Source organism: Capricornis sumatraensis, chromosome 1, assembly GCF_032405125.1.
Source record: "Capricornis sumatraensis isolate serow.1 chromosome 1, serow.2, whole genome shotgun sequence".
Classification (NCBI taxonomy): Eukaryota; Metazoa; Chordata; class Mammalia; order Artiodactyla; family Bovidae; genus Capricornis; species Capricornis sumatraensis.
The window spans coordinates 14,370,374-14,514,552 of record NC_091069.1 but is presented as its reverse complement, the minus strand read 5'-3'; the positions used below and the strand labels follow the sequence as shown (position 1 = coordinate 14,514,552).

The 144,179-nt window shown below is 45.1% G+C and overlaps 2 protein-coding genes across 4 annotated transcripts; both read right to left on the bottom strand.

Annotated features, from left to right (window-relative positions):
• Positions 1 to 29,362: 29,362 nt before the first annotated feature.
• On the bottom strand, positions 29,363 to 42,746 carry LOC138074320 (N-acetyllactosaminide alpha-1,3-galactosyltransferase-like). Its single transcript, XM_068966442.1, has 4 exons — positions 42,706 to 42,746; positions 42,039 to 42,092; positions 34,298 to 34,435; positions 29,363 to 30,056 (listed from the first exon to the last, which is right to left on the bottom strand). The coding sequence occupies exons 1-4, from the start codon at positions 42,744 to 42,746 to the stop codon at positions 29,363 to 29,365; spliced, it is 927 nt and encodes a 308-aa protein (XP_068822543.1).
• A 19,458-nt stretch (positions 42,747 to 62,204) lies between these two features.
• GGTA1 (glycoprotein alpha-galactosyltransferase 1 (inactive)) lies at positions 62,205 to 134,957 on the bottom strand. Of its 3 annotated transcripts, none has more exons than XM_068983177.1 (8): positions 134,865 to 134,957; positions 95,580 to 95,695; positions 84,755 to 84,843; positions 77,773 to 77,808; positions 76,063 to 76,128; positions 75,412 to 75,504; positions 69,031 to 69,168; positions 62,205 to 64,687 (listed from the first exon to the last, which is right to left on the bottom strand). In XM_068983177.1, exons 3-8 carry the CDS (start codon positions 84,832 to 84,834, stop codon positions 63,994 to 63,996), a joined length of 1,107 nt encoding a protein of 368 aa, XP_068839278.1. In that variant the 5' UTR covers positions 84,835 to 84,843; positions 95,580 to 95,695; positions 134,865 to 134,957; the 3' UTR covers positions 62,205 to 63,993. The 3 variants fall into 3 exon arrangements, with proteins under 3 accessions (XP_068839278.1, XP_068839336.1, XP_068839344.1); XM_068983235.1 differs by lacking the exon at positions 134,865 to 134,957 and adding an exon at positions 98,257 to 98,271; XM_068983243.1 differs by lacking the exon at positions 134,865 to 134,957 and adding an exon at positions 97,672 to 97,701.
• Between the last annotated feature and the right edge of the window lie 9,222 nt (positions 134,958 to 144,179).

Sequence of the window (144,179 nt, the reverse complement as noted above, 5' to 3'; positions counted from 1 at the left end):
ATGGGATTCTTCAGACAAGAATACTGGAGTAGGTAATCATTCTTTTCTCCAGGGAATCTTCCTAACCCAGGATCTAACCCAGGTCTCCTGCACTGTGGGCAGATTATTCACTGTCTGAGCTACCAGTGTTGTAAACAGTGATTAAAAATTTAAATTAAAGACAGTAAGCTCTTAAATGGAATATTTGGCTTCACCAATGACTAAGCTTGTGTTGAAGGTGTTTGGTCAGGTTAAGGGTTATGGTTTACAAGCATTAACTGATTTCATCATCCAGAAATAGGTCCTGCCTGTAGGTTATGTGTTGGAGTAAAGTGGAGGTCTCTGATATTTACTTTTTGAACATGAGTTCAGTGAGCAGGATGCTTTAGATCTGTGCCTTCCTGCATGGTGGCCACTAGCGACAAGTGACTAGTAAATACTTGAAATGTTGCTAATGCAACAGCGGACTTGGAAGACTTGGTATGAAAACATAATGTGGAATCTCTCATTCAGTCCAGTTCAGTCGCTCAGTCATGTCCAACTCTCTGCGACCCCATGAATTGCAGCACGCCAGGCCTCCCTGTCCATCACCATCTCCCGGAGTTCACTCAGATTCACGTCCAGCGAGTCCATGATGCCATCCAGCCATCTCATCCTCGGTCGTCCCCTTCTCCTCCTGCCCCCAATCCCTCCCAGCATCAGAGTCTTTTCCAGTGAGTCAACTCTTCGCATGAGGTGGCCAAAGTACTGGAGTTTCAGCTTCAGCATCATTCCTTCCAAAGAAATCCCAGGGCTGATCTCCTTCAGAACGGACTGGTTGGATCTCCCTGCAGTCCAAGGGACTCTCAAGAGTCTTCTCCAACACCACAGTTCAAAAGCATCAATTCTTCGGCACTTAGCCTTCTTCACAGTCCAACTCTCACATGACCACAGGAAAAACCATAGCCTTGACTAGATGGACTTAGTCGGCAAAGTAATGTCTCTGCTTTTGAATATGCTATCTAGGTTGGTCATAACTTTTCTTCCAAGGAAAAAGCGTCTTTTAATTTCATGGCTGCAGTCACCATCTGCAGTGATTTTGGAGCCCCAAAAAATAAAGTCTGACACTGTTTCCACTGTTTCCCCATCTATTTCCCATGAAGTGATGGGACCAGATGCCATAATCTTCGTTTTCTGAATGTTGAGCTTTAACCCAACTTTTTCACTCTCCTCTTTCACTTTCAAAAAGAGGCTTTTTAGCTCTTCTTCACTTTCTGCCATAAGGGTGGTGTCATCTGCATATCTGAGGTTATTGATATTTCTCCCAGCAATCTTGATTCCAGCTTGTGTTTCTTCCAGTCCAGCATTTCTCATGATGTATTCTGCATATAAGTTAAATAAGCAGGGTGACAATATACTCCTTTTCCTATTTGAAACCAGTCTGCTGTTCCATGTCTAGTTCTAACTGTTGCTTCCTGACCTGAATACAGATATCTCAAGAGGCAGGTCAGGTGGTCTGGTATTCCCATCTCTTTCAGAATTTTCCACAGTTTATTGTGATCCACACAGTCAAAGGCTTTGGCATAGTCAATAAAGCAGAAATAGATGTTTTTCTGGAACCCTCTTGCTTTTTCAATGATCCAGCGGATGTTAGCAATTTGATCTCTGGTTCCTCTGCCTTTTCTAAAACCAGCTTGAACATCTGGAAGTTCACGGTTCACGTATTGCTGAAGCCTGGCTTGGAGAATTTGGAGTATTACTTTACTAGCATGTGAGATGAGTGCAACTGTGTGGTAGTTTAAGCATTCTTTTGCATTGCCTTTCTTTGGGATTGGAATCAAAATTGACCTTTTCCAGTCCTGTGGCCACTGCTGAGTTTTCCAAATTTTCTGGTATATTGACCACAACACTTTCACAGCATCATCTTTCAGGATTTGAAATAGCTCCACTGGAATTCCATCACTTCCACTAGCTTTGTTCGTAGCGATGCTTTCTAAGGCCCACTTGATTTCACATTCCAGGATGTCTGGCTCTAGATGAGTGATCACATCATTGTAATTAGCCAGGTCTTGAAGATCTTTTTTGTACAGTTCTTCTGTGTATTCTTGCCACCTCTTCTTAATATCTTCTGCTTCTATTAGGTCCATGCCATTTCTGTCCTTTATCAAACACATCTTTGCATGAAATGTTCCCTTGGTATCTCTAATTTTCTTGAAGAGATCTCTAGTCTTTCCCATTCTGTTGTTTTCTTCAATTTCTTTGCATTGATCATTGAAGAAGGCTTTCTTATCTCTTCTTGCTATTCTTTGGAACTCTGCATTCAGATGCTTATATCTTCATGTTGAAAAGAAATTTTAAATATTGTGGATTAAGCAAAATATATCATTAAAGCGAATTTTATGATTCTCTTACATTTTTGCAGTGTCAAATGTGGCTTGCATTACATTTCTATCTTATAATTTTTTTATAAATAATACCACATTGGGAATGCTTTAGCTGGGCACAATTTTAGTGTCCCTGCAGTGTGATATGGCCACCTTTTAAATCCAAGACCATTAGAGATTCCCTGGCAGTCCAGTGGTTAAGATGCTGTGCTCTCAGTGCAGAGGACAGAGGTTTGATCCCTGGTCAGGGAACTAAGATCCTGAAGGCTGCACAGCACAGTCAAACAAAACAAAACAAAAAAAAATTCAAGATGGTTAGAAATGCTTGTGATAAGATTCCATTTAGCCAGATTATTTTCTGACAATCTGCCCTCAAGGACATTTTTTTTAATCACTAGCGTCACGTGGGAAGCCCCATTGACATTATTTTTAAAGGCCAGTAGTATGTTGATGTGTGTCCTATTTTATACAATGTATTTTCAAGGCCAAAGTTTGGGGATGATCCCTATCTGGGAATTTGCCAGATGACCCAAACCTTCATATCTTTCCCTCCTAAGAGCCTTACCTTTAGTTTTGGTGATATAAAGAGAAAAAGTCCTAGAATGTTTTCCGAGCATTATATTTCAGGGATTCTAAAAGAAAAACCAGATATTGTGCAATACTTGTCAGGTGTTTGAGTCTTTTATGCTAATGGTGATGTCACCACCCTTTTATGATGAGAACTTTAAAAAGTCATAATGATGCTGTCATAATGATACATTTGGTAGGAAGTTTTACTCAAGGCTACCAGATGGTAGACCTTTTTCTTATTTGAAAAACTAAAGGACTTACAAATGCTTTGCTTTTAGTTTCCTTTGTTGTCCTTCCTTCCTTTTTGATGACTTTTGCCTACAGAAATGTATTTTGAATAGTGCGCTATGTGTGTTTATGGATGACAGAAGAAAATGTAACATCTTTTTCTTCATCTTGTTTTAGGCATTGTCCATTATTCCAGGTAAAGCTAATCTCCTCTTATGCTTTCTTAGAATATTTTAAAAGTCGTTATTTTTCTGATTATGGAAGAAACACATTTCCATGTTTTAAAATTTGTCAAGTGAAAAAGAGCACAATGGAAAAAATGATAATCCTACGGACTTACACTTCCTGAGATATTCACTCTGTGCTGAGACAGCATGCATCCTTATTTTCTTTAAAAATCGTTTTTCTTATTGAAACACTATTTTAAGAAGTTTTTCTTATTGAAAATTTTTTTAAAGAACAGTTTTTCTTATTGAAAAACTTCTTTAAAATAGGTTTCCTTTGGGAAAAAAAAACACATTCTAACAGAAAAAGCGTTATATAATGTACACTAAGTTTTCTTCTACCTCAGCACCGATTTTTCCCATCATCCCTAGTGACAGCCACTGTTCACAGTTTCTTGGGTTTTATTCCATAACTATTCTGTGTCCTGAAAGCATATATACATTTTTAAGTATATAGTTCCCCTTTTCACACAGCAGCATATTGAAAACACTGTTCAGTACTTTGAATGCCTCCTTTATTAGTACAGTTTGAAGATCTTTCCAGTACATCTTGTATATTTGACTCATCCTTTTTCTACTGATCTGTATATTGTTATATGACTATATCATGATTTACTCCACCGGTTTTCTATTGCTAGAGATTTTGATTGTTTATTGTCTTAGCTATTCTGAGAAATGTCACAGTGGAAAAACTTGAACATGCTCTATGAACAGATGCTGAACTGTATGTGTTAGTCGCTCAGTCGTGTCCAACCCTTTGCAACCCCATGGACTGTAGCTTGCCAGGCTCTCTGTCCATGGAATTCTGCAGGCAAGAATACTCGAGGGGGTAGTCATTCCCTTCTCCAGGGGATCATCCCAACCCAGAGATTGAACCCCAATCTCTTGCATTGCAAGCAGATTCTTTACCATCTGAGACACCAGGGAAGTCCTAACATTGAATTACACTGCAGGATAAATTCCAAGCAATGGAATTTTGGGGTCAAAGGTTAAATCTATTTAAAATTTAAGTGAATGTTACTGAACTGTTTTCCATAGAAATTGTTCCAGCTTAACGTGTACCATCAGTGTATGAAAGCACCCATTTCCTTTTACCCTCATCAATATACTGTACTGTTAAAATTTTTAGTATTTGACAGTCTGAAAGGTGGGCATTGTATCTCATTGGAGTTTTAATTTGCATTTATTTTATTATGGCTGACATTGAGCATCTTTTTGGATATTTAAGAGCCGTCGTTAATTCCTTCTCTGTAAACTGTTTATAGATTTGCTCATTTTCTATTACGCCTTTGCACTTTTATATTTTTAAATAACCTTTTTATTTTGGTATAATTTTATATTTAAAGGTACAGTAATTAAGACTGTCTGATTTTAAGATAGACAAAAGGATTATTGGGACAGGACCCAGAGTCCAGAAATTGATCTACACCTTTATGGACAATTGATCTTGGCAAATAGGAAAAAGTAATTTTGGGGGAAAAAAAGATAGTCTTTTTTTAAACAAATGACTCAAACAATTGGATGTACATATGGCAAAAAAAAAAAAAAAAGAGAGAGAGAGAGAGAACTTTGATCAGTACTTTGCACCATACCCCCCCAAAAAAGAAAAAAAGTTAACTCAAAATGGATTACTGACCTACATGTAAAATTTAAACAATAAAATGTAAAGGAGAAAAAACAATTAAGACAGTGGAAAGGAAACTAGAGATTGGGACAAATATAGTTTAAAATGGGCAAAATATTTGAATAGATATTTCACCAAAAAGTTAAAACATACAGAGAAGTTAATTAAGTATATGAGAAAATCCTATTAGTCCTTATTATCATTAATCTTTCCTTGAAGGAAGGCATGGTAATCCACTCCAGTATTCTTGCCTGGAGAACCATAGACAGAGGAAGTGCTTGGCAGGCTACGTCCATGAGGTCAAAAGAGTCAGGCATGACTGAAGTGACTAGCACACACACATCATTAGTCTTTAGCAAATGCAAATTAAAATCACCATATTTACCACCATGTACCTATTAGAATGGCTAAAATTAAGAAAACTGACCACGCTAGCGTTGGTGAGTATGCAAAGAACCGGAGCTCTCACATGCTGTTGGTGGAAATGTAAAATGGTACTACTTTGGAAGAGTTTGGCAATTTCTTAATCATTCAAGCAAGCACTTAACATTCAATTTAGCAAGTCCTCTCCTAGATATTTACCCAAGAGAAATGGAAGCTTATGTCCATAGACAGACCGGTTCATGACTGTTCATAGTAGCTTTCTTGGTAGGAGCCAAAAGGTGGAAACAACCCAGACGTTCAACAAGTGAATAGGTAAACAAATTGTGGCATGGCGTGTCCATACAATGGAATAGTGCTCAGAAATAGAAAAGACCAGAGTACTGATACATGCAACAGCATAAACGGACCTCGAATGTGGAAGAAGCCAGAAAAAAAAAGGACTTATGTCGTGTGATTCTGTTTATGTGAAATTCTTAAATATGCAAATCAGACTATACAATGCACATTTTAATGTCTCGGCTGCCCCAAATCCAGACATTCTTCTTTTAGAGGGAATCCTAAATTCAAGAAGCCAAAGCATCCTTCTGTTCAGAATGGAATCTGAAATAGGCAGAACTTTCCTCCCCTTGCCGGCTGCAGCTTAAATGTGGACATGCGATCTAAACCACCTGCTGTGCTCATCAAATTCTCCTACCTGGGACTTTGAGGCTTAAGGGAGTTCAGTTTGAGATTATCTGTAATACAGCCAAGGATTAACATTATGGCACGTGTTTCCAAGGGTATGGAGGTCAGCAAGCAGATAATAAGTGATGCATTCAGGGTTGGTACTCAGATTTATACCTACAGCAGAATTTCGTGTGTGCATTTCCTCCCGTAGTCCCTTCATATATCTTCAGCTGCTATTTGCTAAGTACTCTGAACTGCCTCCTACAGTTCTGCAGTAAACACTGCTCTTACTCAGTACTATCTAGTTCCCTCTTCCTTCCCAGGCAGATGGCAAAGAGCATTTCCTAGCCCTTTTGTGTTTGGCAGGGGCATGCGGTAAGTCCAGGCTGGGGCACTGAAACATCTCTCTTTCCCTGATACTGTGACTAACAATGTCATCAATAGTGGACCCACCATTATTCTGGGTCCCCAGGTGACAATATGAAGCAGATTATCTGGCTCCAGCCCCCACTATTAATGTATGGTGAGTAAGAAAGTTTTTGTGTGTGTGTAAAGGTCACAAAGATTTGAGGGTTCAATTTTCCTACCCAACACACCATTTCACAATTTTTTTTATGTTTTGATGAATCAGAATCATTTTCAATGCACTAATAAATTCAGGTATTGATACCAGAAAGAAGGGCTGTAGGCCACAAAAACTTCAGAAAATTGGGGGAATCTAGAATTGGTTATTAGGCCATCTATGGATGTGAGAGTTGGACTGTGAAGAAAGTTGAGTGCCAAAGAATTGATGCTTTTGAACTTTGGTATTGGAGAAGACTCTTGAGAGTCCCTTGGACTGCAAGGAGATCCAACCAGTCCATTCTAAAGGAGATCAGCCCTGGGATTTCTTTGGAAGGAATGATGCTGAAGCTGAAACTCCATTACTTTGGCCACCTCATGTGAAGGGATGACTCATTGGAAAAGACTCTGGTGCTGGGAGGGATTGGGGGCAGGAGGAGAAGGGGACGACAGAGGATGAGATGGCTGGATGGCATCACTGATTCAATGGGCGTGAGTCTGAGTGAACTCCAGGAGTTGGTGATGGACAGGGAGGCCTGGCGTGCTGCGACTCATGGGGTCACAAAGAGTCAGACACGACTCAGCGACTGAACTGAATGGGGATTTAAAGGCAATTGAGAAGTCACATTCGTATTCAGAGAGAGGTATGTGGCAGGCTATGGAATACAGCAGTAAAGAGCTAATTAAGTTATCCCTGGGCTCCCATGAATGAGGTGCTCATTGAAGACAAAGGCTTTGGGGAATAATAGTTCCTGCCATAAAAATATATGATGATGATAACCGGCATTGTTGCTGTTGTTCAGTCACTTAAGTCGTGTCTGACTCTCTGTGCAACCGTGAGCTGCAGTACACAGGCTTTCTTGTCCTTCACTGTCTCCCAGTTCAGTCGCTCAGTCCTGTCTGACTCTTTGCAACCCCATGGACGGGAGCACACCAGGCCTCTCTGTCCATCACCAACTCCCGGAGTTCACTCAGACTCACGTCCATCAAGTCCGTGATGCCATCCAGCCGTCTCATCCTCTGTCGTCCCCTTCTCCTCCTGCCCTCAATCTTTCCCAGCATCAGAGTCTTTTCCAATGAGTCAGCTCTTCGCATCAGGTGGCCAAAGTATTGGAGTTTCAGCTTCAACATCAGTCCTTCCAATGAACTGATCTCCTTTAGAATGGACTGGTTGGATCTCCTTGAAGTCCAAGGGACTCTCAAGAGTCTCCTCCAACACCACAGTTCAAAAGCATCAATTCTTCAGTGCTCAGCTTTCTTTATAGTCCAACTTTCATATCTATACATGACCACTGGAAAAACCATAGCCTTGACTAGATGGACCTTTGTTGACAAAGTAATGTCTCTGCTTTTGAATATGCTATCTAGATTAGTATCCAAAATGTTCCTATCTAGAGACCTTGGGGGTTAGTGGAGGAGCACTGGCTAGGAGTCAAGAGGGTGGGGTTTGAGTCGGGAGTTTGGATTGGATCACAGTTCTCTCTGTGAGCTGTGGGTGCATTAATAAGTGTCTAGGTTGGTCATAACTTTCCTTCCAAGCAGCAAGCGACATTTAATTTCATGGCTGCAATCACCATCTGCAGTGATTTTGGAGCCACTGTTTCCACTGTTTCCCCATCTATTTGCTATGAAGTGATGGGACTGGATGCCATGATCTTAGTTTTCTGAATGTTGAGTTCTAAGCCAACTTTTTCACTCTCCTCTTTCACTTTCATCAAGAGACTCTTTAGTTCTTCTTCACTTTCTGCCATAAGGGTGGTGTCATCTGCCAATCTGAGGCTATTGATATTTCTGCCAGCAATCTTGATTTCTTCTGCAATCTTGATTGTAGCTTGTGCTTCTTCCAGCCCAGTGTTTCTCATGATGTACTCTGCATATAAGTTAAATAAACAGAGTGACAATATACAGCCCTGATGTACTCTTTTTCCTATTTGGAACTAGTCTGTTGTTCCATGTCCAGTTCTAGCTGTTGCTTCTTGACCTGTATACAGATTTCACAAGAGGCAAGTCAGGTGGTCTGGTATTACCATCTCTCTCAGAATTTTCCAGTTTATTGTGATACACACAGTCAATAAAGCAGAAAGATGTTTTTCTGGAACTCTCTTCCTTTTTTGATGGTCCAGTGGATGTCAATTTGATCTCTGGTTCCTCTGCCTTTTCTAAAACCAGCTTGAACATCTGGAAGTTCACGGTTCACGTATTGCTGAAGCCTGGCTTGGAGAATTTGGAGCATTACTTTACTAGCATGTGAGATGAGTGAAACTGTGAGGTAGTTTGAGCATTCTTTGGCATTGCCTTTCTTTGGGATTGGAATCAAAACTGACCTTTTCCAGTCCTGTGGCCACTGCTGAGTTTTCCAAAGTTGCTGGTATATTGACTGCAACACTTTCACAGCATCATCTTTCAGGATTAGAAATAACTCAACTGGAATTCCATCACCTCCACTAGCTTTGTTTGTAGTGATGCTTTCTAAGGCCCACTTGACTTCACATTCCAGGATGTCTGGCTCTAGGTGAGTGATCACACCATCATGATTATCTGGGTCATGAAGGCCTTTTTTGTACAGTTCTTCTGTGTATTCTTGCCACCTCTTCTTAATATCTTCTGCTTCTGTTAGGTCCATATCATTCTGTCCTTTATTGAGCCCATCTTTGCATGAAATATTCCCTTGGTTTCTCTAATTTTCTTGAAGAGATCTCTAGTCTTTCCCATTATATTTTTTTCCTCTGTTTCTTTGCACTGATCACTGAGGAAGGCTTTCTTACCTCTCTTTGCTATTCTTGGAAACTATGAATTCAGATGCTTGTATCTTTCCTTTTCTCTTTTGCTTTGCACTTCTCTTCTTTTCACAGCTATATGTAAGGCCTCCTCAGACAGCCATTGTACTTTTTTGCGTTTCTTTTCCATGGGGATGGTCTTGATCCATGTTTCCTGTACAGTGTCATGAACCTTCGTCCATAGTTCATCAGGCACTCTGTCTATAAGATCTAGTCCCTTAAATCTATTTCTCACTTCCACTGTATAATCATAAGGGATTTGATTTAGGTCATATCTGAATGGTCTAGTGGTTTTCCCTACTTTCTTCAATTTAAGTCTGAATTGCCAATAAGGAGTTCACTATCTGAGCCACAGTCAGCTCCTGGTCTTGTTTTTGCTGACTGTATAGAGCTTCTCCATCTTTGGCTGCAAAGAATATAATCAATCTGATTTTGGTGTTGGCCATTTGGTGATGTCCATGTGTAGAGTCTTCCCTTGTGTTGTTGGAAGAGAGTGTTTGCTATGACCAATGCATTCCCTTGACAAAACTCTATTAGCCTTTTCCCTGCTTCATTCTGTACTCCAAGGCAAAATATGCCAGTTACTCCAGGTGTTTCTTGACTTCCTACTTTTGCTTTCCAGTCCCCTATATGAAAAAAACCCTTTTTTTTTTTTTTTTTTGGTGTTAGTTCTAAAAGGTCTTGTAGGTCTTCAAAGAATCATTCAACTTCAGCTTCTTCAGCTATACTGGTCTTGGCATAGACTTGGATTACCATGATATTGAATGGTTTGCCTTGGAAACGAACAGAGATCATTCTGTCATTTTTGAGATTGCATCCAAGTACTGCAGTTTGGACTCTTTTATTGACCATGATGACTACTCCATTTCTTCTAAGGATTCTTGCCCACAGTAATAGATATAATGGTCATATGAGGTAAATTCACCCCTTCCAGTCCATTTTAGTTTGCTGATTCCTAGAATGTCTACATTCACTCTTACCATCTCATTTTACCACTTCCAATTTGCCTTGATTCATGGACCTAACATTCCAGGTTCCTATGCAATATTGCTCTTTACAACATCGGGCCTTGCTTCTATCACCAGTCACATCCACAGCTGGGTGTTGCTTTTGCTTTGGCTCTGTCTCTTCATTATTTCTGGAGTTATTTCTCCACTGATCTCCAATAGCATATTGGGCACCTGCCAACCTGGGGAGTTCATCCTTCACAGTCCTATCTTTTTGCCTTTTCATACTGTTCATGGGGACTCAAGACAAGAATACTGAAGTGGTTTGTCATTCCCTTCTCCAGTGGACCACATTTTGTCAGAACTCTCCACCATGACCAGTCTGTCTTGGGTGGCCCAACATGCCTTGGCTCATAGTTTTCATTGAGTTAGACAAAGTTGTGGTCCATGTGATTTGATCTGTTAGTTTTCTGTGATTCTGGTTTTCAGTCTCTCTGCCCTCTGATAGGGAAGGATAAGAGGCTTATGGAAGCTTCCTGATGGGAAGTAATGACTGAGGTGGAAACTGGGTCTTGTTCTGATGGACGGGGCCATGCTCAGTAAATCTTTATTCCAATTTTCTGTTGATGGGTAGAGGTGTGTTCCACCCCTGCTACTTAGTTAAGTTAGTTAAGTCACTCAGTCGTGTCCGACTCTTTGCGACCCCATGGACTGTAGCCCACCAGGCTCCTCCGTCCATGGGATTCTCCAGGCAAGAATACTGGAGTGGGTTGCCATTTCCTTCTCCATACCTGGGGCCAAACTATGGTGGAGGCAATGAAGATAATGGTGACCTCCTTCAAAAGATCCCATGTATGTACTGCTACACTCAGTACCCCCAACCCTGAGGCAGGCCACTACTGACCCACGCCTCCGCTGGAGACTCTTGGACACTCACAGGCAAGCCTAGGTCAGTCTTTTGTGGGGTCACTGCTCCTTTCTTCTGGGTCCTGGTGCACAAGGTTCTGTTTGTGCCCTCTAAGAGTCTAATTCCCAGTCCTGTGCAAGTTCTGGCAGCTCTGTGGTGGGGTTAATGGCAATTTCCTCCAAGAGGGCTTATGTCATACGCAAGTGTGCTGCAGCCAGATCCCCTGTCCCTGTAGCAGGCCACTGCTGACCCGTACCTCCACAGGAGACACTCAAACACAGTTCTGTCTCAGTCTCTGTGGTCTCAACTATCTCTCTTAGTCTCAACTATCTCCCAGAGTTTGCTCAAATTCATGTCCATTGAGTAGGTTAGATGCTATCTAACAAAGACCTTCAATGTTTCCTACTATCAGGGTCTTTTCCAATGAGTTGGCTCTTCACATTAGATGACCCAAGTATTGAAACTTCAGCTTCAGATCAGTCCTTCTGATGAATATTCAGGGTTGATTTGGTTTGGGATTGATTAGTTTGATTTCCTTGCAGTCCGAGAGACTCTCAAGAATCTTCTCCAGCATCACAATTTGAAAGCATCTATTTTTTGGTGCTCAGGCTTTTTCACAGTCCAACTTTCACATCCATACATGACTACTGGAAAAACCATAACTTTGACTATATGGTATAACACTGACCTATGGGCCAGGACATATACTGCATACATATATTAACCTATATAAGGAAATGAAGGACACACAGAAATCAAGGACCAACTGGTGGGTTGGTGGCTATGGTATATCTAAAAACACTAGACAGTATAAAGAAAAGGCACAAGGGTGAAGTTAAAGTTTTTGTGATTCCAGCTTCCATCAGATAGCTGTGCCCTTCATGACTGTAGGGGATTCCAGCCCTCCCTGATGACTCTGGTGTTTTTTATTTAAAGTAACATCACAGCTTTCTGCTCTTTCTGGCTCTTGGGTTTGTCACAGCTTCTCAGTCACCACATTGTCCCCCTGAGGGTGCCTTAGCAATTTCATCACCTGCATAATCAATTCTTGAATTAGAATCCCTCATTTTAAATATCCAGATTTTCCCGACTAGACCCTGATTGATATGGTTGCTACTATGTACTTGGAGTACTCTGGTATCAATCAGTTAGCTTTTGCTGTATAATAACTCACTCCAAACCTTAATGGCTCAAAGCAGCAATGCTTGACTCTTTTTTGCTCATGAGTCTGTGCACCGTTTGCTGCTCAGCTGGGCCAGCTCATCTCAGCAGAGGAAGCATTTGTGTGTCTGCAGTGCTCTGGTCAGTTGGCTGGGGATTACTAGTCTATATTCACACATCTGGCTGTTCGAGAACATTATTTAGGGCAATGCAAAAACCTCATGGGTACAGAGAGGGGATAATAATGTCCATTTTGCAAACTATCTACCAAAGAAATTGCCTCTCAAAGTGGAATTCTAGTATCAGGTTGCTCACCTATTTAAGTTTGACTACCATGAAACCTTACAAGTAGAACCCTATTCTACTTGTCGATTACTAAAAGTCTGTGGCATATAGTGGCATCACAATTATTTAAATTATGTTATAACCTATTATTGCTTGGTAGGAAATGTCAGCCAAATGGAAGACATTATGTAGCTGCTATACTTGCCCTCATGACTGTAAATAGTGCAAAGTCTGTGAGATGGGAATTGCTGCTCCTGACTGCTCTGGAGAGTTTAGAGAAATAAAATAAAAAGTCTAGAAATTCAACCTCTCAGAACAAGACAGCTCTTATGGTGCCATTTTCTATGTGCACATGTGTGCACGTGAGTGGTCATTGTGGCTGAAGATTAGGCTAAAAGTCTATTTGTGTGACATACACAATTTGAATAGCTGAGTATACAGCTTCTAAAAGTACCTTGACTCTCTGAGACCCCGTGGAGTGTAGCCCACCTGCCTCCTCAGTCCATGGGATTCTCCAGGCAAGAATACTGGAGTGGGTTGCCATTTCCTTCTCCAGGGGATCTTCCCCACCCAGGGATTGAACCCAGGTCTCCCGCATTGCAGGCAGATGCTTTAACCTCTGCACCACCAGGGAAGCCCATGTCTTAAATTACAGAATGGGAAAGACTGGGACCTTTAGGAATAAGAACATTTGGGTGGATTTGAAACCACTTTGTGGCATTTCAGGGGAACTCCATGGATCTCCAGTCCTTTATACCTCAACACAGTAAGAATTCGTGAGAGGCAAAGTGATAGACAAGAAGTAATTCACTAGCATCGAATGCTTATGAGGCTTACAAGTGGGTGGGCAAGAAGGTGCTGCACCCAAGAATTTAGTGGGCTGCAGTTTTATAATCAAAAGAAAAGGGGTGGGGAGAGGGCCTTCTTTGTCATTCTTGAGTAGACACCAGGCTTCCATCATCAATTCTTCCTCCAGGTTGGACAGGGGAATTTTCTTGTTCCTATGTCCACAAATTACTGTTTTTTCTGTGTGGAGAGAGCATGTCCTGATTCCCCGAACCACTGAGCGGGAGGAGGGTCTCATGCCACTACTTGCTGATTGTTTTGAGGCACGTCTTCAGCTTCTCTTCTGTGGTTTTGTTGCTAAGCAAGCCTGCTTGGTTTTGTGGTTAAACAAATCTGGTTTTTTTTGAGTAATCATTAAACTTACAGGGGTCTCCTATATTTTTCTACTTACAACTCCCTAATGGGATTAACTATTTAATCACCTACTTTGTCCCTTTACTGTATCCCTATCAGATTCAAATGAATCTGAAAACTTGTAACTGTAATCCTTCTTTGCTTCCTTTGTCAATAGAATCAATTCCTCCTCCTCCTCAACTCTGGGGAGACAAGCATTTCCTGCTTAAGATGTTGTAATGATCCCCTCAAGACAGTTGATTTACAAGGTGATGCATATTCTCATTGCCTGAAGACTTAACACCTAGAGTCAGATATTGCATGCCCCTGGAAAGGGCTTCCCTGGTGGCTCAGAGGTTAAAGCTTCTGCCTGCAATGTGGGAGACCTGGGTTCGATCCCTGGGTTGGGCAGATCTCCTGGAAAAGGAAATGGCAACCCACTCCAGTATTCTTGCCTGGAGAATCCCATGGATGAAGAAGATTGGTGGACTACAGTCCATGGGATCGCAAAGAGTCGGACACAACTGAGCGACTTCACTCACTCAGGAGAGAATTTTAACTATGCTTCAGTAGGAGACAGTTACATTAAAAGAATTTCAAGCTCTTGCTAATTTATAGTAGCAGGAAAACACATGTGAGAATGGATTCAAAGTGATGTTAGATCAAGATGAATGGAATATAATACTGGATTGAAATATAGTTACTGAAATAGGTACACTTACCCAAGATTCCAGATTTAATATGTTTTCTTAGTCAACTATAAGTGGTTCTAAGAGTTTTCTTAGTTGCTAAACTAAAATTTGAATTCAGTGTTATTCTATAATCAGTGAGGTTAAGATGTCATAGCTTCCATAGTATGATGTAGAAGAAATCCAAAGGTTTAGGAAGATAAGAACTTCGGAGTGAATTTATCATGTTCAAAGCATTCCCCTTCCAGGGAGGAGGGGAAGGCCTTAGAAGACACGTTCCTTTACTAAGTCATTGAGAAATGAATCAGTGTAGGGAGATACTCTTGCTGAAATGGACTCTGATTCAATGAAAGTTATGGGATTTCCATCACTGGAAAATCTCTAGGCCTCCTGGGCAGAGGTATGGTGCCTTACCATGTTCCCACATCTAAGCCAGGTAACAACTCTGGAGTCCCTTGACTGAAGGGTGTGTATGTCACCTTGAGGGGGGACCTGTGGTCTTTGGGAGAAAACGCAGAATGAATACCAGCTCTGAGTTGGCAGTAATTTCTAGGGGCCAGAAATGGCACTGTGGCCTGCTGAACCAGTGAGGGCTTATGGAGAAGAGGGGATAAATTAAATTAAATTCTGTCCTGAGTTTATCTCACAGTAGTTCAGTCGCTAAGTTGTATCCAACTCTTTGCGACCCCATGGACTGCAGCACATCAGGCTTCCCTGTCCTTCACTATCTCCCGGAGTTTACTCAAATTCATGTCTCACAGTGGTCCCATCACAGAAAAGAGTCCCTCTGCAGTTTTTGAATTCCTGGATTCATGGTTGAAATATTGATATTTAGCAACTGGTTGAATACTTACATCAGCCTTTTACCCATGATGCAAGGGTTAACGTGGTAAGCAGCGTCAAATGGAAGTCAAGTAAAAGGCTCTCCTACTAAATAATAAATCAAGAGTAATAACATCTTCATGTGGAGACTGTAAAGATTAGTGCTACCATGAAGGACTTGAATATTACAGGCTGTTGATCCCTATCACATCCTTGTTTAACTTGCATGTTTGGCTAGTATAAAAGCCAGCTAAATCTGGAGAATGCCTGTGGATCATTATAAAGTTAATTAAGCAGTGACGCCAATTACAGCTACTTTGTCTAGGTGTTGTTACATCTTGTTCCCAGAGCGAATGAACATGGTCCCGGGTATTTGGTCTGCACTGACCGATGTTTTTCCTTTTATCAGTTAATACAGATGATCAGAAGCACCTTGCTTTTACCTGAGAGAGATATTGGTAAACCTTAGAGGTACGTGAACTCGAGAGCTGCGTTGTCATAACAGGAGCCACAGGGTCTGCGGTCACCTGGGCGTCTCACAGGATATCATTGTTAGCATCATGCTGGGTATTTTGAGCAGGAAAAAAGCAAGAATCCCAGATGTTGTGCTAGTACAAATGTATACCAGAAGGTGGAAGAAGAACCCCATCAAAGTTTGGTGGCTTGCCACACCACTGACATTTCTGATGAGCTTGCTGTGGGTATCTACTCATGACAGTTTCCTGCTCATTGCACCGCTTACCTCCAAACTAGAGGCATCAAACTCAGTGGGACTGTTTGGATACTGGAGGCAACATATATTGTATTTGAGTGTGCCCCTATGACCTATTTACTGAGAAACTGGTGATCCCCAAGTCAGGGGCAGGCTCTAAATAAGGCAGAATCTGCAGAGGAAGCTTCTGTGCCCCTTAACAGATTCAAGTGGGAAATGTACTGTACGGAGCATTTTGCACAGCTCAAGGAGGAAATGCATGCTGGACCCATGAGGATTCTAAATTTGTTGTAACTTGTCCTAACCACGACGAACTTAATGCTCTTTGATCCAACAAACTAAATCTTAGCTGTATGCAGCTACAATCCACTATCAAATGGAAACCATTCCTATGAGAATGGACACTGGCAGTTTGGAAAGTTAGTGACAAGAAGGTCTGAGGTCGTGTAGGGGCTGAAATTGGCACAGAGTGTAAGGATAATGTGTATCCCATGAAAATGCTCCCCAGAGAGTAGTCTCAGTAGAGGAGATTTTCAGTAATCAAGTGGAGATCATTTGTTCTGTGATGTGGGACAGCCTCTTTCTGTAGCCACCATAGTGCTTGCTCAATGGGCCCGTGTATGAAGTGGCTTTAGTGGCAAGAATGGAGGGTCTCCAATGGGCTTCGTAAAACAGATTTCCTTTCATCAATAGTGATCTGGTTTGCTCCACTGCTAAAAGCCCAACTATCCAATAGTAGAGGCCACCTAGAGTCTTGGTATGGCACTTTTCTTGGGAGGGACCGACCATCTGGCCACCAGTGGCTTATTGGTTACCTGAATCTTTTGATTCCATCAGAGAAGGCAAAGAAATTTGTCCTCAAACAAATATAAATACAGATTACCCTTCTTCCCTGTAGTGCTTTTGCCAGAACCATGACTTGTGGACTTCTGGAATGCTTTATCCATTGCCTCTGACATGGAAATATACTTTTGCTGTCAAGTAGGTGATACAATAGGCTTGTGTCTGTGGGGTTTACCAGTTTTACCATGTACCTCATGACCCAGAAGCAGCTAGCTTTATGAAATGGCTTGCTGAACATTCATTTGTAGTATCAGCTGCTAGGCAACACTTTGTGAGGTTAGGGTGCTCTCCTAAAGGTGAGGGATATTCCTCATAATAGTGGCCACTATGTCATACTGTTTTCCTCAAAGCCAGAAGGCATTGGTCCTGGAACTAAGAGACAGAGATGTGAGGCCCTCTTTCATAACTGTACCACGTAATCCACTGGAGAAACGTTTCCTTTCATCTCTAAAATCTTGGGCTCAGTGAATTTGGAAGGTCTTAGGGCACAAAGACCTTTCAATCACAATCACAAAAAACTAATCAGACTGATTACATGGACCACAGCCTTGTCTAACTCAATCAAACTATGGCCTTGGGTAGGGCCACCCAAGACTGATGGGTCATAGTGGAGAGTTCTGACAAAACGAGGTCCACTGGAGAAGGGAATGGCAAACCACTTCAGTATTCTTGCCTTGAGTCCCCATGAACAGTATGAAAAGGCAAAAAGGACAGTGAAGGATGAATTCCCCAGGTCGGCAGGTGCCCAATATGCTACTGGAGATCGGTGGAAAAATAACTCCAGAAAGAATAAAGAGACAGAGCCAAAGCAAAAACAACTCCCAGTTGTGGATGTGATGGATGATGGAAGTAAAGTCCAATGCTGTAAAGAACAATATTGCTTCAGTCCATTCAGCCTCTCAGTCATGTCCAACTCTTTGCTACTCCATGAACTGCAGCACGCCAGGCTTCCCTGTTCATCACCAACTCCCAGAGCATAGGCAAGGCAAATTGGAAGTGGTCAAACAGGAGATGGCAAGAGTGAACATCAACATTTTAGGAATCAGTTAACTAAAATGGACTGGAATGGGTGAATTTAACTCAGATGACCATTATATCTACTACTGTGGGAAAGAATCCCTTAGAAGAAACGGAGAGGCCTTCATAGTCAATAAAAGAGTCCAAAATGCAGTACCTGGATGCAACCTCAAAAATGACAGAACAATTTCTGTTTATTTCCAAGGTAAACCATTCCATATCACAATAATTCAAGTCTACGCCCTGACCAGTAACACTGAAGAAGCTGAAGCTGAATAGTTCTATGAAGACCTACAAGACCTTCTAGAATTAACACTAAAAAACGATGTCCTTTTCATTATAGGGAAATGGAATGCAAAAGTAGGAAGTCAAGGGATAACCTGGAGTAACAGGCAAATTTGGCCTTGGAATACAGAATGAAGCAGGGAAAAGGCTAATAGAGTTTTGCCAAAAGAACGCACTGATCATAGCAAACACCCTCTTCCAACAACACAAGAGAAAACTCTACACATGGACATCACCAGATGGTCAACACCAGAATCAGATTGATTATATTATTTGCAGCCAAAGATGGAGAAGCTCTATACAGTCAGCAAAAACAAGACTGGGAGCTGACTGTGGCTCAGATCATGAAATCCATGTTGCCAAATTCAGACTTAAATTGAAGAAAGTAGGGAAAACCACTGGACCATTCGGGTATGACATAAATCAAATCCCTTATTATTATACAGTGGAAGTGACAAATAGATTGAAGGGATTAGATCTGATAAACCGTGCCTGAAGAACTATGGATGGAGGTTTGTGACATTGTACAAGAGGCAGTGATCAAGGCCATTTCTGACAGGGAAATAGGCAGGAAGGCTAGGGGGGGCCCAAGTGGAGGAAATGGGCTGCGATTGTCAGACTTTTTAAAGTTCTCTCATAAGCAACAGAAGGAAACAAACTACAAGTGTCAGACTTTTTTCCCTTCTCTATACAAAATTAAAAGGTTTGTTTTAAAATTCTGTTTTGCTATGACAACACCTGGTTCCACCTGAAATTAACTTTTCTCAAACCTTGAGCTAACCAATGAGTTTTTCTTCAGTTTAGTTCAGTTCAGTTGCTCAGTTGTGTCCAACTCTTTGTGACCCCATGGACTGCAGCACACCAGGACTCCCTGTCCATCACCAACTCCCAGAGTTTACCCACTCATGTCCATCGCGTTGGTGATGCCATCCAACCATCTCATCCTCTGTTGTCCCCTTCTTCTCTTGCCCTCAATCTTTCCCAGCATCAGGGTCTTTTCCAATGAGTCAGTTCTTCGCATCATGTGGCCAAAGTATTGGAGTTTCAGCTTCAATATCAGTCCTTTCAATGAACACTCAGGACTGATCTCCTTTAGGATGAACTGGTTGGATCTCCTTGCAGTCCAAGGGACTCTCAAGAGTCTTCTCCAACACCACAGTTCAAAACCATCAATTCTTCATTGCTCAGCTTTCTTAATAGTCCAACTCTCACATCCATACATGACTACTGGAAAAACCATAGCCTTGACTAGATGGACCTTTCTTGGCAAAGTCATGTCTCTGCTCTTTAATATGCTGTCCAGGTTGGTCATAACTTTCCTTCCTAGGAATAAGCATCTTTTAATTTCATGGCTGCAGTGACCATCTTCAGTGATTTTGGAGCCCCCCAAAATAAAGTCTGACACTGTTTCCACTGTTTCCCAATCTATTTCCCATGAAGTGATGGAACTGGATGCCATGATCTTAGTTATCTGAATTGTTGAGCTTTAAGCCAACTTTTTCACTCTCCACCTTCACTTTTATCAAGAGCCTCTTTAGTTCCTCTTCACTTTCTTCCATAAGGATGGTGTCATCTACATATCTGAGTTTATTGATATTTCTCCCAGCAATCTTAATTCTAGTTTGTTCTTCATCCAGCTCAGCAGTTCTCATGATGTACTCTGCGTATAAGTTAAATAAACAGGGTCACAATATACAGCCTTGATGTACTCCTTTTCCTATGTGGAACCAGTCTGTTATTCCATGTCCAGTTCTAACTGTTGCTTCTTGACCTGCATACAGATTTCTCAGGAGGCAGGTCAGGTGGTCTGGTATTCCCATCTCTTTCAGAATTTTCCACAGTTTATTGTGATCCACACAGTCAAAGGCTTTGGCATAATCAATAATGCAGAAATAGATGTTTTCTGGAATTCTCTAGCTTTTTCGATGATCCAGCAGATGTTGGCAATTTGATCTCTGGTTCCTCTGCCTTTTCTAAAACCAGCTTGAACATCTGGAAGTTCACGGTTCACGTATTGCTGAAGCCTGGCTTGGAGACTTTTGAACATTACTCTGCTAGTGTGTCAGATGAGTGCAATTGTGAGGTAGTTTGAGCATTCTTTGACATTGCCTTTCTTAGGGATTGGAATGAAAACTGACCATTTCCAGTCCTGTGGCCACTGCTGAGTTTTCCAAATTTTCTGGCATATTGAGTGCCACTTTCATCTTTCACAGCATCATCTTTCAGGATTAGAAATAACTCAACTGGAATTCCATCACCTTCACTAGCTTTGTTCATAGTGATGCTTCCTAAGGCCCACTTGACTTCACATTCCAGGATGTCTGGCTCTAGGTGAGTGTGAGTGATCCAATCATCGTGATTATCTGGGTCATGAAGGCCTTTTTTTGTACAGTTCTTCTGTGTATTCTTGCCACCTCTTCTTAATATCTTCTGCTTCTGTAAGGTCCATACCATTCTGTCCTTTATTGAGCCCATCTTTGCATGAAATGTTCCCTTGGTTTCTCTAATTTTCTTGAAGAGATCTCTAGTCTTTCCCATTCTATTGTTTTCCTCTATTTCTTTGCACTGATAACTGAGGAAGGCTTTCTTTTTTTTTTTTTTTTTTTGATTTTGATGTTGGATTTTCTCAGTCATTTTCATGGCTGACTTTATTATTTTTTTTTTAATTTTTTTTTTATCATTTATTTATTTATTTATTTATTTTTATTAAATTTTAAAATCTTTAATTCTTACATGTGTTCCCAAACATGAAACCCCCTCCCACCTCCCTCCCCATAACATCTCTGTGGGTGATCCCCATGCAGGAAGGCTTTCTTATCTCTCCTTGCTATTCTTTGGAGCTCTGCATTCAGATGCTTATATATTTCCTATTCTCCTTTGCTTTTCACTTCTCTTCTTTTCACAGCTCTTTGTAAGGCCTCCTCAGACAGCCATTGTGCTTTTTTGCATTTCCTTTTCTTGGGGATGGTCTTGATCCCTGTCTCTGGTACAGTGTCATGAACCTCCATCCATAGTTCATCAGGCACTCTGTCTATAAGATCTAGTCCCTTAAATCTATTTCTCATTTCCACTGTATAATTGTAAAGTATATGATTTAGGTCATATCTGAATGGTCTAGTGGTTTTCCCTACTTTCTTCAATTTAAGTCTGAATTGCCAATAAGGAGTTCACTATCTGAGCCACAGTCAGCTCCTGGTCTTGTTTTTGCTGACTGTATAGAGCTTCTCCATCTTTGGCTGCAAAGAATATAAATCAATCTGATTTTGGTGTTGGCCATCTGGTGATGTCCATGTGTAGAGTCTTCCCTTGTGTTGTTGGAAGAGGGTATTTTCTATGACCAGTGCGTTCTCTTGGAAAATTCTATTAGCCTTTTGCCTGCTTCATTCTGTACTCTAAGGCCAAATTTGCCAGCTACTCCAGGTGTTTCTTGACTTCCTACTTTTGCATTCCATTCCCCTATGATGAAAAGACATCTGTTTTTGATGTTAGTCCTAAAAGGTCTTGTAGGTCTTCATAGAATCATTCAACTTCAGCTTCTTCAGCTATACTGATCAGGGCATAGATTTGGATTATCGTGATATTGAATGGTTTGCCTTGGAAATGAACAGAGATCATTCTGTCATTTTTGAGATTCCATCCAAGTGCTTCATTTTGAACTCTTGTTGACTATGACGTTGGATCATCAAAAGAGCAAGAGAGTTCGAGATAAACATCTACTTCACTTTTATTGACTGTGCCAAAGCCTTTGACTGTGTAGATTACAACAAGCTGTGGAACATTCTGAAAGAGATGGGAATACTAGACCACCCTACCTGCCTCCTGAGAAATCTGTATGCAGCTCAAGAAGCAAGTTAGAACTAGACATGGAACAACAGGCTGGTTCCATATTGGGAAAGGAGTACATTAAGGCTGTGTATTGTCACCCTGCTCTTTTAACTTATATGCAGAGTACACAGTGAGAAATGCTGGACTGGATGAAGCAAAAGCTGGAATCGAGATTTCTGGGAGAAATATCAACAAACTCAGATATGCAGATAACAGCACCCTTATGGCAGAAAGTGAAGAAGAACTAAAGAGCTTCTTGATGAAAGTGAAAAGGAGAGTGAAAAAGTGGCTTAAAACTCAACATTCAAAAAACTAAGATCATGGCATCTGGTCGCATCACGTCATGGCAAATAGATGGAGAAACAAGGGAAACAGTGACAGACTTAATTTTGGGGGGCTCCAAAATCACTGCAGATGATGACTGCAGCAATGAAATTAAAAGAAGCTTGCTTCTTGGAAGAAAAGCTATGACCAACCTAAATACCATATTAAAAAACAGATACATTACTTTGCCAACATAGGTCCATCTAGTCAAAGCTATGGTTTTTTTCAGTAGTCATGTATGGATGTGAGAGTTGGACTATAAAGAAAGCTGAGCACCGAAGAATTGATGCTTTTGAGCTGTGGTGTTGGAGAAAACTCTTTAGAGTCCCTTGGACTGCGAGGAGATCCAACCAGTCCATCCTACAGGAAATCAGTCCTGAATATTCATTGGAAGGACTCATGCTGAATTGGAAATTCCAGTATTTTGGCCACCTGATTCGAAGAACTGACTCACTGGAAAAGACCCTGATGCTGGGAAAGATTGAGGGCTGGATGAGAAGGGGACGACAGAGGATGAGATGATTGGATAGCATCACCGACTCAATCAACGGACATGAGTTTGAGCAAGCTCTGGGAGTTGGTGATGGACAGGAATGCCTGGCATGGTGCAGTCTATGGGGTGACAAAGAGTCGGACATGACTGAGCAACTGAAATGAACTGAACTGAGCTGAGGGCACAAAGAGGGGCTTCCCTGGTAGCTCAGTGGTAAAGAATCTGTAGCCAATGCATGAGACCCATGTTTGATCCCTGGGTTGCGAAGATCCCCCTGAAAACGAAATGGCAACTGTAAGAAACACCGCGGGAAGAAGGAACCATCCCTATGGACCGTTGAACAGGGCCTTTTATTGGGCGGTCGCTCTCAGGCAGAACTCCCGGGGGCGGGTAAGCAGGGGAGCGAGGGGGGCTCTGCAAAGCAAAGGGAGTCAGCGGGGTAAAGGGAGTCTGTGGAGTCTGCGAGGTGTGAGGGGTGGGGAAGGGGTTTTATAGCCCGGGCCAGGACTCCGATATAAGGAAGAAAACACAGGCTCAGCGGTCATTGGTGTTCAAGGGCTCTGTGTCGGTTCCTGATTGGACGGCGAGGGCTTCGTGTCGGCTCCTGATTGGTCGGCTTGGTTGCCGGCCCGTCTCCGGGGTGTGTCTGCAGCGCCCTCTGCTGGGGCATGTCCCGACATGCCTGACCTTGCCCTGACCTTCATCCTGACCTCGCCCTGACCTTTCAGCAACCCACTCCAGTAGTCTTGCCTAGGAAATCCCATGGACAGAGGGACCTGGCAGGCTACAGTCCATGGAGTTGCAGAGTTGAACATGACTTAGCGACTGAAGAAAGTTAAGGAAGGAATGAGGGCATAAAGAAGGCGTGTTTCCACCAGGGAACATAGTGATGGTCCTGTTGAATTGGAATCGGACGCTTTTTTCTGAACTTTTTATCTTTCCATCATGCTGAGTCAACAGCCAGAGAAGGGGTCTGGGTGGGGCTACTGATAACAATTATCAAAATAAAAAAGATTGCAACTACATGATAGTAGAAGAAGGACTGTGTTCAGACCTTAAGGTGTTCCCTTGGAGCTTCTTATTAGACAGTCTTTATGAGAAAACAAAGGTCCGTCTAGCCAAGGCTATGGCTTTTCCAGTGGTCATGTATGCATGTGAGAGTTGGACTGTGAAGAAGGCTGAGCCCCGAAGAATCGATGCTTTTGAACTGTGGTGTTGGAGAAGACTCTTGAGAGTCCCTTGGACTGCAAGGAGATCCAACCATTCCATTCTAAAGGAGATCAGCCCTGGGATTTCTTTGGAAGGAATGATGCTAAAGCTGAAACTCCAGTACTTGGGCCACCTCATGCGAAGAGTTGACTCATTGGAAAAGACTCTGATGCTGGGAGGGATTGGGGGCAGGAGGAGAAGGGGACAACAGAGGATGAGATGGCTGGATGGCATCACCGACTCGATGTACGTAAGTTTGAGTGAACTCCGGGATTTGGTGATGGACAGGGAGGCCTGGCGTGCTGCGATTCATGTGGTCACAAAGAGTCGGACATGACTGAGCGACTGAACTGAACTGATGAGAAAACCAGCAATCCAGTAAAGACCCACTAAAGAGTCAGATACCAGACAACAAAGGTATAAAGCCACCGCACTAGATAAAGAACCGCATATAGATGAGCTCCTAAAAGAGGGCAAGGTACGTGAAATCAGTGATAGAAGGAAGAAATGATAAATGTGAATTTGACTCTGTAACCAGCTACAAAAATGACCACTGCCACAGGCCTGCACATTTTTCTCATATTTATATTACAAATAGAAACTATATATACAGTTATATACAAATGTATGTCTTTATATGTTAACCAAAGGAAATGTCAATCCACTCCAATAGTCTTGCCTGGGAAATTTCATGGACAGAGAAGACTGGTGGGCTATAGTCCATGGGGTTGCAAAGAGTCAGACATGACTGAGTGGCTAGCACACGCACAATCATTTTCCCTATTTCTTTCTTCTACAATTTCTTTCTTAATGAGGAGTGGTTATTTCTTTTCTTTCCAATTTATATCAGAGTTCACCAAACTATGAAGAGTCATGTACCATTCTGAGGGAGGAGACCTCATATTATCTTGGGTTCTTGAACATGAGGAGGGAAGTAACGTCAGACGGTAATTTGTGTTTCACCTTCTTGAGAAGAAAGTGATTCTTTACTTGTACAAAAGTTAGTTGAATTCTGCAAAGTGGAACCATAAAGTTGTTTTATGAGAGTTAGGTATGGGGGGAAGGATGAGAATGGCCATTGCAAGGCAGAATGGGTGGGTGGTGGTAGCCATTTGTCTGCCAGCTGTCGGGTCTCTCATTTTTCTCATCTGCCCAGTGCAGCATATTTCCAGACTCTCTTACCTCTGATTATTGTATAGCACCAGAAAATGGAAAACAGTGGCAGAAGAGAGCAAGGTAGAAGGGAAAAGCCCGTGTGTGTGTGTGTCTGTGTGTCTGTGTCTGGTCTCTGTCTTTCTCTGTCTCCTTTGGGTGGCATCTCTAGCAGTGACTAAAAATCCTCTTTGTTGTTTCATCTCATGCCAGGCAGCTCATGTTAGGTTCTAACACTTTCTGGACATCCTACAATTTTTTTCCTCAGTCCCAAGAGGGCTGCTGTCTTCACTGAATGAATATATACATATAATTAAAAAGTCTACAAATAATAAATGCTGGAGAGGGGTAGAGGAAAAGGAACCCTCCTATACTTTTGGTGGAGATGTAAGTTGTTGCAGCAGCTATGGAGAACAGTATGGAAGGTCTTTAAGAAACTGAAAATAGAGTTATATGATCCAGTAATCCCACTCATGGGCATATATCTGGAGAAAACTCTAATTCATAAAGATACATGCACCCAGTATTCATAGTAGCATTATTTCCAATAGTTAAAACATGGAAAAAACTTAAGTAAGTGTCAATCAACAGAATAGATAAAGAAGATGTATATATACATATATATCTTATTTTCTCCTCAACTCTTTTATCACTTATATATGTCTAATCCCCTGCGTTAAATTCCCATTGTTTGAAATACCTGGAACAGTAGTTCTATTTTCCTAAATGCATTTAAGTCACTTCAGTCATGTCTGACTCTGTGCGACCCCACAGACGGCAGCCCACCAGGCTCCCCCATCCCTGGAATTCTCCAGGCAAGAACACTGGAGTGGGTTGCCATTTCCTTCTCCAATGCATGAAAGTGAAAAGTGAAAGTGAAGTTGCTCAGTTGTGTCCGACTCTTAGCGACCCCATGGACTGCAGCCTACCAGGCTCCTCCATCCATGGGATTTTCCAGGCAAGAATACTGGAGTGGGGTGCCATTGCCTTCTCCGATTTTCCTAACTAGACCCTGACAATTGAGAAAACGTGTATGCATGCAGGCATGTTTGCATTTTGTGATATGTTAATTTATATAAAATAGTGTATAAGCATATATGCACAGGCACACATACGTGTGTGTATATATTCATGTGGTGGGTATATAAATGCAAATAAAGGAAATATTGAGTAATAGCTTTTTTAATATAAATTTATTTATTTTAATTGAAGGCTAATTACTTTACAATATTGTATTGGTTTCACCATACATTGACATGAATCTGCCACGGGTGTACACGTGTTCCCCATCCTGAACCCCCCTCCCACCTCCCTCCCCATACCATCCCTCTGGGTCATCCCAGTGCACCAGCCCCGAGCATCCTGTATCATGCATTGAACCTGGTCTGGCGATTCATTTCACATATGATGATATACATGTTTCAATGCCATTCTCCCAAATCATCCCGCCTTTGCCCTCTCCCACAGAGTCTAGAAGACTGTTCTATACATCTGTGTCTCTTGCTGTCTCGCATACAGCGTTATCGTTACCACCTTTCTAAATTCCATATATATGCGTTAGCATAGTGTACTGGTGTTTTTCTTTTTGGCTTACTTTGCCCTGTATAATAGGCTCCAGTTTCATCCACCTCATTAGAACTGATTCAAATGTATTCTTTTTAATGGCTGAGTAATACTCCATTGTGTATATGTACCACAGCTTTCTTATCCATTTGTCTGCTGATGGACATCTAGGTTGCTTCCATATCCTGGCTATTATAAACAGTGCTGCAATGAACATTGGGGTACATGTGTCTCTTTCTATTCTGGTTTCTTTGGTGTGTATGCCCAGCAGTGGGATTGCTGGGTCAAATGGCAGTGCTATTTCCAGTTTTTTAAGGAATCTCCACACTGTTCTCCATAGTGGCTGTACTAGTTTGCATTCCCACCAACAGTGTAAGAGGGTTCCCTCTTCTCTACACCCTCTCCAGCATTTATTGCTTGTAGACTTTTGGATAGCAGCCTTTCTGACTGGTGTGAAATGGTACCTCATTGTGGTTATGATTTGCATTTCTCTGATAATGAGTGATGTTGAGCATATTTTCATGTTTGTTAGCCATCTGTATGTCTTCCTTGGAGAAATGTCTATTTAGTTCTTTGGCCCATTTTTTGACTGGGTCGTTTATTTTTCTGGAGTTGAGCTGCAGGAGTTGCTTGTATATTTTTGAGATTAGTTGTTTGTCAGTTGCTTCATTTGCTATTATTTTCTCCCATTCTAAAGGCTGTCTTTTCACCTTGCTTATAGTTTCCTTTGTTGTGCAGAAGCTTTTAATTTTATTTAGGTCCCATTTGTCTGTTTTTGCTTTTATTTCCAATATTCTGGGAGGTGGGTCATAGAAGATTCTGCTGTGATTTATGTCAGAGAGTGTTTTGCCTATGTTCTCCTCTGGGAGTTTTATAGTTTCTGGTCTTAGGTTTAGATCTTTAATCCATTTTGAGTTTATTTTTGTGTATGGTGTTAGAAAGTGTTCTAGTTTCCTTCTTTTGCAAGTGGTTGACCAGTTTTCCCAGCACCACTATTAAAGAGATTGTCTTTTCTCCATTATCTCTCTCTGGCGGGGGACAGGCCAGTCAGCAGCCGGCTAGCTCTGGTCAGTCCTTTGTTAGCTGTGAGCGGGGCTGGCGGTGTTTTAGTTTAGGGCTTTTCGCGGGGTAACTATTTCCACAGTCTGGTTTGTTAGTTAGTTCCCTCAGACCGCTCTCAGGGCATTCAGGCACAGTCCTCACTCTAAGCAATGCTGCCCGCGCCTCCCTGCCCAGCCCCTGCTTGCTAGTGGCAGATGCAGGCGTCTGCACTGTTTCTCCGCTGGGAGTTATCACTGGGCATGTAATCTGTGGCTTTTAATTATTTATTTATTTTCCCTCCCGGTTGTGTTGCCCTTTGAGGTTCCGAGGCTCGCCACAGACTCGCCAGTGAGAGTGTTTCCTGGTGTTTGGAAACTTCTCTCCTTTTTAAGTCTCCCTTCCCTGAATGGATCTCCATTCCTACCTCTTTTGTCTCTCTTTTTATCTTTTATATTTTTTCCTACTTCCTTTTGAAGACCATGGGCTGCTTTTCTGGGTGCCTGATGTCCTCTGCCAGCATTCAGAGGTGGTTTCATGGAATTTACTCAGCGTTCAAATGTTCTTTTGATGAATTTGTGGGGGAGAAAGTGGTCTCCCCGTCCTGTTCCTCCGCCATCTTAGGACCACCCCCCCGCCAAGTGATAGGTTTTCAAAGGGAGAGTATAGGAAGACTTTCAGTTTTCTCTCTATATTTAAATTTTCCTTATTAGTTTTTACGACAGACAACTGTGTAGTTTTAAAACACATTTTGAACTTATGGCCATAGGTGGGAAGGAAGGGCAGAAGGGATAGTTAGGGAATTTGGGATGGACATGTACACTCTGTTATATTAAACATAGATAAGCAAAAATGACCCATGGAACTCTGCTCAATGTTATGTGGGAGCCTGGATGGGAGGGGAGTTTGGGAGGGAATGGATACATCTATTTGTATGACTGAGTCCCTTCACTGTTCACCTGAAACTATCACAACATTGTTAATAGGCTACACCCCCAATACAAATTAAAAAGTTAAAAAGAAAAAAAAAACAGTTCTTTTTGAATAACCCAGTTTTCTAGTAACTGTCTGCCCATCTGGTGGCAGCTTTAATGTCCTCAAAATTTTACATAGAGAGTGGATTAGTATAGTTGCACCAATTTCCCTTATCCATACCCCTAGATTATCCCTTTCCTTAGGCAATATAAGAAATATATATCTAGCTGGATCAGTGAAAATATTTCAGACTTCATTTTCTCCTGACAGATTCTATTTTGTCCAATGTGATCCAAAAAATACTTCCTCAAAATTCACACAAGATATGAGAACACTATATTTCCATCTGACGTCAATATATTCATTCTGTTACTGCTGTATCCTATGCTATATGATTCAAAAAGAAAGGTGATGAAAAGTATGAATATAATTGTGTTGGTGAGTTTGTCATTCTATTAGTGATTATTTTTATGGTGCTACAATTTGTCAAGTACTAATTTTTTAAAGACAAGACCAAATGATGCTTTTAAATTCAGCAACACAAAGAAAGGACTATAAAATTACACTGACTGTCTAAGAAAATCATAGTTTTTAAAAGCCCAATAGAGTTTGAAAGTGCCATTCTTAATACTATTAGGTCCAGACTGATCCCAGCAGTATTCTGGTGACAAGATTTTAGTGGGTTTATGGAGGAAAAAATACTTGTTCAAGTGACTTTCATCATGCCACACTGCCTCAATGTTATTTTTCTTGTCATTCATGATTCCTCTGAAGCACTCCCTAGCAATATTGAGAACCTGAACGGGAGTACCGCCAAATACAGCAGCATGGTAATAAAAGTCCCCCTTACCAATAGGTATATATGCTTCTGATAATTGACTCCTCTCATAAGGTAACTCTGTAGGACTCGTCTTGTACCAATGAGCGTGTAACTGACCTACTGATTCCCCCAGAGTCTCCAGTCCATATTTTTGTACAAAGATTTGATCCACATCCATGCAGAAGAGGAAGTCAACTTCATATTGGATGTGATCCGCAACGTGTTCACTGATGGTCTTCATGCGCATCATACTGATGTCTTGCCATCTTTTCTCTTGTTTTATTTCAAAAATTTTCATCATTCGGAGGGGAGCCAGATCTACCCAGGGCACCTTAGAGAAGTCATCTATCAGGACGTAAATGATGACTTTCTGGCCAACCATAAAATATTTATCAGCTGAGTTTATAAATGTGTGCAAATAACGGTCAACATATCTGTGAAGTAAATAAGAAGCAATTAAGTTCATTTTCTTGTATGTTAGTGAAACACATACTATTTAAATTACACTTACTGTAGTTTTATCGAAAAATGCTACTAAGGAAGCAAACATTAGATATGCTTCTTGAGTTGTATTTAAGTAGTGTAAAAGTGAAATTGTCTGCCTTTCCTCTCCCTGGTGAAGTTTTACGGATCAGAGGAGAAAAGAGGAATTTCTCACGAGAGGGAATGAAACTTGGTGAGATCAGAAAACTGAACCGTGCCCAGCACAAAACAAAAGCCTGAATTTTCAGGGTTATCAGAGCAGTCGGGACTTGCTTTAGAGGTTGTAGGCAGGAAAGGTCACAGGTCATTGCAAGAGCAGCTACTGATGCCTGTGGCTTACTTAGAGTAGTTAGTTATGCATAAAAAGTCAGAGGCGACACGCTTTGTGTCCGCTGTCAGCACTGGTTTCTTATTTTGCCCTATGCCCTTTAATATGGTGCTAAGATTGCTGGGCTGAAGGTAAACTTTTTCATTTCCAATCTCTCCAGCCAGTTAAGGATTCTTGTAGTAATAAATGGCCTCAGGTAAATTCAAGAAAGAAAAGGTAATATATGTGACTAGTTCAAATGATGCTTATATATATGATCACTAGAAATAAGTTCTGGATATTGATCAAAGTCTTACGAAATACAACAGATAGAGTCAGGAGAAAACTCTAGTTTGGAGTATCTAAAATTATTAGGTACATTATGAAAAAAATATCACTTAAAATATTATATTGAGCTGGAAGCTAGCAACTCAAATCCAAAGTCCATATTTGTCCATATTTATTTTACGGTTAGTGCTTTTGTGTCATACCTCAGGAATCTTTGCCCCTCAAAGTAGTGAAAATACTCTCCTACACGTTTTTCTAGCCACTTTCTTGTTTTGTCTTTCATATGTAAGTCTATTATCCATTTGAGTTAATTTTTGTCTATGATGTGATGTGGGGCTGTTTTGTGTCAGTCTCTGCCTATTGATAGTGATGTTATCGGCTAGGAGTGCCTGGGGGCACTCACTGGAGTCCCTACTACTTGCGGTAGGAGATCCCTACTTCCCACCAGACATCACCAGAGCCTACATTATGGCTGGACCAGTCTTTGTCATTCTTATTACAATCTCAAGGAGCACCTCAACAACCACCATAGGGAACTTTGAGAAAATAAGCTTTATTAATCACAAATCCTAGAGGATACGTGGCATGCCTGGGGCCACACAGTGAGGTCAAAAGTTGGAGGTGGTGGGAGAGAGAGAAAGAGAGAGAAACACAAAGGCCCTAAGGTTCTGCCTTTACTGGGTTGAGGGTGGGGTGCCTAGGGTTTTGCAAGTTCACTCTATTGACAAATTTTAAACGTAAAAGCGGAAGTTAAAGCAAGGGAGGGGGAAAATGGGGTCATGAAAGTGGTCATTTATGTAGATCAGATCACTCAGGACTTTCTAAAAGGAAGATTTCATGGGTATGGGGACTTGGCTCTTTATCTAGTTGTTTAGCTAGTAAGCAATATTTCTATTTGAGATGGATGTCTTTAAAGTGGATATCTCAGGGGATTCCCTGGTGGTCCAGTGGTTACGACTCTGCCCTTTTATGGCACAGGGCCCAAGTTTTCTCCCTGGTCAGGGAACTAAGATCCCACAAGCTGTACATTGTGGCCAATGAATAAATAAATAAAATGGATGTCTCAGCAATCAATCAAAAGCTTAATATCAGGCATTTACAATTAAAAAAAAACTTACTGTCACTACAATGGCAAACATTTTTTTCCCCCAATTTTTAAAATATTTTCTGTGTTGAAATGCTATTAGACTTACTACACTGGATCTTAGCAAGGCCTGCTTCCCAGTTGGTGCTAGTGGTAAAGAACCTGCCTGCCAATACAGGAGACTTAAGAGATGTTGGTTCAGCCCCTGGATTGGGAAGATCCCCTGGAGAAAGAAATGGCAACCCACTCCAGTATTCTTGCCTGGAAAATCCCATGGACAGAGGACCCTGGCAGGCTACAGTCCATATGTTTGCAAAGAATCAGACACGACTGAAGCTTAGCATAGCATTAGATTTACAGAAAAGTTGCAGATATATTACAGAGTTCCCACATATGCTCTACCCACCTTCCCCTAATAGTAATATATTATATAACCATAGTACATTTGTCAAAACTTGGAAATTATCAGTGGTAAACGACTATTAGCTAAACCACAGATTTTATGTGATTTTCACCAGCTTCTTCCCTAATGACCTTTTCGGTTTCCAGGATCCAATCCAGAACACACTGCATTCAGTCACTAGTCTCTTCTCGTCTGCCCAGTCTCTTCCACGCTGTCAATTTCTCTTCTTGTTAGTCATGACCCTGACCATGTATTTTGTAAAATGGCCTTCAGTTTGTGTTTCTCTGATTTTTTTTTCTTCAGTTCAGTTCAGTTGCTCAGTCGTGTCCGACTATTTGCAACCCCATGAATTGCAGCATGCCAGGCCTCCCTATCCATCACCAACTCCCAGAGTTCACTCATAAGCAGTCAGACTTATCAATCTTTTCCTTTATGATTAGTAGTTTCTATGTCTTGATTAATAAATCCTCTTCTATCCTGAGTTCGTGAAGATACAGTTTTTCTTTTAACTATTGGTCTTCCAACTACCTAGTAATTGATGTTTGTATGTTTGTATATGATATGCTATAAAGGTACAATTTAAGTTTTCCTGTGTTGACATTTTCTCCAACATCATTTATGGAAGTCTTTCCCTACAGGTCTCTACAGTGCTATTGCCAATAAACAGAAAGTCTTTAATATTTGCATGGCATTTTTCTGTTTTATTTTATTGGCTTAATTGTTCATTCCTGCAGCAGATATTCATGTTGAAAATTTCCATATAGATACTTTAAATCTATCCTCCTAGTTTCAGTCCCACCTATACTCCTAATCTCAGAGGAAATTGATGCCATTTATTCCTGAGCTTTCAGAGGTTCTTTAAAACAGAGTCAGGGTTTCATGGTGAGGTTACTGAAGCTGTGGTTTCAGTGTCCCTTCCCTTATACAGTACCCTTTTAAGACCCTGCGTTCTATTCAGGAGGGTGAAGGAAGGAACCAGAAACTCCATCCGTGTCCTGAAGGTACAAGTACTGCCCCGGAACAGGGTCACCCCCCGGGATCTTGTTACAGATCCTGGGGCAGCGACTTGAAGAGACCACAGTGAGTCTCGGGAGGAGGTCATGGGAAACGTCTTCAGCAAGGAGGCTTCCCTTCCTCCTCCCTTTCTTTCTCTTTCTGTTTCCTTTTAGTTAAACAATAGATTACTACTGATATTTAACAGCAAGTTGCTATAAAGCTGATAACCTTACCATTTTAATGAGTGATAAGTATTGTTCAACTTAATACTTTTTCGTACTCTTTTTGGTATGATTTTGATATCAAGGCAGAATTTGCTTCATAAAATGATTTGGGATGTGTTCCTTTCTAGTCTCTTTTCTGAAAAAGATTGTGTAGAATTGATGTTAATTTCTCTGATGAAACTATCTGTGCCTGAGGACTTTGAAAGTGAAAGTCCTTTCTTTGTGACCCCATGGACTATATATAGTCCATGGAATTCTCCAGGCCAGAATACTGGAGTGGGTAGTTGTTCCCTTCTCGAAGGGACTATCCCAACCCAGGGATCGAACCCAGGTCTCCTGCATTGCAAGCAGATTCTTTACTAGCTGAGCCACCAGGGAAGCCCCTTTGGGAGTTTTTAAAATTATAAATTCTATTTCCTCAATAGATATAGGGTTATTCAAATGATCTGTTTCATGTTGGGTGAATTGTGGTTGTTTGTGCTTTATACGGTCCATGTCCTCTAAGTTGTCCGATATGTAGAGAATGTTATACTGTTTCCTGATTATCCTTTTAAAGTCTACAAGGTCTGAGGTGATATACCCTGTTTCTTTCCCAATATTTGTAATTTGCATTATTTTTTTTTTCTTGGCTAGTCTTCCTGGGTGATTATGGATTTTATTGAGGTGTTTTTTTCCCCAAAGAACCACATTTTTGTTTCATTGATTTTTCTCTAAGACTTTTCTGTTTTCAATTTCATGGATTTCTGCTCTCACCTTTATTACTTCCTTATTTCTGCTTTCTTTGGCTTTATTTTGTTCTACTTTTTCTAAATTCTTGAGGTAGATTATTGATAATCTCCCATTTTCTAAAATAAAACACCTGAATATAAAGGTCATTCAGCAATACCTACCTTCCCACAGCAAACACAGTCAACCCCACAGTAATTTTATGACTTGCATAATAATTTTCCAGCACCACTTCATCATAAGTGCCATGCCGCACAACTGGAGCTGCCCAGCTGGAAGTTACGTTTGAGCGATTTATGGCACTGTAAGGAAGATATAAGAATTATGAGCAAAATACTTTTAATAAAATTGTAGTAGATATTGCTAATGTATAAAGCCTATGTCTGATTGCAGTGTTTCCTTATTTCTAACCCAGAGTCTTGATGGCATGATAAACTGAAGAAACAGTTTATCAGAAATGACTCAGTTCAGATCAGTTCAGTCGCTCAGTTGTGTCCGACTCTTTGCGATCCCATGAACCGCAGCACGCCAGGCCTTCATATCCATCACCAACTCCCAGAGTTCACCCAAACTCATGTCCATTGAGTCGGTGATGCCATCCAATCATATTACCCTCTGTCGTCCCCTTCTCCTTCTGCCCTCAGTCTTTTCCAGCATCAGGGTCTTTTCAAATGAGTCAGCTCTTCGTATCAGGTGGCCAAAGTATTGGAGTTTCAACTTCAACATCAGTCCTTCCAATGAACACCCAGGACTGATCTCCTTTAGAATGGACTGGTTGGATCTCCTTGCAGTCCAAGGGACTCTCAAGAGTCTTCTCCAACACCACAGTTCAAAACCATCAATTCTTTGGTGCTCAGCTTTCTTCACAGTCCAACTCTCAGGTCCATACATGACTACTGGAAAAACCATAGCCTTGACTAGATGGACCTATGTTAACAAAGTAATGTCTCTGCTTTTTAATATGCTGTCTAAGTTGGTCATAACTTTCCTTCCAAGGGGTAAGCATCTTTTAATTTCATGGCTGAATCATTAGGGTGAGATCATTACAAAAGTACATGTACTGATTATATTATTGTTCCAAGATCTTTGAGGATGCATAGTTGAAATGTCACCCAAAGTCTAAAGTAACAATTTCTCTTACAGTTGGACAAGATCTACCGTCTTAAGCGATGGACACTGATTCTTTTCAGAAGCACTATTTTAAAAAACGAACTTCCCAGTTCTCATAATCTGAAATGCTGCCAGTGTTAACATTGTTGCATACTATCAGAATCAACTTTGTCAGAACTTTGGAAGATAGCCAAATATTTAGAGCAACCAAGCAAAATTTATCTCAAAAAGAAAAAAAAAAAAAAAGACTCACTATGGTAGGACTAGAAAACCTTTGAGGTATTCTAACCTAGCCTTGCACCAATGCTCTTCCTAGTATAACAGTGGCATTGAAAAGACAAAACCATACTATGTTCTCAGTGTGGGTATCTGACTCAGCGGGGAGAAGAGTGGATCTCATTCCCAGCGACTGTGTTTATCTTTTTAAGCTACCTGAGAGTTCCTTGCAGGATTGACTCATAGTGCTTTTTTTCTTGTACTTAACATTCTCTAAGAATTGAAGGGGAGGGTATTCCTTGAAAAAAAGTTGTAAAAGAACAAGCCCCTTTCACCTGAAACAAAAGATTTCAGTTAAACACTATATATGCTGAAAGCCTGGGGAGGAAACATTTGAAAGACAGTTCTTTGGGAAGTAAGGGCTTTGACAAGATCCCATGCGTCAATCAGACACACACAGAACAAGGAACTGAGGAATCCATGCACACGGTCAGGGCAGAACGAACATTCAGGAAAGACCTGTGAAGATGCTAGGCTTTCACCTCCGACAGATATTTAGGCTCAGGGCACACAAGAAGTGAAAGCTAAGGCAGAGTTATAAGCGACTGGGCTGTGTTGAAGGCAGGCCCAAACACAGAGCCAGTGTTTAAAGAATGTGTCTTCTTCTCTTTGTTTTGTTTTCCTCTCTGTTCTGTTTTTTTCTCCTCCTCCTCCTCCTTCATTTTCTCTCCCTCCTCCTTCTGCCCTCTAACACCTCCCTCTCTCAGGTTTTAGGCACTTAAAGGAAATCTCTGTCAAACAACTCGCTGGCTACAACCTAAGGGTAGCTCAGAGACTTCTGGGACCAAACAAGAAAAAGAATACAGTCTTTTAAAAAATAGTTTAGAAAAGCCACTAAACAAACAACCATAAGAAAAGAAAGATCTTATATTAATAGCCTCACCTTCCACCTTAAAGGGAAAAAGGGGGGAAACTAGAAAAAAAGGGAAAAACAAGACCAAACAAACAACCAAGAGCAAATAAGAACAACAAACTCTGAGGAGGCAAAAGTATCTGATTTTCAGAGAAACTATATTATAATACTCAAAATGTCTAGTTTTTAACCAAAATTTAAGAGTTATCCAAATAAAGAAGAATGTATAGCCCATTCATAGGAAAACAAATAAATGAGAACTGTCCAGACAGTGCCTGAGTTTTTCTAAAAAGACTTTAAATCCACCTTTTAATATATGCTTAACATGCTAAATGGCAACCCACTCCAGTATTCTTGCCTGGAGAATCCCACGGACAGAGGAGCTTGGTGGGCTATAGCCCACAGGGTCGCAGAGAGTCGGACGTGACTGAGCGACTTCACGTTCAACGTGCTAAAGGAAGCCACGGACAGCGAACTAAAGAAAACCAGAAGAACATTGTCTTAACAAATAGAGAATATTAAAGATACAAATTAAAAAAACAAATGAAATAGAAATACTGAAGTTGAGACATGCATAGCTGAAAGGAAAAAATTCACTTTAGGATGTCAACAGAAGATTTGAGCAGGCAAAAGAACAAATCAGACACACACAGAACACTTTATCCAACAACAGAGTACATGTCCTTCTCAAACACACATGGAATACGCTCCAGGATAAATCTCATCTTAGACCAGAAGACAAGGCTCAATCACCTTAAAGTGACTGGAAACATACAAACTATCTTTTCCAATGATACTGGAATGAAATGAGCAATCAGTAACAGAAATAAGTCTAGAACATTCATAAACACCTGGAAATTAAACAACCCACCTAGACAACCAATGTGCCAAAGGAAAAAAATCATAAGGGAAAAAAAGCAAAAACAAAAAACTCCAAAATCATGAGGAAATTAGAAAAGAAATTGAGATAAATCAAAATGAAGGTACAACATGCTAAACCTTATGGGAGACAGTGAAAATCAGTACTCAGAGGGAAATGTATAGCTGTAAACATCCATGTTTTAAAAAAGAAAGATCTCATATTAGTCATCACACATTCCACCTTAAGGGGAAAAAAGGGGGAAACTGGGGGAAAAAAAAGGGAAAAACAAAACTAAAGGCAACAGAAAGAAGAAATAATAAAGACTGGCGCAGAGAGAACTGAATAGAGAAAAAAATGACAGAATCAATGAAGCCAAAAGTCAGTTCTTTGCAAAGATTAATGAAACTGGCATACCTTTAATTAAACTGACCAGGAAAAAATCAGAGATGACTCAAATTATTAAAATCAAGAACGGAAATGGGGACTTTTTATAGACCTTATAGATGAAATGGATAAATTTCTAGAAAGACACAAACTACTAAAACTGGTTCAAGAAGAACTAGAAAATCTTAGAGACCTATAACAAGTAAAGGTAACTGAAGATTTGCTAACAAAGAAAGCCCAGGATCAGATGGTTTAACTGCTGAATTCTACCAAACACTTAAAGAATTAACCCCAATTACATTCTCAAAGTCTTTCAAAGAAATAGAACTTTCTAACTCATTCTGTGAGGCCAATATTACTTTGATGCCAAAGCCAGACAAAGACATCTCAAGATCAACATCATTAGTCATTAGAGAAATGTAAATCAGAACTATAATAAGATATTTCACATACACTTGAATGGCCATAACATAAGCAAAAACAAACACACACCCCCAGCAAAACAAAAAATAGCAAGTGTTGGAAAGGATGTAGAGAAACTGAAACACTCATACATTGTTGATGGGTCATAAAATGATGTAACTGTATGGAAAAGAGTTTGGTGGTTTCTCAAAAAGTTTAATTTAGGATTACCATGTACCCAGTAAACCCACTTCTAGATATATACCCAAGGAGACTGAAAGTATGATTCAAAATTAAAACTTGTACATGAATGTTTATAACATCATTACTTATAATAGCCCCAAAGTGGAAACAACCTAATATCCATTTACTGGTGAATGGATGTGTGGTATAGCCATACCATGGAATATTACTCAGCTAGGAAAAGGAATGAAATACTGATATATGCTACAATATAGATGAATCTTTAAAACATGCAAAGCAAAAGAGACACAGATGTATAGACCAGTCTTTTGGACTCTGTGGGAGAGGGAGAGGGTGGGATGATTTGGGAGAATGGCATTGAAACATGTATAATATCATATAAGAAACAAATCACCAGTCTAGGTTTGATGCAGGATACAGGATGCTTGGGGCTGGTGCAGTGGGTTGACCCAGAGAGATGGTACAGGGAAGGAGGTGGGAGGCGGGGTTCAGGATTGGGAATACGTGTACACCCGTGGCGGATTCATGTTGATGTATGGCAAAACCAATACAATCTTGTAAAGTAAAAAAATAAAATAAAATAAAATCTGGAAAATAAATAAATAAAATATGCAAAGTGAAAGAAGTCAGACTTTAAAAAAATAATAAAATAACTATGCTCCCTTCATAGGAAATGTCCAGAAGAGTCCAGTCCAGAGAGATGGAAAGCAGATTAGTGTTTGTCAAGGAGCGGGGAATGAGAAGTTACTTCTTAATGGGCAGAGCTTCTTTTTTGCTATGATGAAGATATTCTGGAATTAGATAGCTAGAGCTGTACATTTCTAAAGGACTTATTTACTTAAGTTTTTGGTTGCGCTAGGTCCTGGTTGCTGCACAGGCGTTTCTCTAGTTGAGCAGGGGCTGCTCTTCATTGTGGTGCATGGGCTTCTCATTGAGTGGCTTCTCTTGCTGTGGAGCACGGGCTCCAGGCTCTGCAGGTTTCAGTAGTTGCAGCATGCGGGCTCAGTAGTTATGGCCCATGGGCTTAGCCGCTCTGCAGCGTGTGGAGTCTTTGTGCATCAGGGATTAAACTAGTTCCCTTGCATTGCAAGACATATTCTTAACTACTGGACCACCGGGAAAGCCCCAAAGTGTACATTTTTAAACAATTAAAATAGTGAATTTTATATCAAGTGTATTCAAATCTATGAGAAAAAGACAATCCATTGTGTGGGATAAAGAGAAGAGATATAAACAGGCAGTTTACAAAAGTGAATGTCTAAGTGGCCAATATTCATATGAAAATGTGTTCAGCTTTAACGATCATCAATGAAAAAAATGAAAAATGCAATAGGAGTTGACATGCAGCAAAAGAAAGATTCCATTAGCTGTTTCAGAGCTTGTTATGGACTGAATGTCTCCTCCAGATTCACGTGTTGAAGGTGTAACCCCAGTCTGAATATTTGGAGATAGGGCCTTTAGAGAAGTAATTAAGGTTAAACGGGACTTCCCCGGTGGCTCAGATGGTAAAGAGCCTGCCCACAATGCAGGAGGCCTGGGTTTGATACCTGGGTCAGAAAGACCCCCTGGAGAAGAGAAAGGCAACCCACTCCAGTATTCTTGCCTGGAGAATTCCATGGGCAGAGGAGCCTGGTGGGCTACAGTCCATGGAATCGCAAAGAGTCAGACACGACTGAGCAACTAACAGGTTAAGGTTAAATGAGGTCATAAGAACAGGGCCAAAGCCAACAGGGCTGGTGTCCTTATAAGAGTAAGAGACACCCGGGAGGTGTACACAGAGAAAAAGCCTTGTGAGGACACAGCAAGGAGACAGGCAGCTGCAAGTCAAGAAGAGAGACCTCAGAAGCAACCAAACTTGCCAACACCTTGATCTTCTATTTCCAGCCTTCAGAAACAGGAGAAAATAAATCTCTGCTGTTTAAACACACACACACCCCGCCAAAGAAAAAGGAATGGAGATCGAAACTTAAAAGTAGCCCACTGAGGCCAGTTCATTCTAAAGGAGATCAGTCCTGGGTGTTCTTTGGAAGGACTGATGCTAAAGCTGAAACTCCAGTACTTTGGCCACCTCATGTGAAGAGCTGACTCATTGGAAAAGACTCTGATGCTGGGAGGGACTGGGGGCAGGAGAAGAGGATGACAGAGGATGAGATGGCTGGATGGCATCACTGACTCGATGGACATGAGTCTGAGTGAACTCCGGGAGCTGGTGATGGACAGGGAGGCCTGGCATGCTGCAATTCATGGGTCGCAAAGAGTCGGACACGACTGAGCGACTGGACTGAACTGAACTGACTTGGAATCTACTTAAATGATTATATGGTTTTGTCCTTTTTTCACCTGTTGTGATTGATCAGTACCTTGAATTATGAGGCTATAACTTACCTGTCTGATTAGAGGGATGCTGTATCAGTTATTAAGCTATTGTCTTTCAAAGTTAAACCCACCACAGTATACCCTGCTTTATTATGTTGAGCTGGGACACTGCAAATCACATTTCTCCTTTGCCAATGGGCACCCTGGTAGGCTCTACTAATAGAGGGCATTGGAGGAAAATTACAAGTTTGGAGGAAGAAAAAACTTGCTCTTTTCTGTTTCCTGTGGGCTTCTTGTCTGCATCCTGTTCCTGCAAGTCCCATTCCAGGAATGCATCTTTACCACAGCAATAGCAGTTCTTTTCCTGAGCAATTGAATCCAACTTTCAGTTTTTGCAACACGTGCAGAACCAGTCTCGCCGTGCTCCTCCTTAGAAGGGCTGGTTCTCTGCCCCAAGAGGCTTCCCTGGAGCTCAGAGGCACCCACACCAGGTGAGCAACAGCGGAGTTTAAGCCCTGTGAGATTTGTCTCTAAGTTTTTAAGGTGTAATAATTCCAGTCCCTTCCTTTTCTTTCTTTAGAACCAGGGAAAATAATTACTTCCTATAGCTGTTTCCTCTGTGACACCTTAGAGCTGTATTTTCCATTTTTCAGGTTACCTAGTTAACGACTTTATGGCTGTCCATGGGTGCTAAGTTGTTTTAGAAGTGTCTGACTCTTTGTGACTCCATAGCCTGCCAGGCTCCTCTGTTCATGGGATTCTCCAGGCAAGAATACTGGGGTGTTATGCCCTCCTTCAGGGGATCTTCCCAACCCAGGGATCAAACTGACATCTCTGAGGTCTCCTGCATTGGCAGGCTCTTCCGCTAGCATCACCTGGGAAGCCCCTTAACAACTATATGGTAATCAGCAATTCTTTATACTTAAACCTCTGTTTAAATAGCTGGTATGCTTTGTATGATCTGATTAGATCAGACAAATGTAGTGATATTGTGGGAGGATGAGTCATGGATCATTATCCAGTAACTGGATGTCTCCTTTCAAAGTTTTAATTGAGACAGGTCCTCAGATCTACAGCATCAAGGTGAAAGACTGGTGCATAGAGTAAGAAGATGGAGGCAGAGAGCCCAGAAGAAAGCTGTTGTATTAAACCACGAAGTGCACAGACAGCCCACCCACCGGATCTGGGCTTTGGTTCTCTCATTGGTGAAATGAGGAGAAACAATCAAACGATCTCAAATGTACCCTTACATTTGGTGACTCTCCGTCATTCTAGGGTGCTTTGTGTTTCTATCATCTAAATTCTCATTCACGGAGGACATGGGTCCTAATGTCCATTTCCAGTTGATCTCGGCTACTGCTTATTTTTTTAAATAACCATCAAAGATCTATCTGCTCTCCAGCATTTGGAATGCCAGTCACAGTATTTTTGCCATCTGTTAATTCCTATTGAGCAGTCTACAGATTAATCTCACATGTATTAGATCTGGAATTCTTACTTGGGAAAAAACCAGTCTGATAACTTTAATTCTTCTGTTTGAGTATTCACAGACCTATTAGGAAAAATAATGCAAAGAGTCATATAATATAGAGAGAGTTTGAGATGTATTATCAAATGTAAAATGCAAAATAAGCATGAAGCAGAAAATTAATAATGAACTTTGATGGTTGTGGCATGGAAAAATCATGATTTCCACCCTAAGCGTAATTCTCTGTGCTTCCCAGGAGTCTATCTGTTCCCACAGTTCTCGTTCTCATCTTCTAATTCACAGAGAAAATGGCAATTATCAGACGGAAGCTCCCTCAACTTTCTGCAACCTCATCCCCAAATTTACCTGTAGTGACTTCTACCACAATGAGAATATATTCCTATTTTCTACCTAAGGTTACCCTTAAATATCCGATCTGCTCAGCAGCCTTGATGCGATCATTATTCTCAGAAGGATTTTTCTTAAGTTCTCTGTTTGCTCAACTGACAATCTTCTGGGCATTTTTCTGTGGCTTCAAGTTCTTATATATAATGATACTTCTCCCATAAATTTAGTATACCCAACTGTGTTCTGAAGTCTTCTACTTGAATTTTGCACAGATGCTACCAAAGGAAGACGTTCAAAGTCATCATCTTTGCCCCAAAGTAGGTCCTCTTCCTATGTCGCCATAGCTCACTGAATCTGCTTGGATTTGCACGGCAGAAACAGGAGCGTCATTCTCCACTCAGAGCCCCTCTGAATCCCAACATCAAACCCACCATTAAACCCGGATGGTTTTACCTCCAAAACATCTCAAATCCATCCCCTATCTCCATTCCCTGCTAGCATATGACTTCAGGTCAGCATCGTTCCTTGTCTGGGCTACTACCAAAGCCTCCTCATTGGCCTCACTGTTCAGTTTTTAAAAGTTTGTGTACCTTTGAAAAGGTACACAAATGGAAAGAGCACGAAATAATGAACCTTCCTTCATATTTCTATCCATGTAATTAGCGATGCGCTGCCCTCTGCTTATCCCTGCATTTTCCCTTTTCAACTGATTCACATTCTATTTCTTGGAGAATGAAATGGTAAACCACTCCAGTACTCTTGCCTGGAGAATCCCATGGACTGAGAAGCCGGGTAGGCTGCAGTCCACAGGGTCACAGAGTCGGACACGACTGAGCGACTTCACCTTCACCCATGCTCTATTTCCACTCTGCTTCCAATAACATGTTTCTGAAGCTCCAATGTTACCAATCATTATTCTATTTAACAATGTCCACTGTCCTAAGGATCATGTCCATATTCCTTATAGAGCCATGATATTCTGCATGATCTGACGCTTCACACTGTTCCACCCACCTCTCCTACCTAGCCCCACATTGACAGTTTTTCAGACTCACTGGCCTTTTGTTAGTCCCTTAAACACGCCACAGATTCCACCAGCTAATTCCCACATAGCATTTAGGTCTCATTTAAATATCCCTTCTTAAGGGGAGTATTCCCTAATTTGCCAGAGACATTTAGATTTCTTTCATTAATACTTACTGAATACTTTCCTAAGTATTATCTAATTCAATCCACTCCTATGAAATAAACTGAAGCACAACTTTTATTATCTTGTCCACAGTCACATAGTAGGTGAAAAGACCAGCAATTGTGCCTGAGCCCTTGCTTTTCCTCTTTCATAAAAGCTCTATGGCACTCTTGCCAAGACACCCTGGGAGAGCTGATTCTGGACTGAGATAAGGGGATTAGACAGCTGTGGAGCTGAGTCATATGTCATGAGATTGTTTTTGTGCCTATGTACACAGATGGGCGTAACTGCAATGTTGGAATGTGGCTGAGATGTGACATTCCACCAGGCACCGCTTCCATCAATAACAATGCCTTGGATGATAAGTATTACTATGCTACAGCTATAGACTCCTGATGCTAAGGAGAGCTAATATTAATAAGAGGATGATTGTTAGGTTGTATTGCACTGAATACATTTTGGCAGAAAGCATTTTAATCCATTCTTTCTCGCAGCATCTGCTGTAGCAGGCTTTCCTTGAATGTTCCCACCTTTGCCTGGGATTTTCCTGCCTTTTTCAGGTGATGGAGAGTTCCGATGCCCTGGTCTTAGTGGGGATGTTGCAATCGTGGAACCATGAGAGAGACAAGGACCCTAAAGGCAACAAGCAACACAAAGGAAAATTGCTTTCACTTCACTATGTGTGTTTCCGTGAGCACAGGGAGAAGTAGAGGAACACCTGATGATACTGAATCTTGGACAAACTTTGAGGAAGCTTCCTCTCTGCACACACTCTGATGGCATGGTTTTTCGGGTGGTGTGTGATTCATACCTGGGGGTCTTTTAGCCAATACTCAACTCCCATGCGTTTCCCCAGAGCTTTAAAAGATCCAGGGTTCCTGTAGGCTGGCTTCTGGCTTCTGTAACACGCTTCCTCTAACCAGGTCTCACTCCTCTATCAGAGATAGCACCCTGCCAGTCTGCTCTTTCTTTGACTCCTGGTACTCCGACCTTAAACAAATATCTCCACTTGTAAATACCTTAATTTGTAAAGTTGCTTTGGTTTGCCCTGCCTTTTGGTTTACCCTGCCAAGGACTTGCAGATAGTCCACTGCCCTCCAACTGATTTAGTCTTCAAAGAAGAAGTCATCGCCTATTTGTGGATAAAGACTTTCCAGCACTGATAGATCCTCTGTACTTTCTTTGTGCTTAGAATAAATGAAAAGCATTGTATTAATTTCAAACTTATAGAAAGGGTTTCCACATTTAATATAATTAGAGTTATTTCCCTGGGACTTCCCTGGTGGCTCAGCGGTAAAGAATCTGCCTGCAATGCAGGAGACGTAGGTTCAGTCCCTGGGTTGGGAAGATCCCCTGGAGGAGGGAATGGCTACCCACTCCAGTATTCTTGTCTGGAGAATTCCATGAACAGAGAAGCCTGGCAGGCCATAGTCCATGGGGTCACAAAGTGTAGGACATGACTGAAGCAACTTAGCAAGCAAACAGAGTTCAGTTCAGTCCAGTCGCTCAGTCATGTCCAACTCTTTGCGACTCCATGAACCACAGCACGCCAGGCCTCCCTGTCCATCACCAATTCCCGGAGTTCACCCAAACTCATGTCCATTGAGTTGGTGATGCCATCCAACCATCTCATCCTCTGTTGTCCCCTTCTCCTTCTGCCCTTAATCTTTCCCAGCATCAGGGTCTTTTCAAATGAGTCAGCTCTTCGCATCAGGTGGCCAAAGTATTGGAGTTCCAGCTTCAACATCAGTCCTACCAATGCACACCCAGGACTTATATCCCTATAAACCTATTCATTTTATTACCTAATTTTGTTATCTAATATTACCAAATATTTAATGAACATGTAATGTTATATATGAAATATTTGCATACCCCTCAAATTTGTATGTTGAAGCCCTAACTCCTAAGGTGATGGCATTAGGAGGTAGGGCCTTTGGGGGTGATTAGATCATGAGGATGGAGCCCTCATGAATGCGATTGGTGCCCTTGGAAAAGAGACCCCATGGCAGAGACTTTTCTGCTCCTGAAGGACACATTGGGAAGAGCTGTGTATGAACTAGAAAGTGTGTCCTCAACAGACACCAAATCTGTCGGTGCCTTGATCCTGGACTTCTCAACCTCCAGAACTGTGAGAAATTTCTGTAGTTCATAAGCCAACCGGTCTATGGAATTTTGTTAAAGTAGCTTAAAATAGACTAAGACACACAGTAGGTACCAAATACATTGTTGGTTATAGAGATACAGTAATGAACACGATAAAAATCATTACAATCATGACTGAATGCTACATCGGAAAAAAAGAAGTAATTATTCGAGATACAAATGACAGAGAAGTTTCCTTAATAACATTTAAACAATGGCATTTGTGGGTCCAACGGTTAGGACTCTTCTTTCACTGCCAAAAGCCATGCAGCACAGCCAAAGAAACCAAGCAAAAGAAAAAACAATGAAATTTCCTAATTTCCAATGAACTCTCTCCACTTGCTCAAATATGTGGAGGACAAATACCACACCTAATGTGAGAAGTCACCAATATTAGGGGCTTTTTTTTTTAATGCCACCCATGTAAAAATGGCAGTTTACAACATGTACTAACATTACACTGTTGTTAATTACATGGTAACTGTCTTGGTAGCTTCACATTGCTTCTCCGGGCACATATGGACTTACAGAAATTACATTACCTTTGATCACATTAGAAACAAAGAACTTTTATGCTGAAGACTATGTTTATGATAATATATTTGGATATAATGGGGCATATTTGGATCAATATATTTGGAGGATGATTCAATCAGGGGGAAAATTTATCACCTTTCTGAATACCCTAGATCCTTTACCAACATGAGAATAAAATATCATTAATTTTTTAAAGCTACCCGAAATGGTACATTCTCTGAAAGGTCCACAGAAACAATAAAAATAATAACAATTGAATTGTTTTCCTTTGGTATCTCATTCTTTCCTGGGAATAAAGAGAAACAGATGAAACTAGATTAAACAAAGCAGAATGTACACAGAGTATGCTGTGCTGACTCCTGCTTCTCCATGACTGAAACTGTAATAAATGAAGTAATACACATTGGTTGCGGTGGGGTAAGGCACCTCTGATCCTTGGATATCTCCCCGTATGAAAATGTAAAGTCAGTAGAAACACAATTTGAGCTAGCTTCCCAAAGACTTAGGACATTAGCTGGCCTAAGCTGGCCTTAATACAAGAGATCTTAAAACTTAACATCTTTTCTGACGTACAAAGGGCTCTTTTCCTACAGAAACGAAAAATATAAAAGCCACTTCCAAGCCTAACTCACAGGGTGGGTGTCAGAGAAAGGGACTGTTATGAAAATACTTAATTGGACTCTAAAAAGTTGTATAGTTATGAAGGAATTAATTATTTTAATTAAACAGTATTATGAAGATCATTCTAAGAAAGGTGATAGGATCAGTAACAGCATAAAATATTTGCTCTTTCTCGAAAGTATTTGAATATAAAATCGATTCAGATCACTGGCTGGTGGCTAAACTACCATTTCTAGATTATTTGTATACTGACCTTGGAATTTGAGCCAAGTTTACAAAACTCCTTTGTGATACTTAATCTAAGGAATATGAAATCCTCTGTGTACAGAAAAGGAACTTGATATGACTCAATGGTTGACATTAAGGACAAACTCTTACCTTTAGTTTCACAAAGATTACATAGGAATTTTATACAGCTCTTCTCAGAGACAATGTTTATGGTATAGTGGTTTGGGGATTCAGGTAGCAAATCCTAAGAGAGTAGACGGTTCTCAGGCAGAACATTTTGAGATCTTTGAAAAATCGTGAATCAGATAACCAAGTATTGGTTCTGTGATGCCCGCCAGTTTGTGTGTTTATTATTTCAGTCTCCTGTGATTGATGATGTCATCAAATTCTCTCTTGATGATGAAAGAATTAGACATTGTTACTCTAACAATTCATATGCCAGTAGCTTCTCTTTGTCATTACCAGGGGACTAGCTTTTGTCCAACTAAAAAAACATGACTTAAGTTTCTTTCTTTCCTTGGGGATTGTTTAAAGGTTCATAATACAGTTTTAACTGGTGTATAATTTAAACAAAGTAAAACACGTGCAATGTAAGTGTACAGTTCATTAGATTTGTAACAAATGTACATGTGTATGTAAAAACCTCTTTAAGAACATCTCCATAACCCCAAAACGTTTCCTGTGCCCCATGGAGTTACTACCTTCCCACACCCAGGAAACCAGTTTTCTGATTCTATTACCATAGCTGAGCTAGTCCTGCTCTAAAACTTCACGTAAATAGAATGGTACTGATTCACTTGTTGTATTTGGCTTTTCTCACTCCAAATTTTGCAACTCATCACTGTTATTGTGTGTATTTCACACCATGCAAAAAGTTAATTCAACATGAATTACAGATCTAAGCATAAAAGCTAAAGTAACAAGTTTTCTAAAAAGATATTTTGTTTATTTTTATTGGAGGCTAATTACTTTACAATACTGTAGCGGTTTCTGCCATACATTGACATGAATCAGCCATGATGTACATGTTTCCCCATCGTGAACCCCTGTCTCCCCTCCCTCCCCATCCCATCCCTCAGGGTTGTCCCAGGGCACCGGCTTTGAGTGCCCTGTTTCATGCATTGAACTTGGACTGGTCATCTATTTCACATATGGTAATAGACATGTTTCAATGCTATTCTCTCAAATCATCCCACCTTCACCTTCTCCCACAGAGTCCAAAAGTCTGTTCTCTACATCTGTGTCTCTTTTGCTGTCTCGCATATAGGGTTATTGTTACCATCTTTCTAAATTCCATATATGCATTAATATACTGTATTGGTGTTTTTCTTTCTGACTTACTTCACTCTGTATAATAGGCTCCAGTTTCATCTACCTCATTAGAACTGGTTCGAATGCATTCTTTTTAATGGCTGAGTAATACTCCATTGTGTATATGTACCACAGACTTCTTATCCATTCATCGGCCGATAGGCATCTAGATTGCTTCCATGTCCTGGCTATTGTAAACAGTGCTGCAATGAACATTGGGGTACACGTGTCTCTTTCTATTCTGGTTTCCTCAGTGTGTATGCCCAGCAGTGGGATTGCTGGGTCATAAGGCAGTTCTAGTTCCAGTTTTTTAAGGAATCTCCACACTGTTCTCCATAGTGGCTGTACTAGTTTGCATTCCCACCAACAATGTAAGAGGGTTCCCTTTTCCCCACACCCTCTCCAGCATTCATTGTTTGTAGATTTTTTGATAGCAGCCATTCTGACTGGCATGAGAGGTACCTCATTGTGGTTTTGATTTGCATTTCTCTGATATGAGTGATGTTGAACATCTTTTCATGTGTTTGTTAGCCATCTGTGTGTCTTCTTTGGAGAAATGTCTGTTTAGTTCTTTGGTCCATTTTTTGATTGGGCCATTTATTTTTCTGATACTGAGCTGCATGAGCTGCTTGTACATTTTTGAGATTAATTCTTTGTCAATTGCTTCATTTGCTATTTTCTCCCATTCTGAAGGCTGTCTTTTCACCTTGCTTATAGTTTCCTTCGTTGTGCAAAAGCTTTTAAGTTTAATTAGGTCCCATTTGTTTATTTTTGCTTTTATTTCCATTACTGTCAGAGGTGGGTCATAGAGGATCCTGCTGTGATTTATGTCAGAGAGTATTTTTCTTTTAGAGAAAAGCATAGGAGAATATCTTTGTAATTTGGGAGTAGATAAATATCCCTTAGGTGACAGAAAACAACAGCTGAAAAAATGATAAAGTATACTTCATCAAAATTAGAAAATCTTTAGCTCATCATAATATACCATTCAAAAAAAGAATAAGGAAGCCATTATTGTTCACCAATGGTTTACAATTCCCTGAAATAATACAAACAGGATTCAGGGCTTCCCTGGTGGCTCAGATTTCCCTGGGAAAGAATTTGCCTGCAATATGGGAAACCCAGATTCACTCCCTGCATTGGGACGATCCCCTGGAGAAGGGAATGGCTGCCCACTCCCCTATTCTTGCCTGGGAAATCCCATGGACAGAGGATCCTGGAGGGCTACAGTCCATGGGATCTCAAAGAGTTGGACACAACTGAGTGACTAACACTTGGTAAATTGATGCTTTTGAATTGTGGTGCTGGAGAAGACTCCTGAGAGTCCCTTGGACAGCAAGGAGATCAAACCAGTCAATCCTAAAGGAAGTCAATCCTGAGTTTTCATTGGAAGGACTGATGCTGAAGCTAAAGTTTCAATATTTTGGCCACCTGATACAAAGAGTCAACTCATTGGAAAAGACCCTGATGCTGGGAAAGATTGAAGGCAAAAGGAGAAGAGGGGGGCAGAGGATGAGATGCTTTGATGGCATCACCTACTCAATGAACACAAATTTGAGCAAATTCCAGGAGATAGTGAAGGACAGGGAAGCCTGGCATGATGCAGTTCATGGGGTCACAAAGAGTTGGACATGACTGAGCAACTAACACTTTCACTTTATACATGATTCATATACAAAATAAAAGCTGTATCAATGTTAGAGATTTTCTGTTGATTTCAGTTCTTCCTCGAAGAAAAAAAGAAGGTGGTAAAGGAGGATAACTAAGTTAAATTAGTGCAGAATTAGAATCTCTTTTGGATCACAACTGAATACATTATACCAGACTAATGCTCCCATATATTATATAATAGTCATATGCTCTGGGTTAAATTTAAAGAAAAAGTTAAATAAAATTATCAACGTCTGAAGGTAAATGAGAGACACTGAAAATATGCCAGTCCTTAAAGGGAGGGAAGTGTATTGGGTAAAATTCACATTTATACAGCTTTTCATTTGAGGTTATCCCTCAATTCACATAGAGCTAAGTGGCTAGAACTCAATAGAAAGACTTGAAGAGTCAGAGGATAGAGTTGTTAAGGAGGCTGAAAAGCGTAGGAAAATCCCAGAAAAAGGGATACACAGAATGAGGTACCCCAAAGTTGGCATAGAAACTCTTACCAAAACCTTGGATGACAATTTAACTGTCCGTGCATAGGAAAGACTTTAGTTTCCCCAGGAGATAGCAACATTTACAAGGCTATGAAAATTGAGTAATTTCAACTGATGCCTCCTGCAGTAGAAATAGGTTTTGGACTTTAGGTCCAGATCAGTTAACTAACTGTCCAAACAAAAATCAGCACTCTACAGGGGGAAATAACAGATCCAGAACTTCTACATGCCATCCATAATGCCAGATAGGAATATGTGACACATACTGACAAGAAATGAACCCCAATATAACTCAAACATTGGAAATGGTAAATAAGGACTTTAAAGCAGCTTTTATTAAAAAAAAAAAAAAAGTTTGAGCATTTAATGGACAACTTGTTCAAAATGAGTGAACAGATAGGAATCAGCAAATGAATGAAAGCAATTAAAAACTAGAACTTTAAAAGTACTATATTTGAAATAAAAATGTTAGCGGGTGGACTTACAAAGAAATTGGACACTGTAGAAGGAAAGGTCAATGAAATGAAAGGTAGATCAATGTTAATCACCCATTGTGACAAAGAAAGGAAATTAAAATTTACTTACAGTTAAACTGTATTCAGAAGTTATCTTCACTACTCACATAGGGAAGTTTCTCTTTTTGTGAGAACCTCTCCAAGATGGGGGCCATCGGGAGGCAGGTAAAAAGGTGGCGGAGGTGGAACCAGGGGATGCGATGCTCTTTAGTTGGACAAATAGGGTGGGGAGGCATGAATCGGTATAAAAATGTTATGAAACCTATTTTAAAGCCCATCTCCATTCAGGAATTGTTTTAGATGGCTTACAGTTAAGAAGGCGTGGTTGCAATAAACAGGGAAACGATATAAGAAGAACACACAAGAAAAGAAAGAGACATTTATTTAGTCACTCAGGCAGGGATTTTCCCGTGACATTGTTCATCCCAGTCACTACATGAGAATAAATGTTTTACCTTTATTTTTATTTACATTTAAAGTAAAGTACGGATAGGGAGGGACCTAACTTCTGTCGTTTTGCTGTCTGCTTGCTATACGCCTTATAGCTTTCTTTGTGTCCCTTACTTCCTGCATTACTGTCATCCTTTGTGTTTAGTTGATTTTTCCATAGTGAAGTATTTGAGATTGTTTCTCATTTCCTCTTGTTTGCCTTCTATAGCTATTGTCTTTGTGGTAATCTTGGGGTTTGCATGTAACATCCTGAAGTAATAGCACTCAAATTAGAATTTATACCAGCTTGACTTCATAAACACACCAAAGTCGAGTCTGACTCTTTGCAACTGGACTGAAGGGGTTGCTCTATCCATGGGATTCTCCAGGCAAGAATACTGGAGTGGGTAGCCATTCCCTTCTCCAGGGGATCCTCCTGACCCAGGGACTGAACCCCAGTCTCCTGCATTGCAGGCAGATTGTTTCCCATCTGAGCCACCAGGGAAGCCCAGACACACCAAAACTCTGTTCCTTTTCAGCTCTGTCCCCACCCCTTGTGGCAGCTGATGTCATGAAATTACACACCTTTATACACTGCGTGCCCCAAAACATAAACTAATAATTCTTTTAAATTTATTAGTCTCTTAAAGTATGTAGAAAACAAAATTTGGAGTTACAAACCAAAGTTATAATAATAATACTAGTTTTTAGACAGGTAATTTAAAAATATATGTATATATATTTATCTGTCTCTTTAATAATGTAGAAAACAAAAGTTATAATAATACTAGTTTTAGACAGGTAATTTTAAAATATATATATGCGTGTGTGTGTCTCTTTAACAATGTAGAAAACAGAAAGTGGAGTTACAAGCAGCTGTTATAATACTAGCTTTTATAATCGCCCATATGTATACTTTTATGCAATCTTTTATTTCTCCATGCAGGTTTGGGTAACTGGCTAATGTCCTTTCATTTCAACCTGCAAGACTCCCTTTTGGCTTCCAAAGCTTCTAATGAAAAATCTGCCAATAATCTTATTGAGGTTCTGTCATATGTGATGAATCACTTCTCTCTTGCTTCTTTCAAGATTTTCCCCTTGTCGTCCAAAAGTTTGATTATCATGTGTCTTGGTGCGGGTCACTTTGAGCCCCTCTTACTTGGAGTGTATTGAGCTTCTTGGATGTTTATAGTTATGTCTTTCATCAAACTTGGGAGAGTTTCAGGTGTTATTTTTTCAAATACGTTCTCCTCTCCTGCTGGGGCTCTTCCAATGCATATATTGCTCAGCTTGCTAGTATCCCACACGTCTCCTAAGCTCTGTACACGTTTATGCAATCTTTTTTCTTTCAGTTTCCCAGACACAATAATTTCCACAGTCCTATTTTCAAGTTCATGGATTCTTTTTTCTACTTCCTCAAACCTGTCTTTGAACCCCTCTAGCAGATTTTTTATTTCTGTTGTTGTAATTTGCAGCTCCTGGATTACTTTTTGGTTTATTTTTAGATCTTCTCTCTACTGACATTTCCATTTTGTTCATACTTCATTTTTAAATTTTTCCACCTCTTCCTTTAGTTCTTTGGGCATCTTTGACAGTTATTTTAGAGTCTTTATCTAGGATATTTTCCATCAAGTCTTTTTTTTTATTTTTAGGAACAGTTGGTATTTGTTTTTCCCTTTGAAAGGTCCACACTTTCCTGTTTGCTTGCATGACTTATGATTTTTTTTCTGTTGTTACTGAAAACTGGACATTTGAATCAAATACTGTGGTAACTCTGGAAAGCAGATTATCCTCTTTCCGCTGCAGTTTGCTGTTTTTTGTTATAGCTTTCAATTATTATTTTTGCTCTTTTTGATTGTTGTAGGCTGTCTCTGTGTTAAGAATCAGTCTAACTTATAAACGTAAGGTCTTTGAAGTCTTTTCTGAGCCTTTCCCTGGGTATTCATGGTCACTTACTAATTTCCCTTTATATGTATTGTTTTTGAATGTCCTTGTCTTTAATATCTAGAACCAATGGGAGAAAAAGAAAACACAGTGAAGGGAGAGGTGAGGGTTGTGGACCCTTTAAGGTCCCCTGGAAGTCACTTCAGCTGGAAGGGGAGGGACTTGCAGCAATGATGGGAAGCACATCATTGTTTGCCTCTCTGCACCTCTGTGATCAGAAGCAATCAGAGCACAGACACCCAATATTTGGAAGACAGGGTCCTTTTTGCCCACCCTGGCTTCCGCAAGCTGTGAGTAAGTCACTCCAGGAACACATGCACAACGGTCTGTCCAATGGCTGGGAGAAGGGCATGAGTGGCTGCTATGTGCCAAGAACTGAAATCAATTGCAATTAACCTTAATCTGGGCTTCCCTGGTGGCTCAGTGGTAAAGAATCTGCTTGTCAATCCTGGAGACTTGGGTTCAATCCCTGGGTTGAGAAGATCCCCTAGAGAAGGAAATGGCAACCCACTCCAGTATTCTTGCCTGGGAAATCCCATGGACAGAGGAGCTTGGCGGGCTACAGTCCATGGGTCACAAAAGAGTTAGACACAACTTAGTGACTAAACCACTATCACCAACAACCTTAATTTACCATTCAAGCCCTCCCCTGGAAGATGCAAGCATTCAATACAATCCAGGGTTCCAAAACAGTTACCCTAAAAAATTCTGCCAGTCTAGGTGGAGGGAAAGCTTCCCAGTGCTTCACGAAGCTCTTGAAAGTCCCAGTACCCACCCATACCAACTGAATCAGGATTCCTGGGGTTGGAACCAAGCATCAGTATTAGCTCTCCAGGTAATTCCAGAAAGCAACCCAGTTTGAGAACCAGAATGCAGCTGTAAGTCTCCTACTACCAAAGAGAGCCATAACTCCTATGTCATACTTCGAATTTTGGAGGCAGTGTTCCCACGCATAAGGGTATCCAGCAATCTCCCGCTTGTCTGATAAGTGTAAAAGCAGTGAGCTTCCACTAGGACCTTGGACAGGAGAAAGCACGCCAGCTGGTCCATGATTCAGACAGTTGCCCTGCCACTGGACTCTTATGACCTTTAAATTTTACACATTTAAAAGGGTCTGAAGCAAACTTGGATGATGGATGAAGACTGTTGTTAGCCTTGATAGAAGACTTACCAGCAGAGGCCATCTGAATTCTGGAGTAAAGAAATGTCCTCTTGAGCAGGTAATCATCATTCCCTCCTTTTATTTTTATTTTTTCCTTCCTCTGGAAAGATAGGAGTTACTGTAATGTTTCCCCCTCTTCCTTCCTTGTCTTTTACTACTAATTCTCATGTGACCTAAATTTACTATTTATTTTAAAGATTGCAGAACAGTCAGATGGGCTTTCTAAGGAACCAAAGGTAAAATGGTTATTACCTGGAGACAGTAGACTCTGAGAAGCTTGGCCCTCTGATGTTAGCTGTGGATTCTGTGGTCTACTCGTCTCATCCCTGGTGGCTCAGATGGTAAAGAATATGCCTGGAATGCAAGACACCCAGGTTCAATCCCTGGGTCTGGAAGATCGCCTGGAGAAGGGAATGGCTACCCATGCCAGTATTGTTGCCTGGAGAATTCCATGGACAGAGGAGCCTAGCAGACTACAGTCCACGGGGGTTGCAAAGAGTCGGACACGACTGAGTGACTAACATTTCCACTTTCTGAGGTCGATTAGGTGAGGGAGGCTGTGCTAGAATTGTGCATAATGGTTTTGAATCCTGGTAGCAGGGAATAGTTTAGATATCTGGAAAGAACTGATTGACAGCCAGACGGCTATAAGTAAATGTCGTAGATACTTTTAGTGACATCATCGTAGCTCACAACAGCATGTCCTTCCCTGAGAACCACCCCAGAGAGCAATCTATCCTCCAGTAAACCTGTTCCAAGGTGCAGCTGCTGAAACCATGAATGGATGCTATGTCATTTGGCTTTTCTTTTCCAGGAATTTAGAGTTTTGAAGGAAGAAACCTTGAGTCTGGAGATAGTTGGAGCTTGGTCATATCTGCAGACCTTTAGGGGAAGTTCACAGTTTTCAACTCTTGAGGCCCTTGTACTTCCCTGGCTCTTGCTTATGGCCTGATTGTAGTGACGTGCTAGTAAATTTTTACACAATCCTTAAAACACAACGGAAATGGAAAGGAAGAGGATGAAACCCTGATTTCTAGTGTTTGCTGATTTCCATGGTGCAAATATTCCCACTGTGGCCGATATCAAGCTACCACATGAAGTTACTGAACAGGGAGTAGGGAAGTATTGCACTCAACAGGTTCTGACAAGCAGGTATGAACCGGCCTCAGTGTACTACTATCTGGCTGTCAACTATCCCTTGTATTCAGTAGAACTCTCCAGTAGCCTCCCAGGAACCTCCCTTTGGCATTTACACAACTCAAGGGGAATGTCAGTCCTTTGCAACGAAAATATCTTTAAAACACCTAGCTCGCATAACCACCTTTTATTCTGAACAGTTTTGTTGTTATTGTTGTTCTTCAGTTGCTAAGTCGTGTCCCACTCTCTGTGACCCCGTGGACTGCAGCATGCCAGGCTTCCCTGTCCTTCACCATCTCCTGGAATCTGCTCAAATTCATGTCCATTGAGTTGGTGATACCATCCAACCATCTCATCCTTTGCTGCCCTCTTCTCCTTCTGCCTTCAAAATCTTTCCCAGTATCAAGGTCTTTTCCAGTGAGTTGGCTCTTCACATCAAGTGGCCAAAGTATTGAAACTTCAGCTTCAGCATCAGTCCGTCCAGTGAATACTCAGGGTTGACTTCCTTTAGGACTGACTGGTTTGATCTCCTTTCTGTCCAAGGGACTCTCGAGTCTTCTCCAACACCACAATTCAAAAGCATCAATTTACGAAAAGTGTGTTCTAACGTTGGCTGATTTTTCACAGCCACATACTTTAAATATTTATAGCGATCTTCATTTCTATGCAAAATTCATATACATTTCTACAAATATGCGGTTCTCTCCAGGTTCAGAAAAGAATGTTTTTAATCATCTTTAGTGTTTTCATCAGCAGCAGTTGCCTAGGATTAAGTGTTGTCTTTGGAAATTCCTGCCCTCTGGTGTCTAGCATGGGGAACTACTTTCATCTTAGCTGTGAATGCTCAGTTCAGTTCAGTTCAGTTCAGTCGCTCAGTCGTGTCCGACTCTTTGCGACCCCATGAATCGCAGCAAGCCAGGCCTCCCTGTCCATCACCATCTCCCGGAGTTCACTCAGACTCGCGTCCATCGAGTCAGTGATGCCATCCAGCCATCTCATCCTCGGTCATCCCCTTCTCCTGCTGCCCCCAATCCCTCCCAGAATCAGTCTTTTCCAATGAGTCAACTCTTTGCATGAGGGGGCCAAAGTACTGGAGCTTCAGCTTTAGCATCATTCCTTCCAAAGAAATCCCAGGGCTGATCTCCTTCAGAATGGATGGGTTGGATCTCCTTGCAGCCCAAGGGACTCTCAAGAGTCTTCTCCAACACCACAGTTCAAAAGCATCAGTTCTTCAGAGCTCAGCCTTCTTCACAGTCCAACTCTCACATCCATACATGACCACAGGAAAAACCATAGCCTTGACTAGATGGACCTTAGTCAGCAAAGTAATGTCTCTGCTTTTGAATATGCTATCTAGGTTGGTCATAACTTTTCTTCCAAGGAGTAAACATCTTTTAATTTCATGGCTGCAGTCACCATCTGCAGTGATTTTGGAGCCCCAAAAAATAAAGTCCGACACTGTTTCCACTGTTTCCCCATCTATTTCCCATGAAGTGATGGGACTGGATGCCATGATCTTCGTTTCTGAATGTTGAGCTTTAAGCCAACTTTTTCACTCTCCACTTTCACTTTCATCAAGAGGCTTTTTAGTTCTTCACATTCTGCCATAAGGGTGGTATCATCTGCATATCTGAGGTTATTGATATTTCTCCCGGCAATCTTGATTCCAGCTTGTGTTTCTTCCAGTCCAGCATTTCTCATGATGTACTGTGCATATAAGTTAAATAATGTCGACGTTCACTCTTGCCATCTCTTGTTTGACCACTTCCAATTTGCCTTGATTCATGGGCCTGACATTCCAGGTTCCTATGCAATACTGCTCTTTACAGCATCGGACCTTTCTTCTATCACCAGTCACATCCACAGCTGGGTATTGTTTTTGCTTTGGCTCCATCCCTTCATTCTTTCTGGAGTTATTTCTCCACTCATCTCCAGTAGCGTGTTGGGCACCTACTGACCTGGGGAGTTCCTCTTTCAGTGTCCTATCATTTTGCCTTTTCATACTGTTCATGGGGTTCTCAAGGAAAGAATACTGAAGTGGTTTGCCATTCCCTTCTCCGGTGGACCACATTCTGTCAGACCTCTCCACCATGACCCGCCAGTCTTGGGTTGCCCGGCGGGCATGGCTTAGTTTCATTGAGTTAGACAAGGCTGTGGTCCTAGTGTGATTAGATTGACTAGTTTTCTGTGAGTATGGTTTCAGTGTGTCTGCCCTCTGATGCCCTCTTGCAGCACCTACCATCTTACTTGGATTTCTCTTACCTTGGGCGTGGGGTATCTCTTCACGGCTGCTCCAGCAAAGTGCAGCTGCTGCTCCTTACCTTGGATGAGGGGTACCTCCTCACCGTCGCCCTTCCTGACCTTCAACGTGGGATAGCTCCTCTAGGCCCTCCTGCGCCCGCGCAGCCACTGCTCCTTGGACGTGGGATTGCTCTTCCCTGCCACCGCCCCTGGCCTCTGAGGCAGGGTAGCTCCTCTCGGCCGTTCCTGCGCTGTCGCAGCCTGGCACTCTCGGCCGCTGCCCCTGACCTCGGACATGGGGTAACTCCTCTTGGCCGCCGCCCTTCAGGCATGGTGTCCTCCCAGCTTCTGCCCCTGACCTCAGACCTGGGGTAGCTCCTCTCGGCCACGCTTAGTGCGCCAGTCGCAGCCAGCTGTGAATGTTACCAAGAACTAAGAACAGATGAATTGGAAGCTTTTGGTACCGATCAGGGAATATTCCCTGGGTATAGACAGGTGGGTATTGTGCATATTGGCTCCCCATGTTTCTTTCTTAATGAAGTTCAAGGGAATTTAACACCAGATTTTTCCAGCTCATCAGGATTGACATTTTGAGTCAGATAATGCTTTGTTGTGAGGGCTGCCCTGTGCACTGTAAGGATGTTGAGGAGCATCCCTGGCCTCTGACCACTATATGTGCATAGCAACCCTCCTCCTACAAATTGTACAACCAATAAGATCTTAAGACATTGCCAAATATCCCAGGAGTTGGTGCAGGAGTGGGTGTGTGTGTGCAGCAGTGGTGGTGATTGTGCAAAATCATCCTGCTTGAGAACCGCTGTTTTACTCTGATGGAGGAAGTTTGTCCCCTGCATCACTGACCTCGAGCAACACTGAACCCAGAGCTGCAGGTTACAGCCTGAAGCTCTAGAAGAAATAATTCCAGGTATCAGATAGAGAGGGCTTCTCCAGTGGCTCAGATGGTAAATAATCTGCCTGCAATGCAGACCAGGGTTTCATCCCTGAGTCAGGAAGATCCCCTGGAGAAAGGAATGGCTACCCACTCCAGTATTCTTGCCTGGAAAATCCCATGGACAGAGGCGCCTGCTGGGCTACAGTCCATGGGGTCACAAAGAGCTGGAGAATTGGACACGACAGAGAGACTATCACCTCTCACTCTGACCAGGTAGAAAGGCATCTACTTTGTAGTAGGACACAGAGTCCACAATCAAAAACATTTTTCTTGATTGCAAAAAAGCACTTCTTATGAGGCATGACGCGAGTGGAGGTGATGATTCATTTATTCATCCATCTAATAGACACTCTTTTAGCAGTGTCTATGAGCCAGGTGATGTAATGGGTGCTGGAGCTCACGGAAAGGCAGGCTTTAAGGAACTAATAATTCTAGAAGGGTTCGTTCAATGGGGATATTTTTAGTTCTAAGAGGAACCAGATTCCAAGTGTCTTAATGATGGGACTTTGTTGGCTCACACATTCAAGAGCCCACAGACCATGCAGGCTTTAGATAAGGCTGGAGGCCCTGGCCCAGGGCTGTCATGGAGGACTGCGGTTCCTTCAGTGTCTCTGCTCCTAGGATCCTATTGTCAATTTCATCCTAAGGCTGACCTACCTTGTGGTCCCCAAAAGTGTTACATGCATGCTAAGTCGCTTCAGTCGTGTACAACTCTATATGACTTTGTGGACTGTAGCCCACTGGGCTCCTCTGTCCTTGGGATTCTCCAGGGAAGAATACTGGAGTGGGTTGCCATTTCCTCCTCCAGGGGATCTACCCAACCCAGGGGTCAAACCCGCGTCTCATGTTTACTTGCATTGGTAGGCGGGTTCTTTACCACTAGCGCCACCTGGGAAGCCAGACGTGTTAGCAGCTTCTAATGTCATCAGTAGCATCCTAATGCATCCACATTTCCAGTAAAAGGCCTGAGATTCAACTTGATTGGACTAGTTTAGATCATCTGCCCCCCTGGGGAGCGGGGGGAGGGAAAATGTTGATTAGCTTAGTCTGGGTCACTTGGCCCAACCATGGCATTAGTTGCCATGGAAACCTCATAGACTCTATGAAGGAGATAAAGCGAGAAAGAAAGGCACAGATGCTGGGCAAATGTGCAGCTCCCAACCAGCCAAAGCCCTTTCAAGCTCTTTGCTGCTTTTCACACAGGCTCTCCTATGAGATTTCATCCAGGGTCTCCCTAAAAGCCTCAGAATAGTCCTCCGTGCTTCGTACCTGCTGTTCCTCCCTCCAAAACCTCATTCCATTTCCACTTCTCAGTGATCCCTTTCTCTTTTCTCAGTGCTTAATTCAGAAGCAGCCCCTCTGAGACTGTTTCCACCTCCCAGACCTTCTCTCCTCTGTACCCCCTCAGCCCTTGAACTTCCCTGAGCCTCGTATCGCTCAGGTTCTGTTTGACTGCTTTCCAGCCAGGCTCCAGGATGAGTTTAGACCTACCATCCATCTGTGAAGTTTGAGTCTACTAAGTTCTCTTTCTTTAATGCTAGTACAAGAATTGAGAGTTCTTGGTGGTGATTCCTTGATGCCCTCGGTTTCAAAAACAAAATGGTTAAAGTGTGTGTGTGTGTGTGTGTGTGTGTGTGTTTGAAAGAGAAAGACTTGAGCTGTGGAAAGAACAAAGGATTTAGAGTCAGACAGTGCTGGGTTTGAATCCCTGAGACTTGAACAGTAGATTCCCACTTACCCTAGCTTTCTCTCTTTAAAAGGTATGCATCATTTATTATGTATTCATGCCTTCTATGGTGTTTCACACTTGTGAGTATGCTACATGCCTGTGTTATTCATGTACATAAGGTACATTTAATAAATGGTGACTTAATAGATTCCTAGAACTGTCAATATTGCCACTGCTATCAGTAAATTACATGGTGACTTTGGCTGAGAGGAAAAAATGAGTCGTTACAAGACAGACAAGCGATGACAGCCCCTTCCAGCCTTAGAGAAGCTTTTCTCTCCAGCTTCCTGGGACCCCCAGAGTGAAAGAAGAAGGCATGGCTGTCCCTTTCACCTGCCCCTTCACCCAGCTTTGCCCTCCAAGGAAAAATGCCTTGGCATAACAGCTTCTGTGTGCCCATGGGGCTTATAGTGGTCCTGCAGGCACAAGCTAAAGTTAAGAATGATCACAGAGTCTTTTATTTATTTTTACATGATACATTTAAACTAATTTAATGCCCTTGGGGCAGGTTTCGGTGTCCCAGGTGGCACTGGTGGTAAGGAACCTGCCTGTCAGTGAAGGAGATGGAAGAGACGTGGGTTCATTCTCTGGGTTGGGAAAATCCCCTGGAGGAGGGCATGGCAACTCACTCCAGTATTCTTGCCAGGAGAATCTCATGGATAGAGGAGTCTGGCAGGCTAGTCCCCAGGGTCACAAAAAGCTGGACACAACTGAAGCAACTTAACACGCATGCATGCGTGGGGCAGGTTTAGTGCAGAAAAAGTGGGAAGTGGTGTGAACCTAGGAGCACACCTGGTTTCTAAAATATTAATTCTTACGGCAAAAATTCCCCTTTATTAGATTCTTCCATAAAGCATGTTCCCTGATAGGAAATGTGGCCCTCTGCGTGTGGGGGGCCACTTGAGGAGCCTGAAGTGGCTCAACACATTTATCCTTGTCAGCTTCTCTGGTGTGAGCTACACCTCAGATGCTTTCTGTGTGGTTTAACCTTTCTGAACCTCACTTTGCTCATCTGAAAAATGGCAATAAGTCTCTACTGTGAGGGAATCATGCCCTCTTGTATATCCCACGCACCACACTACATCAGCCTGCTCTACTTTGGCTTTGTATTCATAACAAACACACCCACCCAGTCATGCTAGAAATTCAGCAAGTCTGTCTTGGGGCTCCCTTGGCCAGATATATTCCCCAGAGGTCAGGACTAGTAACCACCAGAAATGGTCATGGCATGGTTTTCTCCCTTTGCCCTCTTGCCCACCCTGACCTTCACGGGCAAGCCGAATCCTACTGGCACTTAATTGCTTCAGTGCATCACTTTGGGAAGCTCTATATGAGCAGGCGTTGTTCTAAACATTAGAAAATCTCAACCATGTCCTTTCTATCTTTGTACATATATTTTTTAGAAGGACCCAATGACTTTTTGAAGTCTAAGTATTTAAAATTCTGTTACTGACAGTCCTGAACATCTTTGAGAGAAAATGCACAATCCATGACAAAGACCAGAATATACTGAGAAAATAATTTATTTAATTGTAAATCAGGAATTTTATTTTAGCTTTTCAACATTGAACTATTGATTTTTGAGTTTGTCCATTTGGATTTTAAATTTAAGTGAATTAAAAAAAAAAATCAAGATCCTTTCAAAAGGAAACTTCATTCCTTTTCTCTGATCTTTGAAGAAACGTCATTTGTTTGCTTTCAGACTTAAACCATGAACTCTCCCTAGTCCAGAATGGATCCCCCCAAAACTTGAACTATACAGAAGCAAGAGTCCTAACTGACCTTTGATCTCCCTTTTCTTCTACAAGCCCAATTCTTCAGGATTTTTGTTGGTTTTCTTTTGTTTTACTGGGTTGTAAAAAATTTTGGCAAGAACGGAAGAGTAGGAGGCACAGTAAAACAGTCGAGAAAATGAAGGTTTCATTTAATCAAAGACGCCCACACTGCTGAGCATCAAGCCGGGGAGGCGGCTCTTTAAGTCAATCGCTTGAAAATGTAAAGCAATGACATAAACTGGAACACGAGCAAAATATAAACATGCCTGCGTATATAAATGTTGCCTCCTTTCTCCCTTTACGCTGACTTGCTTAACTTTAAATAATATATAAAATTTCATAGCTTCTCTCACAGAAAGGAACTGAATGGTAAGGTGTTCAGTCACAAGGACTGGATCTCCCATCGCCACCCCCTCTGCTTTTGACATAAAATCAGCTAACCATTTTATTAAACACGTCTGGTTGTTATACTTCAGTAGTGCAGATGGGGCAAGGGGAAACAAGAGGTTCCTTGATGTCAGCCCTGCAACGTGGGGCTTGCTGGGCTGAGGATTAGGGCAGATGGTGGCAGGAGTGTCTGACAACTGACTGTCATGAAGCCCAGGTCCGGGAAATGGAACCCCTGGCAATTCTCTCCAGTCCCCTGCAGGATTTGGTTTCCTCGGACACCACCCACTTCCTCTGGCCAAGGATCTGAACACTCAAGTTCCAGAGTCCAGCATACTGGATATGACTTGGCCAAAACAAGAAGCATCTTACAAGACAACACTGCTCTGGCCGTCATAATGGCTGAGTTCACTGGCGACCACCCACACTGCCTGGATCCGTGCTGTATTTATATGCCAACCGCATGCCCTGTGCCCCTCAGAGAAGGCAATGCCCCACAGGGATCAGCTCCCTGTCTTTCTACTCTCTCTTTGCTTATTTCATGGCCAACTTACTTGGAGGCTTTGTTTTCATTTTGTGCTGAGCACCCACTGACTCACTCAGATTGCCTGTGACTCCCAACATCTTCACCATATGTACTGGGAATCTTGACTAGTCCTGGCACAGAAGCCAATATCTTGATAAGGAAAGGACATTGACTAAACCATCTGAGGATCGTCAAGGTAGGCTATGTCCTACTAAGAGTTCTCCTGCTGCAAAAGCAACTCTGGGTTGCTTCAGACCCAGCAGAGACAAGAAGACACTGAAATCAAGAGGACAGCCCCTCACAATTGTTCTCTTGTTGCCAAACACTTCCCTTCTCTCCAGTAAGTTCATTGGCACGTGTAGAATGTTTCTGGCTTTTGTCTATGACAATTTTTTTCTTTTTTGGTTCAACTGATAGTGTATCCATTCCCCTCCCCCACAACTGAGAATAGGTAAGAAATCACTGGGAATTTACATCCGATTACCACAGGTTCATTCTCCCGTATTACAAGGCTCAAAGTTACAAGGAGAAATAATATGTACTTGCTGTGTTGGTCTTTTGTTAGTATTTTTTTTTTTTAAGTTAAAATTAAGTGTTACTTTTCTGAGGAAGTAGCCAGAATAATACTCTCTCAAATTCAAAAATGTACTGGCACAAAGTCAGACGTTATTTCTAACCACATTATACTCTTTTGTCTGCCAAGACATCTTGACAAGCTTAATATCCGCAGGTAGGCCTATATGATAATCCCAGCAGTATTCCGGGGATAAGATTTTAGTGGGTTTGTTGAGAAGGAAATACTTGTTTAGATGGCTTTCATCATGCCATTGGGCTTCTATGTCATTTTTCTTGTCCTTGAGGATTCCTTTGAAGCATTCCTGGGTGATGTTAAGGACCTGAGTGGGTGTTCCCCCAAAGATGGCCGCGTGGTAATAAAAATCCCCTTCGCCGAAGGGAATGTATGCTGCAGACTCCTTGCGCCTCTCATAGGTGAACTCATCGGGGTCTGCCTTGTACCACCAGGCCTGTAGCTGGGCCACCGACTCACCCAGGGTCTCCACCCCGAACTCGTCTTGGAAGACCTGGTCCACGTCCATGCAGAAGAGGAAGTCAACCTCACGCTGGATGTGGGCCACGATGTGCTCTCCGATGGTCTTCATGCGCACCATGCTGACGTCCTGCCACCTCCTCTCAGGCTTGACCTCAAACACTTTGAAGGAGCGCAGAGGGCCCAGCTCTATCAAAGGCATCCTGGAGACGTCGTCCACCATGACGTAAAAGATGACTCGGTGGCCAACCATGAAGTGCTTATTAGCAGACGTTAAGAACTCCTCCAAGTAATGCTCAATGTATCTGAAACGAAGAAGAATGGGACAAGGGTAACCTCCGGGATCTCTGCAGGCTTCTCCGGTGGGCCAGTGGTAAAGACTCAGCCTGCAATGCAGGAGACGAGGGAGGCGTGGTTCGAACACTGGGAAGATCCCCTGGAGGAGCAAGGGGAAACCCACTCCAGTACTCTCGCCTGGAGAAGTCCATGGACGGAGAAGCCTGGCAGGCTACAGTCCATAGGGGTCTCAAAGAGTCGGACATGACTGAGCGAGTGAACACGCACACTGGGATTTGCTGTACTATTATTTCTGGCCGCTCTCCACCACACAGTCGCTCAACTTTGAGGAGATAAAGTGACTTACCTGATGATTCTGAAAGGTGACCGGGCAGGCCAGCCCCTCCTCTCTCACCCTTGGAAGCCAGTCAGGTGGAGAGAACATGTATTCTCAACTGCTCTGGGCCCTGCAGTGTAGCTAAATGATACAGGCCCTTCTCCAACATCCAGACACCTGCAGTTTCTCGTGCTATGGATGAAGGATGCCTACGTCTTTCTAATTCTGTGGTTCAACATCAGGAGGCCCAGGGCCTTCGGTTTTATAACCCATATTCTTCAATATCAGCTTTCACCGCAGTGAAGATGATCATCACTACCATCTACCTTATTTATCCCTCTGTCTTATTTATCAGTTGGTTCAGACTCTGGGTAGGCGAAAGCGTGCTAGTCCTTTTTTTTTTGTAGTTTTATTGAGATATAGTTGACATATAGCATAGTTTAAAGTGTGCCAAGTGTTGATTTGGTATATTCATATATTACAAAAGGGCTTCCCAGATGGCTCAGTGGGTAGAGAATCTGCCTGTGATGCAAGAGACGCAGGAGATGCGGGTTTGACACCTGGGTCAGGAAGATCCCCTGGAGGAGGGCATGGCAATCTGCCCCAGTATTCCTGCCTGGAAAATACCATGGACAGAGCAGCCTGGTGGGCTACAGTCCATACAGTCACAAAGAGTCAGACATGACTGAAGTGGCTGAGCATGAAGCACACATATATCACAAAATTACCACCACTGTAGCATTAGTTCGGAGAAGGCAATGGCACCCCACTCCAGTACTCTTGCCTGGAAAATCCCATGGACGGAGGAGCCTGGTGGGCTGCAGTCCAAGGGGTCGCTAAGAGTCAGACATGACTGAGCGACTTCACTTTCTCTTTTCACCTTCATGCATTGGAGAAGGAAATGGCAACCCACTCCAGTGTTCTTGCCTGGGAAACCCCAGGGACGGGGGAGCCTGGTGGGCTGCTGTCTATGGGGTCGCACAGAGTCGGACACAACTGAAGCGACTTAGCAGCAGCAGTAGCATTAGTTAACACCTTCATCGCATCACATAATCATCATTTCTGCTTTGGGGAGAAGATTTGAGATTTATTATCTGAATAACTTTATGAATATAGAAAACAATATTATTAACAATAACCACAATGCTTTACATCAGATCCCCAGAACTTGCTCATTTTATAACTGGAAGGTTGTACCCTGTGATCAACATCAGGGGGCGCTAATTCTCAGGCATCTCTCAGAAACCCCAACATCCACTCCAATGTTATCCTGCCCTACCAGATGAAAGAGTGACACGCCTCTTAGGTCCTTTGGGGATGCCTTAAGACTAAGCATCTCCACTCTCTTCTCCTTCTCTGGGACCCAGAGAATGGGTTATGGGGGACATGAATATCCTTCCACATTATACATTCACTTTAAGAGTTTTCCAGTGGTTACCCCAAACACCAATACATTATCCAGCTACCACCATTATAAGACCCATCCAAATACCAGAGCAAACACCCTCTGATTTAAACTTATTTTAAACTATCTCATTTCCTTTTCTAAAAAAAGTTCACTCTTAGTTGTGTGTATTCTATGGGTTTTGACAAATATATAATGACAAGTATTTTTCACTATGTATGATATCATACAGAGTATTTTCACTGCCCTAAAAATTCTGTATTCTGCCCATTCATCCATTCCCCTTTGCCGACCCTTGGCAACTACTGATCTTTTTAGTGTCTCCATAGTTTTGCCTTTTCCAGAATGTTACAAGGTTGGAATCTGACAGCAGGCAGTCTTTTCAGATTGGTTTCTTTTACTTAATAATATGCATTTAAGGTTTCTCTATCTCTTCCATGGCTTGATAGATTTTGTGTTTTTTGCACTAATAATATATTCTACCACCTGACGTGCCACAACAGTTTATTAATCCATTCACCTACTAAAGGACATCTTAGTTATGTCCAATTTTTAGAAACTATGAATAATGCTGCGTTTAAACATCTGTATGTAAGTTTTTGTGTGGCTATAAAGTTTCAGCTCTTTTTGGTGAATACCAAGGATGCAATTGCTAGACTGTATGATAAGAATATGTTCAGCTTTCTTCCAAAGCGGCTGAATCATCTTGCCTTCTCGCCAGCAGTGAATCAGAGTTCTGCTTGCTCCATATTTTTGCCAGCAGTTTGTGTTGTCAGTGTTTTGGACTTAGGTCCTTCTAATAGATGTGGTATTTTAGCTATTTACTTATTCATTCAAAAAACATGTTCATGTCTTTTGTGAGCCAAACTACACACTTATCACGTGACAGCATGGGGATGATAGAGAAGGAAAGGGGGAGTTGGCTTAACACAACTTGCATCACCCCCAGACTCATGCTCAGCGGATGTGGACTAAGTTTAATTTACTGATCACACTCACGGCCAGTTATGACATTTTGTGAGTAATAATAACTGGCATTTGTTTTTGCTCCTTAGTTGCAGTTTGGATTCCCGTTCGTTTCTACAAAAATAAACTGTGGTTTTAATATTGGTCTCTGGAAAAACCCCGGGGTTTACAGTAGAATATATCTGAGCAATATGAAGAGGGACTTTGCCATGGCTCTGAAAAAAAAATCTATTGTGCCCTGAAGCTTGGGAGACAATCCTAGGGGGAGGGGAGGGGGCCCTAGTGAGGTTTAACATTATTTAGAGATGAAAGCATTGCAATTGGCTCGGGGCACTGTTATTTGAAAACAAACCAAACATCACACCTCCTAAAAGTCCAGATCCACTCTTGGGAGGATTTATTGCTGCAGAGTACAAGCAGTCCCCTCCTGCCTCCAAGAGGAGAGCTCAGGGTGTACAATTTACTGTTTGGTTCTGTGAAGCTGCGAATACGAGGGTGAAGCCATCGTGGAACCGCAGGCCACATTCTGTTCTTTGTGGAAACATCAGGAGTAAATCAGTCTACAGGGTGGCTGGCTCGTCCCCTCTCATACCAAAGGATGAGGTGAGCTAGGCATCTGCTCCAGACTCATAACAGTACAGATTCTTCCAGTAAAAATGTCAAAATTCCAGAGTCACCCTTCTCCATCAGAGATGCCCCTGGGATCAGCACAGGTGGTGACATCAGGACTTGACCAGTAGGATGAGGGCGATGGCTTCTGGGCTCTGGGCTGGGGACGGTCTTGGGAGTGAAGACGCACAGATCCTCACTCAGATCCACCCGGGCCTTCACCGCTCGCTGTACAAGCGAGCAGTCAACTTCCCATGTGGCGCTCGGAAAAGATACAGATGGGAAGGCCCGTGGAGGGGGGTTGCAGGGAGGAGGCTAATAGGAAAAGTAAACCTTTGCTTTCGTTTTGATAAAGAAAAAAAAAAAAAAATCACCGAAGGAACAAAATTGGTTATATTTTAAACTATTTTCACAGCTCCGACTTTTAAGTAAGAATGATTGCAGTTTGGGGAGAAATGTCGTTCTAAACAAGGAAATGGAAGCAGAAACAGGAACCCATCCAACCTCTGGAAGAAGTAGTTCTGGTTGGCCAGATCTCCGGGGGCCAAAGCCTCTAGGAGGAGAAGGGCAGAGGCAGCTGCGGAAGCCCGGGGAGAGTGGTCAGCCAGGCTGACGTGGGGAAGCTCCGCGCTTAGTCACTTCTGTCCTTGGTTCTCAGTTGGGGTCTTGAGTGTGTGGGAGAAACAATGACACACGTTCGGGCTGTCTAATAGCTGGCATTTTTGGAATTCCCAGAGAGGGCCGTGGAGGTCAGAGTGGAGGCGGCGCTGGGTGTGCTGGAAACTCCAGGCCCAGTGAGTGTGGCAGACACTCTAACCTGCAACCGAGGCCTCGCTCAGGTGGGAAGCTGTCCACTGCCATCCACTGTCTTGTTCTCAGGCTCTTGGGGCCTCAGCAAAAAGGAGCCTGAAACAGTCCTATTTATTGCTCCATTCTCCTGTCTAATGATTCAGACACATCCAGGAACAGCCTCCATGAGCCCAGGGAGCCCCTCACCAACCTTCTGACGCTGGGACAAAGGAAAAGTCAAGGTTACTTTTATTAGCGACACCTACCTTCCGACGGCGAAAACCGTCAGGCCGACAGTAATTTTCTGCTTGGCGTAGTAATCGTCTAAGACGGCTCGGTTGTAAGTGCCTTCCCACACCACGGGCGCCTTCCAATCTGTCATAGTCACAACCTCGGGGCGTTTACTGGTGACAAAACAGAGTCCATGAGTCAGGATGGCCTTGCTAAGGTGGGGCGGAGACATCTGATGGAAAACGGCTCAGCCGTGGCTGGTGGTAACCATCCTTGAATCCTAATGGGAGTTTAACCCCAACAGTCAGCTGGCAGTGAGACATCTGCGGCATCTTCTGGGTGAGGAACAGGAGACGGTGGCCCAGGTGCCTGGGGGCTGCTTTAGCGGGGGCCCTAGGGGGGTCATGCCCTCTGTCCCCCTTTCCTGCCTCCCCTATCCTCATCTTCCTTCAATATCCATTCCCATCTCCCCAGCCCCTTCCTAAGCTGCCAGTGGCATCTTTAGACCTTATTTATCCCAATGGGTGCCATCTGACCCAGAGAAAGCCCTGATGCTTGACGCAGGGGGACAAGACAGTGACATTAGAGCTGAAAGAGGAAGAAGCTGTTTCAATCTGCCTTTTGCCAGAAAGGAATTTTTGGTTGTAACCTGGGTATAGCACTAAGGGGTTTCTGGTGTTACTGTTCATTTGACATACAAGGAGTAGACAGTCACTAAGAAAGGATCCTGCAGGCTCACAGTAGCCAGGGATGAAACACGGGGACCCTGGCCGTCACCTCTCTCAGATCACGTTTCCTCTTTACAAAGCCAGGGGTGGGGGAGGGGGGTGTTCTGTGCACTCAGCACACTTGAAAGGGACTTGGCAAAGCCGACACAAACACAGGAAGCAATGTAAGAGCGAAGACAAACCAACCAACTATAAAGAGTAACTGCAGAAAGGCTGAGCAGCGGCTGGGGCCCAGGCTAAGGCGGGAATGGGGTGGGGACTCAGCTGCAACCCCGTTTGGGTTTGCAAGAGACTGCCCTTCCCTGGCGGGAAGTGGAGACTGAAGCACAGTCATTTAGAGCAACCCCTGTCACACAAGGGCCCCGCCATGTACCTGCACTTCAGCCACTGCGGGGAGAGGCCCAGTGACGGGCAAAGTCTTGGCGGCCCCATCGGGCCCCTGCTGACTGTGTGCAAGTGGCCTTGGTGAGGCTATCGAAGAGATGTTAGCAAATAGATCAGCCCACTGAGAACTTCCTCTCTCCCTCACACATGGGTGGAGAGTGGGTTTTCACAACACTGCCCCTCCGCCATGGGTGAAGCTAAGTTTTTCCAGGGAGGGTGGGCAAGGCCAGGTCACCTCCTCCTCACCCCAGCCCCCAAGAGACACTCGTCCACACCTCCTGTCCTTCCACCACCAAACTCTGCGGTCCTCCTGTTCTAGAACCAACCAGGCCCTCCCACCCACTTCCGGTGCCCCGCGCAGGCCTGCTTCCCTCCTCCACACACAGGAGTCTCCTCCAGAGGTGGGGAGGGACAGTGCCGGGCTGGCCCTCCCCGCCGGGTCTCGTCTCAAACCCCACAGCCCAGCTCTACCTGCACCCCCCGGGTGTGCCAGCGGCATGGAGGCCCTGGACAGCTGCTCCCGGTTTCCCCTCAATTGTGAAAGCAGCTATTTTGGGATCTGCACCGGCCTGCACGAGACACTTTCACACACACACACACTTTCTCAGGTAGTCCTTGCAAAAGCCCTGTCATGTCTTATGTTCTTTGTACAGATAAGAAAACCAAGGCTCAGAAAAGCTTGTTGACTTGTCCAAGGCCAAACAGCTAATGGGGGTGTAACTAATGTACCCTGGATACTTCCTATGGAACAAGCCACAGTACCCAGGGCTTCACCCTTCAGAGGAAGCTGCTATTTTGATTCCCGTTTTATCAAAGCGGAAACTGCAGCTCAGAACAGTTAAATAACTTGTTGGAGGTCACAAAGCAGCTAAGGAGCCAAGCTGGAATCCGAACCCAGACAGTCTGACTCGGTAAGTCCATGCTCCGAACCACTGCATCTATTGCCCATTCATTTACTTGCTAGGCTGACGAACTGGGGTTAAAAACCAGGGTTCTCATCATTTCCACTCAACTTAGATACTTCAGCATTTTTATCAGTACAGATGAGAAATGAGCGTTTGTATTTTGTTTTTAAAAGCTTATGGGATGCTTTTAGTCACATAAAACCCCCAGCTTTGTTAAATGACCAGGTTTCAAACCAGAAAAACCACACACACACAAACACAGGCTTATCATTCTATAACCACTATTTCTGAATGTAAACCCCATTGCCGTCCTTAGTGAAGCCCGTCAGGGATCTCTTAGCCGTTCTGACCCAACCCATTAGCTAAGCCATGGAGCTGCATGTGAGCTGAACATTTGGTGAGAAGGTAATATTTTTAAGAAAGACAAGAGGAAGGGGAGGAGGAAAAGGAGGAAAGGATGGTATTCTTATTTAACGCTTCCAGACATCGGGGCTCAATGCTTGGCTTTCATTCTTTCACTGAATACTCAAAACTACCTTCTAGAGTGGGTGCTGTCACCACCCTCGTTTCACAAATAAAGAAAGTAGGCAGTTGGAGAGTAGGAGAAGGGAACTACCACTTAACCAACAGGAAGGGTCAGACCAAGGCACTAAATTCCTCCAGGCACTTCTGCTAAGTCCTTGCTCCCTGTCAGGCCCTGTGCTGAGCTCCAAGATCAGGGGAATGAGACCTGCCTACCCCTTGAGGGTCTCAAAGTCCTGACAGGGGGCCAGCCTGCCACCTGCCACTCTTCCACTGCATGACCACTCAGTTCTACACCTTCTAGAAAGGACTGAGTCAGGACACCAATGTCCAGTTTGGTTATTTGATGGGGAAGATTCCTCTGAGCAAGGGAAAAATATATATATATATAGTAATATTAAAAATTAATGTTTCATTAAAAATTAAAAATTTCTATTTCCCAGCTGTTAATTATTAAATCCCACTGGCCATTCCCACACATCAGCGACCCTGACTAGGAAGCCAGATGACAGGCTGAAAAGGCAGGCCAAGGGGAGGATGAGGGGGTGGGAGGATGCTTGAGATCAGCTTCCTGGATGAACCCCTCCCACCCCACCCCGGAAAAACAAAAGAAGAAGTGACAGCAGGCAAGCAACACATGTGTAAGACCAAAAGATGTCCAAGGTCACCAAGATGGGGCTCTAGAAGGAGGAAAAAGTACCAGGAAAGACGGAAAACTGCCCAAATGCCTTCTTTCCAAGCAGCACATCTGCTGCGTTACCTCCGCTTGTCAGGTTCCCCAAGTACAGGCCAAAGGTTTCCCACAACACAGAAGGGCCTCCATAACCCAAACATACACCTACCTAGGTATCTGGTAGCATTTACATCTTACATACTTATTTATGGGCTTCCCAGGTGGCATCATTGGAAAGAATCTGCCTGCCATGCAGGAAATGCAGATTAGATCCCTGGGATGGGAAAACCCCCTGGAGGAGAAAATCGCAACCCATTCCAGTATTCTTGCCTGGAAAACTCCATGGACAGAAGAGCCTGGCAGGCTACAGTCCCTGGGGTCACAGAGGCAGACTTGACTGAGCATGTGCATATACTTCTTAGTGGGAACACTGTGGTCCCCAGGGGCTGGGCAGAGGAAGGATTAAAATTCTATGAATCAGGCAGCAGTTCACGAAAGATGTAGCATGCATACAGCATGTTCTTCACTGGACTCCTTCCAGGCAGCAGGACAAAGACAAGAGCTGTGGGGTGGCGAGAAGGAGATGACGTAGGAAGAATTCTGGAGGAAGAATTAACAGAACATGCTAATGGATTAGACTGTAGGATGGATGAAGGAAAGAGCGAAGGATGAATTGGAGAGGTCTCCTGGACTCTGACTTAAATAGGAATGAAAAGAACGGGGGTGGGGTGAGTCAAAAACTCTGTGAGACACACAGTTAGACATAAGCAGGGGCTCAGAGAAAACCTTTGGACTTAAGATGTAAATGCGGGAGTCATTCTCCCATGGATGGTATCTAATGCCACGGAAATGGATGAGAGCATGTTGGAAGATAGTATAAAGAAAAGAGATGAAGATACTGGACTCAACCTCCAGAAGCTAATATTTGAGGCTTGGGAAGAGGGAAGGGCCCCGTTAAAGAGACTGAGAAAGTAGGAGGGAAATTAAAAGAATGTGATGATATGAGGCTAAGAGATATTGATATAAAAAATGTATCTACAATATACTTAACATGCTTCTGGTAGTTTACAGAAAAGGATACATTTCTATAAATATGTCATCTGTGAATTCAGTTATTCATCTTTCATTCATTTATGCAAGAAATATATTTTAGTGCCCTTAGAAGGCTTAGATTTGCTGCCGCTACAAATTAATATTCTTTAAATATCTGCTCATCATTCATTTGGAGGGCAATGGAGAGAGTGACAGCTGCTGGCTGTGATGTTTCTCTTCTCTGACCGGAGGAATGCAGCCCCGGCCCCCGCCTCCAGGTCCCACTCAGCAAAGCAGAAGTACCACAGTGAAAGTGTACCACCCTCCTTTGAAGCAAGCTTGGCAACTATATCGCTAGCTCATCTAGCTGGCCATTGTGAGGGCTCTCACCCACCTCACACACACACATATATACCTAAGGGGCTTGTCAAACCACAGTGCTTCCATATTCTTACATTTCCAGGAATGGTTTAGCATCCCATAGATGGCTACCCTGTTGTCCAGCTCCTTAAATGATACTTTGCGGGGAGGGAGCAAAATTCCCATCCTTTGACACTGGCATGGATGCTTTGTCCCAAAATAAGAGAACTTGCCAGAACACATTCAGTCTTTGCAGAACCAAGATCCCTCATGCTGTAATAGCTGCTGTTCTCCCCTGATCCTCCTCCTACCTCTACGGCCACTCCTGCTCCTTTTAGGACTTCTCTCCCTCCACTGGCCCTCTAAATGCTGACATCAGACATCAGCCCGGTGCCTCACCCGGGCCTGCAGATCCCATTGCCCCCTGTAGGCTGAAGGCTCCTCTTCCTACATCTCCACCATCTATCTTCTGCTACAGACTGACTATTGTGTCCCCCCAAAATTCATGTGTTGAAACCTAAGGGGTGGAGCCTTAGGGAGAGGATTAGGTCATGAGGCTGGAGCCCTCATCAATGGGATTAGTGCCCTTAGAAAAGAGACCCCTGAGAGCTCCCTTTCCCCTTCTACCACATGAGAACAAGGTAAGAACACCATCATGAATATACTAGGAAGTGGGTCCTCATCTGGGGCCTTGATCTTGGACCGCCCCCCCCCCCAGCCTCCAGAACTGTAGGAAATACATATTTGTTGTTTATAAGCCATCCAGTCTATGGTATTTTGTTATAGCCTGAACGACTAAGATAGGCACCCTGTGAATCTCTGTCCAGTTGCCCCACAAGTTGCTGAATCCATACGCATCCCTAGTTGAGCTCATGGCCCCTCCCCTTCACCAGTGCTAGCCCCTTTCCTGGTCAATGGCACCACCACCCACTGGTCCCCCAGGACTCATGGTCATCCTGGACAGCTCCCACCTCCCTACTCCCCAAACCACAGCCTTCTAAGTCAGGTTGCTCACAGCTCCTTAACCAATCTTGGCAAACACTAGTTACACGTCTAGAGCCTCGACAGGACCGTGAACTTCTTGAATATAACCATGCTGATTGATTTTTGCTGTCTCCTATACCTAACACAATGCCTAGTACAGAATTTCTTACCATGATTCACAGTAATAAATACATTTCATATCAAAAACACACGCACATACACATATATATTGAAGCAAAAATCCACTTAACAATACCTATCCTTCCTCAGGTGATGCCCTCTGATTTTCTATTGATTTCAATTTTTAAAAGGCTGCTTTTAACCCATTCAGCTAGTTTCTGAACACATTAATGGATAGTGACCAGTAGTGTGTAAAACACCAGCTCGCGTATCATGAGCGTTTGATAAACATTTGTTGTATGCTTGTTTAAAGAATGTACGCATGGCCCTATGAGCTTCTGTAACATCACTGCAACATTACAGACAAGCTATCTGAATCTCAGGATTTTCTTGCTCTGACTCTAGCTATGTAACTTTCCATAGTACCCTGTGGCCTATGAGACCCCCTTCCAGCCCCAGTATTTTGTGATTCTTCTGCTGCCGTTGGCTGACTGCTGTCAGAATCATTGTAGTTATTGCTCAAACAAGTAAGTCAAGACAAGCAGCCTCTCAAGTTTCTCATCTAATCTGGTGTAAAGGTCTAATAGATGCTAAGCCTCTGTCCCTCTAGTCAGGGCTGTTCTCCACGGCACTGTTGCCTCCATAGCCCCTGCCCCTTTATGCTGAGCTAAGGATTTACTGGAAATAGGGCGACACTTCTTTTCTTACAATGGGTTGAACCAGTCCGATAGCTTAAGCTTGCTTTCGTCGTCCTTTCTTTGTTCCTTTTCTTCGTCTACGTCTTCATCTTCTTCGTGGTAACTGCGGGTCATAATACAAAGGGAAAAATAAGCTGAGGAAGGCAAGGAGGCTGACTATGGTATCAGGATGATGGCTGAGGACCTTATGAAAATGGGTTCCAAGGCAGAGAACATGTGCACCAAGTGAATGTCTGGAGAAAGGTTCATAATACTACACGTTTATTCATAAAGACCTACTTTTGTTGAAATGGTGCAGTACTCAGCTTGCTTATTATTCTTGCAGGTCAGCACAGTTAGCAATTTAATGACCCAACAACCATCAGGTTATTTCAAGAGGAGGGAAAACTAATAAAACAGTCCTCATAAAAACATTTTAGTTTATGATAGGCTTTCCTACAATCCCAACTTTAGCCTGAACTTCATTCACCCTCAACTTAAATGGGGAAAAAATAAAAACAAGACCGCCAAACTTAATGGCCCAGTCCCAACCATGAAATAGAGGCCTTGTGTGTTTCCAATAAGCCAGAAATACAAATGACTGAGGTCATGGCTGTGAAACCATTCTATCTGCTCTCTATAGTATTGGGTGGATAAACGAATCACTATGCGACCGCCTTACCCATTGTTAAACCATCTCGGAAACCACCAGCCCTTCTGAATGCTGCTGCCACTGACTTCTGGGTTTCTAAGAAATGAGAAAAAATGACAAACATTTTTAGAAAACAAGGCAGTCCCAAACGGGGGGATTTCCAAACTCTTTTTATGGTATGTCATTTAAAATTTTGTTTAAAAAATCGCTCATTTGTAAAATGAACACAAGTGACGCTGCTGGAGCTGAACGGGAGAGGACGCACCTGACGCCACCTGGATCTCCCTTTCCGTGGGCAGTCCCTGGCACACAGCCCATCCAGGGGCCCCTCACAGGGAGAGATGGAGAAAAATGGAACGACAAAGTGGGGGGGGGGGGGACACTAATCCATAAATCTGCATCTTGGGTCTGCTGCTTACTAGCTGGGTGACTGTGAGAGGACATTTTCCCCCTCTCTGAATCTTGAATTTTCTCCTCTGAAAAGTCAGAGATAATAACAACAACAACGATAAGAAACCTACCATGAGGGTGGCTTTGAAGCCTAAATATAAGTGGCACACACAAAAGAGCTTTCTAAGACGAAAATGACTGCAGCAAGTTGTAGTCTTTAAACAAAACGGTTCACATTTCCAAGAATGATCTCTTTGGCTAAATGAGGAGAATCTGAGTTGCTACAAAGGTCAGCAGTGACAGACGCAGGAAATCGGAGGGTCTGTAAACCAGAAAGAAGCTCAACCAACTGTAATTAGAAGCCACTTTCACCACGCACATACTGACGTGTCCACACTCCCTGTGAGAGCCTCTCCAGGGTGGGGACCTTCCGAAAGAGGGAAGAGAAGGGGAAGCCAGGAAACGATACCCTTCAGTTGGACAAATAAGGTGGTGAGGTATGAACAGCATAATAAAAAAGAAACATGCTTTAAAACCCATCTCTTCAAGAAGTGCTTGAAGTAGTTTATGATTAAGAAGGTATGGTTACAATAAACAGGGGGAAAATACAAGAATAAAAATGAAGCAAGAGGAAACAAACATTTTAATCACTCAGTAGGTATGTTCACTTGACCTTGATCATCTGAGCCACTCTGGGAGAATAAAAATTTTACCTTTATTTTTGTAACTGAGATACTGGTTGACTGGGTTTGAGCAAATTGCCAAAGTCATATGACATGTAAGCATAAAAGCCAAGATTTAATACCAGGGGAGAAATTATTTCAAAAAAGAAGGTCAAGGAAAGTTCAAGCAGTTGAACATAACACTTTGCCCTGAGCTTCCTGGCAACCAAGCCAAAGACTGAAAAATCAAGGCTTGCAGAGTCCTCGAGACCAATAATAACAATACTACTACACCACACACTAGTTCATCAGGAGACCCAAACTTTTTTCCTGATCCTTTATCACAATGAAATTTCTTGCAAGGGTCTTTATACAACATGTGGTGGGTAGCATAATGGACAATATCTACCCTGATTTTTTTTTTTTTTATAAGCAAGGCAGGAATGTTCTCCAAACAAGACTACTTGAAGAGATAGATATTTGATGAAAAGCAAGGACAAAACATGAGTCATGGCTTTAGAGAGACAAGACTAAGGGGCTGGAGGAATACAGTCCAGACTCCTGAGACCCTTCCCCTCCACCTGTGACCAGAGCTGTGTCACCACCTGCCACGTTAAGAATGGACTGTAGGGGAGCCAAAGCGGGCAAGGGGAGAATCCCATAGAAACCTAGAATTAAAAGCACTTACCTTGATGGGTTTATCCAGAACAAAGAGCCTTCTGGGCTAAAAGCAAATGAGAAATAAAAATGTATCATATTACTTTTAATTCGGAAAAGCTATTTTGCAGCCATTATCACTGAAGCCCCGGGTCAAATTGAGAGCCTGGGTTTTGGCTACTTCCAGGTTTCCATTCATTCCACATGCTAGCAAAGTAATGCAGAAAATTCTCCAAACTAGGCTTCAACAGTAAGTGAACTAAGAACTTCCAGATGTTCAAGCTGGATTTAGAAAAGGCAGAGGAACCAGAGATCAAATTGCCAACATCTGTTGGATCATAGAAAAAGCAAGAGAGTTCCAGAAAAACAGCTACTTCTGCCTCACTGACTATGCTAAAGCCTTTGACTGTGTGGATCACAACATACTGTGGAAAATTCTGAAAGAGATACAAATACCAGACCACCTGACCTGCCTCCTGAGAAATCTGTATGCAGGTCAAGAAGCAACAGTTAGAACCAGACATGGAACAATGGACTGGCTCAAAATCGGTAAAGGATTATGGCAAGACTGTACACTGTCACCCTGCTTATTTAACTTAAATGCAGAGCACATCATGAGAAATGCTGGGCTGGATGAAGCACAAGCTGGAATCAAGATTGCTGGGAGAAATATCAATAACCTCAGATATGCAGATGACACCACCCTTATGGCAGAAAGTGAAGAGAAACTAAAGAACCTTTTGATGAAGGTGAAGGAGGACAGTGAAAATGCTGGCTTAAAACTCAACATTCAAAAAAATAAGGTCATGGCATCCAATCCCATCACTTCATGGCAAATAGATGGGGAAACAATGGAAGCAGTGACAGACTTTATTTTCTTGGGCTCCAAAATCACTGCAGATGGTGCCCACAGCCTACTCCTTAGAAGAAAAGATATAACAAACCTAGACAAGGTATTCAAAAGCAGAGACATTACTTTCCCAACAAAGGTCCATCTAGTCAAAGCTATGGTTTCTCCAGTAGTCATGTATGGATGAGCGCCAAAGAATTGATGCTTTTGAACTGTGGTGTTGGAGAAGACTCTTGCGAGTCCCTTGGACTGCAAGGAGACCCAACCAGTCCATCCTAAAGGAAATCAATCCTTATTCATTGGAAGGACTGATGCTGAAACTGAAGCTCCAATACTTTGGCCACCTGATGCAAACAACTGACTCACTGGAAAAGACCCCGATACTGGGAAAGATTGAAGGCAGGAGGAGAAGGGGACGACAGAGGGCAAGATGGTTGAATGGCATTACAGACTCAACGGACATGAGTTTGAGCAAACTCTGGGAGATAGTGATAGGGAAGCCTGGAGTGCTGCAGCACGACTGAGCAACTGAACAAGAACGAGGCTCCTACCTTCCTTTGAGATAAAACCAATGACACCAAAGGACTTGGATCACTTCTGGATTACCCAGAACAAGCAGTGGCAGAAGATCTCTGGAGAACCTCAACTCTTAGCTTAAAAATAAAAGATGGCAGCTCTCCATCGGCCACAGTGGCTTCACTGAGGGAGAGGCGCTCCCCAGCTGGCTCCCCTCTCGACTCCTAGTGGGGAGCACCATGGCCCATCCCTTGCCCAGGATCTATCTTCCCCCAGAAAACCAATGACTGCCGAGCTGGCACCCTACCACCTCAGAGCCTCCTCAAAAGGGGAGCAGCCTCAAAGGGCATTTCTAAAGCTAACGAAGGCGGTGAAACCACCTGCAGGCATTTACAAGACTGCACCAGTGCCTATCTGACCCCTCTAGCAGACCACCTCCCTCCAGTCCACAAGTACTTGCTGAGCCTGTGCCACATGCCTAGCACTGGGGACACAGTGCTGTCTGAGACAGAGTCCCTGTACATCCTTGTGGCAGAAACAAGCTAGTGGGGAGGGCAGACCCTATATCACACAGCTACGGGACTTCGAACTCCAAGGAGAAATGTTAAAAAAAAAAGAAGAAGGAGAAAAGTAACTAGGAACAGGAAGATCTGGAAGGCTTCCCAGAGGAGGGGATGTTTTAGCTGAGTTCTGAAGGATGACTAGAAGTCCAGGGGAAGAGAAATTTTAAAGAGTGTCTCTTGGAGACCAAAAATATATATGCAAAGGCCCTGAAAAAGGAAGGAGGCATTTAAATGTGCAAGGAAATAAATGGAGAAGTGACCGGAGGTCCCCTCGCTGTAGCCTGCTGTGGATTTTGCCCTTGAAGAGTTTTAGGCAGGAGTGGGACAGGGTCATCTCTGTAGGCAGTAAGAGAGTAAATGGGGTGACTACTCAGGAGGTGTTGTCAGCGGTCCAGGCCCAGGTCAAGGCAGCCAAAGAGATGGAGAGAGCAGAGTGCACTGACTTGAGAGATATTTTGGGGGCAAAGGGATAAGACTTGTCGTACTGGATTCTTCCACCGTTCTGTGCATGGAAGCTGTGCCCAATGGTTAAATCTTTCTTGCTTCCTTCTCCCCATGAATAAAAGGGATAGAGACTGGTAGAAAGAGTTCTGGACCTGGGCTCAGGCACCTGCCCTGGCTCTGCACCTGTCTGGCCCTAGCTGCCCTCATCACTGAAAAAAAATATAAATGACTAATACTTGTTTCAGACTCTGCCTTCTGCCCCTGCTGGGAGTCCATATCTCTTAACCAGAGTGAAATGCGTGCCCTCCTTCCACCTACAGTTACCCCTCTGAGCTCAACACTTGTGGATCAAGTTCTAATATCTCTTGTTTCTAAATCTGTTTATTGATCTGACAATATTCCTAACAGCTAATACTTGGCCAGGGACTGTTCTAAGCAATTGACATGTATTAGCTCATTAAATCCTCACAACAATCAACGAAGGAGGTTCTATGCTTCCTTGGAGGCACCTAGGCATTAAGCGGTTTTGTCTAAGATTGGATTGCTAGAAGAAACAGTACTTGAACCTGGGGAATCTTGACTCCAGACCCGACAAGAGGGGGTTAGGAAGAAGGAAAAGAGGAGGGGGAGGGCCCTCTGCAAACTAGGACTCAGACCCCCACCAGGCGCTCAGGACATCATTTTGTAGAGTCAGACTTGCCGTCTTGTTCCATCTTTTAAATTTGCCATCTTGCCCTTTTCACCCTCCCCTCACAGAGGCCTGTGACATTTCAGGTCCCAGCAACACCCACCTTGCAGAGCATGGCATTTAACACATATTCATTCTTCAAGGCACAGTTCAAATGCCCCCTCTCCTGTGGTACAATCTGAGTATAGTGACTGCCACATAGTAGCTGCTCAATAAATATTTGTGAATGAATGCCTCTCCCCCCGCAAAAAACAGATCGCTGTCTAAGTCTAACATAATCTTTGCCTCCTTGAACTCTCATGGTTCCTTTTCTCTCCCTCTGATATCCTTCCTTCGCTTTGCACTGTTGGTATTGATGTACACATCTGCTTGCTCCATCTAGAGTTTAACCTCCTGAGGGTAGGAATTCCCTGGGCTTCACACTGTACCCCTCACAGCACTTGGCGTGAACAACCAGCTCAAGAAGGGGCCCTGGACAACAAATCAGATCTGAGCGCCAATTAGAACTTGGACATAAATTCACCGCTAAGTCATTTCACCTATTTGGTCTCCATTTTCTCACTTGAAAAATGAGAACCCTCAACCGAAGGAAGGGTTGTATCGTGGGTCAAGCTATATATTCTGACAGCCTCAGACCTAAATCTTCCTAAAAATGTGACCTTGAACATTCACGTTTAACACTGTGGAGACTCAGTGTGCCCCATCTAGACACACAGACTATGCAGACAATGCTTAGCTTGCAGGGCTATTTTAAGAACTAGAGGGAGTGCCTAGTGCAGTTCCTGGCACATTCAAACGCTCAATAACTAGTAGGTACTATCATCAAAATCACCCTCACCATCATTACTTTATCATAAATGTTTAAAGTTTCTTCCATCTCTAAAATTCTAAGTTGTTTTTTTTTTAATCCAGCCTCAAATCAAACCCTGTCCTGGATGACATTCTTTCAGGATGCTCTATCGGTAGTAGTCTCTCTTTACTTAGCAGTTGACATGTTTGATTGAGCTACTTTAAAATCCTTTTTAGCTAGTGCTGCCCACCTGTCTAAGGTTAGTGCCCTCAGCTCACCTCACACCATCACAAGGCCAATTCTCAGGGTGGCAAAGAATCTGCTGCCTTTTAAACCTCTTGCAGACGTTCAAATAGATTCCCCACATTGAAGACTGATGTGGCTGCAGTCTGGGTGCCAGACTGTGGCCCTGAAGAGCAGCCAGAAGCTGCTCTAGTTACTGTGTAGAGACAGTGTACCCAGCATGGCAAAATAAACCCTCTTGATGGGGGCCCAGTGCCAATATGCACATTTGGGCCTTTGGCTCCCATATTTTAATTTTGTGAAGTACCCAAAATTTGGAAGTGTGACTCCGGCTGCAATTCAAAATGCCAAGGTTATCCAATCAAACATTCAGAGCTCGAATGCTCTCAAGGTTACCTACACAAGTAGCTCAGCTCAGGGCAAGACCCCAAAGGACGCTCGCTCTTCTGTTGGATTCTTCCAACTGCTGGAGCTCTTCCTTCTATTTGCCAAATCTTACCTCTGAGCAGATGATGAGAATGGTGGTGATGGTGGTGATGGCAGCGAACGTTCTCTGAGGGCACTGCCCTAAGTGCTCTATACACAATAACTTATTTAATCCAACAACCCTATGAAGCAGGTACTACCATTATGCCCATTTTAAACAACAGGGAAACTTATTGAAAACCAAGGAACAGAGTGGTGAAGTGACTTGCCCAAAGTCACAGAGGAGGCAAGTCATGGCACAGGACCAGCCCCAGGCAGCCTAGTTCCAGACTCCAGCCAGGATACTTCCTCCGTCCTCAACAAAAGGGAGCCCCAGGGTCCCTGCATCCAACACTGAGTCACCTTTTCTTCAGACTAAGTACCCATGGTTTCCTTCAATTTGAAAGACCTGGTTTGTAGACCCCTTTAACATGGTCACTCTCTAGCTTGTCCTGTTTCTTTTAAAATGAGTTGTTCAGAATGAAACAATAATACTCCAGAACTGGTTAGGTCACCCTGGGGAAAAACAGCTCCAGAGTCCAGAGATTCCTCCTTCCACTGATGTACCTGAAGGTACAGATCCTTTATAAGCAGCCAGGACAGTCCTACCAGCCCATCAAATCTTAGAATTTAAGAACTGAAAGCAACATTCTAATGTTTATAGCATATTCAAAAGCAGAGACATTACTTTGCCAACAAAGGTCCGTTTAGTCAAGGCTATGGTTTTTCCAGTGGTCATGTATGGATGTGAGAGTTGGACTGCGAAGAAGGCTGAGCGCCGAAGAATTGATGCTTTTGAACTGTGGTGTTGGAGAAGACTCTTGAGAGTCCCTTGGACTGCAAGGAGATCCAACCAATCCATTCTAAAGGAGATCAGCCCTGGGTGTTCTTTGGAAGGAATGATGCTAAAGCTGAAACTCCAATACTTTGGCCACCTCATGCAAAGAGTTGACTCATTGGAAAAGACTGATGCTGGGAGGGATTGGGGGCAGGAGGAGAAGGGGACGACAGAGGATGAGATGGCTGGATGGCATCACCGACTCGATGGACACGAGTTTGAGTGAACTCTAGGAGTTGGTGATGGACAGGGAGGCCTGGCGTGCTGCGATTCTTGGGGTCGCAAAGAGTCGGACACAACTGAACGACTGAACTGAACTGAACTGAATGTTTATCCAGGCCATCATTTTGAACTTGGGAACCTACTAAGACCATGAAGATATCAATGGTGACAAGACAGTGCCCCTGGCCCAGAGTTGTTGTACAGTGGCCTTATTTATTTATTTGAATTTATTTCTAATTGGAGGATAATTACAATATTGTGTTGGTTTCTGCCATACATAAACATGAATCAGTCATAGGTATACATACGTCCCCTCCCTCTTGAACCTCCCTCCCACCACCCATCCCATCACACCCCTCTAAATTGTCACAGAGCATTGGATTTGATCTCCCTGCGGCATCCAGCAAATTCCCACTGGCTCTCTGGTTTACATATGGCAATATATATTTTTAAATGCTGTTCTCTCAGTTCATTGCACCCTCCCCTTCCCTCACTGTATCCACAAGCCTGTTCTTTGCGTCTGCATCTCCTTTGCTGCTCTGCAGATAGTTTCATCTGCACCATCTTTCCAGATTCCATATAAAAGCGTTAATATATAACACTTGTTTCTCTCTTTCTGACTTATTTCACTATGTATAACAGGCTCTAGGTTCATCCACCTCTAGGTGTAAGGTGGCCTTTTTGAAAGAAAGGCTGAACTGTACTGATGCCTCTTAAAGTCAAAACCATTGTGCATTTTTGTAGCTGCCTGGGGAGACTTCTTTCTGTCAGAAGCCTCTCCAGCTGGAACCTCCAAGGCATTATATTTTCTCAAAACACATGAAGCAGCTCAAATATTTGAGGTGAATCCACTGATGAATTTGAAAACTCAGAAATATTTCATTCATTTTGTTTTCCAGAGTTTAAAAAAAAAAAACAACAGACAAAGCACTCAAAAGTTTAGCCAGGCACAAATGAATCACCAGCAACTCAAAGTGTATTTTGCAGCAAAAGTCAACAACTTTGAGTTGTTCCTTTGAACTTTGCAAATATTTTAGGACTGCAAAAATCAGGGTGAATTTCTCGTGGAATTCCTGTCTGAAATTTCTTAATGCAATTTCCATATCTGGTCATATTTTAATATGACATTTTGGTCCTTAATAAGACCTTACTGTTTCTGGCTCTAGCCTGCCCAGAACTGCAAAGCTATATAAAAACTGAGATATTAGGAACATGGCAGGAAGAAAGATAATTAATTCCTTAGAAAGTGCTTGAAGCTCTAATGATTTTAAAGAGAGTCATTAAAGTCTAGGGCTCAGGGAAACAGGAAGGAAGAAGTCCTAATTTCAATTCAACCTGGTGACTTGGCTGATGGAGACGTTCATTAACATCACTTTATCATGTTCCATAATTACCTGTGGATATATTCCCAAAACACAACAATGACAGTTGAGACAACCAGCATCGACAGAATCACTTTTCCTTTGACATTCATTATTTTCTCCTGGGAAAAGAAAAGAAGAGGGGGGAAAATAGATTAAATATATCAAGAGTGGGATATGATTTTTTTCAAGAATGATTTCTACCTATGTCCTTTCTAAAAGGAAAAGGTGATGAATATTTACCAAGTGCTAAGGCGCATGTTCTGGGCTTCCCCAGGGGCTCAGCAGTGAAGGATCCGCCTGCAATGCAGGAGAGGCAAGTTCGATCCCTGGATGGGGAAGACCCCCTGAAGGAGGGCACGGCAACCCACTCCAGTACTCTTGCCTGGAGAATCCCATGGACAGAAGTGTCCGGTGGGCCACAGTCCATAGCGTCGCAAAGAGTTGGACACAACTGAAGCAACTGAGCAGGCACGCATGCAAGGAGAAGGTTCTACCTTAAATTGCATGGGTCTGCAACGGCAAATAGCCAATTCAATGAACTGATGGGGCTGCCTGAGTTGCGAAAGATGCTAAGGCCACTTTGAGGCTGAGGGAAAGTATCCCGACTGATCACAAGATCCACCATAGACGTGGGAGAGGGTTTATTCATTTTTATTGCAGGACAGTTACTCTAAAATGTTATATTAGTTTTCACTATACAGTAAAGTGAATCAGCTATACATGTACACATATCCCCTCATTTTTAGATTTCCTTCCCAGCTGCTGCTGCTGCTAAGTCGCTTCAGTCATGTCCGACTCTGTGCGACCCCATAGACGGCAGCCCACCAGGCTCCCCTGTCCCTGGGATTCTCCAGGCAAGAACACTGGAGTGGGTTGCCATGTCCTTCTCCAGTGCATGAAAGGGAAAAGTGAACGTGAAGTCGCTCAGTCATGTCTGACTCTTAGCGACCCCATGGACTGCAGCCTACCAGGCTCCTCCATCCATGGGATTTTCCAGGCAAGGTTACTGGAGTGGGGTGCCATTGCCTTCTCCGCCTTCCCAGTTAGGTCATCACAGAGCACTGAGTACAGTTCCTTGTGCTATACAGAAGGTTCTCATTAGTCATCAGGTTCTCATTAGTAATCTATTTAATACACAGCAGGATCAGTATGTGAATACCAATCTCTCAATTCATCCCATCTCGCCCCTCCCCCACTTGATAACCTTTAATTTGTTCTCTACATCTGTGACTATTTCTACTTTGCAAACAAGTTCATCTGTACCATTTTTCTAGAGTGAGGGTTGAGCTAATGGTTCCCATGGTTGCTGGCCTCCTCTGACTTGATAGCACTAACTCTCGGCATGTGACCTTGGGGAATGATCAATTCAATGGCTCTGCTGCCTCTGATATCCTAACTACGTGCTCTGCCATTCAGAGTGGAAAGCATGCTGGTCTTTTACAATTGAGACCCAACCATTTCCCAGGTGGCCTTTCCCTCCCATACCCACACAGCTGGCGCGTAGTAGGTACATAGATATTTCTTCATTGCTGCATGAAATTGTGATCCAAGGGGGCAGGGGTGCTGGGTAGAGAATTACAGCTTGGGAAGTACTTTGATTTGGGTGGTTGAGGAAGGGCTCACTGGGCAGATGATTTTAAAGCCTCCCATGGGGTGAAGATAGGATGGAAAAGAAAGTCCCATGAGAAGGGATGAGACTATTTCAGAAATAGCATCTATACCAGGCTGATTAGAGAAAAAGCTTCCCGTGTTTGGGAAAACAAAAGCAAAAAACGTGGACAAGAAAAAAATAGTGCAGCTGTCCCACCTGAGTGAAAGAGACGGGGTGGTGGTGGTGATGGCCAGGAGTCAGAGGGCGGGCAGGGGCAGTCAGAGGCTGGAAGGGCATGGAAAGAGGGTGGGGACCCACAAAAGCATCTGAAGCTGGAGAGTCACCCGACCCATCTTCATTCAGAGAGACCCATCTGGGCACTGGGTGTGGGGAGCGGATAAAACGACAAGCTAGACCATTCTAATTGCAACAGGGGAGATGGGCTGGAGACGTCCCTGGTGGTCCAGTGGTTACGAATCTGCCTGCCGATGCAGGGGACAAGGGTTCAATCCCTGGTATGTGATGATCCCACATACCAGGCGCTCTGAAGCCCTCAAGCCAAAACTACTGTTGAGCCTATGTGCTACAACCACTGAAGCGCCACACTCAGAGCCTGTGATCCGCAACAAAAGAAGCCATCGCAATGAGAAGTCTGCCCACCACAACTAGAGAAAGCCCTTGCCTAGCAACAAAGAGCCAGGGCAACCAAAATTAAATACATGAAATTCTTTAAAAAAGAGGAGATGGGCTGGCTCAATGGTTGATTTCATTCAAAACGTCCTTTAGAGAGAGAATTGATAGGATTTGGCTGGTAATTTAGTCATTAGGGAGGAAGGAAGAAATAAGGTTTCTGCTTAAGCAGGTAGGTTGTAGAATTTAGTCAGATTGGTTGGAGGAGGAATAGGCTTGGAGGAAAATGATGATGAGTTCCCTCTTGGATGCGTGAATTTCAAGGAGCGTGTGAACACCTGAATGGAGACTCACAGGCAAGCAGAACTCAACTCTGCAGTTCATCAGAGAAATGTGGGCAGGCCGTGCAATTGGGGGAGTGTCCATAGACCAAGGATGATATTTAACGTGAAGGGAATAAATTCAATTACCAAGGAGATAATGGAGAGAGACAAAAGGGAAGGAGGGCCCTGGGCTGAAGCTTAAAGATGCCGACACTCGAAGGTAGGATAGAGAAGGGGGCGAGAAGGAGAGGACCAGCAGGTGGAGGAACCATGAGAGTAGACAGCAGGGAGCCAGTGCCATGGCCTTGGTGAAACCACCTGTGGAGAAAATGACTGCCAACATGGAGTCAGTCAGGCTCTCCTGTCCCACCCTCTCACAGCCTCTCACCTTGTGCTCTGTAAACAACAATACTGCTGACCTTAGTAGCACTGGGCCTTCGCACCTACTTGGCCATGGGCCACTTCTGTCTGTCTTAGTTTATCGGTAGTCTTTGAAGACTTGCTGCTGCCGCTGGGAGAGAATAAACATGTCTGTAGTCCCTCTGGCTCCTTGAGTCTTCTTCCAGCTTCCCTGGTTGTGCCTTGCCTACCCTGGGTCCAGTGAACCGTGTGAGTGGCAAGACATCCCTCCCTACCCCTAACCACCAGCGTAGTCCCCTTTCCTTCCTCCAGCTCCCCCATCACTCTGCTCATGTTGCCGCACATATCACCTCGGGAGGTGGCTCACGTGGCAACAGCCACATTTGGCTCCATCGCCTCTGATCATTCCTGTGAGCTTCCTGAGGGCAAAAGGGATGTCTTCTTATTTAACCCTGAATCCTCCGTGCCCTCAAAGAGCCAGAGGTGGCCATCACCTAGTGAGGGTGTGAAATAAAGTGAGAAGGCACCAAGATGGTCCTTCATGGAACAGGTTATTCTCTAACTCTTTCCAAAGAGGGTTCTGAAATGATTCCTGGCTTGGATCTCCTGTGCTCCATCACCTTTATTATTATTTCCTTTTTCCTCCCTACTTTTTAAGCAACTTTTTGGCCTCACTGAGTGGTATGTGGGATCTCAGTTCCCTGACCAGTGATAGAACCTGCACCCACCCCTTGCATTGGAAGAGCGGAGTCTTAATCACTGGACCGCCAGGGATAGTCCCTTCATCACTTTTATTATTAAATCCAGTTAAAGAAGAGGAAGTGTGGGGTTACCAGCCATGACATTTCTTGCTTAGAAAGTGAGCTCTGTTTGGAAATGGAAAAGCCAGGGCTGAACTCAAGGTCATAACTCACCCTCCTGCTTTCAGATACAACTGTGACCAGTGGTGTTCCACAGACCATGAGAAGATTGACCTGCTGGGCCACAGGGATACCTCAGTTTGAGCTTCTTCCTTGTGAATACCTCGTGAGCTGGTACACAGAGCCCGGGACCCAAGGCAAAGTTACAAAATGCAGAGGAATGCTTGCAACTCATCCTGGCTGCTGGGAAAAGCCACTTGATTTCTATGTCAATACCATGAGCATTGCGTGCAAGGAAAGGCCAGGGTTTGGAAACAAACAGGTCTGGACTGAGACTGTGGCCACCCTGCTCTACTGCTGTGGTCCCTCCCAGAGAAGTGTGGATGGTGATTAGAACACAGGAGTTTGGGAGTGAAGTAGGGATTTGAGACATACATAGCAGCTTCTCAGACCCTCATCTGACTCCAGCAAGCTCTGAAAACTGAAAGCCTGTTTATAATTCAATTGACATCCAGGCCCTAACTGATGTGAGGCTATTTATAATCTTTATCCCTCTCAGTGAGGCTATTTAAATGTTTCTTTGTATAAATATTGATGTATTTTGTTATGTGCTGCTGCTGCTGCATTGGGACATTACATAAAATATGATAAATACTCTGCATACAAAAAAAATTCTGAATTCCAACGTATTTGGCCCTAAGGGATTCAGAAAAGGGACACTTGGACTTGTAATGGACCACATTAGATGGGTTTCCTCATCTTTAAAATGGGGATAAAAATGGTGCTGGTTGCAAGAGATGGCCTCTGTAAAATGTTTAGCATCGTGCCTGGCATCCTGTAAATGCTCAAAATTTGCCAGTTCTTCTTACTGGTGTCCATAAAACGGGCTGTTGGGAGGATCCAGTGAAGAAAGCAAAGTGCCTGATACTCAGCAAAAGCTCAAAACATATTTGAGAGAAAAGAATAAGGGTTTTGGAATAAGAACATGCTAAACAATAAATGCAAATTGATGCAAATTAGGGGCTCCGAAGGTCTATCCATCTCTTCTGTGCTGCAGCCTGATTAAGAGCTCTTTGGAAAGGCCAGGCGACTTTGATTTTCTTTGATCAAGCCCCAGCCATCTGAAGCTTTATCAACCCCACCTGCTGAGGATCAAACACAAATTTTCTCACAGTGTAAGAAACGTTAAACAAACAACTCTCGTCGTAGAGAACACTGACACGTACATCAGGGACACGCCCTCATCCCCTCTCCAAATGCAGGTGTTTGATTTTTTTTAAACTCAGAAATTAGCCCCAGAGACAACTCTTGAAGCCCATTTTTAATATTTTTCTTATTTTTTAAATTTTGGCTGCTCTGGGTCTTCCTTGTAGAGTGCAGGCTTAGTTGTCCAGCAGCTTGTGGGGCCGGCCTTAGGTCCTGGACCAGGGATCAACCATCAACCCCTGCATTGGAAGGGATTCTTAACCTGCAGATTCTTAACCACCAGACCACCAGGGAAGTCCCTTGGAGCCCATTTCTTTCTGGATCCTATAAATGACTTGAATCTGCTGACTTTTTGCTGTGGTCAGGTGTCACTCTTGTTAAAAGACTCACAGTTGGAAGCTGCCCAAATGAGTCAATCTCGAGTCCTTCAGCAAAGCACCGGTGACAGAAGGGTTGGCAGGGAGACCAGTGGGTCTTTGAAAACATTTTCATTTTTCTCTCTGGATATGATGAGGCATTTGGCAGGCAATATGGTCTAAAAGCCCTTCACTGATGTGTTTGTCTCAGAATTTTCAAAACTGCATCATTCTGAAGACTGGTAGTTGACTATCTTACCCACCAAGTAGGAAATGTGGGCTTGCTTCTAAATAGCCCATTTGAGGGGTAGAGCATAGAATTAGGCCCTGTGTGTGCTCAGTAGCGTCTGATTCTTTGTGACCCTATAGGCGGTAGCACAGCCAGGCTCCTCTGTCCATGGGATTCTCCAGGTAAGAATCCTGGAGTGGGTTGCCATGCCCTCCTCCAGGGGATCTTCTCAAACCAGGGACTGAACCCGTGACCCCTGCATTGCACCCTTTCCTTGTTGCTCAGATGGTAAAGAGCCCACCTACAGTGCAGGAGACCAGGGTTCCATCCGTGGGTAGGGAAGATCCCCTGGAAGAGAGCATGGCAACCCACTCCAGGATTCTTGCCTGGAGAATCCCATGGACAGAAAAAGCCTGGTGGGCTACAGTCAATGGGGTAGCATACAGTTGGACACGACTGAGCAACTAACACAAACCTCCCCTGCATTGTAGGCAGACTGTTTACCACTGAGCCACCCGGGAAGCCCCTGAATTAGGCCCTACAGGTACTAACACCCTGTCTTACATGGGAGAGTGTGACTATCTGAGTCACCTGGCCCCACCCCTAGAGGATCTGGTTAGCCCAGCCAGGCCCAGTTCCACCTGAGCCCTCCCAGCATCTCTCAGCCCTCTTGTCAATGGTGTTTGCGATTTCTCTCTGAATCCAACCTACCACCCACACGGGCCACTCCTGGGCCACTCCCAGAACTCAGCCCTTACCATGGCTTCCAAAAAAAACCACCCGCACTCCTGGAATATGTGCAGATGGTGCTAAAAACCCCAGTGCATTTCGCAAGGCAGGGTCACACTGTCATTTCTCCACCTTCCTTACCCCCTTCCCCTGCCTCCTTTTCGGCTTCTGTTTCCCTGGAGTGTCAGACTTTTCCATGAGGCCCATAAATTAATTCTTCCACATAGATGATACACACACCCAAGGCTTGAAAGAATCTCATCATTCCACCCCATCTGGTATAAGTTCAGGTATTCCTTTCCAGAAAAACTCCTCTCTGAAGGAAGTCTAGTGGCCCTTGTTTTCCCCATCTCACATCAGGGGGAGAGGTGAGCATCTCAGCTTGAATCACTGGGCACTCAGAAGCCCTGGAAAAGCCATTATCTGGGGCAGAGCAGGGGGAAAGTAGTGCCATCCCGCAGGCTAAATCCTCCTCTCTGCCTGTGATTCGTCCCCCCCGTCCCTGGAACCCATCCCGTCCTGCAACCTTGAGCTGCAGTCACTTCTGGAGTCAAGAGACTCAAAATGATACGTGTCAGACAGTGACAAGTGTTGCAAACGAAACAAAGCAGGTGAGGGGGCGGGCAGTGGGGTGGGAGGGAGGGCCAGGAACTGACTATTAGTCACCCTTCGGGAAACTTCCTATCATTCATCTTCCACATCCTCCATCGTAACATTTAGATCCAGCGTTCCGGGCAGAAATGAGTCTGGCAGCTAAGGCTGTGCAGCCCTTGACGCACACCCCAGGCAAGTTCTCTGGCTCTGAGCCTCTGTTTACACAGACAAAATGGAGCTTCAAATACACCCCCCTCTAGGGTTCTTGAAAGGACAAAAGGAGGCCATGTTTACACAGCACGTTGTGCTGGTGGGCAGTAAATGCTCCACAAATGGCAGTCGAAATGAGGACGCTGCTTTTTTTAGGGGAAAGAGTCAGAAACACGTGGCTCCATCAGAGACTGCAGGACCCAGAAGGGTCACAGGCGAGCCCTCCCTGCCCGCTGACTGATGTGCTAGTCAGCTCCACTCCCCACTGCCCCCAGCTCAGGGTCCCGCGGACATCACGTTTGCCCCATGGCTCACGATGGGGAAGGGAAGAAGAGGAGGCTCAAATGGCACCCCCAGCGGCCACATGAAGTGGCTTTGTGAACTGAGTCATGGTTTCTCTGGCCTCAGTCTCCCCGTCCTTGAAACAAGTCCTGTGGACTTAACTTTCCACCACAGTCTTTCTTGATTGACCTGGGACCTGGTGAGAAATCAGCCAGAGGGCTGGAAGTCTCATTGCCGAGGACAGGTTCACTCAGCCACACCAAACTCATCTTTCTGCAATAGCCCCAGTTTCCTGGAAGTGATGATCACGAGAGAAGACTGCCAACCAAGTCATGTTGAGTCCACAGGTCAACTGACCTGGAAACTTAAGAAACCTCCATGTCAGGCCCTCTTGGCAAACTGGGCCTGCTCTCCCGTTGGGGTGGGGAGTGGTTAAGGCTCAAATGCTTCCCGGAGACGAGGTGCAGCCCTGTCTGGAGGAATCACACCAGTCCTGGGGCTGCAGGTAGGGCCTGGGGCCTGACCCCACTCCCTGCAGACCCAACCTGCCCCAGGTGGGCCTTGCTGAGCTCCCAGGAGCTTCCCACTGTGATCCAGAGAAGGAGCTGAACTAACTGCTGTTCTGCTCCCCACTTGGGGGTCTCAGGGGTCACGGTAATCCAGAGTTCACAGCTACCTGGTGCCCATATTCCCCCAACACAGCCTTACCACCCCATCCAGGATGGAAGAGCTGAGTTCTCTGGAGCTCTGGCTGGAGTCACCTGAGCAGGAAACTGCCAAGCGATTCACAGCCATGGCATCACCAATAACAAGCTGTGAAGCCAAAAGAAACTATTCTAAACTCGAGGTAATAAAACGCAACCTTTGACTTAACCATGCTAGAGGCAAAACTCCAGTACTCTTGCCTGGAAAATCCCATGGACGGAGGAGCCTGGTGGGCTGCAGTCCATGGGGTCGCTGAGAGTCGGCATGACTAAGCAGCTTCACTTTCACTTTTCACTTTCATGCATTGGAGAATGAAATGGCAACCCATTCCAGTGTTCTTGCCTGGAAAATCCCATGGACGGAGGAGCCTGGTGGGCTGCAGTCCATGGGGTCGCTGAGAGTCGGCATAACTGAGCAGCTTCACTTTCACCTTTCACTTTCATGCATTGGAGAAGGAAATGGCAACCCATTCCAGTGTTCTTGCCTGGAGAATCCCAGGAACAGGGGAGCCTGGTGGGCTGCCGTCTATGGGGTCGCACAGAGTCAGATACAACCGAAGCGACTTAGCAGCAGCAGCAGAGGCAAAAACTGATTTGTCTTCTTTTTGTGTCAATTTAAAATGATATTACAAAGTCAGCAAAGAGGCAGTCCAAGAGTTTGCAGCCAAAATATAACAGGTGCATCCGACAGCTGAGTAATACTAATCATTTTTATATTATCTTCACACTTTATTACAATGTTAGTTTCTGGATTTTTTCCTATGGAGAGCATTTGTCAGTTTTTGTTACATGTTCGGATGTCTCCTCCTCTCCTAAATACGGCCAGCCTTCCATACCCATGGGTTTCATCTGCAGATTCAACCAACCACGGATCAAAAACATTAAAAAACAAAAAATTCCAGGAAAGCTTCAAAAAGCAAAACTCGAATTTGCTGCGTGCAGGCAACTATTTGCATAGCATTTACACTGTACTAGGTATTCTAAGTAATCTTGAGGTGATTAAAAGTAAATGGGAAGATGTATGTGGGTTGTATGTAAATACCATACCATGTTATGTAAGGGACTTGAGTGTCCCTGGATTTTGGTATCTGCGAGGGTCTCAGAACCAATCCCCAGTGGATACCAAGGGATGGCGGCATTTCCTTCCACTTTGCATTCTTTTTCCTAAAGTGAGCCTGGAAATGAAATAAGCTTCTGGCCCTGCAACACTTGGATGCCCCTCAGTTGAACCAGGCCAGGGCCTGGGCTAAATGCTTTACCAGCAGTCTCCCAGGTAAGCCTCATAATGACCCCGTTAAGTCACTCTAGTATTATCCTCATTTTACAGACATGAAAATGGAGGCTCAGAAAGGTTAAGTGACTTGCCCAGTGTCACACAGCATAAAGCAGTGGGGCCAGGATTCAGGTCCAGACAGCTGGCCTCCAGGCCTCATCCTTTTATCTCTTTTGTCCTCAGCAGACATGCAGGCTTACCCACAGATTCAGCAGCCAGGCCTCTTAGCCACATCCTTTCGTTTTCCCTTTCATGGTTGCATGAGTGGGTACATGCATGCTAAGTTGCTTCAGTGTCCAACTCTTGTGACCTTATAGACTGTAGCCCACCAGGTTCTTCTGTCCATGGGATTCTCCAGACAAGAATACTGGAGCGGGAAGCTGTGCCCTCCTCCATGGGATCTTCCTGACCCAGGAAGATGGCTCCTGCCTCTCTTACGCTTCCTGCATTGGCAGGTGGGTTCCTCACCACTAATACCACTTGGGAATCCTGCCTTTCACAGTTATCACTAAGCAACTGGCCCAAAGCTAGCCCATCACAGGCTTCCTTGGACCAGCTGGTGCGCCTAGTTGGTTCAATGCCCCTGCCACCTCCAGGTGCCTCCTGTGTACCTGGCATTTGAGCCTTCCTTACTCACTCCATCCTGTTCATCCCTCATCCTGGTCAGCACAGCAGCTTTATAGCTGAGGAAACTGAGATTATAGCCTTTCACAAAGGCTGAGATCGCTGGGCTTACCCTCAAGGGGGTGATGGGGGGATGCTGTGTTTGAAAAGCAGACCCTCTGCCCTCCTGGCCCAGCTCCTGGCAGGGAGGTGGTGCTGGGGGTGAGGACAGAGTTCTGCTTTTACTCTAAAATCTCTCTGAACTGGTGGGCATTAGGGAGAGATGCTCCGTGTTAGAAGAAACATGGTATAATTTGTGGGGGGGAAGAAAAGGCACATGGAAGTCTGTTTCCAGTTATGTTTTTCATTATAAGGGTCAAAGTAAACGCAGACAGAGGAAACTAAGAGACAAGCCTCAGACTAAATATACGACTAGCTGTTGCTCCAGTCACCACAGGCAGAACAACCTGTTTTTGCAGGGATTCTCACAATGCCCTTTCTAGAATCCCCTTCAGGAAATCTGAAGCCTGGGTCCAGCCAGCTTTTCCTTGCTGCCCCGAGAGGGCTCTGCATGCACCCACAGGGCAAGCCCTCCTACCCCTGCATCGGCACTTTGAGTCCCAGAAAAACCCCAGGCTGCAGCCCCACCCTGTGAGGTCCTGCCAGGGGCAGCAAACTCCAGCAGAGCTTCCAGGGACTGAGCCAGCATCCCGCCAGCACCCACTTCTAGATCCAACACCGGGAGAGAAGGACTTTGTTGTCTTCCAGAACGACTGGAGGATTCCAGCAAGAAGTCAGGGGGAGAGCAGGGCTCCTCCCCTGGGAGTGTCCACGCTGCAGCCGGCTCACCATACCCCCAGGGACCCCAAACCGGCAGAGGTAGACCATTCCACCGTGTCACATACCTCATCGTCCGCTTCTCTCCTCCCAGAGTAAAAGGCAAAAGTACCAAGTTCTATTGAGCTCCGTTTTGCAGAAGGAGGCAGGGCTGGGAGGAAGCGAAGGTGCAGCGTTCTGACTCCTGTCAAAAGAATAAGCAGCTGTTTCAGGAAGAGGGGTGGGCGGATCCTGTAGCCGTCAGGGGCTTTGTTCCTTGCTGATCCTGGGAAGTGGGCTGTTTATCAGGCCTGTTGACTCAGAGCTGCATGCCAAAAGCAGAGACGTTCCTCTCTCAGTGCCCAGGAAAGGCCCAGCCTCCCTCACCAAGCGAAACTACAGGTCCAAACTCAGCCTGGCGTTGGAGGAAGGAAAGCCACCACCCTCAGGACAGACAGCAGCGTCACCCACTCCTGGGCGAAAACAAGAACCATTCTGAACCCAAACAACCCAAGTGACAACCACCAGGAACAGCTGGTGGAGAATTAAAAAAGAAAAAAAAAAAAAAAATGCAGAGGGGTGGCTGAAGGAGCGAGTCCTCAAGACTCCCAGCTGAAAGGCTACCCAAACGTCCCTCCACAGGGAGCCTCTCCCCCACATCCTGCAAGCTTTCCGTTTGTCTGAACACTATTTTAATAGAAAGTACTGAGATCTCCCGCATCATGAGCTGAGCTATAAGAACTTTAAAAAGGTCACTGAGGCCCAGCCCTGCTCTTTGACTGAATAATGCTTAACCCTTCCCACACCCAACTCCTGATCCCGAAATAGAATTATCCAAATGGAAGGGACCTCACAGCGGTCCCTTCAACAATTTTCAATGTTACATAGCTAAAGCTTTTTTATTTTTAAGAAAAACAAAACAATAATCACATGTTGTCATTCTCAAAATCCTACTATGTAAAACAGGACACAGAGGGCTTTGGCTGATGAAGAGAAATGAAGCTTAAAACCCTCCTACCCATCCCTTCCAAGTGGACTCAGATACCTCCTTGGGAGTACAGACTGGGCATCCAGACAGACTATGGAAAGGGGAACAAAACCAGACAGAGGCCAAGGACTACCCACCCCAGCCTCCAACGCAGGCCTGCCTAATTCAGCCTCTTCCTCCTGTTTTCCGGAGGAAATTTCAAGAGGTGTGACAAGAGCTAGCCCACCACAGTCTGCAGGTCTAGAAGTCCTGCTTGACTACTTGTTTAAATCCTTCCTGCTGGCATCTACTACAACCAAGCCAACCACCTCTTACGAGCCTATCATTCCACCCCAAGTTCGTACCCTCAAAGAAAGAGCACATCAGCTCACCCCGAGACGTGGACTAGAACATTCAGAGCGCATGGAAAACTGGAAACGACCCCACTGCCCACCATCGGACAGATCAGGTGTGACCAAGTGTGGGCGTCCATGTACACCAGGGAGAAGGAACCTGCTGCAGCCACTGACATCACCAGGATGCAGCTCCCACACACACGGCACTGAGTGAGAGAAGCTCTGGACGGATTCCATTTGTTTACCATTCAGAGGTGAAATCAAGCCTTGGTGCTAAAAGTCAGAGTCGGGGTGGGCGAGAATAGGAAGGGGCCCCGAAGGAGTTCCCAGGGGGCTGGTCAAGTCATTTCTTGAGCGGGGTAGTGGTGAGACAGGTGTGTGTCCACTTTGTGAAATTCATCACAAACGTGCCTTTTCTGTGTATATATGAAGAGCAAATATGAACAGAAAGCTTCCTGCTGGAAACTGCCTTCGCTTGGGCGTTCTGGCTTCCCCTGACTCTGGCTCGCAGGACGTAGGGTCCTGGGTAGACCTGCAGTTTCCTTCTCTGGGGTTCAACACCCCAATTCTGAGCACCATGGAGCACCTCTCTACAGGCTCAGAGAAAGTTTGCGGTTGTAAATGATCCAGGCATCTGGACCGTGGTCAGTGGACAAAGGAAAGGGGGACAGCGTTTAGAGGCTAAGGAGCTGGGCCAAGACAGATCAGTCCTTCCGGCAAGCAGCCCCCCCACCCCATCACACGGTCTCCCCCTTTACTGTTTACAAAACAGCCTCTCCCTTTTTCTCGGTGGGTCCTCAGGCTCACCCAGCCCGTGGTCAGGAAAGGGAGAGAGGCTCTGAGACCTCCATGACTTACTCAAGGTAACCAGCCGGTGGGTCTTTGCTGCCCTTCCTCCTGAGCTGCCTCCGGGAGGACTCTCTCCAGGTTATGGAATCAGAGTCTTCAGGTGGGTTATCTATGGAGCATATAAAATTGGAAGGCAGAAGATTCATCTTCCAGGAGATCCAACAGGATCTTTCTTTTTCCCTAAAGCAACCTGAGGCTAAGGACTCTCAAAACAATGGAACGCATACCTGTGGTCATTCTTTAATTGGGAGGCAGGAAGCTAGAGCAAGTAAGCCTCAGGCCCTGTCGCTCCACTGATCAAAGGAGGCCAGAGGCTGTCCAGGTAAGAGCCTGGAACCATCCCAGCCAGGCTGACTAATCTCATCACTCAGTAAATCACGAAGGCCCCTTCCAACCCTGATAGTCCAGGGCCTGTCAGATGACAGCCAGCATTGAGTGACTGTCTCTCGGCCACACCCCGAGTCAAAGGATCACAGGGGCTCAAAGCTGCGGCCAATGTAAATAGGTGCAGCCCAGGCGTGAGGTGCCCTAGCTTCACATCCCAGACCCCTTTCAGCTGGGAAACACGGAAGTCCAGATCCCCACCCTGCTTACCTCTGTGGGAGCACGAGGATTAAGTGTTCCCGGGAAAGCTTGCTATAGACACAAAGGGCACAAGCTATTGCTATTTGTTTAACCCTAAATGTGTTCCGGGCAGTTATAAAAGACATTCTTGGTGACGCTTGTGACTGATGGAACAATCTGGTTGGTTTCCTCTTCTGTGTGTTGGAGATAATCGCAGTCCCCACTTCTCAAGGTGGGCGAGGAGCTTCCAGCGTGGTGGTTCTGAATGTGGACTCTGGGTCCAGGCTGCCTGGGTTTGAGTCCCCCTGTGTGCTGTGCAATCCTGGGCAATTTACTTAACTTCTGTGTTTCTACAGCTGTAAGATAGGGATAATAGCGGTTGGGTGGTAGCCGGCACGTATAAAGGTAGAGACGTGCATATTACCCATTATTGCAAGAATTAAGGAACTACTCCTTGGAAAGTGCTTGAGGTTCTCAACCGCCCACAGACTCTAGTGTTCAATTAATCCAAGGTTGCTGCTCCCACGGCTTTACATCAGATAAAAATGTTGACCAAGTAGCCCGGCGGGTGGGAGAAAGGCAGGGGAGGAGAGGTTCTGGCCCAATGTCCCATTATCATCAAGTATTGCCATACACCTGTGAGCATCAGCGCTGAAATGGTCCTGGCGGAAGCCCACACAATAAATAACTGCAATCAGGAGTGTTTGTACCCGCAAGTCTACTTCCTTGAGAAGAGCTGGGAAAAATGAAATCACGATGACTCTTTCCAAGCAACACCAAGCCAACCTTCTTGAGATCTGCCTCCATCCCACCTAACTCCAGGACAGATGCCACCGAAGCCATGCTAGAGCCCGCCCTCTTCCTCTACAAGCTTCCATCATGAGTCTCAGCCTTCTCCCCTGGCACCAGGAAGTCCTTCTGTGAAGCTAACCTCAGTTCTTCATGCTGTAGGTCAGACGCTTTCTAGAGAAGGGAGATGCTGGCTTTGTTGACAGCTTGGAAGATGGGAGGAGCTCCCACCGAGGGGCAAGGTCCAGGTACTGATGGCAGCCTGGGTTTGAGCTTCCGACAAAGAGGAAATCCCCTCCCCCTCCACCCTCCCTCAGTTCTCACCGCTTCCTCAGGCTGATGACCCCAGACGGAAGTGAAAAAGCAACACCTGATCATTCTTATCACAATCTGGCAATGGGTGCGAGGGGGTGCCCTCCCCCCGACCCCCCTAGAAATTCTCACCCCTCCCTGAGCAGAGAGTCTTGAAGCCAAGTAGGACAGCACCATTCCTCAGAGCCGAACCACTTCCTGAACAGGTGAAGACTTCAGCAGCCCTGAAGGTCAAAAAGTCACGCCCTGTTTAGAGCTCACTGTAGAGCCCTACAAATACCCAGATAGCTTTCACACAACCCTAGAGGAAAGTAGGGTAAAGATCACAGTCCCAAGTTGTAAGGAAGGAAACTAAAGTAAAATGAGAACCTCACAGAATTGTGTGGTCTGAGTCATCAACCCTGAAATGGAAGACAAGCTTGAGGTTTTTCCACAATTTCATCGCACCTCAAATTCTTATATCCCTGGTGGTGGTGAAGCCAGACCAAGCTGGGGATGTTAAGGATCCCCATTAGAATGAGGCAGAGGCTGTGAACCTAATATCACTGGAACCCAAGAGCTACTGGGGTGCAGGGGTGGCTTGTCTTCCATCTTGGTCACTTCTGGGTTTTCCCAGTACCTGGATCAGCACCTGGTACCTATCACCCAGTACCTGGCACCTATTAGAGGCTCAATAGATATTTGCTGAATGAATGCTGAGTGGAAGCCAGGGTGACGGAAGTGTGTGACTTTGACTGGGTATAATGCAATAGGAAACAATGGGGTCTGCAGAAAACTGGGGAACTTCTGCCCGAATCAGATCAAAATCAAATTTTCAAAATAGAGAAAAAATAATGGGACTTCCCTGGTGCTCCAGGGGTTAGAACTCCATACTTCCACTGCAGGGGGCCTGGGTCCAACGCCTGGCTGGGGAACTAAGCTCCTGCAAGCTGCCGAGTGTGGCCAAAAATAAAAAATAAATAAAAAGAGAAAAAACAAACCCTGCATCTAAACAGAACTTCTGATTCCGGAATGTGATATATTGGCCATGAGGACTCCTTTTTTAAGGAAAATCATTTTGTACCAGAAGCTAAAAGTACTGCTTGAACCCTTTCTCTGCCATCACCAGACTGTGTGACATAGACGTGTCCGGCTTCCTTCTCTGTGCCTCTGTTTTCTCATCTGTGGAGTACAGGTCCTCCCAGTCCAGTCCAACTCTGCCTTGCCTGGGCCTGAGTCTGGGGTACAGCTCTGAATTGGGCTCCTATAGAAATCTGACTGGGGCAATCTCAGAAGGCTTCATCGAGGAGGTGATGTGACTGGCCCTTTTCAGATGGACATCTCCTGCCTCCTAGGGACGTGGTGAGTCAACATGAACAGGCTCTTTCTTGTGCATTCCTCTCTTTCTTGTCACTAAAGAGAGGCTGGAAAACTAAGCTGCGGGGGGAGGCAGGCAGCCCAACCCTTCAGGATGTGTAAATCCTCTTCTGCTCAAGACCTGTTCCCCCAGGGTCCTGGGGTCATCTTATGAAAGACTAGCTCCGGCTTTTGGAGGAGGTGGGGGGTGGGGGGAAGGTGGCTAGGATGCCAGAGGATTGCTAGCCCACTCAGGAGCCCCACTGAACCCTCCCCAGGTGAGGGCCCAAACAAACCAGTGAAAGAAAAAACAGAGCACAGTTCTGGCCCTGAAACAGAGAAGAGAGAAAAGCAGAAGTGGGGGAAATAGCTTTTGAGAGAGGAGACTCAGAATCCGGTAGGGCCCCAGCGAAGTCTCTCCCACCCTGGCTCACTGCAAGGCCAGGTGAGAACTAAAGCAGTCATGAAGATAAGGAGGATGCTCAGGCCCGCCCCTACCCAGCCCCACCCTGGAAACATTTCTTTCCCAAGAGCCTGTGCAAGGGGGTGGTTTGCAGTGAAGAGAGTTTTTTAAAAACTGAGGTCAATACCAATAATACAAGCAGAGAAAAGAAAGCCCAGGAAAGTGCTTTATAAATCCAGTGACATGGTTCCACAGGCCATGTGGCCCCAGGCACATTCTTTGTCCCTATCTGGGCCTCACACCCTGTGTGGGCGCTGACAAAGCTGAGGCTGAACTTTCCCAGGATCCTGTGGCTCCTTGGCGGGGACCCACGTGGGCTTGGTGGCTGTGGAAGGCCTGTTCTCACTTGCTCTGCAAAGCTGGCTGATGAACGCGCAGCCTTCAGAGCAGAGAGCTCAATGCCACCTCCTCTGAGATCCACTTCCTGGCCAAGGCTGACTCTCTCTCCCGAATTCCCTCTGCCCTTGTATGGCCTGCTTGGAGCAGGTTGCTCTGTGTGTGTGTGTGTGTGTGTGTGTGTGTGTGTGTGTGTCTGTGTCTGTGTCTCTGTGTGTGTGTGTGTGTCTGTGTGTGTCTGTGTGTGTGTGTCTGTGTGTGTCTGTGTGTGTGTGTCTGTGTGTGTGTGTGTGTCTCTGTGTGTGTGTGTGTGTGTGTGTGTGTGTTTGTCCATGTGTCATCTTACCTTCCATGTGCAAGTTCTCAAGGGCAGCAGGGAGCTCTGCTTTGACCCAAGGTCCCTGCTGGTCCTCGCACAGGGTCTGGTACAGAGGAGGGCCTGACAATGGGTGGGCTCATGGACAGATAGACAGATGGTCAGCATACGAGCTTCCTAGGGCTTCCGTAAGACCATACCACAGACCGCGTGGCTTAACACAACAGAAGTTTATTCTCTCACAGTTTCAGAGGCCAGAAGTCCAAAGTCAAGGTGTCGGCAGAGTTGGTTCTTTCTGAAGGTTATGACGGAGAATCCATCACGCCTAACTCGCAGCTTCTGGTAGCAGTCACTGGCATTTCTTGTGTCTTGTTGTTCAGCTGCTAAGTCGTGTCCAACTCTTTGTGACTGTAGCACACCAGGCTCTTCTGTCCTCCACTGTCTCCCAGAGTTTGCTCAAATTCATGTCCACTGAGTCAGTGATGCTATCTAATCTCATCTCATCCTCTGTCACCCCTTCTCCTTCAGTCTTTCCCAGCATCAGGGTCTTTTCCAGTGAATCAGCTTTTCACATCAGGTGGCAAAGATACGGAGCTTCAGCTTCAGCAACAATCCTTCCAATGAATATTCGGGGCTGATTTCCTTTAGGACTGACTGGCTGGATCTCCTTGCAGTCCATGGGACTCTCGAGAGTCTTCTACAGCGCCGCCGTTTGAAAGCATTCTGGTGTCTACGTTGTGTCCATTCCTGCATGGTTATGGAGCCACAGAGTGTTCTTCACGTGCGTCTGCGTCGTGTCCAAGTTTCCTTCTTCTTATAAGGGCACTGGTCATTGGATTGGAGCCCACCCAAATCCAGGATGACCTCATCTGAATTTGAGTCATCTACAAAGAATCTGTTTCCAAAAAAAACTCATAGCCATAGGCACTTGGGGTTAGGACTTGAACACATCTTTTTGGAAGACTCGACTCTATCCACTAGAGACAGTTACCTAAATAGTTATTGGCTGGGAGCCTGTAAACACTAGCAGAACCACCCTTGGAGGCGGAAACCCCGTACATAATTACAGAGTTGAAAGCAACAGTTGGAGGTGGGCGGGGCGGTGGAGGTGGTCTTTAGAAAGAGGAAAGTAGACAGAATCCTTAGAGCATCTCTGTTTGATCAGGATTGTAGGAAGAAGAGAAATGCCACCCTGGGACAGGCTCTGTGGGATGCCCCAGAAAGATGCTACAGGCCTGTCAGTATTCAGCTCTAGGCATCACTGAGATGTGAGTGGATAAGACTACCCTGCGAGTGGAAGGATGTGAAAGAAGAGCTTCCCGGGGCAGCTGGCATCAAGAACACATGGATGCTTGCAGCTGGGCACTGAATTGCAGTGGCTCAAGGAATGAACCTCAGGTGAGGAAGTGATGTCAGTGAGTGCAAGGACCTCTCGCCAGCAGCTTGCCTTGGGAAGGGCTGGAGAGAGGGTCCAATTAGAAAGGCCATGGAGAAAAAGGGAAATACTCATGAGTACACTGCTGACCCTGAAAAACTCGTGATGAGACAGAGACAAGGGGAGAAGGGTTTGAAGATTCATAGGAGGGAAAGGACGGGTACCAAAGATCAGCTCTGCAAGGAGGATGCGGGACTGTAGGGCACACGGGGGCACCAAGACAGGCAGAAGGTGCTTCCCCTTGTGCAAAAAGTGAAGAGACAGAATGGGTGGGCTGGTGATCCGGTGCAGGGGGTTGGGGGGGAGTGGGCGGCAAAGTCGGAATTTGAGAAGCCCCAATCCAGAATAGCTGAAGTGTGGAGGATGAAGGAGGCAGAATGGGGGTGGGGTGGGGGCAGAGAAGCTGGAGGGCCGAGCTGAATCTCATCACCACCAGCCTCGAACCTGAGGAATCTGCATTTCCTCCCAAAGGTACTAGGGAATCCTTGAATGCTGTTAGGCAAACAGAGCTACAACGGCTCGCTTTTTAGAAGACTTTTTCGGCTGAAGGATGAGGGTCAGTGGGAGAAGTTAAATCTCCAGGCAGGGAGCTCAGCCAGGAGGTGGCTGGCCAATGTCCAGGGGGCATGTGGAGACCTAATGCCACGGGGAGAGCTGGGAGATGAGAAAGAAGCGGCATCTTGAGCCCTTGGGTTATAAGAACTGAATTCTCTTTCAAAATTTGTTTCAGTGTCACGTCCTTGGAGCGACGAGATGGTCCTGCATTTTAGATTACTTTCCTTTTGTAGGTAACTTATTTTTCCTTTAAATTTCTTTCTTCCTTGACCAGAACGTCAACTCTACTGGCAGATACATCTGTATGTTGTATACCAATAAGGAACTGTCTATTACAGCACCTGGCACTCAGTACAACTTTGTAGGCTGAAACAAAGGCATGCCTTTGAAACCAGGCATGCCTGGTATAGCGCTTGGCCCCTAAGTGTTCAATACATATTAACTATGGTAATAATAATAAGAATGTGTGTATATGTTAGTCGCTCGGTCTTGTCAGCTGCTTTGCGACCCTATGGACTGTAGCCCACAAACCTCCTCTGTCCATGGAATTCTGTAGACAAGAATACTAGAGTGAGTTGCCATGCCTTTCTCCAGGGGATCTTCCCAAACCAAGGGATAGAACCTGGGTCTCCTGCATTGCAGGCAGATTCTTTACTGTCTGAGCCACCAGGGAAGCCCCAGTAACAATAACAGTGAGCCATGGGATGAAGGGAGTGAGAGAGTCTAGTTCAGTGTGACTCAGTGTGGCTGGAATAAACAGCAGCCTCGGCACCACCTGGCAGCTTGTTAGAAATGTGGAGCATCACGTCCACTCAGCTCTAACCAAGCAGGATGCCCAGGGTGGGGCCCAGGAATTTGTCTGCAGGTGATCCGGAAACCCAGCTAGTCCCCAGGTTTCTGGCTGGTACAGGAGATCAGACAGTTGATTGAAAAATGGAGAGGAGGGGTTGGAAGGAGGGGGCATTGGTGCTCGGTTCTAGAAGCACTGAGTTTGAAGAACCTGCCAAAGCCAGCTCAGTAACATTGTTATAGAGAGAGAGCCTGGGCAGAGGCCGATTTGGGAGCTGCCAGCGTGCAGGCAAGAGCCAGCAGGTCTGCTGTGCACCAAGGGAAGGGAGCGCTGAGCGACAGCGGGGAGTCCTGAAGGGGCATGTGAATGGGCACAGCCCTGAAACCTGAGGGGCAGAGCCGAGAGGCAGGACAGCCAGGCACCAAAGCTGTGGGGAATGCTGGAGAAGCCACATCTGAATTTTCAGCTCAGCACCACCCACTGACACCCCTGTGACTGCCTCTGGCCCCACGTGCCCCTGGAAGAGGGAAGGTCGTGTTCCCCTGGCAAGGGTGCTGCTGTCTCAGAATCCCATGGAGTGGGGCAAATGGAATGGCGGCAATAGACAGACAGGGGTCCGATTCTAAGCAACTCCTTGGGTTTGCCTCAGCGTCCCCCCAACCACCACCACTAACCCTCCCCATTAGATGAAAAGGTTGGAGCTGTGTCTCCCTGACTCTGCATTGCCTGCCAGCTCCGGGGGCTCATGGCACCCTCGTGTCCAGCCACAGACTCTGGGCGAAGAACCCCCGGATGGGCGCAGCTGGTGTATCCAGAGTATGTCATGAGGCTCCAGAGACCAGAGCCAGAGGGGAGAGCACAGCCTTGGATGGAGGGAGGGGTGCCCTGGGGCCAACAGGTGTGCCAAGCTCTACCAGGCTCCCATCGTAACAGCTGAGTGCTCAAGTCCCAAGGAAGCCGCCTCCTCTCTCTCAGCCAAGATGGGAGGCCCTGGAACCAGCAAAGGGCCGATGCATGGGAAAAAGAGAAAACCATCAGGGGCCTCTGCCTATTTCCTGTTCTCCCTCCTAGAGGCAGATCCCCCCTTCTTAAAGGGCCAGTCCCCACCAGTCCCAGGCTGCTGGTCCCGTGTGCTCCCCTCGCTGGCTGACAGCACGGTCTTCCAAGTGACATGGACAGGGACGTAAACAAGTCACTCTTCTCAGCTTTCCTCTCCCCCATGCCCTGCTAACCCAGCCTCTCTCCCAGAGGTGGTCACACCGTTTATAGCATCCATGCCCAGCTGCCTCTGCTTGAAGACTTCCAGTGATGAGAAGGCTTCACCACCAACCCGAGTAGTCTGGTCCATCTCTGGACTGTTCTGATTGATTGTAAGACACATCTTTTCAGTAGAGCTGAGTCCTCCTTCCCAGAATCTTATTATTAGTAATTAAAACTGCCTTTCATTTACACATACTATCTCACTGAATCCTACTTTAATAAGTGTTAGTTGCTCAATCGTGTCCGACTCTTTGCAGCCCCGTGGACGGTAGCCTGCCAGGCTCCTCTGTCATGGGATTCTCCAGGCAAGAATACTAGAGTGGGTTGCCATGCCCTTCTCCAGGGGATCTTCCTGACCTGGGATCAAACCAGGGTCTTCCTCATGGCAGGCAAACTCTTTACTGTCTGAGCCACCAGGGAAGCCCCGCAATCAGTAAAGAGCCCTCTGTTTCCCAGACAGGGAATCCAAAGCTCAGAGTCAAGTAATAAGGCAAGATCGTAGAATCAGTAAGTTCCGCCTGCCTCGCCACTGAACCTAACAGCTCCTCACAGACAGGGCCTCTGACTCTTCCTTCTGCAAGCCGAACATCATCTCCCCTGGCACACTTCAGGAAAGCCATGCCCACTAGCATTTACAGCATCATCAGCAAATGCTTGAAAGGCAAGTACTTAGTCCTGAGACTGTTGGGGCTGGGCTGGGCTGGGCTGGGCACAGACTAAACGGCATCCACTCCCTGCACTTGTTAAGTGCAAGTCTGGCAGGAGGGACACGTGTGCCCGCAAACGCCCAATGCTCTCTGCAGACCTCAGCTCCTGCCGTTGTGTTAACCAGGTGGGGGCTAGCACAGGGCCAGAGCTGCAGAGGTGTCCCAGGGGGTAAGTCACTGCTCCACCTGCCCCATCTCCTGGTCTCCTGTTCTATTTTACCACCCTTCTATTTTTACCACCTGGTCTCTACCTTTTCACAGCCACCCACACTCCCAACCTGGTGTGGGTAGTTTCCCAGAGCCTGTAAGATCAAGATGCTTTCCCTACCACAGTTCTGATCTGCACGTGTTGTGAACAAGTAACAGGTCATCATTTTCATGCCCCGTTCACTCTCAAAGGTGTGCAGGTTTGGAGGATAAATCACAGGGTCGTTTTACGTAAAAACAGCTCAATAAAAGAAAAAGGGTTCAATGAAGTCCCCTCGGACCCTTTAGGATCCAAGGCTTGTGTTGACTATCAACCCGTGCCTTGGGTTAGCCTCTCCAGCAGCCAGACTCTTTCCTGTGGCTATTTTTGCAATCCAGGAGGTGGCACAAACCCAGTCTCTCCCCAACCCCACCCTACCCCTCTCTAGCCTGGGGCTAGAATCATCTCAGCTTGCCCTGCTTCCCCTGTGTAGGCCAGGAAGTATTAAGAGTCTAAGAATTTACCAGAAAATCCTGAGGTTGCTTTGTCTTGGGCTTGCCCCACACACACTAGATTTTTTTTCTTACAGTAAGTTGACTTGAGCGTAAAAACCTGTCCAAGAATTAATCTGAAGTGACGAGGTTCCAGGAACCCTAGTGAGAAGTTAAACAACTACAAAATCAAGAAAATCTCTTAACGGAGCCCATAGCAGAGATGACTTTTTTTCTGCCTGTTCTTGGAATGAGCCAGGCCTGAGCTTAAATTCCAGCTGCCCCTCACCCCCCAACTTTCTTGCTGTGTGGCCCTGAATAAGTCACATCACTTTCTGAGCCTCAATTTGCTCGTCTATAAAAATAGGGATAATAATTTACTACTCCTTAAGTCGTTAAAAGGTGAAGAATAACATCTGTAAAGTTCCTGGTACCTCGTAGTACTTAGAAAAAGGCAACTTGTATTATTATTAATATCATGAACAGACAACCACTGTTCCTATCTCATCATAGTAGCGGGAGGCAGTATAGCATAGTGGTTAGAGCCTGCATTTGAATGAGTCTGGTCTGAGCATTGACTAAATATGTCACCCTGGGCAAGTCATTTGACCTCCTGGGACTTGGTTTCTCTCCTCTGTAAATGAGAATGTCTTTTTGTTATTGCTGTTTAGTTGCTAACTTGTGTCCAACTCTTAGTGACTCCATGGACTGCAGCACACCAGGCTTCCCTGTCCTTCACTATCTCCCAGAGTTTGCTCAAATTCATGTTCATTGACTTGGTGATGCTATCTAACCATCTTATTCTCTGCTGGCCTCTTCTTTTGCCTTCAATCTTTCCCAGCATCAGGGTCTTTTCCAATGAGTCGGCTCTTTGCATCAGGTGGCCAAAGTACTGGAGCTACAGCTTCAGCATCAGTCCTTCCAGGGAATATTCAGGATTGATTTCCTTTAGGATTGACTGATTTATCTCCTTGCAATCCAAGTGTCAACTACAAATTGGCACTTATCAAGAGCACTGCCAACCACTGAGCAACAAGGGCGTTTGCCATCTGCCTCTAGGGAAATGGAACCCCATGCAGCTATAGCTGTTGACCTGCAACAGCCCCTGAGGGGGTTCAGGGTGGAGTGAGGCGCCCTCTGCTCCAGGGAATCGGGTGGGATAGGTCTCTAGGTAGTTGTATGTTTTTATGAACAGATTTTATGATCTCAATCCTTGCATCTCCTCATATCTAGAGAAGCATTAAATCCCTTCATGGTGACATCAGATCCTCATGACTAGCAAAAAACCTTTTGTAAAATGAGTGCTTAATGGTATTGAACTCCGCCTTCACCAAAACCTTACCTATTGACCTTCCCCCTCTGCCGCTTTGGAGCAGGCTCTCAGGACTATCTGAGGTGCTGCTCCCCGAGCTGCAGTCCTCATTTGACCCCAAATAAAGCTTAACTTGCAGCTTTCAAGTTGTGCATCTTTTTTAGTCGACACAAGGGACTCTCAAGAGTTTTCAGCACCACCGTTCAAAAGCATCAGTTCTTCAGAGCTCAGCCAGCCTTCTTTATGTGAAAGCCTTCCAACTTTCACATCCATACATGACTACTGGAAAAACGTAGTTTTGACTATATGGACCTTTGCTGGCAAAGTGATATCTCTGCTTTTTAATGCGCCATCTAGGTTTGTCATAACTTTCCGTTCAAGGACCAAGCATCTTTTAATTTCGTGGCTGCGGTTACTGTCCGCAGTGATTTTGGAGCCCAAGAAAATAAAATCTGTCACTGTTTCCACTCTTTCCTCTTCTATTTGCCATGAAGTGACAGGACTGGATGCCATGATCTTAGTTTTTTGAATGTCGAGTTTTAAGCCAGCTTTGTCACCCTTTCACCCTCATATAGAGGCTCTTTCTTTGGCATTGCCTTTCTTTGGGATTGGAATGAAAACTGACCTTTTCCAGTCCTATGGCCACTGCTGAGTGTTCCATATTTGCTGGCATATTGAGGGCAGCACTTTCACAGCATCATCTTTTAGGAGTTGAAATAGCTCAACTGGAATTCCTTCATCTCCATTAGCTTTGTTTGTCATGATGCTTCCTAAGCCCCACATGACTTTGAATTCCAGGATGTCTGGCTCTAGGTTGGTGATCACACCATTGTGATTATCTGGGTCATGAAGATCTTTTTTGTATAGTTCTTAGAAGTTAAAGTTCATAGAAGTTAAAAAAGCAGGGTAACAATATACAGCCTTGACATACTCCTTTCCCAATTTTGAACCAGTCCGTTGTTCCATGTTCAGTTCTAACTGTTGCTTCTTGACTTTTATACAAGTTTCTCAGGAGACAGGTAAGGTGGTCTGGTATTCCCATCTCTTTAAGAATTTTTCAGTTTGTTGTGATCCACACAGTCAAAGGCTTTAGCGTAGTTAATGGAGAAGGCAATGGCACCCCACTCCAGTACTCTTGCCTGGAAAATCCCATGGACGGAGGAGCCTGGTAGGCTGCAGTCCATGGGGTCGCCAAGAGTCGGACACAACTGAGTGACTTCACTTTCACTTTTCCCTTTCATACATTGGAGAAGGAAATGGCAACCCACTCCAGTGTTCTTGCTTGGAGAATCCCAGGGATGGGGGAGCCTGGTAGGCTGCCATCTATGGGGTCGCACAGAGTCGGACACGACTGAAGTGACTTAGCAGCAACAGCAGCAGCAATGAAGCAGGAGTGGATGTTTGTTTTTTCTATGATCCAGTGAATGTTGGCAATTTGATCTCCAGTTCCTCTGCCTTTTCTAAATCCTGCTTTTCTTGGTTCATGTATTGTTGAGGCCTGGCTTGAAGGACTTTGAGCTTTTACCTTGCTAGCATGTGAAATAAGCGCAACTATATGGTAGTCTGAACATTCTTTGGCATTGCCTTTCTTTTGACGTTTTCAGTCCTGGGGCCAATGCCGAGTTTTTCAAATTTGCAGGCATATGGAGTGCAGCAATTTAACAGCATCATCTTTTAGGATTTTAAATAGCTCAGCTGGAATTCCATTACCTCCACTAGCTTTGTTCACAGTAATGCTTCCTTACTTGACTTCACAATCCTGGATGTCTGGCTCTAGGTGAGTGACCACACCATTGTGGTTATCCTGGTCATTAAGACCTTTCTTGTACAGTTCTTCTGTGTATTCTTGCCACCACTTCTTAATCTCTTCTGCTTCTGTTAGGTCCTTACCATTTCTGTCCTTTATCGTGCCCATCCTTTCATGAAATTGTCTCTCTCTTAGACCATAATAAATGAGATAGTGTACATCACATCACCGACTCAATGGACATGAGTCTGAGCAAACTCTGGGAGACAGTGAAGGACAGGGAAGCCTGGTGGGCTACAGTCCATAGAGTCACAAAGAGTTGGACACAACTGAGCGACTAACACACAACACTGGCACCTACCAAGTGCCAGGCACTGTCCAGGCTACAAGATTGACAAGGATTAGCCAATAAGGCCTCTCTCTCATAGAGCTCAGTGTAGTGGGAAGTCGAAGTCTCCTGCAGCCACATACATCCTGCAACCAAGGTGAGTGTCCCATGGCAGCAATGAGTCACTCCCTTCCTCTGGGCTCCATGGACATTGGGAGGATTCAGAGAGGAGTCTTACCTGCCTCCTCGTCCATGCGGCTACAGGAACACCCTCACCACCCAGCACCACTCTCCTCTCAAGTCTCGTCTGAGGCTTCTGAGCCACTTCAATTTACAGATGAGAAAACTGAGGCACCAAGGCAGGGAAATAACTTATCAGGGCCCACTCAGCAACGAAGTGGGAAAGCTGCAGCTGGTACTCAGGTATCTGGCATCTCTCCAGGAGGAGACACCTCTTAACCGTAGCACAGGAAATCAAGCACTCAGGGAAGGGGCTGAGGGCTTCAGTCGACGGCCTTCTTCTAGAGTTTCCTTATTTATGTCCAAGAAAAACCCCAAATCCTCTTCCAGGGATGGCCACATCTCTGTCCTTCCCTCCCCCTTCTACCCGCACTGCTCTTGAACGATTTTGGATGCCACGAAGGGACATAGAAATGTCACTGGCAGGATTCCCTGGTGGTCCAGTGGTTAAGAACGTGCCTTGCAATGCAGGGGACACAAGTTCGATCCCTGGTTGGGGAACTAAGATCCCACGTGCCGCAACTACTGTCCCACACGACACGTCGGTCCAACTAAGACCTGACGCAGCCAAAAAACAAATAAACAAACAAATAAAAGAAACTCCACTGGAAGAAGGTAAGCATCGGGGATGCACTGGAGATAAGTGAGGCAGTCAATTCAGAAAGAACATCCCTCTCATACACATCAAATAGCTCAGAAATGGAGCAAAAACACCTGAATGTACACTCCACTTACAGAACACATGTAGTTCTGAGATGAAGAACGCGGTTTGCAAACCCTGGTTCAGCACTTGCTGCCTCTGCCTTCCCTACACATTGAGCACCTGGAACTCCTGGCATCACCTGCCTCTTCATGGCTGCTCTTTTTCATGAGGAGCTGCTTTTTTTCCCACCCTAGAGAGGCTGGCAGTTGCCCGTGCCCCTTTGTTCCTCTGCTTCACACTTGAGCCTGAGACGCACCTTGGGGTTTTTCCTCTCTGGTTGCAGTTTCCTAGCACTCACAAAGGAGAGGTGACAGCCTGCTCTATCTGTACCACCAGCCTGGTTATCTCAGCTTGGAGAGTTGATTTAGCCCCCTAGGTAAAGAAAGGAGTAACGTGCCCAGGGTACTCATTAATTCTGTTCTACAAAATATTTCCTATTACTCTCCATCTTCATGGTAGGCTTTCATTTCCTGGTCCCCTTGTGGCTGAGTAGGGCCATGTGACTAGTCTGACCAGTAAGGTGTGAGCTGGCCCAAGCATTTATTGCCAGTGGAAGACCCTCAAGGGCTCTCTTTCTGTGTGCCATGAAGTACATTCAAGGAGGGAACTGCTCCATCAGCCTGGTTCCTTGAATGAAGAGCACAGCCCCTGGCTGACTCAAGATGCTCACAATAACTAGAGTAAGAAAGAAAGCTTTAGGGAATTCCCTGGCAGTCCAGAAGTTAGGACTCCATGCTCTCACTGCTGAGGGCCTGGGTTCAATCTCTAGTTTGGGGAACTAAGATCCCACAGACTGAGAGGTATAGCAAAAAAAAACCCTACCTTTACGGATTTAGTCCCTAAGATTCAGGGGTTGTTTGTTACTGCAGTATAACATACTCCATCCTGACTGATACACTCCCCATCTCACACAGAGTAGGATATCTCCTACTCTTCCGTATAAAATCTTTATCCTCCTCATCAGTGAGAGCCTTACATGACCAAAGGAAAATGAAGCAGAGATAAGAGTGTTCCTCAGTGTCCTGTAGAAATTTTTTCCTCCTTAGGTCTCAAAGATGGGTGCAGATTCAGCTAGATTTGAAAGGAATGAGAAGGAAGTTCAGAGCATTATCTTCTATGGCTTCCCTTTGCGATGGAATAGGAAGCTCGGTCACTCCTATGAACGTGTCAGGCTTGCAGCGTGACAGCCACCCAGGTTAGGAGCAGATGCTTTGGGCACCAAGAGAGGACACTGGCCAGGAATGAGGACACAGGGTGCCAAGCAGCTCTCCAACCCTGCTGGGGTTGTAACCGAGCCAGCCACACCAGCCCAGGGACAATGGGAGGGATGGCAACTTGCCTGATCCCTCTCCAGTTAGGAACAGACTGTTCCAGACCAGGGGTGGGGAGAGTTGGCTAGAAAGACAAGGAGGGGCATATGGTTCAAGGCAACAAAGATGTGTGATTTAACTGGCTGATTATGGGAAGGAAGGAGGTGACGTCCACCGCATCCTTGTGGATCCTACTGGTACTCCCATTTTACAGGGAGGGAAACTGAGGCTCAGGAAGGTGCTATCTCTTGCTCAAGCTCAGTCAGCTAAGGATCAGAACCAGAACTCATCCAGGTCTAGCTGACCCAAAAGCTTAGCCACCGCCCAGTGCTCTTCCAGCCAGAAACCATTTCATTCTCTCTGTGTCCACCTTGGCCCCTTCTCGGGCTTCTCTTCCGCACCTTTACTTCTACCTTTAACTACTTATATAGAATTATAGATATCCCAGTCCAGAGGGTGAGGTACTGAAGAGTAGGAGTCTGTGCTTTATATGATAAGAATAAAACAATAACAGAGCAGGAGCAGCAGCAAATGCTACTATTTATTGAATGCTGGGCTGGGTTCTTAGCACTTTATATTCATTATTCAATTCTTGCTAAGCTCTCTGAGAGGCAGGTACTGGAATCACCCCCCAATTACCGATGAGGAAGCATCTCACTTTGGTTGAACTGAAATTCAACCCCTAACATTAATATTTTAACAGACGCCAAAGGAGTCCATGAAAGAGCACAATAATGGCTAACAACCCCTGCAGAGGCAGAAGCCAGGTTTCCAGAGGCTGGGTTCTGTCCCAGCTTATCCCTCAGAACCCAGAGTTCCTGGCTGGGATGGGGCAAAGGACCAGAATACCATCTTCACACAACAGCGGGGAGTGAACAGAAACTGCTATCCCATTCACACAGCGTAAATACATAAACATCACAACTCCTTTGATTTCAGTGCTGTGAGCCCGTGTATAACATTTCTCATAATAAGCAACGCACCTGTTTTCCCAATTAAAAAAACTAGTTTAGCATCCAGCATGCTAATTAGAAAAGCATCAGTTGTTGATCACAAATTAGGATAACAGGAGGGCTTGGAGCAACCACCTCTGGATAGCAGGCTGGCTGCCTCTCCCCACCCCCCGCCCCACCTCGACAGTCCCTATTAGCCTTGCTTTCTTAGCTTCTGAGCGGTGGCTTGGTCCAAGTGGCGGTCACATAATATCTGCTGAAGTTTTATACTTTGTGAAACTTCATGAAACTCAATTTTACTTGCAGTGCCAGGCATCCAGGCATGCACACTGAATCACCAGCAAGGTGGAGCTCTCTGGATTTCAGAAAACCTGGGCTATCACGGGAGGCAGCAGCAAGGTAGAGGAGCCAATCCTCTCTGCTCAGGCCAGACAGCTAACTGCCCTCCCAGGCAGCTGGCCAGTGCCAAGCTGAGCCCAGGACACACCTGATGGGCTGTATGACCTTCCATAAATTGCAGACTTTATCTGGGCTGCAATTTTTTTTTTTATCCTCTAAATATGGGGCTGTACTAGCTCTAAGTCCAGCCTATAAGCAATCACAAAGCATCCCCATCTATGCCTGGTACCGTGGGGCACGCAGAGATTATAAAAACTCCCTAAGGAGCTTACATTGTAGTCAGGGAGCCAGGCCTGGAAGCAAAAACATACGATAGAAAGAAAAAAAATATGAGTGGCTGAGTGAGAATGAAGCCCCCTGTTGTGTTCTGGGGACGTCAGAGGAAGGAAGCCGTTGCAGCCAGGCTTCATAGAGGAAGGGGCTACGTTTGAACTGGGCCTCAGAGGGTGAGTAGGAGTGCGGTGGGTGGGGAAGGGCTTTCGGGTCGACAGGCTGAATATGCAAACACAGGTGCTACAATGGGAAGCCTCCCCTCGACAGAGCCCAGTGTGGACTGTGGAGCTGGGGTCCCTGTCCCGGTCTCACCACGCGCCTATGCTTTGCAGTCCAGAAGCAAGAGTCCTGGGAATCTGTATTTTTAACAAGCTCCCTAAGTGATGCTGCCATGCGTGCAGTAGGTGTTACAGGTTGAGAAAATGTATGAATGAATGAATGAATGAATTTTAAAAAATGAACTTGACCTCAAGCAAGTCCCTTCTTCTCGCAAGATGTCCACTCTTTGTTAAAATAAAAATGCTGGTTCGGTCTGGGGGTTTTTAAACTGAGTTCCAGGAAAAAAAACAGAATCTCCCCTCCAAAGTCCCTCAGAGACAGAGCAGAGCTGGGGGGACTGAGAGAGCAGGACTCTGAGTCCCATCCACCTTTCTCTAGATCAGCTCTCCTTTTGATCTCTTTGATATTGTAGTAAAGGTTTCTTGGCGACAAAGAACTTTTAAAAACACTGAACTGGATGATCCCCAAGAATCCTCAAGGAGAAATTTAAAAATTTCTTGAGGGCAGCCACTTATCTTTGGCGAGTATTTCTGGGACAAGTACGAACAAAACATAAGGCTGTTTACCAGAAGCAAGTTATTTACTTTCTCATCATAGTTCAAAATCTTTTCCTGTGGCCCAGAAATCAATGAGTGGGGAGAAAGGAAATGTGGTATAACAACGCAAACTTGAGGAATAGTTAATAAAATGGAAAATTAAGTGAGAAAGTCAGGCACAAAATTGCACATAGGGCTTCCCAGGTGGCTCAGTGGCAAAAAAAAAAAAAAAAATCTACCTGCCAATGCAGGAGACACCAGTTCGATCCCTGATCCGGGAAAATCCCACTTGTAGTGGGGCAACCAAGACCGTGTGCTAAGACTACTGAGCCTGCGCTCTAGAGCCTGGGAACCACAACTGTGGTTTGCGTGTGGCAAATACTGACGCCCAAGTGCCCTAGAGCCTGTGCTCCGCAACAAGAGAAGCCACCTCAATAAGAAGCCCGAGTACCGCGGCTAAAGAGTACCCCCCACTTGCTGCAACTAGGAAAAAATCCATGCAGCAACAAAGCTCCAGCACAGCCCAAAAGTAAATAAATAAAATTATTTTTTTAAAATTGCACATAGAGTTTGATTTATATCTTGGATCTTATACATCAGAGTTACCGGACATGTAGGACATTTCCTCAAAAAATTAAACACAGAATTACAATATGATTCAGCCATCCTACTTCTGGCGATAGACCCAGAAGAACTGAACGCAGGGACTCAGAGAGATATTGGTACACTGATGTTCAAGCAGCATTATTCACAAAAGCTAAAAAGGTGAAGACAACTCAGATATCCATCCACGAGTGAATGGACGAAGAAATGCAGTCCAGACACACAGTGGAATGCTATTTGGCCTGAAAAGGGAATGAAATTCCGACACATGCTTCAACCTGGATAAACCTTGAAAACATTATGCTAAGTGAAATAAGCCAGACACAAAAGGACCCATATTGTGTAATTTTACTTAGCTGAGGTACCTAGAGTAGCTGAATTCATAGACACAGAAAGTAGAATAGTGATTACCGTGCGCTGCAAAGGCTTCTCTGGTGGCTCATTCAGTAAAGAATCTGCCTGCAAGGCGGGAGACCTAGGTTCGATCCCTGGGTTGGGAAGATCCCCTGCAGAAGGGAATGGCTACCCACTCCAGTATTCTGGCCCGGAGACTTCCACAGAGAGGAGCCTGGCAGGATACAGTCCATGGGGTCGTAAAGAGTTGGACACGACTGAATGACTTTCACTTTTACATGCTGCAAGGAGTTGGTGGTGGTAGTTTAGTTTACTGGAGTGGCTTGCCATTTCCTTCTCCAGGGGATCTTCCCAACCCAGGAATCGAACCCACTTCTCCTGCACTGCAGGCGGATTCTTTACCCCTGAACCACCAGGGAAACCTGCAAGGAGTTAGAAATGGGAAATTATTTGCTCAGTTGGTACAGGGCTTCTGTTTGGGATGATGGAAAAGTTCTAGAGACTGGTGAAGCAGATGTACTTAGTGCTACTGAACTGCACACTCAAATCATGTTAAAACAGTTTATGTTATATTTTACAGCAAGAACAAAACAACGCCTAGTGTCACGTGGTCATAGCGGTAAATTCTGTGTGATGAGATTGTGGTAGTGTGATCCCTCTTTCCACTTCTCTACATTTTTCAAATGCTCTACAATGAGAATACATTACTCTTAAAACCAAACCAAAAGCTATTTAAATAAATCTAGTGGTTCTCTGATACTTTCCGAAAATGCATTGCTGTCTTTTATGTAAATGCAAGCAATATTTCCTGTGCTTAATTAATAAAAGGCGCCAAGTTCAAATATGTCATCCAAAGAATACCCCAAGCTGCTCAGTCAAAATAAATGACGGGCAGAGTGGTCGACCTTCCTGAGACTAGCTGTTCCCATCTATATTTAAATAAATTTCAAATAAAAACAGAACCAAAACAAATCTTCTAACGAGCCTCCCAAGAAGCTGTCTGGCTTGGAAAAGCTCAAACGCACACTGGAGAGAGAAAGAAAAATGGGGAACAGCCAGTGTTTTTTTAGGACATTAACTCACTGCAGCTGGGAAAGTGACTTTGTCAGTGAATTTCTATCCCTTCTGTTCTGCAAAACGTTCTTGTGTAGAATGAATCCAGAACGGAGAAGAGGTCCACCATTTGGATTCACTACAAATCCACTTCCTCCAGCACCTCCCCCCTCCACCCCAGATAAATGTTGAACGAAGATTTAAAGACTATCGGTTTAGAAGGGCAGCCAGTGTGTCTGCCTGCCAGGGTTGCCCTCTGCCCTGGGCCGCACGGGTCCACTTTCCTGGCGCCTGGACCCTCTGCTTAGGGCTGTCTCAAGGGCAGACAGACCAGAAGGTAGCTGCCAAGGTGAGCAGGCTGGGGCTGCCCTCGCCCCTCACCACCCCTACCACCCCCCGCCCCGGAGTGGCCCCTCCACAGCCCTGTGAGCTCAGGCAGGATCCTTCTGAGAGATTCGGTGTCCTTCCCAAGCCCAGGAGCAGAAGAGCTCGCCCCTTGCAAGGCTGCTGGGGGAGTCACGGCGCTGCCTGTTTAAGTGTCTATTGAGATGATGGGTGTATAGTATTAACAGGCTCCCAAGTTTCCTCTTTATCTCCTAGAAGCTCACTGTCCAAGATTCATTTTGTCTTGATGGGACGCTGGTACCATATACGGTTAATGCTGACTGGTGGGTTATAGGATTACAGTCAAACAACGGGGTGGAGAGAGGCCCCTTCACACCCCGGGCCCAGGGCTGACCTAGGAAGAGACGCAGGTCGGGAGCTGGCAGTTCCTGGCTGTTTCCCACACTGACCAGCCAGCAAGGAGTCCTTTCACGGGAAGGGCTTCATCATTTTACAGATGAAGAAACAGGGGCTCTGAGGGGCTAACTGTCTTAGTCAAGGTCCCATGGTTCAAAAACTGCCCGTTTTACGGTTTTCTAAAATTCCCTCATCATGAAGGGGTGGGTCCTTGTCATTTCAGCTCTGCCACTAACTCATTTGTTTAGTTAGTTGTTTATCTTCTGCCTCTTTCCCTCAAAAAAGTTAGAGAGAATTTGGGGGCATGGAGGAGAGAGAAAGATTCTTGGGGTTGCTTAGCAGGATCGGTTTCCAGTCTCTGGGCTTCGGCTTTTTCATGTACAAAACGAGGGGCTTCCTGCCTCAGGGCCTTTGTACGTGCTCTTTCCTCTGCCTGGGACACCTTTCCCCACCTCCCTCACACCCATTCACCCCCGCCCTACATGTCCTTTAGGTCTCAGCTACAAACGTACTTTCTAAGGGAAGAGTCTTATTCTCCATGTAGCTTCCTGTTTTTTTCTCTTGAGGGCAGTGACCCCTCTTTGGACACAAATGCATAATTATTGGATTAATATCTGCCTCCCCACCAGATGGAAAGTTCCTAGTTAATCAGCATTGGGTAAGAGGTGACATTCAATGGTATTCATTGTATGTTAATTCAAAAAATGAGTTCTCCTCAGTGTTCTGTCTGCAGCCAGTTCTAGAATCTTAAGAAAGCACTCTATAAAGGGGGGGGGGGGGGGGAGAGTGGATATAGGGACCTCCCTGGTGGCCCAGTGGTTAAGAATCTGCCTTCCAATGCAAGGGATGCAGGTTTGATCCCTGGTTAGGGAACTAAGATCCCATATGTTGTTTAGTCACTAAGTTGTGTCCAACTCTTTGCAACCCCATGCACTATAGCCCACCAGGCTCCCCTGTCCATGGCATTTTCCAGGCAAAAATACTGGAGCGGCTTGCTATTTGCTTCTCCAGGGGATCTCTCTGACCCAAGGATCAAACCTGTGTCTCTTGCACTGGCAGGCATATTCTTTATCACTGAGCCACGTGAGAAGCCTCCAAGATCTTACATACCTTGGGGCAACTAAGTCCACGTGCTGCATACTACAGAGTCGGTGGGCTCTGGAGCCTGTGCCCCATAACTAGAGAGTGGAAACCAAGATCTGACACAGCCATAAGAAATTCTTTTTTAAAAAGAGTGACTATATGTATAACTGATTCACTTTGCTATACAGCAGAAACTAACACAACATTGTAAATCAACTATAATCCAATGAAAATTAATTTAAAAAAATATTTTCTTAAGTGGCGCAAATTTTCAACAATAAAGTAATTGTTAAATATACTATGAAACATTTAGATCAAATTGCCAACATCCGTTGGATCCCAGAAAAAACATCTACTTCTGCTCCACTGACTATACTAATGCCTTTGACTATGTGGATCACAACAAACTGGAAAATTCTTACAGAGATGAGAATACCAGACCACCTTGCTTGCCTCCTGAGAAACCTGTATGCAGGTCAAGAAGCAACAGTTAGAACCGGACATGGAACAACAGACTGGTTCAAAATTGGGAAAGGAAGTACAGCAAGGCTGTTACCTTGATTATTTAACTTCTGTGCAGAGAACATCACGTGAAACGCCAGACTGGATAAATCACAAGTTGGAATCAAGATCGCTGGCTGAAATATCAACAGCCTCAGATATGCAGATGATACCACCCTAATGGCAAAAAGCGAAGAGGAGCTAGAGTCTCATGGTGAAGGTGAAAGAGGAGTGAGAAAGCTGGCTTAAAACAGCATTCAAAAAACTAAGATCATGGCATCCGGTCCCATCACTTCATGGCAAATACAAGGGGAAAAAATGAAAACAGAAGCAGACTTTATTTTCTTGGTCTCCAAAACCACTCTGGACAGTAACTGCAGCCATAAAGTTAAAAGATGATTGCTCCTTGGAAGGAACACTATGACCAACCTAGACAACGTATTATAAAGCAGAGATGTCACTTTGCCGACAAAGGTCCGTTTAGCCAAAACTCTTTTCCCAATAGTCATGTATAGATGTTAGAGTTGGACCAAAAAGAAGGCTGAGTGCTCAAGAACTGATGCTTTTGAACTGTGGTGTTGGACGAGACTCTTGAGAGTCCTTTGGAAGGCAAAGAGCTCAAATCAGTCAATCCTAAAGGAAATCAACCCTGAATATTCATTAGAAGGACTGATGCTGAAGCACCTGATGTGAAGAGTTGACTCATTGGAAAAGACCCTGATGCTGAGAAAGATTGAGTAGGAGAAGGGGGCAACAGGGGATGAGATGGCTGGATGGCATCACCGACTGAATGGAAATGAACTTGAGTAAACTCCAAGAGTTAGTGAAGGACAGGGAAGCCTGGTGTGCTGCAGTCCATGGGGTCGCAAACAGTCGAACACACTTACGGGGTGAACAACAACAAATACAGTAAAGCATTATACGATTAAAAAAAAAAAAAAAAGAGTACTCTCCCATTCCTGCCCACATCCACCCCAGCCTCAGCTTCTCAACTGAGCAACCGAGGGAGGTGAACCAAGGCCCTGATTAGATCTCTGCCAGCTCACACATTCTATGATTGTATCATCTCAAAAAGAACAGAAAGAAAAGAAAAAAAAAACCTAAACCAACCAAACCCTAAGACCAAAACCAAAACCCAGGGTGATCCCAGAGCCCTCTGTGACTTCCGCCAGGTTCTTCCATTTGGGGGGCCTTGGTGTCCCTCTCTACAAGAATGAAACATTTAGACACAATGTTGCAACAATTCTCCCATCCAAAAATTCAAATTCCCGAAAGGAAGGCCCTGTCCTCCCCTTGCCCTTCCTCAGGGCTCTACCACAACCCAGGCTCACAAACAGGAAATGTGACATCCAGGCACGGGTGGGCCACTTGTTTCTCTACAGCCTGGAGGGGCTGGCAAGGGAGCCAAGAGTTTCTGAGCTTTTCCAGCTAAATCCTGGACTCTGTACCCAAGACCTCCCTCAAGCAGTGTAGGTGGAGGGGCACTGCTGGGATCTGGCTGGACCTCCCAGGCCCTGAGTGACCTGAGAGAAGCCTCCACCCCTCTCTGGGCCTGGGTCTCTCCACCTGTTGAGCGAGAGGCCTGGACTGGGGACTCTGCCAGCTCCCGGCTCGCTCTGCGGTCTTCTTTCTGAAGACAGTGTGCAGCTTTGAGGAAGGGCGCCGTCATCTTGCCCGTATCTGAGTCTCAAATCTCTCCCTTACCATGTGGCCCTGGGAAATCGCTGAATCTTTCTGTGCTTCATTTCCTCACTTATAAACCGGGTTTCTGGGTGATGAAAAGGCAGGGCTCCTGTAAAGCTCCAAAACCAGCATCTGGAGTGAGTGAGTGTTCAGTAAGCGTGAGCTGTTACTGTTTGGTGATGTCTCTGGCTTCTAAATTGTTCCTCCTTCCGGTTTGCCTTCTGGAGAAGGAGGAAGCTGAGCCCTGAGAGCCCCACTGGCCCTACAGTGCATGCCCAAGTCCTGGCCCTCAGGAAAAGCAAATCCGAATCTCAGTGTGAGCCAAGCATGGTACAAACACAGAACCATGCAAAAGACAACAACAACAACAAAACCCTACAATGCTGCCCCAAAGCAGATGGACTGGGAGATGAGCTGCTCCGTGGGGTTGCTGGCACTCAAGGAGGCTGCACCCAGAGTCAGTAGTTGGGGGGGTGGGCCCATCCCCAGCTTGCCCTGGGGGATGGGGGACAACCTGAGGGAAGTGGGGGTTGGTGGTGAGATGCAGCAGAAGATACAGCCTTGGTTTATCTCTGTTCCTACTTCTGCCCAGAGCCTTCCAGGGAAGAGGAGGCTGGATTCAGTCAGATCAGCCCCGAGGGAAACAGACCACAGAGAAGAGACAGGCAGACTCCCTAGACAGCAATGGGTGGCCTCTTCCCTGGGGACAGGGAGGTGTGCTCCTCACAGGGAGAGTCCCAAACCCTGTCCAGCCTCACCTGCAAAAGAAAAAGAGAAGTGAAAGTCGCTCAGTCGTGTCCGACTCTTTGCAACCCCATGGACTATACAGTCTGTGGAATTCTCTAGGCCAGAATACTGGAGTGGGTAGCCTTTCCCTTCTGGGGATCTTCCCAACCCAGGAATTGAAGCCAGGTCTCCCACACTGCAGGTGGATTCTTTACTCGCTGAGCCACAAGAGAAGCCCAAGAATACTGGAGTGGGTAGCCTATCCCTTCTCCAGGGCATATTCCCAACCCAGGAATCGAACTGGGGTCTCCTGCAGGCAGATTTTCCTGATAGCTCAGTTGGTAAAAAATCCACCTGCAAAAGGAGGAGACTCAAATATCTGTTTTCACCAGCCGCTGAGAGTCTCAAAGTGTGGCTGCAGATGGATGCAACCGGCCTCCAACTCTCTGCTGCCCCTGAACTGGCAGGGCCTGGCTCGCGCTCTCTGGCTGCACAGCCCAGGAGATTGGGCTGGGGTCAGTCATGGCCGCTCAAGAGAAGCCACGCTGCACTCAGTGTGAAAAGCTATCCTCAGAAGAAAAGAATAAAACCGACGGTCCTAAGAACCAGTGCACTGGCTTTCACCCTTGCGGATGCTCAGCTAAGAATCCCTGTTGGGCTGCACTGTGGGTAAGGGATGCCTTTATCAGGTTTAGACCTTTAAGAGCTGAAGGGAACCCTGGGGGTCTCTGCTCCAGCTCTTTTCTTTTATAGATAAAGAGGCTCAAGGAAAGATGCACCCTTTGGGGATCAACATATACACACTATTATATATAAGATGGGCCTTCCCTGGTGGCTCAGATAGTGAAGAATCTGCCTGCAGTGCAGGAGATCTGGATTCAATCCCTGGGTTGGGAAGACCCCCTGGAGAAGGGAATGGCAACCCACTACAGTATTCCTGCCTGGAGAACTTCATGGATAAGAGGAACCTGGGAGGCTCCCAGTCCATGGAGTTGCAAAGAGTCAGACACAGCTGAGCAACTAACACACACACACATTTGAAATATCCAATAAGGACCTACTGAATAGCACAGGGAACTCTATGCAGTATCTTTTAATAACCTACAAGGGAAAAGAATTTGAATATATATGTATAATATACTGAATCTACTTGCTGTACAGCTGAAACTAACACAACACTGTAAAACTACACTCCAGTTTTTTTTTTTTAAGATACACTTTGTAGCAGAGGCAAGATTTGAACCCTTGAAGGCTTCTAGCCCTGCCTCTGCTCGTGCATTTGATCCATGGCTATTGAGGGGCAGCTGCACACACGAGGTGTTCTCAGCACTGGGGATTCAGAGATGAACCACCCAAGAAGGCCTTTGTTCTCATAGAGCTCACATTCTAGTTGGTAAACAAATAAACAAATCAATAATAATTAACAAGTCATTAAAGACATAGTTTCAGGTGGGGACAAGGGTAATAAAGCAAATAGAAGGCTGGCATGTCAGAGACTGCCTCGGGGTAGGGGAAACATGTTTCAGGGGACGATCTATTTTCACTGGGTCCTCTAGAGTCCCCAAGGACCTCTGCAGCCAGCAGCATGCTGGAGCTGGCTCATGCAAGAGCCAGTCATTAAATTTTCAGGAACTTGGCGAGCAAGTTGTTAAACACAGTCACTATGAAAAATTAAATTCTATAAACTCAAGACTAAATGAAATGTAGTCAGATCAAAGGCAGTCATCAAAACTCATCACTTCCTAATTGTTTCCCTACAGGCTATACTCAAGGTTATTCATACCTGTTGTATCTAGGTGCAGTGGAGAAGACGCTATAGCACCATGCTCCCCACTCACGGTGGGAATATTTCTACTATGGAAACTGGCAAACGCGACATATCAGGGTCTCTGTTGTTGCTGCTTTGGCCCGTCATATGGCTTGCAGGATCTTGCCTCCCCAACCAGGGGTCAAACGCGTGCCCCTACAGCGGGAGTGCAGAATCCTAACCACTGGCCTGCCAGGGAAGTCCCTGAGCTTTCATTTCTCAGCTGGTCATGAAACATTTACGGGCACACCATGACCTCCAGCTCTAATCCTGGCCTTCCGTGTTTGTGGGAGTCTGTTTTTCCAGGGAGAGAGTGTGGCAGTGTAGTCCAATTCTCCCGGGGCTGTATGTGGGGGCGGTGCCTCCAGTCCTGAGGCAATCAACTTCCCTCTTCCTTTTTTAAGGCTTCCACAGTGAGGAAGCTAATCCAGGATCTTTAAACAGATCTGTCAGTCCCAGGAAGAAAATTGTTCTCTTCAACAGTAGTATTTAAGGAGGGCCCGCAGGATGGTGATTCATTCCTTCCTTTGTTTGTTTATTTATTTGACACATTAAATCTTATCATAAGTCTATTGTGAACGTAAAAATTTAAAGGCACACCCTGCAGAGAACCTGTTCGTATAAATGTGTGTGGTCACTTCTTAATTCCTCTAGATTTTCATATGTTGAGTTTCTTCCTTCGGGAATATAACTGCGCTGGTTAACGGCAGAATGAAGTTACTATCACTTCTACTAATAATAATGGTAACAGTAGCTGCCACTCACTAGCACCACGTCCGGAGAAGGCAATGGTACCCCACTCCAGTACTCTCGCCTGGAAAATCCTGTGGACGGAGGAGCCTGCTAAGAGTCGGACACGACTGAAGTGACTTAGCAGCAGCAGCAGCAGCAGCAGCACCATATCAGGCACTAAACACATAGATTATCTCGCAAATCCATGTCGACCCATTTTATACATGGGAACGTTGAGGCTCAGGGGCTCCATAACTTGACCAAGGCCAAGCTGCCCCTCTGAAAGCTCCCCAGAACACTTTTCCCTCTAGTAGCTATGGCCCTGTGACTCTACTTAGACATGTAGGATTCCATGGCACTACTGGACCCCATTCCTTGGCAGCTTGGGAGCATTTTGTGACTTCTCAGCTTATCATCAGGACCCTTCTTCCTCCACCAGAATGGAATGACCTAGACCCTCCCCCGGCCATTCATCTGGACTTGGAATGCAGGAGAGTGACCTCAGCATGGTCACTTAGTAGCTTTGTGTCCTAAAGAAGAAGCACCGAGGCTCAGATGCCACTGAAATGTTACAGAGGCTCCAGTGGCAGCAAAAACCACAATTAGCTCCTGTTGGGAGACCCTAAGTGTGCTGTCTGTTGCCCAACTTCTACTAGTTCTGGGCAGCTTGCTTTTCCAGCTTCCCCAGGGATACCATGAACAACAGCAAAAAATGCTTCCAACACACACGCCTCCTCTGCCTCAGTGAGCTAGAAGCTTCATCCCTTGCTTGCAGCCACGGATTCTCCTGCGTTTCTCAATACATCAGCCTCAAACATTCAGGGAGCTTTTTCATGCCAGGGAATGAATTCCTAAGCACTCAATTAATTTGCACACACCCCCCTCTGCACAGCTCTGGCTAACATGTGAAAATAGTTGGCCATACAAAACGCCAACATACAGACAAGTGTAGATCAAGCTAGAGCATCCAGACCCCGTCCCTGCTCTCTGGGGGCCATGTTCCCCTTAAAGTAAACCTCACCGTTGATTTTGTGAACTGTCTTGTCTTTCCCTGCAAATGCCAGGCAAGTTCCCCTTGGGGACAGCTGGCTGGCCACTTGAGGACTCGTGGGTTCCCTGACAGAGGAAAAAGGACAGCTGCACTTCTGCACATAGCTGCTGCCAAATACAACGTCACCCCGCTGGGCAGCTGACCCCACTCGGTGCCCCTCCAGACACCAGGGCCATCTGGATTCGGGAACAGCCCTGGAGAAGATGAGGATGACTGTTTCTCAGGGCCTCCTACCTTTGCCCGAAACACTCTTCCCTCTTCAGCCTCCGAATCTTGCAGGCCACAGTTGGAAGGTCACTTCCTCTGGGAAGCCCTCCCTGATCACTTGCCCTGACAGGTACAGACCCCTGCCCCCCGCCCGGCCCCCCTTGCCTCCCGTGCTTCTCTGTCATGGCTCCCTCTGTGCAGCTGGCTATTTAATGACTGTCTCCCAGGCTGACTTCCATCTCTGCAGGGAATCAGCGGGGGGACTGTACCTCTCTGTCCACTGCCAATCTGAGGTGTGTCTAGCAGAGATGCTGAGTGCATTCTGGATGCTTTGACCAGGAGTAAATGAAGATCTGGCAGCCCGATGAATGTTGTATAAGATCTGATTCAAAGCATGAATCTTGGCAAGAGGTGCATCATTCAGAACCACAGTTCCTGGTACTCAAATTCACAGGTGGGAAGCTCAAAGCTTGGGATCTCTCTGTACACCTCAGCAGCTACTTCTCCCAGGCACATTTTTAGTTTGAAATGTTCATTTCCTGTAGGTTTGGACTTGTCTGCCTTTTGTTTAACAGCAGATAGTGCTCAAAGGCAAGTTTCCTGGATCACAGCCTCAAACCATTTTGTTAACAAGGAAACTGAGGCTCTGGCAGTCTCCACGGCCTGTGGGGCGAGATCAGCTCACTTTCAGCTCAGAGCTCTTTTCAGTGACCCCACCCCCACCCACCTTGGCCACCCACCAGTTGGAAGGTCACTTCCTCCAGGAAGCCCTTCCTGATCACTTGCCCTGACAAACCCCTGCCCCATGTGGCCAAGACCAGGGCATGTTAAAGTAAGGCTCTGAAAGATAAGACACCCAGACTGGGATGGAGTTGGGAACTTTCTTTAAGAACTAATCACAAGATTAGTTCTCTCTCTCCACCCACTTCCAGCAGCTACTTTGCACTCGGGCTAATTCCGGGCTGGGCAATGCTAGGCAGGAGCCCTCTCTTGGGCTGGGAATGGATCTGCTCCCCAGCCCGTGTCTTCCCCTTTCTTTAGAATCACCTTCACTTCCCCTGCCCACAGCCCACCAGGATCTCCAAGTCAAACTATGTTTGGAGTGAGGACTGGGCTTTCATGCCTCAGTTCTTTCACTTCATTCTTGAGAAACTTTGGCCAAAAGATCAAAACTCTAAGCCTCAGTTTCCCCACACATAAAATGGGAGGATAATTCCTGCTTTGCCAGCTTCACAGGGCTTTCGTGAGCCTCAAGCGAGGTGGATATACGACCTCACTTATCTAACTGGCCAGGAAGAACAACGCTATAGTATTTTTCCATTCCCACCAGGGTCCTGCAGTCAACCCACAACCAGCTGACCCCTTCCAGGGCCCAGTCCTCTACTTAGCCTTTCAGCCATGCAACCCTCTGGACCATATCCTTCTAGACATCCTCTCTCCCTCTGCTTCCCACATGTGCCCCCTCTGTCTCAGCTCGCTCACTCTCCAGTTAGGACCCAGTCCGGGGAGCAACTCCATGCTTTATCCTGCCGTTCACATCTGCTCACCACACACCCGAGACACACCCTGCAGGAAGCATATGCCCTTACACCCAGATCCCTGGAGAACCCCTGCATGCAGTTTCCCCGCGGACACAACATGTAAACACGCAACCTCAGGTCCCCACCCCGCTGCCCTCGCCACCTCTGCTTTAGGAAACTCTATCTGGCGACAAAGTTGGAGCATGGTGCCAGCAAGAGCCGCAGCCAGGTCTGACCAGAGGTAGCCGAGGGTCTGGCGCCTCCACCCCCCATTGCAACAAGCTGAGCAGACCAGCTCTTTGTCTGGAGATTTCTATGACATACTTTTACTTCCTCTTTTTAGAAACTGCAAGGAATTTTATAAATAATTCTGGGTTCAGTACACTAAATGATGACCCCCTTGCCTTCAGTCCATGGTCTAAATCTACATTACTCTTTGATTTCCCAGTCTGACCTACCTGGCCTCCCTCTTGCAGGAGCGAGCATGAAGCTTTTTATCAGCAGAGCTTTTCAGCCCAGGCTCAGAGGGGAGGTATTTTGTTCTAGGTCTGACAGGCAGTAGAGGCGCAAACTCAGTCAGTGGAGGCCACTCTCAGCCAGCAGGGTGAGCCAGGCAAAGAGCACTGTGGTCACGTGCACGGTGGGTTCCAGCAGTTCATGGTCAAGGAGGGGAGAAATATGACATGTGACCAAATGTATCAGAGTGTGCACTGCAGGATGTCCAGAGATCCATGTGGGGAAGTGCCTAATTCACGGCGGGGGGCAAGAAGCAGAATGAAGAGACTGGCATCTTAGAGATGATTAACCTGGGTCTTGAAGGATGAGCAGGAGTCTGTAAGTAGGTTTTTAGGGGAGGAGGGAATGGTTTTCTAAGCAGAGGAAGCAGAATGGGGAAAAGCCCAGAGGTCCCAAACCAGGAGTGGGTTTCAGGAATTACAGTAGTTCCCTGAGGCTGGAGCAGAAGTTCCAAGAGGTAGGGTGGTGAGGATGATGAGAGCTTCAGAAAGTAGTTCATGCAAGACCTTGCATATCACCCAGAGGAATATGGGCTGTATACGGACAGCAGAGGGGAGCCTTGGAAAGATGGACAATGCTAGTCATCTGGTGTCTAGAAAGAGGACTTGGGTTGCTGGGAGAGGGTATGAGGAGGGTGCCAGTTTAGAGCAGAGAGCAGGGAGTGCCCGGCAGCAGGGCTTTCAGTTAAAGAGGGTTGCATGCCAACTCAGCAGGGGCAGTTGGGTTGGAAGTAAAGGGACTCTTGCAGAACTGGAGAAGAGGTGGGATTACCTGAACTATATTAGATTGTAGGGGCTGCGAGAGAATGGTGGTGTCCAGACAGAGGGATATGAAGACTTGAAAGGCCATTGCCACGCTTGAGAAAAGGGGACCAATGGAGGCAAAGCACAGTGGTGCAATGGAGATGAGTCTGGAGACTTAAAGTCAGGTGCAGATCTGTTTGAAGGGGTTTCTGATAAATATATGCGGTCAGGTGGATTGCTGGTCCCAAGCATCCATTCTGGACCAATAGGCAGAGCATATATCTCCATCCCATTGACTCTAGACGTGGTCACATGACTGTCTTTGACCAATGGAATATGGATAGAAGCAATCACATGCCAGTGCAGCGACTTTAAGAAACATACATCATCTCTTTCTTCCTCCAGCTCTCACCATAAACTAATACATATCAGGTAGAAGCAGCAACTTCAGCCTGGGCTCTGGGAGGAGAGGATACACAGAGCAGACATTCTGCCTGGCTGGAAGCCAGTGCAAGTCTACAAAACCATGTAGTCTTGACTGCCCTCCAGCTGACATGTAGCATGAGTGATAAAGAAACCTTTGTGGTCATAAACTAACAGGCAGTGATGGGGGGATGTTTGTTATACAGCATCAACTGCAGCCAAAGCTGATATATGCTATATATATGAGACAAGGAGGGAACAGACGGTGAAGAAGCTCACATGTCATGATCAGGAGCTGTGCACATGGAGGGTCAACAGAATTCTGTAGTTGATGAAACTTCTCCATCTTTTTCAAAGCCAACCCTCCTCACTCCTTCCTACTCCTCCCAGTACCTCACTCTATCAGCCATCCCTTCCCTCTCCTGGACTGAATCCTTCCCCTGAGCTTATATTTCACTTGTCTTTTCCATCTAAAATCCTTTTCTTCACCCTGTCTTCCTTCAACTATAGCTCAATCGCTCCCCTGACTTTCTCAAACAAACTTCCTCAAAGAGTTGATTCTACTCACCATCTCCACTTCTTTCTCTATCACCTACTAGCAATCTAGCTTACCTGCCCTCCACTCCACCAAAATTACTCACAGTATGTTCCAGTAATCTCCTAATTGCTCAATGCCATCCAGAGATCAAATTGCCAACATCCGCTGGATCATCAAAAAAGCAAGAGAGTTCCAGAAAAGGATCTATTTCTGCTTTATTGACTATGCCAAAGCCTTAGACTGTGTGGATCACAATAAACTGTGGAAAATTCTGAAAGAGATGGCTTTGAGATCCAAAGAGATCCAAACCACCTGACCTGCCTCTTGAGAAACCTGTATGCAGGTCAGGAAGCAACAGTTAGAACTGGCCATGAAACAACAGACTGGTTTCAAATAGGAAAAGGAGTGCGTCAAGGCTATATATTGTCACTCCGCTTATTTGACTTATATGCAGAGTACATCATGAGAAACGCTGGACTGGAGGAAGCATAAGCTGGAATCAAGATTGCCAGGAGAAATATCAATCACCTCAGATATGCAGATGACACCACCCTTATGGCAGAAAGTGAAGAAGAACTAAAGAGCCTCTTGATGAAAGTGAAAAAGGAGAGTGAAAAATTTAGCTTAAAGCTCAACATTTAGAAAACTAAGATCATGGCATCCAGTCCCATCACTTCATGGCAAATAGATGGGGAAACAGTGGCTGACTTTATTTTTCTTGGCTCCAAAATCACTGCAGATGGTGACTGCAGCCATGAAATTAAAAGATGCTTACTCCTTGGAAGAAAAGTGATGACCAAACTAGACAGCATATTAAAAAGCAGAGATATTACTTTGCCAACAAAAGTCTGTCTAGTCAAGGCTATGGTTTTTCCAGTGGTCATGTATGGATGTGAGAGTTGGACTGTGAAGAAGGCTGAGCGCCGAAGAATTGATGCTTTTGAACTGTGGTGTTGGAGAAGACTCTTGAGAGTCCCTTGGACTGCAAGGAGATCCAACCAGTCCATCCTAAAGGAGATCAGTCCTGGGTTTTCACTGGAAGGACTGATGCTGAAGCTGAAACTCCAATACTTCGGCCACCTGATGCGAAGAGCTGACTCATTTGAAAAGACCCTGATGTTGAGAAAGATTGAGGGCAGGAGGAGAAGGGGATGACAGAGAATGAGATGGTTGGATGGCATCACCAAATCAATGGACATGGGTTTGGATGGACTCTGGGAGTTGGTGATGGACAGGGAGGCCTGGCATGCTAAGGTTCATGGGGTCACAAAGAGTCAGACAGGACTGAACAACTGAACTGAACTGATCGAGTCCTTATTTTCCGAGATTGTTCCACAACAGTTAGCTTGGAACTAAATTCAGTATCTCGTTGCTCAACCTCAGACATTCCTCTTTCTGTATTCTCTTAGCTAGTAGCACAATTATTCATTTAGTGATCCCTGACAGAAAGCCAAAAGGAGATAATGAATTCTGTTCTGGAGTTGTCCAGTCTGCATTGCCTTTGGGACATCCAAGAAGAGATACCCAAAGGGCAGTTAAACATGTGAACTGGGGGCTTCTAATAGAGATCTGAACTGGAGATAAAGATGATTGTTACAGAGCTAGCACTTAAAGCCACGAGCATGAGTCAACTTGCCTATTTACAGAGTACAAGGACCAGATCTTTAAATCTCCACTCTGACATGAGAGAGCTCTTTCCTGAGCCCATAAATTCCTATTCCTAAAATCACAATTCCAGCCACCATTTGGTCCCTTCCCTCAGGAGTCATGCCTCCCAATGGCCTCCACTGTGTCGCTGTTTTTCAGTCGCTAAGCCGTGTCGGACTCTTTGCAGTTCCAGGGACTGTAGCTCACCAGGCTCCTCTGTCCTTCACTACCTCCCCAAGTTGGCTCAGATTCATGGCCGTTGAGTCAGTGATGCTAACCAACCATCTCATCCTCTGCTGGCCCCTTTTCCTTTTGCCTTCAGTCTTTCGTAACATCAGGGTCTTTTCCAGTGAGTTGGCTCTTCGCATCTTATTTCGTATTCTTCACCCTGATCGTGTTGTGTTCTCCAAGAACTTTAAAATTCCATCATAAGAATAGAAGGTATAAAATACTACTATCCAGGCACTAAACAAGGCTAAAACAAAAAAGATGGACAATACCATATCTTGACAAGGACGTGGAGTAATTACATCTTATGCTTTGCTGTGGGAATGTAAAATGGTACCCTTTATGATCCCACAATTTCACTCCTAAATGATAACAAATGACCACAAAAGACTTCTTGAAGAAATAATAGCCCAAATTGGAAATAACTCAAATATTCATCAACAGGAGAATAAATATGCAACGATGGTATATCCATAAAATGGAATACTCTTCAGCATTAAAAAGGAACAAACTACTCATATACACAACAACTTGGGTGAATTGAACAAACACTATGCCAAATGAAATAAGCCAGACATGAAAAAGACACACAGTACAATTCCATTTATGTGATGTTCCAGAGCAGGCAAAATTAATCAGTGATGAAGGAAATCACCAACTGGTTGCTTGGAAGGGTGGAAGGAAAATTCACTACAAATGGGATCCTTCTGCTGGTGTTGCTGCTGCTGCTGCTAAATTGCTTCAGTCATGTCCGACTCTGTGCGACCCCATAGACAGCAGTCCACCAGGCTCCGCCATCCCTGGGTAATTCATATCTCATATCTCATTTTGGGTGATGGTTACATGAGTACAAACAACTGTCAAAACGTGGTAAACCTAGCACTTACAAACTGTGAATTTAATTGTATGAAAATTATACTTTAGTTAAAACTTAGCAAAAGAAAATAATTGTAAAGTATTTAGAAAATAAAAACTAAAATAATGAGAATATACAGGGCAGAAAAGGTGGCTCAGCGGGAAAGAAGTTCAATCACTGGGTCAGGAAGATCCCCTGGAGGAGGAAATGGCAACCCATTCCAGTATTTTTACCTGGAGAATCCCATGGACAGGGGAGCATGGCAGGATGCAGTCCATGGGGTCGCAAAAGAGTCCAATTCGACTTAGTGATTGAGTGTCCACAAATGCACAGGGCAGAAAACATTCAGTTAAAATACAAGTATATTTATGCTATGAATGCACCTATATAAATGTCAGCCCCCTCCCTTAACCTAGTCCCCCTTCAGTCTTTCTCCCCGCACCCTTGCCTCAATCTCCATGACAATTGCCCATTAAGAAGTTTCTAGCCATCCTGAGAGATGATGCAATGCAAAGAGCAGAAGCCTTAGCGACAGAGCTGCTTTCAAATCCCAGCTGTAATTTAGGAACTGAGTGCCCACCAGCAAGTTACTTGGTCTCTCAGCCTACATTGCCTCAACGATAAAGTCGGTTGATACCTGTTAGGCTGGGCAAAGCAAGCTGCAGTGTGCTGATTAGTTTCTGGAGAACCTAATTCTTTTGACCTCAGCCTGTGAAACCAAACTGTATGTGAAAGGCTTGCTGAAGGCCTGGAAAGCTTAGCGAAGGAGACTCCTGGGCTGTTTCTCCCCTAAGGGTAGAGAGGTGGCCCTGGGGGTCCTGGTGTTAGGGTCTGGGTGGGCTGATGCTAAAAGCTCAGAGCCACCAGTAATGGGAAAAGGTGTTCCTGACCAATGATTTAGGACACAGGTTTCCTGGCAAGGCTTGGCCACTGGTGGGTCTTGCCCAAATCACTTTGCACACCTCTAGACTCAGTTGCTACACCAAAAGGGGCCAGATCAGACTGGATCTGAAGAATCTGATACTGAAAACAGCCTCCAGGGTTTCCCAGTATCTAGAGGAGGCAAAGACAGACCTGAACTGGTTCTGTCTGAAAGATGGAAGGGAAAGATCAGCGCCCTGCCGCCCAGGCTCCCCTCCCCCACCGTGGTGCCCCTTGAGCCAGGCCTCTAGGCCTCTCAGGGGCAAAGTTTGAAATCCCCCTAACCAGATGAACCCGAGGGACGTCTCCAGCGCTAGCTCGTTCAGTCATTGTGCACCTGTTCCATGTAACAATAACTAAGAATCTGCACCTGCCCCCTCCCCGCTCAACGTGGTAAGGAAGGCAAGGAAGACCCAGAAATGACTCCCAGGAAGGAAGAAAGAACTTCGTGTAGCCCAAGAGGTGCAGAAGGACGACAGAACACCCACAACCTTCCCCCAGGTACACGCGACCCCCCACCCACCCCAGCCCCTCTGCCCTTGGCATTTCCTCACTCACAGCTGTCTCTATTTCGTGGTCTCGGAAACGGAGGCTCTCCCTGGGAAAGGGTTTCCCAGCTAGGAAGCAGCTGGGCCAGATGCTCCCCGCCCCACCTCCGGCCCCTTGAGACCCACCCATTTCTAAGTAAACGGAGGAGGCCACGAGGCCTGCAGAGGAGGAGCGCAAACGACAAGCAAAGCCACCAACGCCGCCGCAGGGGCTCGGGTCTCGCCTCCGCAGAGAGGAGCGCGCTGGCTGACAAACCTCCGCGTCTAAGTCCCTCCCCTCCCCGGCCCGCGGGAAGAATGGGAATCTCAAGTCGCTCTGCTTTCTCTCTTTGCGTGCTGACATTTTTTTCCACTTTACTGTTTCTTGGACGCCTTTCAAGAGTTTGTGCAATCATTCTGTTTAGCTGCTTTTCTGCCATTTTCAAACGCAGGGTGGTGTCCCTTTGGAGTGGGAACGTGGTGGTCTGAAGACTTGAAGGGCCCCGATCGCCTCCCATCACCCCGACGCCTCCGGCCTCGTAGCTGCCAAAGTTACTACGTTTGAAACTTTCCCCGTGCTGGGTGTTGGGCTTGGTCCTCGGCTTTCTGAGCTCCCCGACCTCTCCCTCTCGGCGCCCCCGGCTCTGAGGGGTTCCTGCGCCCCTCCTTCGCCCTCCCAGGAGCCCCCTTCCCCGAGGGATCCTCTTCCCACCCTGTCCAGGGCGAGGGCGCCCCTTCCCTGCTCCTGCCCCGTAGATGGGTCAGAGCCCTCCCTCCTTCCGAGACTTCCTCGGTGGTCCCGCCCTGCACCCCCTGAGCCTGCCTTCTCCCGCCTCCACCCCCCCACCCCCGGACCCCGTGGGAAGCCCTGCCCGCACCCCTTCAAGAGGCCCGAGTCCGGAAGGCTGGGCAGAGGCTGCGACGGGGACGGGATGGGACAGAGACCGGGTCAGAGTTGGGCACCGCGGGAGCGATCAGAACAAAAGCGGGGACACGGGCAGGGCAGCAACAGGGCAGGGCCGGCGCGGCGGCCCGTCCTCTCGTCGCGCCGCCCCCACCCGGCTCCAGCCCCCCGGGGGCTCGCGGGCTCAGGGGGCTGGGGCGGCGCCTCGTGGGACCCACCTGATCTGCAGAAGCTGGGCGCGCTGGGGGCTGGCCGGAGCCTCGGCTCCCCGGCGGCGTCGTCGGCTGCCGGAACAGTCGGCTCGCTGCCTCCCCCCGAGCCCCGCGGGGCGTGCCGGGGCGGGGTGTGCCGCCTGAGCTCCCGTCTGCCGGCCGCCGGGCGCTCCTCCGGGGCGGCGGGCAGGGGCGCGAGGGAGCCGGCGGGCGCTGGGCAGCGGGCGGCACGCTCCCAGCTCGGCCCGGCCCGCGGTGTTTGTGCAGAGCGGGTCCCGCCCCGGACACGGCCGCTGGGAGGCCCCGCGCGCTAGTGCGCGAGTGCCGGTGCGCGTGTGTGTCTGGTGGCAGGGCGGCGCAGGGGAGTGTTTGTTTCATTTTCACTCAGGCAGAAAAAAGCCTGAAACAAGCAAAAAAAGAAAAGACAATCCCTGGTGAGGGTGGCTGGGCCTCTTTGCCTTCTTGGGCCTGCGCGTGGTGGGGGTGGCCGGGGGGCGGGGGCGGGGGGGTACCCGGAGCATCGGAGGGTGGGGTGGGGTCTGTCACCCAGGACCGCGGGGAGGGGCCCCGAAGCCCTGGCGCCCCGCCAGACACGAGGGAAGAGGAGAGCCTGGGAGGTCTGATCCACTGTTTGTTTCCTGGGGAAGGAAGGGTGCAGATGACAGCGACAGGCCGGCAGCCGGGAGCCACTCTTGCTGGAGCCCCCCAAACATCCTGAGCTCGCATGGGAAGGGCTGGTCACTGGGCACCTAGCACCGGCCCTGCCAGGGTTTGTTCCCAGACTTAGTAGTCTTCGGGCCCAGAGTTCCTCAAACAGAATTCTGCACAGGCCCTGTGGTTCTCCACTAGAATTATTTTAGAATGGAACTAGAAAACAAATCAAAAAAAAAAAAAAATCTATTTCAAAGTTGGTGCTTCTGAGCCCAGCGTGACTACATTTCACTTCTGGTGAGTTGATGTAGGCACATCCGGCTGACTTAGTTCTATGTTAGCCACAACAATTATCTCACTTCTTGGGCTCCAGACCATATATTTTGCTGCTGCAAAACTCAGAATTTTATTTGGCGGGGATCATTTGCCTTTGAACTTCAACTTCAGGGGCTAAGAAATTAGCTTCTTAAATATTTTAACGAGTTGAAACTGTAATTTGACACCATGAAAATGGCACAGAGCCTGGGTATGATGCATCATTTTAATTGTTTCATGCTAATGAGAAAAGAACAGAGCCCTGATCAAATATTTGAAGGGTATAAGAGGCTGCAGGAGGCCAAGTGACTTCTGGAAACCTGGGAGGATGGAGGTTCCTGATGATTCTGAAACCTTTTACCTCAGATTGGGACTCAAACCCAGCCAAAACCCTGCTTGGGACTTGAGCCCACATGGCTGGGACTCAAACCCACTCAAAACTCCCAGTACCTGGTTTCAGGACCTAATGAAGCTCAGGTTCTTGATGTCTCATCGCAGAAAGAATTCAGTGAGAGACAAAGTCATAGGTAAGAAGTGGATTTATTCAGATATAGAAAGCAGCACACTCCAGAGAGTGTGGGCCATTGCAGAGGGCAAACTGGGCCACGAAATTTGGTGTGCTTCATTTTTATAGGCTGGGTAATGTCACATGCTAATAAGCGAGGGGATTATTCCAACTATTTGGGGGAAGGGGTGAGAGTTCCAGGATTTGGGCCATCGTGCCCACTCCTTGGTCTTTTAACAGTGCTTTGGAACTGCCATGGCACCTCTGGGTGTGTCATTTCACTTGCTGATTGAGGATTAAGTTATCATCTTTGGTTCCACTTGGTTCTAATCGGTTTATGTTGTATCCTTGGACTATGTCATTCTTTCAAAAGTTGTGCCCTGACCCTTTCCCTCTTGTTACAGTTCCTGCAGAGTAAATGGGTGGGAGAATTGAATCATCAACCCCACATGGCTGCTCAGGAAGGAGGTGTTCCATGACAATCAGCACAATACATCCTTTGCAAAAGCACAAACCGCTCCATTATTGTCTTGGGTGAACTCACTTGCAATAGTTCATTAGTGGTGAGTATCACAGTAAATATACGAATGATGTTATACTAAGTGCATCATTCCCCATGTTTTCATTGTTGCATCTAAGGATGCATTGTTTCAATTGTTCAGTCCATCAAACTGGACAATAAATCAGTTTTTTTTTTTAAGAAAACTATGACAGTAATTCAAGTGGCTCAAATGATAGCTCATCGTGATCAAAATCAAAAGACCAGGACACAGGAAATAGAACATGTAAAAACATCACTCCGCTATTATACTCAATGCAAAAGGTTTGATTTCAGCAACACATCACCAGTCACATTAATTTAATGTTGTTATTGTGGATTTTATTGGTTTTGAGGTTGCATTTGTATCTACTTAGAAATGTTGTTTTGGTTTTACGGTTGGTTTATAGAGTTTGAGCATGACAGCTTCCTGGTTAATTTTAGGTTTATACCTATTTCAGTAACAATAAAATAAAAATAATTTAAGTCAATACTATGGATCTGGATTTGTTTGTTTTGGGAAGACCTATCTAGTTCTTCCTTGGTGGCTCAGCAGTAATCTGCCTGCAATCTTGGAGACTCGGGTTTGATTCCAGGGTCAGGAAGATCCCTTGGAGGAGGGCATGGCAACCCACTCCAGTATTCTTCCCTGGAGAATCCCATGAACAGAGGCACCTGGTGGTCTATGGTCCATAGGGTCACAAAGAGTCAGACATGACTAAAGCAACTGAGCAAGTATGCACAAACATATAGCTCTCAAAATCTAACTGGCAGCTCTACTGACTGAATGGCTGCTCTGTAAAACACCTTCAAGATTACATACATTAGCTTTGGGTTAAGACTTCTAGGTTTAAGGTCTTAGATGAGTCATTCATCCTGTCTGAGACTACTTTGTGTCATATGCTGAAAGGGAATAAGGTGACTAGTTCATGGTAGAGGCAAAATCAAAATGGGATAATGTTGGGGAAAGGGCTTTGGAATCACATGAGTGTGAGGCTGAATATTGACAGAGGGGAAGGATGAGGCAGATAAGCACAGGTAGCTCTGATGACTTGCCAGGCATTGCTCCAGGTGCCTCTCACATACTTCAGCTCATGTCATCCTCTGTGCATGCTAATCCCATCCCCCAATTTTCAGAAAAGAAAGCCGAAGCAGAGGCAAGTTAGGTAACTTTTGTTCCCCACCGCTCTAGGTCTAACCAAAATGCTCTGCATCCAGAAGGCCTTCCTCATTCTTTTAACAAATACTTACTGGGACCTCGGGATCTGTCAGCCCCTGATCTTCAAGCTGAGGATATCAAGGTAAACATGTAGCATTGTAGCCCTGGGGGATGGCTGCAGCCCAGACATTAAACCAAGAAGACCCACCCAATGAATGATTTGGGGACCTTTGTGATCAGGGCTCTGAGGGATGACTACAGGTTGCAGGGGACCCTGAGACCAGAAGAAGGAGGAATTCACCAGGTGAAGACTTAGGGGAGAGCCAAATCTCTCTTTGACCCAAGCAGAGCCAAAGTCTTTAGGGAGGAGGAGAAAGAGCCATGAGTGTGTGCTGGAAAGCTTCAGCATCACAAAGATAGCCATTTTCTGCAAATCAACCTATATGATCAAAACAAATCCCAGCAGAGTTTTGCGGAACTTGGCAAGCCGCTCTTATAACCTGAATGGAAGAGCAAAGGGCCAGGTGTAACCAAGACAGTCTTGACTAAACAGGGAGGTGAGACATGGGCTGTTGTTCAGCCAGATATCAAGACACACCATGAAACTCTAACAGCATAGGGTTGGTGCCAGGATGGATTACTGGACTAAGGAAACGAAATAAGGAGCCTACGAAGAGTTTCCACAAGCATGTGGACACTCAGTGTAGGCCAGAAATGGGGCTACAGATCAGCGGAGGAAGAACAGACTTCAGAGAGTATTGCTGAACCCAAAAGAATTGGAAACAGGTGGGCAAACAAAACCTTGCACGGGCATGCTCATAGCATCGCTATTTATAACAGCAGAAAAGCGGAAACAATCCAAGTGTCCTTCAAGCAGTGACTGGATAAAGAAAACCTGGTACATCCATACAGTGGAATATTATTTGGCATAAAAAGGAATGAAATACCGATTCATGTTACCATGTGGATGAACCTTGAAAACATGCTAAGTGAAAGAAACCAGACACAAAAGGTCATGTATTGTATGACTCAACTTTATGGAAATATCCAAAATAGACAAATTCATAGAGACAGAAAGCGGATAAATGGTTACCAGGGGCTGGGGGAGGGAGCTCGGGAGTGACTGCCAAGTGGGTACTTGGTTTCCTCTCAGGCTGATGAAGAACACTGTGGAAATAGACAGTGCCGAGGGTTCCACAGCACAGTGAATGCATTAAATGGCCTGAACTGTGCACTTAAACACGGCTTACCCATTTTGAATGTGAATTTTATGTTATGACCTTTATCACAATTTTAAAAAGTGTTTCTGAGCAATCCATATGAAAAGTAAAATTAGATTCCTAACACACACATGCACACACACACATGCGTGTGTGTGCACATACATGCCACAGATCACATGGGTAACTGACCTAAAGGAAAGAGAAACTAAAACCTTCAGAGGAAAATATCATTATTACTCCAGAATAGGTAAGTGTTTATTTAAACACACACACACAGAGCACTGACCTTAAAGAAAAATATAAATAAATTTGACTACATCAAAAAACAAATACAACACATACTGGAAAGATGCCACATGAATTAATGGGCAAACTGCAAAATGTTCTCAAGGTAGAAAACAAAAAAGGATTTGGTATCTTGAGTCTGCAGGAATGCCTGCAAATAAACAGAAAAAAAAACACATCTTCTTCTATTTTTACACCTGGCTAAGGACCTGAGTGAAATGTCACTGGGTCAGAGTTCACAGGTGTCCCCTTCGTAGCACTTATCATAACTGTAGGAACAAAACTTTCTGTGTAGCTCCAAGCCCCAGCAGTCCATTTCAGTTGATGGGAAACTGTCTGTTCAAGGCTTTTGTGGGGAAGAGCTTATCAGCAGGGGCATGCTGGGAGTGAGCGGGAGGGGGCAGGAGGAAGACCAGGGTCTGCAGAGTTTGATGAGCCAGACCCACAGAAATCCCGGCTCAAAGAAATGGGAAACTTTCCCGGAACCAGAGACACACAGGGCCCTGGAGCCCCAGGAGATGGCCAGCCGTGCCCTTCAATTTACAGATGAGGAAATGAGTTTCGGACTACAGGGGAGTGACTTCCTCAAAATTACCTACTAGAACTTTTCAGAGCTGGGTTTCGTTCTTTCTTCTCTCACGTGTTCCTCAGGCCCCAGAAAGGAGGGGAAACTCTCAGGGCCAAAAGGGGAAAGTGTTCAACAGCACCTTCCAGAAATAGTCAAGTTAGGAGAAGCAGGTGAGGCTGAGTACTGAGTCCTGGAGGAAGTGTGGGTGCAGGAGGGCAGCTGCGGGGATGAGAACAGGAAGCAGAGGAGCTCACCCAAAGGACAGAGGACAGGACAGGCAAGGTCCTCCCCCGGAGCCACAGGGCCACCGGCCCGAGGCCGAGGGGCCATGGCGGAGACCAAGAATTTGCCTTTTATCCTGTCCACAGAAGGGAGCCTCTGGAGTGGTCGTCCCTGGGGACCGAGGAAGGCAGGACGGAGTTTGCCTTGGAGGGATTAGTCCCACCCCTGCTATCACTGTCACTGAAAAGTAAAGTCACATGGGAAGGAAGGAGAGAGGAGTCAAAAAGGAAGGAGGGCAGGAAAGAAAGAAGGAAGGAAGGGAGGGAAGGAGGAATTAAGGGAAACAGAACTTGCCACCCGACCCCACCCCCACTCCAGCCTCCCCACCCCCAGCGTCCAGTGGTTAAATCTCTATGCTCCCAGTCCAGGGGGCAGGAGTTTGATCCCTGGGTCAGGAAGCTAAGATCCCATATGCCACGTGGCATGGCCAATAAAATAAAATAAAATGGTGGAGCATTTATGTGAACAAAGTTCTCTTATCAAACAAAACAATTAAAAAAAATACACCACCCCAAAAATACATCACTTTGGCATAAAGACTATTTGGATCTGAAGGTAATTGGGAAGCAGCAGACACAGGAAAAACTCTCTGCTACCACTTCCCCCCCTTACCTTTCTGCCTAAAAGCAGGGCATAAATTTCCCTTCATAATGGCGACATAAATTCTCCTTGTGAAGGTCCACCTCCCCCACCTCCAACCCCCACGCATACCAGGAGAAGGAGAGCAACCTTTATCACCAGCGATCAGGTGAGTCTGCATAAACAAAACAACCTGACTCAAATAACACTTATCTTCCATTAGCTTCCTCCAGATATATACCTTCCCACAATTTACCACCCCTAGTAGCCCCAACTCCTTTACTTTGTCTAGTCACTTCTCCACCATTTATTATCCTTTGATAAAATGCTGGATAAGACCTCAGGTCTAATCCCTTCTTTGGGTTTTCACTTTTATTTTTCCTGTGAAGCCCCCTCATATATAAAAATATTAGCATCAATAAAGGAACACATGCCTTTTTCTCCAGTTAATCTGTCTTTGTCGGTTTAATTTGCAGGCTGCATTAACAGAAAGGAAGAGGGTAAAGGAACAGCGCCTTCCTCCCCTACTGAGGCAAGGAAGTGGGGAGAGGGAGGGAGAGAAGGAAGGAAGAAAAGGCTTTCTGACTTGAGACTGGCATCAGATAATTGCTTTCCTTCCAGTTGGACAATAAATAAGATGGGAGGAATTGACAAGCCCAGGAGACCAGAGGCTGACTTGGCTCCTTAAAGGCCCATCAGCTTCTCCATCCTTTATTGAACCAGGGAAATGCTATTAAAATCATCATCTCCAGGCAAGGATATATCCTTTTTACTTGGTTTGGTACTTGGAAGTCATTTGTTTTCTAATGATGTTAAATTCCACCTCTGGCATTTACATATATCTAATTTCAAAAGGCAGAAACAGGGAGAAGGCCAAGTTTTTTTAAGGCTCTTGGGTTCATTTTTGAAAACTGTCAGTGCTTCCAGGGCCAAAGAATTCTACCAGTTGAAATAAAATTTTATTTTCGCAACCAAAACTAATAAAGCTACATTCCACCGTGTTAAAAGTGTGTTCCTCTCAACTTTCAAAAAAGCTCAAAGAAATAATCCACTTAAACCCTTGTATATTTCAGGATTGTTATTCCCTGAGAATATCTTCTCTATTTTTCAAATTAAGCACATAAATAAAATAAAAATGCAACTTAAAAACACTAATGTCCTGGGTCTTCTTAAGAGTTTGAATGTACGTTATGTTCTGGGCATTAGAAAAAAAAATGTGTAATAGAACCAGCCTGGGATCAGCTCTGGTTCAGTTTTTGTTCCTGAAATTCCACAAGCCGGGTGACCTTGAGGGGAAAAAGAATCACTTAAATTTTCTGCCCTATACTTATCTATTCTTCTATAGATAGCTATCTATAAAATGGAGATAATTATCTCTGCCTCCCAGGGGTATGTTAGAATAAAAAGTAACATGTGTTCACATAAAAGAGGTTCTAAATATAGTAAGGCACCGAATAAATGTGAGCTCCTATGGTCAATTATATAAAGTTATTCTTTGAATTTTTGAGTCACTAAACCCAGTGGGCATGAGGTCCCCCCCACTAAGTCATGCTAATTCCCTCTGCTCCCCTCCTCACCCTGCAGATCTCAGCTCAGGCACAACCTGGCTCCCTGGTCACCACTCTTCCTGGGCCCCCGAAGGCTCCAGCCACCGTCTCCTCTGTGCTGTCCCTCAAACAGGTCACGTATAATCCACACCTGGGCATTTGTACCTGCTGTTCCGTCTGCCTCAGGTGTTCCCTGACCCAGTGCTTATTGTAAGCACATACTTCCTCACTTGCTCAGTCGTGTCTGACTCTTTGCGACCCCATGGGCTACAGCATGCCAGGCTTCCCTGTCCTTCACTATCTCCCAGAGTTTGCTCAAACTCTTGTCCATTGAGTCGGTGATGCCATCCAGCCATCTCATCCTCTGTCTTCCCCTTCTCCTCTCACCTTCAATCTTTCCCAGCATCGGGATCTTTTCCAATGAGTCAGTTCTTCGCATCAGATAGCCAAAGGATTGGAGCTTCTGCTTCAGCATCAGTCCTTCCAATGAATATTTAGGATTGATTTCCTTTAAGATGGACTGGTTGGATCTCCTTGCAGTCCAAGGGACTCTCAAGAGTCTTCTCCAACACCACAATTCAAAAGCATCAATGTATGTAGTTTTTAGATTTTTTAAAATTAAAAACCCTTCTTTAGATAAGAAAGTTGATTCAGATCTGTCTCCATTGGTCCTGGCTTCTGACCTGTGGGCTATCAAGCCAGGCGCTGGGAGCCTGGTCTGTTTCTCTGCTTTGCAGCACCGTCAGGAGGCGCCTGCCCTGCTCCGTGCCTGGCTCTGGCTGCCGCATCAGGCAGCTTCATGCTTCACCTTCATGCCCCCAGGCTCACTGGCCAGGAGGCACCTACATGAAAAGTCCACTCCACCCTATTTTTAGAGGCAGGAGTCACAGCCGGGAGGACTCCAAGTTACCAGTGGCTGCCCCAGTAAAGAGAGAAGGTCCTGAATTCTAAAAAAAAAAACCTGGGTGGCCATCTTGGCTTGACCATTACTAGCTGGGATCTTTGATCAGGAGGAGGCAGCCCTTCCCAGGATCAGTCTCCATATCTGGGTAAGGAGGAAGCCTCCTCCCAGGAGCCAATGAGATGAGATATGTGAGGCACCTGTCCCTGTATGACAGCTGCGATGGTTATCAGGACACAGGAATGAACCTCAGATGGTGGAATGTCAGAAATTGAAAGCAACTGGGAAGAAACACGGGCAGGGGGATGGGCATCCTGGGTCATCTCAAGTCATTGCCATAGGCAAAACCAAGCTACCCAAGTGTCCAGTCCTGTGTCTCTTTTTGTACAGAAAGCAGAAGGTGGGGTGAGGAGGAGATGACCTCCATTTTCTGTTTTTTTGGCCATGCCACATGACATGTGGGATCCTAGTTCCCCAACCAGAAATCAAACCCGTGCCCCTGCAGTGGAAGCATGGAGTGTTAACCCTGGACTTCCTGGGAAGCCCCTCATTTTTAATACTTACTATGGCAGCGGGTCTCTCCCCACACTGTACACAGCATGTGCTGGGGTCCTGGACAAAGCTGACCACGGATCATTTCTAGAGGCTGTCAATACTCAAAGACAGCCTGCAGTTGACTGTAACGGTGACTTTTTCTCTCTGTAATGAGACTCTCCATTTCAGAGAGTCCTGGCTTGGTTGAGCATCAGCATTGGAGCTCTCCCTGAA

Excerpts from the sequence above, each read along its gene's own strand:
- LOC138074320 (XM_068966442.1), bottom strand. The coding sequence starts at position 42,746 with ATGACGCTCCTGTTTCTGCCGTGCAAATCCAAGCAGATTCA. Across the intron at positions 34,436-42,038 it reads TCAGACTGGTTTTTTCCCAA|TGCCATAAATCGCTCAAACG; the intron begins GTAAGAATTCCA and ends TCTTCCTTACAG. Across the intron at positions 30,057-34,297 it reads ACTGTGTTTGCTGTGGGAAG|ATATGTTGACCGTTATTTGC; the intron begins GTAGGTATTGCT and ends TTTACTTCACAG.
- GGTA1 (XM_068983177.1), bottom strand. The coding sequence starts at position 84,834 with ATGAATGTCAAAGGAAAAGTGATTCTGTCGATGCTGGTTGTCTCAACT. Across the intron at positions 76,129-77,772 it reads TTCTGGATAAACCCATCAAG|AAACCCAGAAGTCAGTGGCA; the intron begins GTAAGTGCTTTT and ends CTCATTTCTTAG. Across the intron at positions 64,688-69,030 it reads ACGGTTTTCGCCGTCGGAAG|ATACATTGAGCATTACTTGG; the intron begins GTAGGTGTCGCT and ends TCTTCGTTTCAG.